The 144,179-nt window shown below is 41.8% G+C and overlaps 1 protein-coding gene across 4 annotated transcripts; it reads right to left on the reverse strand.

Annotated features, from left to right (window-relative positions):
* Positions 1–1,117: 1,117 nt before the first annotated feature.
* RFT1 (RFT1 glycolipid translocator homolog) lies at positions 1,118–113,124 on the reverse strand. Of its 4 annotated transcripts, XR_016313400.1 has the most exons (15): positions 112,750–113,124; positions 110,417–110,502; positions 102,226–102,342; positions 100,159–100,348; positions 92,873–92,974; positions 87,230–87,364; positions 84,593–84,671; positions 75,294–75,344; positions 74,472–74,602; positions 72,849–72,993; positions 69,514–69,619; positions 64,290–64,539; positions 22,629–22,761; positions 3,221–3,260; positions 1,118–2,022 (listed from the first exon to the last, which is right to left on the reverse strand). XR_016313400.1 is itself a non-coding variant. In XM_089681962.1 (14 exons), exons 1-13 carry the CDS (start codon positions 112,813–112,815, stop codon positions 22,651–22,653), a joined length of 1,569 nt encoding a protein of 522 aa, XP_089538088.1. In that variant the 5' UTR covers positions 112,816–113,124; the 3' UTR covers positions 1,118–2,022; positions 22,629–22,650. The 4 variants fall into 4 exon arrangements, 3 of the variants coding, with proteins under 3 accessions (XP_089538088.1, XP_089538087.1, XP_089538086.1); XM_089681962.1 differs by lacking the exon at positions 3,221–3,260; XM_089681961.1 differs by having other exon boundaries at positions 1,118–3,260.
* Positions 113,125–144,179: the final 31,055 nt, after the last annotated feature.

Genomic DNA, 144,179 nt, shown 5'->3' on the forward strand with positions numbered 1-144,179 from the left:
AGTATACACACTGTATTGCCATAGACAAAATAGAGCACTCTGTTCACCCAGCACAGCAAACAAATATTTACAGCATGTGTATTTCACATCTGCTATGTCTCTAATCAACTCCAAGCTGGCCCCATAGATATGCCTCCTCCGTAGAACTACGCATCACAGTATGCTACATTTCCAATTTTACTGTTTCTGTAGAACTGACTACATGTCCCAGCATGCTACACTTGAATTTATGTTGAACTAAAACAGAATTCATTTTTATAAATATTTTTTCATACACAAAAGAAACAAAAAAATCTGAAAGAAAATGGAGAATTCATAATAAATAGTTACAAAAATGAATTTAATAAAATCTACAAAGAGAAAAATTTATATTATTTAGAAAACAAATCAGCAAACTATATTTTAATGTTTAGAAATATTTTTGAGTGTCGCAAGCATGTAGAATAGTAGCACGTGCTGCCACTAGATGGTGATGTGGTATAGGAATTGTTGCAATTTTTTAAGTTCGCCATTACCAAAACCAAACCTTCCTAGCAGAATGATGAGCTATTGAACCAGGCAGGACCTTCAGTGATGCAGATTTATTAATAACAGCTGGGAACAGACAAAATCACATTCAAAGCAAAGAAGCATGCAAGCCCAATTTATACAATTTCTTACAATGCAAGCATTTTAGATACAATATGATTGGTTGCTAAGACCTACGTCACTGTAACTAACCATAAATATGAAACCTTTCATACATCCAGGCAATCTTATTCATTCCCACAATTCCTATATGTTTATTAGAAATTATTTGTAAAATTCATAGTCTATACACACAATTAAAACTAACGATGTTATATATATATATATATATATATATATATATATATATATATAAAATTGATGCAAAGTTAACTGTTTTATTTTCTTACTATTCAATATTTTCTATATACAGCGGGTAAAATAAGTATTATACACCTCACCATTTTTCTCAGTAAAAATATTTCTAAAAGGAGCTATTGACATGACATTTTCACCACATGTCGGTAACAACCCATGCAATACATACAAAAAAAACCCCAAAACAAATACATTCAGAAATTAAGTTGTGTGTAATAAAATGGAAAATGTATTGAACGCGCTAACTGAAATTTATTTAATACTTCGTACGTACAAAATCCTTTGTTGGTAATGACAGCTTCAAGACGCCTCCTGTATGGAGAAACTAGTCGCATGCATTGTTCAGGTGTGATTTTGGGCTATTCTGCCACACAAACAGTCTTCAAATCTTGGAGGTTCCATGGGCCTCTTCTATGAACTCTGATCTTTAGTTCTTTCCATAGATTTTCTATTGGATTCAAGTCAGGTGATTGGCTGGGTCATTCTAACAACTTTATTTTCTTATTCTGAAACCAATTGAGAGTTTCCTTGGCTTTGTGCTTGGGATCATTGTCTTGCTGAAAGGTCCAACCTTATCTCATCTTCATCATCCTGGTAGAGGGCAGCAATTTTTTTTATCAAGAATGTCTTGGTACATTTTTCCATTCATCCTTCCTTCAATGACATGAAATTTGCCAGTGCCGTATGCTGAAAAACAGCCCTGTACCATGATGTTCCCACCTCCAAACTTCACTGTTGGTATGGTGTTTTTGGGGTGATGTGCAGTGCCATTAGACCTCCAAACATGGTGTGTATTGTGGCATCCAAAGAGTTCAATTTTGGTCTCATCTGACCAGACCACATTCTGCCAGTAGTTCACAGACTTGTCTAAATGTTGTGCAGCAAACTTTAAACGAGCTTCAACATGCTTTTACTTTAGCAATGGAGTCTTGGAAAAACACCCTCTTGCATTTCTGGCTGTGGACATCTTGAGTGAGCGCTGATGATTCATGTAGCAATTCCTTGCTGGAATCCATCTGCCTTTAGCACTGTCATACAGGCAGGAGGATGTGCTTAGCTGAGAAAACTCCTCCTCTCCTCCTGAAGACTTCTGGGATATATGGCATCATTTGCCTAGGCATGGAAACTAGGAAGTGACTAAAGAAATGTAAAAAACAGTTTACAACACTTAAATATGATATACTTTCCTATCTATTTACTAATGCTAGCAGTATGATGATTCAAAATAGTCAATGTTGCTTGAGAGAATGAAGTTCCACTTAAATTTCAACAACAATCTTCATATAATGAATGTACTGTATATTTAGTGTTTTTTTTCTTTTGCATTATTTATATATTAATAAAAGTCTCCTTTGTGTAGACATGCAAAAGATCCAAGACCATTGCTGGGCACCCTCATCTTGAATGCAATATCAACAATCCCAACAGACTCATAGCAGTCATTCAAGTGAAGCTCTATTGTATTCCTCTTCTCTTCTCACCCAGTAGCAACATAAAAGGTATGTAGGGAGGGGAAAATTGGAGGAGCTACTAGCACAGAGAGTAATTAGAGATTCCCAGAGGAGGATAGGGCATGTGTTGTGTCCTGTAGTCTAAGATCTAGAATATTTATAGGGTGTTTTATTAACAAGTTCAGGCAACCATCAAACAGGAACTGAAACGAACTTGTACATAGTATAGAAAATATAGATGTACGGGAACAACTGTAAATAGTGACATCTACAGGCCAATGGTATGAACACCACATATTCTACTAATGGCACAAAGGAGTCTTCTCAATATTGAAAAATACAAAAAACAACAAAGTGAAGAATTAAAGAAAACAGTGTTGTGCGATTTAATTAAAGCACATAATCATTGGTCCACACAGGAAACCTTTTGATTCTTTCAATATATCTAGGCGGTTGGGTTCCTTGTATCCTGTTTGGTTATCATTAAGAATCAAAAAACATCCTTTGTTAAAAGAAAATAGGCACAAGGTGACTGGCAAGCTATATGCATCTATCAGGCAATTCATAGTTAAGCCTTGTTCATTTTGGTGTCAAATTTCAATTTAGTTTTAGTCATAGTCTTTTTGACTAAAATGCCATTTTAGTTTTTGTCACATCTTAGTCATCTGCAATTGTTTAAGTCGTATTTAGTCGACTAAAATCTGCAGTACATTTTAGTCAATTTAATATCCTATATTATATTCGACTAAAATCTCCAGTACATTTTAGTCGACTAAAATCTAATGGTTTCTAACGTCCAGCTCCCCTATGCACCAATATATCATTAATGTACTTCAGTTGCAAAAATATACAAGCTCTCTCTGATTTTGAGAACAAGGCCTTACCTTAGCCATGGCTACATTTCTTAGAAAGCTTTTTCACTTCCTGGAATGTAGACAGAAGACAGAAGAGCCAGTATGACCAGGAAGCAGATTACCACCTCATCTCATTAGAACACACATCATGCACTGACTTCATTGGTGCACACCCTTCACCCATCAACTATTTTTTCACAGCCTCCCCAGGATGTCTCCACACATGCATTTACTTGGCTACCCCAGTGTCTTTACAGATGAGCTCAGGCCACATGCTAAACTCCAATGGGCCGAATGCAGCCCACGGGACACCCCTAATGTAGTGCAAGGGCCTGCTTGATTGGATATAGAGCAATTGGATAGATGGTGTGTCTTCCTATTATATAGTTTTGGTAAATCTAAAGGAGATCGTCTAGAGATTGTACAATCAGATTGTATAGTGTATGGCCACATTTATACACCTAACAATCTTTAATGTCAGTCAAATTTAATAGTTTAATTTAATTAATGATTAAATTTAATCATTAATTGTTAACGGCACACCAAACAGAAACGAGCACACATTTTGCCACATGAAAAAACAGGTGACAATGCAGCAAAATGCGCACCATGCCAAAGTGTCCCATGAGCTACTTTATTACGTGTACTGCAGCCCATGGAAAAAAAATGAGCTGCCCTATGTGTGTCACTGGAAAAAGGAATCAAAAAACATGCGCTCCCACTACTCTTCGTGTGAATGGGACCTGAACGTGAAATTGGCTTGTTTACACAAGAACAATGAGTCTCTTTTCACATCTGTGTGTTTCCGAATGTAAGGCAAACTGCACAGAAAATGCAAACTTTGCAATACATTTCAGAAATACGCTGCGAATGTGCATCATGTTTGTGTTGTCATTACAAGGTAAAGGCACCCCAAGTGCAGCAAACACACCGAAAACTGCAGTAATGCACCGTGCTCCGCTCAAAAAAACTGCTGGAGTTTTTCTGTGGTGATTGTTGCATGTAGGGGAGCCCCGTTTAAGTGAATGGACCACACTGTGCGTGACGAGTGAAAAAACTGAAAACAAAATGTGGCAATGTGAATCTTCACTACATGAAGATGTGAACGGGGCCTGACAACCGAGTGTCTTTGTCCACTCCCTCCTATGTACTTATATAAAGATTGCCATACACTATGCAATCTGATTGTACAATTTCTTTTAGATTTCCAGAACTATGGAATAGGAGGACCCACCTGAAAAATCTATTCAATTTGTATCAAATCAGACAGGCCCTTGTACTACATAGCTGATTGGAGATCTAAAGGATTGTAGAAAGTGGGTGGAAGGTGGTATTGTAATGAGGGAGGTGTGGTCCAGAGTGGTGAGTACACCATATGACACCCTATTCTGTGATGCAACTAGGAATTGAAGGCTTCTGGGAGATGGCCTTCAGGAAGTGAATGCTGCGATATCACCTGCAGGAAATGATGGAATCTGAAAATCAGTTCAAAATCTCACATAAACTGACAAAAAATTAAATGTTCTGTGGATGAAGTAAATGAGAGAAAAGTGAAATTCTGCCTGAAAAGGTGAACTTATCCTTTAATTTCTCTAGAATTTCCAAACTCATTATATACTCCTGGAGTAAAAATAAAACTGACATCATGTTATTGTTTATGATACTAAGGTCTGAACAAATTGCACAGATTTAGTCTTTATAAGTAAAACCAAGTTTGGTTACAAGAATATTGCTTTTTGACAGAAGTGTAACATTAAAGTAAAAAAAAAAAAAGAGTAAACTCTTTGCGTGATGTTACCATGCACATTTACCTGATCTTTAACAGTCCCAGTAACCAATCACAACAAAAAAAATTTCAGCATCTACATGCCCAGGCATTGCCATTGGCACAGCATAATAAACCAATGCTCAAGAGCAGGGGCGGACTGAGAACTCATGGGGCCCCCGGGCAATAGGGGGATCATGGGGCCCCTGTGTCCTTGCCCAAACTCAAAAGCCTATGAAAAAGGTACCAGGGGCATCTCATGGGGCCCCCTACTGACCCTGGGCCCTCGGGCAGTGCCCGAGTTTCCAAATGGTCAGTCCGCCCCTGCTCAAGAGTAATACTTATTTCTACAATAAGAATCAGTTTACTGTTCACAGTTCATCTCATCAGTGCAAATTCTCAGATACATCCAAAGAAAAAGTGCAGCCTACAATGCCATTAGTGTGTGGATTATAACAATCACCACTTTTCCTCTCTCTCTCTCTCAGCCTTGACAATAGAGGTAAATATAACACTAGGTCTCCCATAGGGGCAGGACCTCTAATCTGCCTAATTATAAATCTAGCCCTGCTTATAGGTTTAGGAAATGCTGTCAATCGCAGTAAATACTATTTGATATGGAAATTGCATATTTTTATTTATTTTTTACAGGTACTTATATAGCGCCATCAATTTACGCAGCACTTTACATATATATTGTACATTCACATCAGTCCCTAACCCTAAGGTCCCTAACTTACATTCATACATACACATACTAGCACAAATTTAGACTGGAGCCAATTCACCTACCAGCATATAACATATTTCCTTATTAATGTTGGCCTCACAAATATCTAATAACCTTAAATGACATCAGGCCATAGGATTTTCATTGTAAGCTGACCATATGGACAAGCCAGCTAACTAGTCTCTTTTCAGGAATGGGTGATTAGAAACGGACCAAGTTCTTTAACCCCCCTGGAGGTATTCCCGAGTGTAGCTCGGGGTAAAGTTTCAGCACCAAAAGCAGTAACCCCGAGCTACACTCGGGACTACCTTGCAGCGCTGCTCCGGGATCTCTTCTGCACTTACCTTGTCCTGCGTCCCGCGATGTCCCTTCTGCAGTGTCCCCTGTAATGTCCTCCAGCGGATGCCAGCATCTGTCTTCTGGGCTCCGTTCCCTGCGACGTCGGGACGTACGGGGGACGGAACAGCTGGAAATTTGAAAGTTGCAAAAGTGACATTCACTAAATTCACTAAAATCACATAGTAAAACATTACTGTATCAAACCATTTCACATACATTTTGTCCCGAGTGCTTTGTCCTGTGCCCTGCCTGCATTTTTACTGTTCTTTCTGCCTGGAAACTGAGAAACGTCCATGGTGTCCAAAAAGCGTCCCTTTAGATCAAAAGCAGTTTTAGATCAGCTAGAGAACAGCGATAGTAAATCAGAACTACTTGCAGAATTGAGTGATGATTTGTGGGGAAATTCATCATCAGACACTGAAAACGATTTTGCGACTTTTCTCAGTGATGTGCAAACTTGGCGTTATATTTCAAATTTCAGTGTTTTTGGTTTGATTATATTGCTTAATTAAATTTATTATACTATTTTTTATGATTATTTATTAAATTATAATTTATGATTTCGGGTTTCAAATTTCATCATACCCGGGATGTTTACTAGACTCGTGTTCGGACAAATTTTAGTGAGTTAATCCTAAAAATTACAGGCCTACAATAAAAAAAATACACATTTCCATGCAAAAAAATGTACCGCTTTGAGCACAGAAATATGGACATAATCAGACCACTAGGGAGGCTACAGGTCATATTGTTGCTTATGACCCACATGGAAGAAAAACATATTTGAAATAGATTTCACAAATATTCTTCCCAAATATATTGCCATATATTTGATATACTACAATTTTTGGTCATATTCAATAAATATATATATATATATATATATATATATATATATACACACATACATACACACATACATACATACACAGTAGGGATCGAAAGTTTGGGCACCCCAGCTAAAAATTTGTATTAATGTGCATAAAGAAGCCAAGGAAAGATGGAAAAATCTCCAAAAGGCATCAAATTACAGATTAGACATTCTTATAATATGTCAACAGAAGTTAGATTTTATTTCCATCATTTACACTTTCAAAATAACTGAAAACAAAAAAAATGACGTCTGCAAAAGTTTGGGCACCCTGCCGAGTTAATATCTTGTACTGCCCCCTTTGGGCACCCCAGCTAAAAATTTGTATTAATGTGCATAAAGAAGACAAGGAAAGATGGAAAAATCTCCAAAAGGCATCAAATTACAGATTAGACATTCTTATAATATGTCAACAAAAGTTAGATTTTATTTCCATCATTTACACTTTCAAAATAACAGAAAACAAAAAAATGGCGTCTGCAAAAGTTTGGGCACCCTGCAGAATTTATAGCATGCACTGCCCCCTTTGCCAAGCTGAGACCTGCCAGTGTCATGGATTGTTCTCAATCATCTTCTGGGAAGACCAGGTGATGTCAATCTCAAAGGTTTTAAATGCCCAGACTCATCTGACCTTGCCACAACAATCAGCACCATGGGTTCTTCTAAGCAGTTGTCTAGAAAACTGAAACTGAAAATAGTTGACGCTCACAAAGCTGGAGAAGGCTATAAGAAGATAGCAAAGCGTTTTCAGATGTCAATATCCTCTGTTCGGAATGTAATTAAGAAATGGCAGTCATCAGGAACAGTGGAAGTTAAAGCAAGATCTGGAAGACCAAGAAAAATATCAGACAGAACAGCTCGCAGAATTGTGAGAAAAACAATTCAAAACCCACGTTAGACTGCATGATCCCTTCAGAAAGATCTGGCAGACACTGGAGTTGTGGTACACAATTCCACTATAAAGAGATACTTGTACAAATATGGTCTTCATGGAAGAGTCATCAGAAGAAAACCTCTTCTACGTCCTCACCACAAAAATCATCGTTTGAACTTTGCAAATGAACATATAGACAAGCCTGATGCATTTTGGAAACAAGTTCTGTGGACCGATGAGGTTAAAATTGAACTTTTTGGCCGGAATGAGCAAAGGTACGTTTGGAGAAGAAGGGGCACAGAATTTAATGAAAAGAACCTCTGTCCAACTGTTAAGCATGGGGTTGGATCAATCATGCTTTGGGGTTGTGTTGCAGCCAGTGGCACAGGGAACATCTCACGAGTAGAAGGAAAAATGAATTCAATAAAATTTCAGCAAATTTTGGATGGTAACTTGATGCCATCTGTGAAAAAGCTGAAGTTAAAGAGAGGATGGCTTCTACAAATGGATAATGATCTTAAACACACCTCGAAATCCACGAGGGATTACATCAAGAGGCGTAAACTGAAGGTTTTGCCATGCCCTTCACAATCTCCTGACCTCAACATAATTGAAAATCTATGGATAGACCTTAAAAGAGCAGTGCGTGACAGACAGCCCAGAAATCTCAAAGAACTGGAAGACTTTTGTAAGGAAGAATGGGCAAAGATACCTCAAACAAGAAATTAAAGACTCTTGGCTGGCTACAAAAAGCGTTTACAAGCTGTGATACTTGCCAAAGGGGCAGTACAAGATATTAACTCTGCAGGGTGCCCAAACTTGGCAGACGCCATTTTTTTGTTTTCTGTTATTTTGAAAGTGTAAATGATGGAAATAAAATCTAACTTTTGTTGACATATTATAAGAATGTCTAATCTGTAATTTGATGCCTTTTGGAGATTTTTCCATCTTTCCTTGGCTTCTTTATGCACATTAATACAAATTTTTAGCTGGGGTGCCCAAACTTTCGATCCCCACTGTAATTGAGATACTAGTTGTCAGGGATGCGGGTGTGACCAGAGATGTGTGTACTGACACAGGGAAACACAGGCTTCAGATATGGTATAAACAAGACAATTTATTAAGACTAACAATACAAACATAAACGCAGTGCACCAAACCCCAAGCTAACACAAATACATACAACAAGGTGAAACAAACCCAAACCTAAATTGATACAGATACACAGGTACATACACATATAGAGCACAACGTAGTCAGGCAGGCCGGGTGGATAACTATCGGGCAGGTAGGTACAGGAGGAGCAGGCGGAGAGAATGGTCAGGGTCACAAGCCAGGGATCAAACAGGAGAAGTCAGCAGAGGTCAGGATCAGGCAGGGTCGGCAACAAGTCAGGCAGGAATAGGAACAGGAATGCAGGTTACAAGGTACAGGGGCCCATGGAAAAACACACACCAAGGCACAGACTGCAGGTCTGGCCATCCCTTAAATACACCTGCAATCAGCCCCAGGTGATGGCTAATTGCCGAAGTGAACCTCTGGTTGTTGAGAGCACCCGCTGGCCAGCCCTGGTACTGCAGCCCACAAGGCAGGTGAGTCCCACCACTATTGGCAAGTCCATTCCTGACACTAGTAGGTGATCAGGTGTGAGCCCATTCCTGTGTTGGGTGGAATCCCATTGCTCGCATTCCTTACCAATTGGTGAAGGAATTATTTTGGTTTGATAAGATTGAGCGAGAGACTGATATACAGATGGGATGGTTGTATTGCTAGGAAGCTACAATCTGTTATAGTGAAAAGCGAGTTGGACTTTGGGCTGGGCTGTAAGTAGTTTCAGAGAAATTAGCTTTTTAAGGTTTGGAAATGATGAGCTGATGCTCAGATTGTGAGTACTGCAGTAATGTAAGAGATGTGGGTATGTCCAAATCTGAACATGTTTTGTTTGTAGCTGCCTAATGTTGAGGACATGGTATACTGTTTAATTGGGCAACTATGTGGCAATGAGGTTTAATGTTGATAAATGTAAGGTTATGCACTTGGGGGCTAAGAATATGCATGTATCATGCATACTAGGGGGAGTACAACTGGGGGAATCAATGGTGGAGAAGGATCTGGGGGTTCTGGTAGATCACAAGCTTAATAATGGCATGCAATGTCAAGCTGCGGTTTCTAAAGCGAGGAAAATCCTCTCTTGTATTAAAAGCGGTATAGACTCCAGAGAGAGATATATCATATTACCCCTGTATAAATCATTAGTAAGACCTCATCTGGAATATGCAGTTCAGTTTTGGGCACCAATTCACAAAAAGAACATTGGGGAACTGGCGAAAGTACAGAGAAGGGCAACCAAACTGATAAGAGGCATGGAGGAGATCAGCTATGAGGAAAGATTAGAGGAACTGAATGTATTCTCTCTTGTGAAGAAGAGATTAAGGGGGGGATATGATCAACATGTATAAATACATCAGTGGTTCATATAGTGAACTCGGTGTAGAGCTATTCACCCTGAGGTCATCACAGAGGACAAGGGGGCACTCTTTACGTCTGGAAGAAAATAAATGTAATCTCCAAGCACGGAAAGGTTTCTTCACAGTAAGAGCTGTGAAAATGTGGAATAGACTCCCTCTTCTGGCCAGCTCACTGGATTGCTTTAAAAAGGCCTGGATTCTTTCTTAGATACACAGAATATAACTGCATATAACATTTATAGGTAAGGTTAATCCAGGGAATATCCGATTGCTTCTCGGGGGATCAGGGAGAAATTTTTTTCCCTGCAGGAGCAAATTGGATCCTGCTTTGCTGGGGGGGGGGGGGGTTTGCCTTCCTCTGGATCAACTGTGGGTATAGAATTATAACTTTTTTTTTTTTTTTTTAATGGTGGAACTGGATGGACTTTTGTCTTTTTTCAGTCAGACTAACTATGTGACTATGAATGTATGTTGTTTTGTCTGTGGTAAATGTGACAATGTTACCTGAATTAAGATAGAAAGTTAATGCTACGCACAGCTACAGCTACTTATGTTTGTGAGTCTAAGTAAGTTTCTGCCGCAGTTAGCGACTGCTTTAGTGAGTGCATGATCCCTCTGTCCTGTGTGTTTGTATAGGAGAGGGAGACAGTTTCCAGATTCCTTCCTCTCCCATCTCCTGTGTCTGTGAAATACAGGATAATGTGTTATTTTTTGACCATCTAAGAAATTTATATATTGTGATTTTCAAATGTGGGTAACCTGAGAGATTTTATAAGGCAATAAGAAATGTTTTAAATGTTTTAAGAAAAGCGCCACACCCTCTAACTCCAAAGCAGCAAATTCCCCACTCAAAAAATCAACAACATTTTTTGCTTAAACCAATAAATAAATAAAAGGAATGCGCTAATTGAGTAAATAATACAAAGTGAATATGAGAAAAAATATAAAATAAAAAATATTAAATAAAAATAATGCAGAAAAAAATGTCCATAAATAATGTCCAAAAAAATTTTTTTAATTAACGTCCACACTGTATTAGAATCACCACAAAAATCACCCAACTAAGCTCAAAAATAAAAATAAAAACAAATACCTTTTTGCTCTAGGCAATATATAACAAATCAAATCTTGGATACAATACTGTGTAAATCAACAAACGAATTTTCCTTTCAACGAAAATTATTATTGTGTGAATCAACAAACGATTTTTCCTCAGATGAAAAACCACCATTCAAAGATATAACAAGGATATATCGCAATCTGATTTTTCGATGCGAGAAATGGACGAATTTTCAGATGAAACTCCACCATTCAAGGGTGTAGGTAATTTCCAGGAATATATCTCACGACTCTTTTGTATATTTCCATACCATAGGGACCATGTTTAAAGGCAAGAAAAAAGAATCATGGTGCAGCAAGTTTTAAACATCTCACAAACTTTTTAATGAACGAATAAAACTCACGACCCTACGCGTTTCGTCACAGACGTCCTCACGGGCGGTCTCAAAAAGTTGAGACCGCCCCGTGAGGACGTCGCTGGTGACGAAACGCGTAGGGCGTGGCCTGCTGGATGCTGACGTCTAAGATATTCTTTGGATGTGAGAGGAGGAGATCCAGAAGAAACGAAGATACGTTCGTGCACGATTGCCTAAAATATATGCTTGTAAAACTGGTGTCGGTGAAGACACCTGACTTGTGAGTTTTTTTAGATGGTTTTTGGCAAAGTCTAATCTGGCTTTTCTATTCTTCAGGCTTATGAATGGTTTGCACCTTGTAGTGAACCCTCTGTATTTGCTTTCATGAAGTCTCTTGATTGTAGACTTTGACAAATGATACGCCCACCTCCTGGAGAGTGTCTGTCAGGAATGGACTTGCCAATAGTGGTGGGACTCACCTGCCTTGTGGGCTGCAGTACCAGGGCTGGCCAGCGGGTGCTCTCAACAACCAGAGGTTCACTTCGGCAATTAGCCATCACCTGGGGCTGATTGCAGGTGGTGTATTTAAGGGATGGCCAGACCTGCAGTTTGTGCCTTGGTGTGTGTTTTTCCATGGGCCCCTGTATCTTGTAACCTGCATTGCTGTTCCTGCCTGACTTGTTGCCGACCCTGCCTGATCCTGGCCTCTGCTGACTTCTCCTGTTTGATCCCTGGCTTGTGACCCTGACCATTCTCTGCCTGACCCCCTGTACCTACCTGTCCGTTAGTTGCTGTACCCAGCTCGTGACCTGAATACTCTCCGCCTGCTCCTCCTGTACCTACCTGCCCGATAGTTATCGACCCGGTCTGCCTGACTACATTGTGCTATATATGTGTATGTACCTGTGTATCTATATCAGTTTAGGTTTGGGTTTGTTTCACCTTGTTGTATGTATTTGTGTTAGCTTGGGGTTTGTTGCACTGCGTTTATGTTTGTATTGTTAGTCTTAATAAATTGTCTTATTTATACCATATCTGAAGCTTGCGTTTCCCTGTGTCAGTCCACACACTTCTGGTCACACCTGCATCCCTGACAGTGTCCTTCACTTGTCTGGATGTTGTGAATGGGTTTTTCTTTATCAGAGAGGATCCTGTGATCATCCACCACTGTTGTCTTCCATGGATGTCCATGCCTTTTTATGTTGCTGAGCTCACCAGTGCGTTCTTCTTTCCTAAGAATGTACCACACTGTTGATTTGGCCGCTCCTAATGTTGCTGCTATCTGATGGATTTGTTTCATTTTTGAAGTCTTACAATGGCCTGTTTCACTTGCATGGACAGCTCCTTTGAACGCATGATATAGGTTCACAGCAATAGATTCCAAATGTAAAATACCACACTTAGAATCAACTCCAGACATTTTACCTGCCTAATTGATGAAGAAATAACAAAGGAGTAGCCCACACCTGGCCATGAAACAGCTTTTGATTCAATTGTCCAATTACTTTTGGTTCCTTGAAAAAGGGGGGGTGGCTACGCTTAAGAGCTTTAATTCCTAAACCTTTCCTCCAATTTGGATGTACATACCCTCAAATTAAACCGGAGAGTGTGCACTTTCAGCCCATATCCATTATATAACTATAACTTGAATGTTTTGGTAAATACCTGAAAAAAATAAATAAAATTGTGCCTGTGTCTAAATATATATGGACTTAACTGTAGGTCATTTGAAAGAAAGAAAAGAAAATGGTCGATTCAGGTTGACACCCCTTACATTCTTGAACAGCAGCCATGATTATTATAATTGTTTAAAATTCCAGCCTACTGGGCATGGAAAAGGAAGAAGGCTCTACCCACTGACAAAACCTGGTTGTACCCCTGTAACCCCTTGGCGCCGGCGCCTCCTGGCCCTTTAAGGGTTTCAGAAGCCGGGAGGTGGGCGAGGTTTAAGGGTCATGTGACTGTCGTAATTTGCTGTCACAGAGGTCACATGATTGGGAAAGGTCCCGATCACAAGAGGAGATCGGGACCTTTCCATGAGTACCGGACATGTGTGCAGTGAGCACGCAGGGTGCGCGCTCTCAGCACATATGTTTTTTTAATTGCATGCAAATGTGCGGCCACTTGGTGTCAAGGCTCAGACGCCGAGAGGCTACACATTTGCGTGCGCTCGGCGTGAAGAGGTTAATGACAGGCAGTTGAACAAGATAGTTGACTAGTAAAGTTCTACATAACATGTTAAATGTATGACCAAGCTAAGAGTCATAGCATAAGTTATGACAATTGTGAATGATCACTAGACATGTACATGTATATCTTTGTATTGTCCTTACTGATGATTGTAGTGAAGTGTGATACTTTAGAATATAAAACTAAATGTTTTTAAGTGTTTTTGTTAACACAGAAGGAACTAGATCTGTTCCTAGAAGTTTTCCAAGATCTGTATGGGAATGAACAAGAGGTTGAAATAGAAAAATCAACATATAATGTTGCACAAATATGTATATGCACAAATGTTATGAATCTGTTATGTCATCTCAACCATGGTGAATTATTGATAACTTTTGATGGACGTCCTTTAATGAAAATCCACGTGATAATTAATGTATTAATTGATATGAGCTCATTTAATATGGGTGATAGAGTGTATTCATAAATCAACAATATAATGGACATATGATTTTGTTTTGTTGCAAACTATTCATTTTTTTCTAGGAAGGAAATGTAATTATAACCCACTAAGACCTTTTCATTTTGTTTAGTTCCTAGATTGTACTAAACAGCATCAATCCACCTCTCTGGTATGGTTTGATGTCCATGAACCAAAGACAAATATTAGAGCCTCCATGGATAACTTGCATTGTTTAATTGTTGATATTTTTATGTAACATATGAATGTGATGAAAGTTGCCGTTAGAACTAATTGTAAACTGAGAAGCTAATAATTTTGACGTTGCATTAAGGGTATTTAAGAGTTTTTTCTCCGATTAAGTTAAATCCAAAACAGTAGAGAAAAATACTAATACTAGTGTCTGATCAACAGTAATATTGTATTACATCTGGAATAATTTTCATATTTATGATGCTTTGAAGGGTGTATGAATACCCAAATAATTATACAGAAATGTGGTTTTATATCCTCCTGTACTGCTCCCGTATCCTGGGTGTGTTCAAGATAGATTATGGTGGCATGTACTTTGGTACATTCTGCCATAATCATCGTAGTGGAACTGTAAGGCAGAACCACTGGTGGAGTGAAAAACAGAATCCACAGGATGTGCACAGTACAGGGAGAGAAAGGGTAATACTACAGTAAAGATTTAACTTGTTTTTTACACACAACTAGTATCTGTTTTGAATGACATTTTACTACATGAATGACAGCTTGAATTTAAGGCAACCATACCATTTTGGTTTATTACAATGGATGCAAATTTTAAAATAAGTCCTTTAAAATAAGGTGCTCTAAATATTGATATATATACTTTGCAATATCTGACACTCAGCTATTCTTTGACCACCACTTTTAATAAATTTGAAAACATTTTTGTAAATTTGCTTGTTAAATCATTATGAAATAAAATAAGTTCCCAGGTTTGGTTTTCCTCAACCCTCCCCAATTGCTTTGTGTGTGAGACCGGCATGTAGAATATGATGACACATTATGCATGGGCAGTATGTACACACATACTGGGGTCAGTGTACACAAGAGCCAGTTAGCCTGCCAGAATGTCTTTAGAATGTGGGTGGAGACCAGAGCACACAGAGGAAACACACATTTGAAGTGTAGTCCTATAGTTTCATTGTTTAGTTTACAGAGACAGTGTAGAGTTTAGGTGGTAGATGGGTGATGTTCCTGTAACAATATTTCACCGTTAACAAAAAAAAAAAATGCAGAGTTTTTCTTTTAGTGCTAGGTCAGGTCACTGGGGATCATGGATTTACCTTTCAGAAATCTATAATGGGCTATATGGGCAATGTTGTTAATTATGGAATTATGGACAGTCTTGATGTCAATCAGAAGCATGTTTGAGAAAGGAGACAAATGGTTTTGACAGCAGCAACAGTCAAGAAAGACTTTGCCACTTAGCAAACTGTTTGTGCAAGATCCACCTGCTATGATGGTCAGCTACCTGAACTGTTCTATCTGTCATGATGGTCAAGTCAAAAGTTATTTATTTTTATTTATTTCAGGTACTTATATAGCGCTGCCAATTTTATGCAGTGCTTTACATATATATTGTACATTCACATCAGTCCCTAACCCTCAAGGGGCGTACAATCTAAGGTCCCTAACTCACATTCATACGTACACATACTAGGGCTAATTTAGACAGAATCCAATTCACCTACCAGCACGTCTTTGGAATGTGGGAGGAAACTGGTGTACCCAGAGGAAACCCACGCAGACACAGGAGAACATGCAAACTCCAAGTGGTGCTGTGGTTGGGATTTGAACCAACAACCCTAGAACTGCCAGGCAGAAGTGCTAATCATTTAGCCACTGTGCTGCCCCTACCATGGTGGTCAAGTGCCTGCACAGTTCTGACTTGTGAACTGTAATAGTCTGGGGGATGAAATAGACTTTATAATGTACAGTTCTTTGAATTCTACAGCTTTGCAATTGCCATGCTGCAGCTGCAACCTGATCATCAGATGTCTAAGACTCTGCTTTGCCAGATATGGAGGACTTTGACAAGTATCTAAACTCTTGAAAAGGAAAGTCTGATGTTCATATCTGCTCCTGTGATTTCAAATTATTGGAAGGAAAAGTTTGGTGTTCTTTTTTTGGTCCAACATGTATTTCTTTTATTTAAATTTTGGATATTTTTATATTTTTCACCCCTAACACGTGATAAAATTTTATGTAAGCAAATCAGATAGGGAAAGTAAATATCTACACTCTAGATAGAGAAACTTTAGATCCCCCATTTTTCATTTTAGGTAAATTTACCTGGGGGTGGTGGTAGGATGTACAGTGGAACTCTTTTGCTTACTATAACTAGGTTCTTTCTTTCCACTGTTGACATGTTGCCTTTATGTACGATTGGAGGAATTACAGTATTATACTTGTGAGCCAGGGATGGGGAAGTTGCATACAACATATTTCCTTATTAATGTTGGTCTCACTAATATCTAATAACCTTAAATGACATCAGGCCACAGGAATTTCATTGTAAGCTGACCATATGGACAAGCCAGCCCACTAATCTCTTTTCAGGAATGTGCGATTACAAACTGACCAAGTCCTTAAAAGGTCATTTTGTTGCTTACAAGGACAGTTGGCTGGGGGCTGTCCATAGTCTATATACTACAGTCAGGGCCAGTGCTTCTACTAGGAAAACTATGCAGCCATCTAGGACACACTGCCACTTCGGGGTGCTTGGGCACAGCACAGGCTGGAACTTTCGTTGTGTGGGATGCCACCACGTCATGAATGAACCTCCAGGTGAGGAAAGGGATGACAAAGGGCAGGAAAAAAGTACAAAGGAAGATGCCGAGTGTTTTGGGCCAGTGTAGCAGCTGAGCTGCCATTCCTTCCTGTGTTCCTCTCAGACTCAGTCCCTTACTGGAAGCTGCCAGATGCTGATCACTGTAGCATTCCAGTCCATTTATGACAATGATTTTGTCTTTAATATTGGTGCTGGTGACATCTTATGGCACTTATTTTTGCAAATTAAAAGGAATTTAGCAGTTTCATGTTTTGTTGATTTATTATGTTCTACTGGTTTTTTAAATTTTTATTCATTTTTTTTAAATTTTTTTTTTGGGGGGGGGCACAAGCAGCTGGTCTTGCATATGGCGCAAAATAGTCTAGCACCTGTCCTGACTATAGTTGTAGCTTTAACCATTCAATCTCAAACCAGAGCTTGCAATCATGCATATGTCTGAACTTGGTCAGCCATGCCACGAAAAATGGGTGGGGACTCCATGGCGAAACAGCATCTTAAATTAAGTATTTTGTTATATTTAATCTGAATCTGTCATTACATTTAACAAATGTTAAACATATTTGTGTGATCTTTCTTTGCACATATCAAATACAACCCCAGAAACATAACAAAACACTATTCACTGCTATTGGCATTATTCATGGCAACAACAATATGCATCTAATTGACAGTTACTGGGGAGGCCAGTAATGCTGCAAAGTGCTCTGGCCGGTGATCTGAGGAGGCCTGTAATGCACAGTGCTCTGAGCCAGTGGTAGGAGAGGACTGTAATATTGCACAGTGCTCTGGCCGGTGGTCTGAGGAGGCCTGTAATGCACAGTGCTCTGGCCGGTGGTCTGAGATGCCTGTAATGCACAGTGCTCTGGCCGGTGGTTAGAGGACTTGGAAGCCTGTAATGCACACAGTGCTCTGGAAGGTGGTCTGAGGGGAGGCCTGTAATGTACACACTCACGTTTTCATTTGTTGACGAAAGTGGAATTGTCATCATAGTTATCAGCAATTAACGAAAACGTGGGGTACTTTTCATTTAGTTTTTGTCACTGGAAATATGCTTTTGACGAAAATGTTTTAATCGACAAAAATAACACTGGTTGTAAGGTTCTTGCTGATGTATCACTCTAAGAAATTTGGAAAATATGGGTTTTCCCTGTATCAATAAGGCAAGTTTCTTAACCACTAGCCTACATGGCACTTATACCCCCTTCCTGCCCAGGCCAATTTTCAACTTTCAGCGCTGTCACACTTTGAATGACAATTACGCAGTCATGCAACACTGTACTCATATGAAATTTTTATCATTTTTTTTTTAGACAGATAGAGCTTTCTTTTATTGGTATTTACTCACCTCTGGGTTTTTTATTGTTTGCTAAACAAACCAAAAACCACAGAAAATTTTGAAAAAAAAAAAAAGTTTTTTCTTAGCTTTTGTTATAAAATTTTGTAAATAAGTGATTTTTTTCCTTCACTGATGTGTGCTAATGAGGCTGCAGTGATGGGCACTGATAGGTGGCACTGATGAGAAGGCACTGGTAGGAGGCACTGATGGGCATTGACAGGCATCACTGATGGGCACTGAAAGGCAGCACTCATACATGGCACTGATAGGCGGCACTGACTGGCACGGTTAGGTAGCACTGACTGGCAGCACTGATAGGCGGTACTGACATTGATAGGTGGCACTGATAGGTAACACTGAATGGCAGCTAATATGGGCACGGATATGTGGCATTGATGTGGCACTGATGGGCACTGACAGGTGGCATGGATAAGCACTGACAGCTGGCACTGATGGACACTGACAGGTGGCACTGCTGGGGCTACACTGATCATCAGTGCCCTGATGATCAGTGCACATGCCCCCTCTGAGTAAAGCCGATTACCGGCTCTCCTCTCCTCTCGAGCTGTCAGCATAACAGCTCGTGAGGAGAGAAATGCCGATAACCGGCATTTCCCTAGTTACATGTGATAAGCTGTGATTGGACACAGCAGATCACATGACCAAGCCGACATCTTCGGCTCTTTCCGTTGATCGGTGATCTGCTGTGTCCGAGGGACACAGCGCACCACCGATCGCCGCACTGCGTGCTCCTGGAGCCATGCATGCGCGGTAAGAATGGGAGGATGTCATATGATGTCCTCCCAGAACGAGAAAACCGCCTTGCACCCGTCATTACCTTATATAGCGGGCAGAAGGCAGTTAAAGTAGAATTCAAGTATAAACATATCTAGTTTTAAAAATGTCTCCTCCCCCTCCTGACACCTACGCTGGCTAAACTGTATAAAAAAAAAAAAAAATGCGTGTACATATCTATTTTCAGCCTGCTGCATTTCAGTCACATGATCTGGATCCCCTGTGCCAGTCAGCAGCAGCTGCAGGGGAGAGGAAGGAGCACCAACAAAAGATGGGCCATGGGAGCCTATTGGTGACATCACCACTCTCAGGCATTCCCAGCCATTATCGAATGCTTCTTCCTCTTTCCTGCACCCACCACTAGCTTGTGGGTGGGTGAGTGCAGCGTGGTGTGGCGGTAGTGTGTCCGGCTGCAAATGAGAAAACTTTTACTGAAGTAAAATTCCAAAGTTACAACATCCCAGTGGGAGAATGCCTGACTGGGAACACTCAATTCTGTGCAGCAGTGTAGAGGGGAGCAGGTTTTGATGTGCCAACAGCATCTGCCTCAGGGGGCAGACCAGTCTTTGCCCAAGTGGGAGGATTCCTGGACAGGACAGCGTGTTACTACTCATCCTGAACCTTTCCCTACTGCTATTCACTTTCTCTGACAGACAGGTAACCTTTCTCTACACTGTCCCTTCACAAAATGCATGCCAAGCCCGGGAGCCAGGGTCTGAAATAGACTCTGCCTAACCCAAGATGACCACTGGAATCAAATAGTGTGGCAGCATCTAACCAGATCAATTCCCCAGTGACCCAGGAAGCCATAGAGGAGATGTTCCTCTCAACTTCCTCTCCCTCTGCAATGCTGCTGTGTTTTGAGCATCACCTGCAGTGAAGAAAAGAGACTGCACCTGCCTACAAGCTGATCCAGGGGATTGCATCAATGGACCGGAGCAGGCTGAAAATAGATAAGTGTATAGGCATCTTTTGTACACGGGTTAATCAGCATAGGGTTTAGGAGGGTGGAAAGGACATTTTGAAGACTAGATAGGTTTATGCAGGAATTCTACTTTAATTCTAACTTGAGATCTGGGCTAAGAATGTACTTTTTTCACACCGTGTTTCAGATCAGTTTATGTCTTACTTTTACTTTTTTGATTTTAATTAGAGATGAGCTTGGGAACTGAACCTTGGCTGTTTGGATGTTCAGACAAACATCCAAACATTTACCTTCACCTGTCTTACATGATAGTTTCCTGCTTTGCTGTAAATGCTTGTTAAGGATACTGGGTGTGCAGGCACCACCACATTCTTAACAATCAGCTACATCACCAGCCCTATTCCCGGCCATGTAAACGAATGCTATGATTATTTAAAAAAAAAAAAAAAAAAAAAAAAAGCATTGAGTCCCTGTCTTTAGTCATTCTACACTCAGGGGGTTGAGGGAATTGAATTGATAACTTTTCCAAAGTTTAAATTGTGCTGTAAGGAAATAGGTGAAGAGTTCTAGCTTTTGAAAAAAACAGTAGTTATTACAAAACAGTAAATATTCTTCCAGAGTTTAGTATTATATTATGATAATGGACTGCGATAAATTACAAATGAATTCTGTGAACGAACAATCAACATCCTAGAATCTATTTCTCAAACACATTTGAGAGTATAAATACACTAGTTGTCATTATATATACAATCTCCAGAATTCAGCTTACATGTTTTTCTTATTCCATGCAAAAAAAAAAAAAAACCAAAGAATGCTTGAAAAAACCAAAGAATGCTTGAAATGTGAAATATAATTTTGATACCTTTGGTTTACAGGAACTAACGTGTATGATAAAATGTTCAGATTAGGGCATTCATTATGCAGGCCCTTTATAGAGGACTCATTTATATTTGCTTTCTTTAGCCACTTTTATACTGCTATACATTTGAGAACAGTGAAGTGGTAGATGGTTATTTACTCAGTGCCATTTATGAATGGTTTCTTCTTTTTTGGGGGTTGTCCTGGCTTTTTTGGGGGTTATTGTGGGGGTTCTCCTGGCTTTTTATTTTAACAGAGAGGAAAGAAGAAATTCTTGGTGTTTTTTCCTTTAGGGCTCTTTTCAGGTCTTAAGCCTCCTGCTTTCTGTAAAGTGATTTCTGATGGAATGCTTATCAGAGGGCAGCATAGCAGTAGCTAGCAGGTGTTCAGGAGGCACATCTACGGCTTCCTGATACCTGTTTCTTTGCAGCTCAGCCTCCTGTTTTTACTGCACCACCCCCCGACACCAGTGTGAAAGAGCCCTTATATAGCAAAAGAAAATTTAAAAATAGTGGTTATTAAATATCTGTCTTCAAAAATGCGCCCTCTACCCGGCAATGCAAAATCACACACATATACATACATACATATATATATATATATATATATATATATATATATATATGTGTGTGATTTTGCACACCCGTGGCACCCTGTAGCAGTATACTGTATCTGAAATAGGGCGGTTGGGAAGCGGATAAGAGAGAATTTGTTAACTCCGGGCATACCAACATTTAATCTATTTATTACTGAGGACAAACTTCCTAAACTATTCAAAAGCTCCTCTTCATTGGTGCAGTCTCTGTTTGAGTGCTAGCCAGCATCTCTTAGTTGTACCACCTCAGACCCAGGATGAACTCTTCTTCACCAACCAATCTGGAGACTTTTCTTGAACAGGGGATCTGGCTCCTGCCCCTTTAAATGAAGTGAACAGACACTAATATGGGGCTAGGGGGTGCAGGTGTACTCCTGTACAGCTTGAGAGAGAGAGAATGAATAATAGATGCCTAGTGTTTCTGCTGACCCTTTGATTTTAATTCTTTCTTTGCTAATGTCAAACAACTAAAATGGGAACATCTTTGTGCATGATCAGGGGCGGACTGACCATTTGGAAACTCGGGCACTGCCCGAGGGCCCAGGGACAGTAGGGGGCCCCATGAGATGACCCTGGTACCTTTTTCATAGGCTTTTTTGAGTTTGGGCAAGGACACAGGGGCCTTATGATCCCCTATTGCCCGGGGGGCCAGTAGGGGGCCCCATTAGATGCCCCTGGTACCTTTTTCATAGTTTTTTTTAAGTTTGGGCAAGGACACAGGGGCCCCATGATCCCCTATTGCCCGGGGGCCACATGATTTGTCAGTCCGCCCCTGAGCATGATAGCAAGTACTTTTGACAGTTCTCAGTAGTACGTGGCACAACCTGACCTTCATCTGAGAACATAATCAGGAGAAGGATCAGGCTATATTTTTAAATCTTTCACTTGTGAAAGATTACACTGCACTGATATCAACTTAAAGCGGACCTTTCCCCCTTTTACTAAAAATCACATCTGCATAAACCTCTACATAGCGATATGGAATAAAAAAAAATGTTTGGTTTTACTTACAGTTGAAAAAAATCCCACTTCCTTAAAGCACTGGTGATGTAACATTAGCCTCACAGCTGCATCCTAGAACGTTTCTGTCACATGTTGCTGGAGGAAGATCCAGAGTCCCAGAAGTAAAGAGAGATGAATTCATCTGCCCTTAGTGAAAATTGCCACCATGAGAAGAAAGGGGAGGAATAGGAAACAAAAAGTTATGCAAAGAATAAACAACCTGCAATTATATGCAAGTATCTATAGATTACCATTGCTAAATATTTCTGAATGTGACTTTGTTGTAATTTTTATGATAAGGATGAAGTTCCTTGTTAAGCAGTTGACAACAAGTGGTTATTTACATTGGTAACAAACAATTATAATGTCACTTGTAGCCTTATAGGGTGTATAATGAAGTCTTATACTGACCCAATCATTTTTATTTTAAGCATAGCTTGCACTTATGGAGAGCAAGCAGTTGGAGGTGCTCACTGATGCAACACCTCCTGGCAATCACAAGCAAGTGTTGTCGAGGGTCTCTTGTGATGCTGCTGAAGAAAGGCAGTTATCCCCATTTAAACTTTGTGGTTCATGCTCTGTTTAACCATTTCCCGATCGCTCTATAGCAGATATACTGCTACAGAGCGGCATGGGTGCACAAAATCACACATATATACGTGATTTCGCATTTTTGGGTAGGGGCACGCACGAGGCACAAGCATGCCCTACCCGGGCCACCATTTGCGGCCGTGGCTGTCGATCACCAGCCGGTGATTACTCGCTGGCGCCCGGTGACTGCCGAGGATCTCCGAAAGGGAGGAGAACTATATGTAAACAAAACAGTTTTCCTCCCTGTCAGCTCATGCACAATGCTTTGGATGGCTGTGCACAGCACAGCCATCCAAAGCAGTGCGATTACAGTGAAGCACACACACAGAGCTTACTGTGAAACAGAACACAGCACACAGTTAACCCTTTGATTGCCCTCATGTTAACCCCTTCCTGCCCAGTACCATTAGTACAGTGTCAGTGATTTTTCTTAGCACTGATCACTGTATTGGTGTCACTGGGGATGTCAGGGACACCAAGTCAGTTCCCCCCAGTGTCAGAATGCCCGCTGCTGTCCCACAGTCCCATTATAAGTCGCTGATCATTCCAGTATCTATACCGTCATTTGTAAATCGCTATAACTTTCACGTAAACCAATTAATTTACATCTATTGAGATTTTTGTTGTAGCAAAGACATGTATGTACAAAATGCACTTTGGCCTAAATTTATGAGGAAATTTGATTTTTTAAATTTTTTTACTGGACATGTTTAATAGCAAAACGTCAAAAATATTTTATTTTTTTTCAAAATTATAGGTCTTTTTTTATAGCGCAAACAATAAAAAATGCACAGGCGATCAAATACTACCGAAAGAAAGCTCAATTCATGGGAAAAAAATACGTAAATTTCATTTGCGTGCAGCATTGCATGACCACGCAATTGTCAAAGTAACGTAGCGCCGTAATGCAAAAAATGGCATGGTCAGGAAGGGAGGGAAATCAGGAGGACAAGTGGTTAAGAAATGCAGATGCTGTCTGGGTAAAATGGAAGCAGCACGTGCACCATTTCAGCAATAAGTTTGACACTATGATATATTTCATGTATTATATATATGATATATATTAATTTGTTTTTGTTTTGGTTATACATTATACTTGGCAGCACTCTTAAATGTCTGTTGTATAGTTTATGAGGGTCATACCCTTTATAGGAGTGGCAGCCCTTGTATTTATTTCAATATTAGGTTATACCACATTATTTATTGGGATACACACATTTGTTGCTTTTGGTTCTCACGGATTATCTGTCCTGAGTGCAGGTTAATAATATAATTAGCATATGGATGTAGCAGCCATTAGTGTGAGTGAAACCGTTGACACGTGAAGGGGCTGTACAGGCAGTAATCTATAGCAGTCTCAGCTAGCACATCACCAATCTTTAACAGTCTCCTGTTACATGTCTCCAGTCTCCTGCCACATCAGTAGAATGTCCCTTGTCTCTGATCATCTCAAAGCATGTCCCCAGGCTCTGACAATCTCCTGTAGCATTATATATGCAGAATATTATGTCATGCTCCCTGGGGATGTCAAGACCGCAGTTGAGGCCCTTTATATCCAGAAGGTTGGCCATCACTGCTATAGTGCAACTTACACAAAGTAAGGCAAACTGGATTTTCCAGACATCTCAATAGCTGTGATTTTTGCAGAACACTAGGTTAAAGCGGAGTTCCACTCAAAAGTGGAAGCTCTACTTCTTTGTCTCCTCCCCCCTCCGCTGTCATATTTGGCACCTTTTAGGGGGGTGGTGGGGGGAGCAGATACCTGTTTTTGACAGGTACCCACTCCCACTTCCAGCTCAGTTCGCCACGGCAAAGTGAGCCAGAAATGAGGCCCCCTCCTCCCTCCTGCAATCTCCTGGGAACTTTCACATATCCCAGAAGACTGCCGGACCAATCAGGAGGTGCAGCACGACTCGCACAAGCGCAGTGGGCACCAAGCTGTGAAGCCACAAGCTATCACAGCCTGATGCCCACAGCTGAGATGCCGGCGCCGTGGAGGAGAGAAGGGGAGATGGGACAGCGTGAATGAGACCATTGATGGACTCTGGGACAGGTAAAAGTCAGCAGCTACAGTTTTTGTAGCTGCTGACTTTTAATAAACACAAAAACAGCTGGAACTCTGCTTTAATCATTTTAGGTACACTTTGTATAGCAAAACCGATTCATTCAGTCTCTGAATAAAATATTCATATGAACAGAAACCATGAAAGTAATACAATATGCAGTGTAAAGAAATGATAAAGTTAAACTTATATAGATAACTTCCTTTGGTACTGAATCCTTATATCAATCCAGTTGTCTCCAGCAGGCTAGATGAAATTTACAGTAGACATTTCTAGAGAGGAGAAATGACAGCTGCACTCTTGCACAAAGCAAAGTACTATAGTCCAGGGGCATTACCAGAACACAAGAACTCCACCTCCAGTTTGAGAAAGCAAGTTGGGGAGAGTGTTTGGTAATGGAAGCTGCACGGAGCAAGAGGGATGCGCAGTAACAGATCTGACATGGAGATTGTATGACATTGGACAATATTCATGTTTAAAAGCAGAGATGAAGTATGAGTGTCTTTGCTTTTTCTTCTATTTTTAAAGCTCTTGCAAATGCTACAACATACATAACCTTCATCACTTTACACTGCCACAATTATTCTTTATTTCTCTCTACTTTCTACAACATTTCCCTTGTAAACTTCCCTAACACTCTACTCCCTCAAGCAAAACCAACAATAAATACATGTTTATCTTCCTGCTTCTGTCACTAGGATCCCGCATGGAAGAAAAATATATTTGAAATATATTTAAAAAAGTATTCTTTCCAAATATATTGTCATATTTTAAATACTACAATTTTGGTCATATATATATATATATATATATATATATATATATATATATATCCATCCATTCAGTCATATCCAACCCTTGGTGATTGCATGGACCGTCACTCGTAAGCGATTTATTCCATGAACTCTCTTAGCAATTATTTTACAGGTCTTTTCCCAAACACTACCATGCAGGAGATCCCGCATGGCCAGGGATGAAACTAGGACAATTTAGACAGGAGCCAAGTAACCTACCAGCATGACTTTGGAGTGTGGGAGGAAACTGGAGTACCTGGAGGAAACCCACGCAAGCACAGGGAGAACATGCAAACTAAAAAAAAATTTAATTCATGAATTCACTATTCACGTTTACTTTTAGAGTCATTTAATACTGTGGATTCATTTCCAACTGGGGTGGTTATCCAGGAAGGTTTTACATCCATTTCATGTGCATGATGGCACAGCCTATGAGAAGGTATTAGAGAGCTATATATGGCAGCCTGAGCATATGCATCCTCTATGGGTGAAAATATTATGACTGTCCCTTGTTTCCTCTGCATTCATCATTTTTCCATAATTTATTCCTAGGAGTTCACCCAGTTTCATGAAGGAACAGCCCAAGAAGAATTTTTCTTCACTAGGATGCTTCATATGGAACTTTATTGCTGATGAATACAGGACGGAAACTCTATTGCCTCATATGGTTCAATTCTTGCCCATATAACAGTTTGTGAAGATGCCGATTGGTTCTTTAATTTTAATTCTTTGAGTTTACTATGATTGCAACATGTGCACTATGTGAATCTCAAGCCTTTTCTATGATCCATGTGATCTAATAAATACAACATTGCATTGAATTTTTTGTAGTGAATATTACTCCGCTTGGAATTAGATTAACCACTTTTTAGATAGTTATGCACTAGTCAACTGCCGCTTTTTTTGTGTGTTCCAGAACATGCAAACTCCATGCAGGAGGCGCCATGGTTGGTAATTGAACCCATGACCCATTTACTGCACGGCAGACATGCTAACCACTAAGCCACTGTGCTGCATATATATATATATATATATATATATATATATATTTCACTCATACATACACTTCATGTTGAAGTGCATTTTTATTACAAATATATTAAAGATACATTTCAAATATACTGTATATCTTTAAAAATACAAATCTACATTTTTAGAATTCGTTTACAAATATATGTAAAAATATATATGTTTAAATGTATATGTATATATGTTTAAATGACTTTTTTAGATGTTAAAAAAAAATCTGAAGAATATATATTCTTCAGATTTTTTTTTAACATATAAAAAATGTATTTTAAACATATATTTTTACATATATTTGTAAATGAATTCTAAAAATGTAGATTTGTATTTTTAAAGATATACAGTATATTTGAAATGTATTTTTAAAAATATTTTTCATATATTTTATAATAAAAACACATTTCAACATGCAGTGTATATATATATATATATATATATATATATATATATATATATATATATTTATTGAAATATATTGAATATGGCCAAAATTGTAGTATTTCAAATATATGGCAATATATTTGGGAAGAATATTTTTAAAATATATTTCAAATATATTTTTCTTCCATATGGGATAGTCATTATGTCTCTACAGACTCTACCAGGTACACAACATTGTAAGGAGCCATTCACACATGAGGTAATGGGGCGGTAAAACCAGGAGGTGGAGCCATGGTTTTATGGCTCTCCAACTGCCTGCATGAACACTAAACATACAGCCACTCATGGCTGTATGCATGCTGCTGTGCTTCACATCCTCAGCAAAACTTACATAGCATGACTATTGCAGTTCTATGGGGCCATGAAGGAACCGCACCACACCCATGTGCATGGCATGGACAGCAATTATCATGATAAATCAGGCAGTGAGGAGGTGACATATCGCCTCCTCCCTGCCTGTCAAACACCACTGCTTTTCAGAGGAGTGGTATTGCCTTCAACTTGCAACCCTGCAGACAATTTTCTAGTTGTCTCACTAAGGTTCTGATTGTGTCTCTGCAGACACAATATGGTCTGAAACACGTGGTGGTTATGAGGATGGGGGGGGGGGGTCTATACAGTGAACTTCTTAGCTGGGAAAGGGGGGATTTTAACCTCAATGACCCCCATAATTGGGGAATGGGGGGTAATTTCAACCCAACAATCAATATTTCAACATTACATGCATAAAGGGCAGAGATCTATGTCACAGTAAAGATTCACTTCAGGGCCTCTAGAAACATGATAGGTATGAAATTAGATGCATATTTTATGCCCCTTGAAAGCCTTAAGGTGCTCCTTGGAGTATGGGCCTCTCTATGCGGCTAGAATACAAAAAAAAAAGCCTCACACGTGGTATCTCCATACTCTGGAGGGGAAAAAGAATGTGTTTTTGGGTGTAATTTTAAGTATGTCCATGCTGTGTACAAAAAATAACTTATTGAAATGACAACTTTGTGAAAAAAATACATTATTTACTTTCCTCATTTAAAAAAAAATTTACAAAAATGTAGTATTTAAAAAAAATCACCATGTTTCTTACTAAATACCCCGGGGTGTGTATGTTCCAAAAATGGGTCACTTAGTGGGTATTTGTAATGTCCCGGCATTTTAGGGCCTCAAGAAATGAGACAAGCAATCAGAACATCAGGGTTGTTACATTTCAAATATATATTTCATAGTTTGTAGACTCTGTATAACTTTCATACAGACTAAATAATATATACTTTTTTTTTCAAACAACGAAATGTAGCAGAATACATTTGGCCTAAATGTATGAAGAAAACGTATTTATTTGCATAATTTTATAGCAGGAAAACAGTTATTTTTTAATTACCGGACTTTTTTTTCCTTTGAGTAAAGTACAAAAAAAAAAAAACAGCTGTGAATAAATATCACCCAAATAAAAGCTCTGTCTCAAAAAATGATATAAAATTAATTTGGGTATAGTGCTGCATGACCGAGTAAATGTTAGTCAAAATATCTGAGTGCTAAAACCTGAAATAATGCCTGGGTGGGAAGGCGGTTTAACATGTTTCTTCAAGTAGTTAACCCAGTTTCTATCTGTCACTGTTCAATATTCATTTTGTGCAGTATAAAGTGACATCTAGTGGCCACTTGTCAAAACTACATTAATTATATCAAATTTTTTTTTTGGTTGGAGGGTGAAAGGGTTGAATAGACTTTACTGCTAAATTCAGTTCTGCTTCAGCTACACAGTTGTGTTAATCAGAATTACAATTATTTAACAATTATATAGTGTTGGCAATCTATGCAGCTCTTTACATATTGTACATTCACATCAGTCCCTGTCCTCAAGGACTTTACGGTCTAAGGCCCTGCATTTGCATACATATATGTACACACACACTAGGAACAAATTTAGACTGCAGCCAATGAACCTACCATAATGTCTTTGGAATGTGGGAAGAAACCAGCACAAGCACAGGGAGAACATACAGACTGCTTGCAGGTAGCCTTTTGAATCGGATTCAAACCAGTGACCCCAGTGATGCAAGGCAGAAGTGCTAACCACTGAGTCATTCTAAAATACATAGATAAAAGAAAAAATAACAGCACCTGTTTATATAGAATTATAGTTTAAAAGGGAATCAATTTCACATTTGAAATGTGCAATGAACTAATGATTGTCTTTTGAATTCATACTGAATTTAGAATTAGCAGATGCACTATGGGGATGGTTTGTTGTAAGTTTAATCTTCAGTGTAGCCTTCATTCCACATATCAAGTCTAGGAAATAAGTATTTATTTCCTATAATCATCTGCTCCACCCAGTGGTCATAATGTGGTATTTTCCCTGATACACACATTTGACATGGAGTGAAAATCGCCTAATAAAATTCAATAAGATTTTTGCCCGTTTGCACAGAAGGAATGTACATGCAGTTTCACAGGACCATTAGCACTGCAATTTTTTATAAGGTTACCCCAAAGTGTAGTCTTGTATAAAAATTACTCTTTTCAAAAACAACTCTTTAACCACTTGCCCTCCAGAGGATTTACCCCCTTTCCTGACCAGGCCATTTTTTACGAAACAGCGCTGCGTTACTTTAACTGACAATTGCACGGTCATGCAATGCTGCATCCAAATGAAATTCATGTCCTTTTTTCCCCACAAATGGAGCTTTTTTCAGTGGTATTTGATCGCCTGTGGGTTTTTATTTTTGCGCTATAAACAAAAAAAGACCAAGCATTTTGAGAAAAAAAAAACAATATTTTTGACTTTTTGCTATTAAACATGTCCAGTAAAATTTTTTTAAAAAAAATCAAATTTCATCATAATTTTAGGCCAGAATGTATTCTGCTACATGTCTTTGCTAAAAAAAAAAAATCCCAATACATATAATTTAATTGGTTTATGTGAAAGTTATAGCATCTACTAATGGAGGTATATACTGGTCTTCCCTTCTTTCAGACGTGAGCTGGGGATAGGGAGGTGAGGTGTGGTATGTTCCTTTAAGATGATGGCTTGTTACGATTGAAAACTCTGAGGGAGCAATTTAGGAGCTTTCCTATAGATTCCTGGTGCTATCAACAATGTCATCACTTTTACATAGGCAGTCCCCAAATAGGCTTTTCCCTTTGAGAATCTCTGTGTTGTGAAGTCTCCTGTCTTACACTCTCTTGGTGCTGTACATGTTACTCTTAACTAGATTTGTTTGGATCGTTCTTTGATTTTATTGCTGCTGTGTACTTAGATATGTTATGTCTAGGCCATTAAGAAACAGGTGTGTTTATTATAAGAACATGACACTGCAATTGCACATAATTGGATCCATTCACCTAATTATTATGTAAATTCAGTGTCACATATGACTGGAGAATTGTGAAACCACTGACGGGAAGTGGAAATGAGCAGGTGACCAGAGATGCTCTGGGGCAAAGAACTTAAGCAGCAGTTGGTTTACACCAAAGCTTCTGATGGTGGAGATGGGTTTTACTACATGTTGGTGCCAGGACATGACTGCAAGTGCATACAAAGTTAAACTGGACTGTTGGAGCCAGGGGCGGACTGACCATTTGGAAACTCGGGCACTGCCCGAGGGCTCGGGGTCGGTAGGGGGCCCCATGAGATGCCCCTAGTACCTTTTTCATAGGCTTTTTTGTGTTTGGACAAGGACACAGGGGCCCCATGATCCCCTATTGCCCGGGGCCCCATGAGTTGTCAGTCCGCCCCTGGTTGGAGCTGAAGCAGTCAAAGATTAGAATATCCAGAAAATGGGCCAAATGTGAAGAAAGGCATCAGACAAGCAAAGCCAGAGAGAGAGAGTGCCGATGTCAGTAAACAGGAAGTCAGTCCAACAAAGAAACAGGCAGGTGCAAGGGAGCAGGGGCGGACTGACAACTGGATGGGGCCCCTGGGCAATAGGGGATCATGGGGCCCCTGGGTCCTCACCCACACTAAAACCACACCCAAAAAAGCCTATGAAAGGTACCAGGGGCATCTCATGGGGCCCCCTACTGACCCGGGCCCTCAGGCAGTGCCCAAATGGTCAGTCCGCCCCTGCAAGGGAGTCACAGAATATAAAAAGCAAAACAAAACAACAGGTACACAGGAATCACAAGGATTGCAGGAGAGAGTAGGATCACGGGAGACAAGGCACATGGCCTGAAATTAAACCAGGTGCAACCTGTTGTTCAGACAATGGAAACTGATCTGCACATGAGTTACATAATGAGTAAGACTGGGAGGCTGGGCAGGAAGTGGCCATGCAGAAAGGTATATTAATCAACAGGTGAGGAGGGAGAGCCCCATAGCTACCAGCTCTGTGCAGCACAGAAGCAAAAAAAGAGCACATGCTTGTAGAACCACAGGTAAGAGCAAGGAAGAAAGGACAAACTTGTGGAACCACAGGCAACAGATCAACTCTGCAACTCTGATCTGTTACCTTCAGAAGGCAGTTGTTTGAACCAAAGCTCAGCAAAGGGGGTATTCTGACTCCAACTGTTGTATTAGTGACGTATCCCTTGCTGAGATCTCTATGCCTGGCCAGTATAAGCAGATACAATCACAGCAGACAGTTTTTATCAGAAAGCTGAACTCACTAAACACCCTTTCTCATCCACAAAGATCTTTATTGAACACAGCAGACAAAAGGATGTGGTAGATGATTTAAAAGACAGCATTTGCAGGTCAAAGCAGGGTAATGCATTCCCCCATGAAAGCAAATTAACGTGGCCATGAGACAAGCAGATATTTTTATGCCATGAAGGCAGGGCTGCTGTTAGAAACCACGGGGCCCCATACAGCCAACCGGACAGGCCCCCCCCCAAAAAAAGTACACAGTTCACTATGCTTCAATTATGAATGAACACAGTGAGTGATAGGTACCAATCATTAACTGTGTTCATTCAGGAAGGGCTGAAAATGTGACATATTTACCGAACCCTTCCCCCACTCTCCATCCTAGGCAGCAGGGGGAAATGTATGGTGCACAGGGAGGGTGATGGGTGTGGCGGGGGGCAATAATTGGAACCGATCCCCTGTAGCAGCTGAAAGCCAGTAGGAGGGAGAGGATAAGAAGCCAGCTTTTAGCTGCTGCAGGGAGAGTCATACAGGGGGATCATTTCCATAAATCCCCCCCCCGCAGTGCTGATCATCCCCCTTGCCCACATCTGATTCACCCAACCTGGGCCCCCCTGCTGGCCTGGGCCCTGTACAGGAGCTCTGGTGGTACCCCCTTTTCCACAGCCCTGCATGAAGGCAATATGAGAAGGAAGGGGAAATACATCATAAAATTATTATTATTATTATTATTATTATACAGTATTTATAAAGCACCAATAGTTCGCTCAGCGCTGTACATTATAAAGGGGGACAGACCATGTGACAGAACAAAACCAATACAATGCAAAACATGAGGGGATCGAGGGCCCTGCTCTTTCAAGCTTACAATCTAGGAGGGAGGGGATAGTGGTACAGGAGGAGATAGCTGTGGGGGATGGAGTGGTAGGAAGAGTGGAGGAGGTCGGCAGGTTAGCAGGGGGTGGGGTAGGCTTCCCTGAAGAGATGGGTTTTCAGGGTGCGCCTAAAGGAGAGGAGAGTAGGTGATAATCTGATGGGTTGGGGCAGGGAGTTCCAGAGGATGGGTGACACCCTGGAGAAAAATGGGAGGGAACACAAAAAAAGATGCAATAACCAAAATGATTACAAGATGGCAGTATATTAAACTATAGCACTAAAGAACATGCATACAGTGGGGCAAAAAAGTATTTAGTCAGCCACCAATTGTGCAAGTTCTCCCACTTAAAAAGATGAGAGAGGCCTGTAATTGGCATCATAGGTGGACCTCAACTATGAGAGACAAAATGAGAAAAAAAATCCAGACAATCACATTGGCTGATTTGGAAAGAATTTATTTGCACATTATGGTGGAAAATAAGTATTTGGTCAATATCAAAAGTTCATCTCAATACTTTGTTATATATCCTTTGTTGGCAATGACAGAGGTCAAACATTTCCTGTAAGTCTTCATAAGGTTGGCACACACTGTTGTTGCTGGTATGTTGGCCCATTCCTCCATGCAGATCTCCTCTAGAGCAGTGATGTTTTGGGCCTGTCGCTGGGCAACAGGGACTTTCAACTCCCTTCAAAGGTTTTTTATGGGGTTGAGATCTGGAGACTGGCTAGGCCACTCCAGGACCTTGAAATGCTTCTTACGAAGCCACTCCTTCGTTGCCCGGGCGGTATGTTTGGGATCATTGTCATGTTGGAAGACCCAGCCACGTTTCATCTTCAATGCCCTTGCTGATGGAAGGAGGTTTGCATTCAAAATCTCACGATAAATGGCCCCATTCATTCTGTCCTGTACATGGATCTGTCGTCCTGGTCCCTTTGCGAAGAAACAGCCCCAAAGCATGATGTTGCCACCCCCATACTTCACAGTAGGTATGGTGTTCTTTGGATGCAACTCAGCATTCTACTCCAAACACAAGTTGTGTTTCTACCAAACAGTTCTATTTTGGTTTCATCTGACCATATGACATTTTCCCAATCCTCTTCTGGATCATCCAAATGCTCTCTAGCAAACTTCAGACGGGCCCGGACATGTACTGGCTTAAGCAGGGGGACATGTCTGGCACTGCAGGATCTGAGTCCCTGGCGGTATAGTGTGTTACTGATGGTAGCCTTTGTTACGTTGGTCCCAGCTCCCTGCAGGTCATTCACTAGGTCTCCCCGTGTGGTCCTGGGATTTTTGCTCACCGTTTTTGTGATCAATTTGACCCCACGGGGTGAGATCTTGCGTGGAGCCCCAAATCGAGGGAGATTATCAGTGGTCTTGTATGTCTTCCATTTTCTAGTTATTGCTCCCACAGTTGATTTGTTCACACCAAGCTGCTTGCCTATTGCAGATTCAGTCTTCCCAGCCTGGTGCAGGTCTACAATTTTGTTTCTGGTGTCCTTCGACAGCTCTTTGGTCTTCACCATAGTGGAGTTTGGAGTGTGACTGTTTGAGGTTGTGGACAGGTGTCTTTTATACTGATACCAAGTTCAAACAGGTGCCATTGATACAGGTAATGAGTGCAGGACAGAGGAGCATCTTAAAGCAGAAGGTACAGGTCTGTGAGAGCCAGAAATCTTGCTGGTTTGTAGGTGACCAAATACTTATTTTCCACCATAATTTGCAAATAAATTCTTTCCAAATCAGCCAATGTGATTGTCTGGATTTTTTTTCTCATTTTGTCTCTCATAGTTGAGGTCTACCTATGATGCCAATTACAGGCCTCTCTCATCTTTTTAAGCGGGAGAACTTGCACAATTGGTGGCTGACTAAATACTTTTTTGCCCGACTGTATATATGCAACTACAATAACTGCAATACAAGGCATCAAGTAGTGTCAATTAAAGCTCAATGCACATTCTTCTTGAGGTCAGAAACAGGATCCAACAGCTCCAGGTAAGCAAGATCAGTCTCCAAAAGGCAAACGCAAAACAAATTTCGTGATGTGTCTGATAAAAGCCTTTGCAGTACCTTATCTGGCAACTTTCACCTCTACCTTACGTACCTTACCATCATCAACAGGGATCGTCTCTACAATAAACACCATGGGCCATTGGATTCTTTCAGCTTGCTGGTCTTTGAGCAGAACAAGGCTCCAACTTGGAGAATAGGGTTCAGACGTTGCCACTTTCTGCGTCCTTGTAGAAGAGAAAGATACTCCATCTTCCAACAATTCCTGAAGCAGTTGGCTAGGTGTTGTACTCCCTTCCATTGATTATGGTATAGATTTCCTGCTTTAAAGTTTCCAGGTGGAAGAAAAACAGACTCAAACTTCTGGTAAGAAGAGCAGCTGAAGTAAGGAAGGTTGGGGACTCTGGATCAAGTGGTCTTGAATGGATTATGACAGAACCTTTTGTCAAAAAGGTGGTTAAACTCTCAACGGTAAAATCAGTCTGTATATGCAGTAAAGCATGCTCGTTATACTCACTGTGGGACCTAAGGGGTTAATCATCTGCATTGTGTAAAAACGCAGTTTTATCCTATCTTCTCCGACCCCCCCCTTCTTCCAGTACCCCCCTCTTATCTCCTGATAAGACATATCGTGTGGAGACACTCTGCACATGCTCAGTTTGGTATGTATTGCTAGAGAGGTTTTTTTTTTCTTGGGAGTGCATGTGATCACCACTGGGCAAATTAGCACTGTCCAGAGGTCAGGGGGGTTCTACATCCTCCTAGATCACAAAGAAAATTCCTCCTACAAGCATTAACCAGTGTTCTGCTGGAAACTGATAGAAGTCACAAGACTGCTCTAACTGCTGATGAGAAAAGGTATTTATGTCAAGGTCCTGCCTTTTCCCAGAGGTTATGCTGCTCCATGTGCTGGCATCCATCTTGGGTTTCTGCAGAGCATGGTGGGAGTCTTTTATGCCTTCAGGCCTCTGCGGTCCATCCCCCAGAGGGGTGTGGTTGATCACATATAAGCCTGTTGTCCGCACGTGCTCTTTGCATTCGTGTCTTGTGTGTTAGTGTTGCTATAGCTCTGTTTATACTCTCATGACTCTCCTGGAATCTGACTCGGCTTTTGACTAGACCATTCTCTGCGTTTTCCTTTGATCTGACCTCCCGTTGCTGAACCTGGCCTGTGACCTGTTATTCTTGTCTACTGTTCTGTACCGTTTGTCCCGTTGTTGTCGACCCAGCCTGCCCGACTACGCTATTGTCTGATCTGGTTCCTACCAGCTACACGCCATTGGCGGCGGCCATTACCGCAGCTGGGGTGTCTCGTGGGCCGCGACCTGGTTCCTGGGTGCATCAAGTCCATCCCCACCATCAGGGGCCCTGGTGAAGGGCAGCCTGGGACTTAGACTCCGCGCCCTGAGGGACTCCGGTCTGTGGGTGGTGGTTGTCGTCAGTCAGTGCGTGACCCTGCCACTAGGCCTGCCTGTCCGTTCCACAGCTCCTGCCCTGACAATTTAGCAGTTTGTATATACTAAAATAATTGCACTTCCATGTTCGGTGTACTGTGGGAGACCAGATATAGTGAATGTAGGGTCCTGGGTTTAGTAACACTTTAACAGATTCCAGTATCCTACATGTAATGCCTATTATTCTCTCTTCCATGAGCCACCCATGTGGGAAGAATAAGGAGGATTGAAAATCTATGCACAGCCCTTTTCAGCTAAAAAATCCTGGACTGACCCAGAACTGAGCTGTAACTCTCAGCAGGCTTCAGTAAAGTTAGTTCCACAGTCAGATCTTAACGACTTCACTGGCCCTCTGATGGCATGATCTGCAGGATTAAACTCTGATGGAACATGATGCCATTGTTCAGGCATTGAGGATTTTCTGATTCTTTCTACACAGTTGCTGACATAGAATCATTTTATATATGTAACCCCAAAACAACTTTGCTGTCTGTGTCGAATTTGTCATCTATCTGAATGTCTAGCTCACACATAATTTTAATGGCTAGCACAGTTCCCACAAAGTTCAAGCTTGGAAATTGTGTGCTCAGGCTTAGGTGCTAACTTAGCTTTACCAAACAGAAACCCTACATGGGTTTGATTGAAAGAGTCTCTTGCCTTGAGGTAGGCAACAGCTGCTATGGCCTCAGTGGGTGCATCTGAAAAAATGTGAATGCTTTTTTTTCAGCCATGCAACAAGGGAAGCTGAAGTGTAGCAGCGTGGTATGTCAATTCCATCTAAAGCATGTAGAGATTGCTTTCAGGACTCTCATTTTGAATGCTTCTCTGTTGGTAGTGGAGCATCCCAATCTTTAACCTCCCTGGCGGTATGATTATTTCAGATTTTTGGTGCTGAAAGCGGTACCATTATTTTGCATGGAAATATGTAGTTTTTTTATTGTAGGCTGTAATATTTAGGAATAACTCACTGAAATCTGTCTGAACAAGAGTCTATTAAACATCCCGGGTATGATAAAATTTGAAACACAAAATCATAAATTATAATTTAATAAATAATCATAAAAAATATTATAATAATACATTTAATTCAATAATATAATCCAACCAAAAACACTGAAATTTGAAATATAGCGCCATAATAAGTTCGCACATTGCTGAGCAAAGTCGCAAAATCGTTTTCAGTGTCTGATGACGAATTTCCCCACAAATCATTATCACTCAATTCTGCAAGTGGTTCTGATTTACTATCGCTGTTCTCTAGCTGATCTAAACCGCTTTTGACCTAAAGGGACACTTTTTGGACGCCATGGACGTTTCTCAGTTTCCAGGCAGAAAGAACAGACAAAATGCAGGCGGGGCGCAGGACAAAGCACTAGGGACAAAATGTATGTGAAATTGGTTGAGACAGCAATGTTTTACTATGTAAAATGTAAAAAAAAAAAAAAATGACATTTAAAATTTTTAAATTTCCCGCTGCCGCCCGTACGTCCCGACGTCACAGGGACAGGACACAGAAGCCGGATGCCGGCATCAGCCAGAGGAGATGGCCGGGGACGCTGCAGGGGACACATCGTGGGAGTACAGGGTAAGGTAAGTGAAGAACAAATGCTGGAGCAGTGCCGCATGGTATTCCCGAGTGTAGCTCGGGGTTACCGCTCTTGGTACTGAAATGTTACCCCGAGCTACACTCGGGAATACCGCCAAGGAGGTTAATAGTCTTTGATAGCTGTCTTAATAAGGATTTACCTGGTATGGTGATGGGAACCACAAATCCCAATGAATTGTATAGGCTGTGCGCCACTGACAGAACACCATGTTTGGTAAATGGCTTGTCTGCAAAACTGACTTGAAAGCCGAAGATGTTTTTTAATAAGCTTCACCGTAAGCCCAGACTTCTCTAAACAGCAGACATGTCCATTTCCAGATTTAAATCTTTAAATCCTGTGGCATAATCACCAGGCCGAAAGGCTTTCAACACTATTTGAAGCAATCTTATGGAGTCGGAGGTTGGCATCAGAAAGAATACCTTAAGTCCTTTGAAGCAGATCTATGGCTTCTTTATATGTGGGTAAGGATTTGAGTCCATTGTCCATGTAGAAGTCTCTCTCAACGCAGTGTTGAGCATCTGCACCACACTCCTTTTTGCCATCAAGAGCAGTCCTTTGTAAACCATATGTTGCAACAGCAGGCAAAGGACTGTTTCGGAAAACATGTACTTTCATGTGGTATTCAATCACTTCATTGTTTATGTTGTTGTCACGGTGCCACAAAAACCTTACGAAGCTCCTATGGTCTTCTTTTACTATAACGCAATGAAACATTTGTTCAATGGCAGCAGTTATGGCAACTGGCTCTCTTCTGAACCTCATAAGTACTAATAACAAGGTTGTTGGTTAAGTTAGGATCAGTGAGAACATCATTCAAGGATACGCCTTGATGCTTGGCAATGGAGTCAAACACTACCCTGATTTGTTTTGGTTTATGTGGATGATACACTCCAAAGAAAGGCAGATACCAGCATTCTTTATGTTCTAGAAGAGGGGGAGCTGGCTCAGTATGATCATCATCAAAGATCCTTTTAATAAAGGCAATGAAATGGTCCTTCGTTTCAGGCCTGTTCTGAAGTGAGTTGAATCTGGATAAAGCTTGTTCACAATTGTTTGGAAGTCTGACTCTTGTAGCACAAAGAGGTAAGGGTGCAACCCAGCTGTTAGATTTATCTTTGAAGAATTCACTGTCCATTATTGTGATAAACTTTCTATCTTCAACTGACAAGGCTACTCAGTTGTCATCACGTGTGGTACAAAACACTGTGCTACTTAAGTTGTCAACACAGGAGCTGAGAGTAGCACCAGATACCTTGATGATGTCAAGAGGCTTCTCCTTTACCTCATAATGATGAGGGCATTGTCTGAAGTGAGATGCACACACATTTCTTAACTTGAAGGACTTAGGATATCAAACAGCGTGCACATTCTATTCAAGCATACATCGCCCACTATTACGCAGCCTAGACCAAGTCTTTGTGCATATGGGGTGTCTTCAAATCCATTGCACTGCTGGCGTACTTTATTTACTCTCAGAATGTCTCTTCCCAGCAAATATTAGGATTTAAGCACCCATGTCCATTGGAGGATCTCAGTAACCAGGTGCCTTAAGTGGAGATGGTGATACGCAGCTTCTGAAGTAGGAATTTCTTCTGTTGTCTGGTATTTGGTCACACTCAACTAATGCTGGCAAGGGCATGCCCTTCTTTGCCTTGATGTGGGAGACCATGAACCCATTCTGCTTGAGGTTTCTAAACAACCAGAACAGGTGTTGATATTATATGGTGTTGCATGTCCCTTTATGCCAGATCTCAAAGAATTTAGGTTTAGCCAGGGATGTGTTGCTCTGCTCATATATTATAGCATACATCCTTGTAGCTTTCTCAGGTTAATCCTTTGGATATATTTTGACTAGACATACCTAAATAAACAATGGCTTAAAGCAGCCTCTCTCAACCGGGGTGCCTTGAGGTTTCTTCAGGCAAAATGTCTAAAAATTTCCCAAAACTTATATACAAGCCAGCGGGTGGAACAAGCCTGCCATTTCGTTACACAACACCACAGGTTTTCTTTGTGCACTATTACGACCTTGTAGCCGCTGGCATCCTGACAACCAATGATGTCATCAGTTGATAAGGAGGATGTCAGCTGCCTGCACAGCATCTTAGTTTGACCCTCCCCTGTCCCTTGCCATCAATGCTGGGGTCACATTAGCTCATTGATGGAGAAAAACTGAGGGAGAAGAGAAACATTGATATACTAGTCAGTACCAGGGTGCAAAAGTGTATTTGCTTTGGAAGAATAAATCACCTCTAACGTTGAGTGTCCTACATGTGTGGATGTCGCTGTATTATATAAAATTATTAGAATAGCTTTTCACATTTTAGAATGGGCTGCCTCAAGACTTTCCATAATTGTAAAGGGTGCTCTGGGACTGTCCATAATCTTAAAGGGTACCTTGACTGAAAGAAAGGTTGAGAAACACTGGCTTAAAGGATAAGTTCACCTTTGGAACATGTTACATATTACACATTTTTTTAGGGTGGAACATGAAACATGTTCCCATAGCTGCAGCCTTGCCTGCCGCGCCCCACCCTCCTTCTGATAGATAGTACAGGCAAACTTCACCCTAAACTGTCAGATTGGAAAATAGTGCAGCTGTGCAGGGCTCCGTCCACACAGCCGCATCATTCATTCACGGACTTTCATGAATGCACGAACTGCAAGTCATGACAGCCTTAGCAGCTGTGGGCTTGTAGTTTTCAATTAACTACCACAGCGCTGTGGAGCACCATGATGGTTCATGGACACTTCCTGTCAGAATATCTCCTTGCTTGTACATCCCATACAGCAAGCAGATACTCTGACAGATCTGCAGGAGACCTGCATGGCATCATTATTATTATACAGTATTTATATAGCGCCAATAGTTCGCATAGCGCTGTACATTACAATGGGAGACAATACATGAGACAGTACGACAATACAGTGTGATACACGAGGGGTTTGAGGGCCCTGCTCCTTGGAGCTTACAATCTAGGAAAGAGGGGATAGTGGTACGGGAGGAAAAGCTGTGGGGGATGGAGTGGTGGGAAGAGTGGAGGACCCTAGGAAGACCCACGTGACCGATCAGGCAATTGTGGTTAGGAAGTCTGGGAGACTGGTGTTGAAGACCAGAGGACAGAGCTGAGAAGAGCCAGCGCCGGAGCCAGGAGAAGAGAACTGTGGTGGCGGTCTTCATGCGGGGGGGCCCCCAAAAATTAAAGGATATCCCCTGAGATCCATGAAGACAAACAGCCAGCAGCTGTTGCCCAGCTGGGGATGCAGGGCACAGGAGCAAAAGAGTTGCCGCAGGAGGCGGTAAATCCCCAAAGCTGCGGTTGCAGATGTGATTGACGTTACTGGGAGAAAGGTGGATATAATAGAAGCTTACTAGGGGTCTCAGAGGCTGATGGAACAGTGTAAAGTATTAAAATAAGATCAAAAGGAAAAAGGAGGGGCACCCAGGAAGTGTAAGATGAAGAAGAGAAGAGGGCACACCAGAGAATTGTAACCCTCATACAGAGAACTGGAATTAGACAGGGGGTCAGGAGGGGAAAGGTTCTAAGCGGGATAAATATTGCTGGAAATAAATCGGGAAAACTGGAAATATTTTTCTCCTTGAAATTATAAGTATCTGTACAATTTAAACAATATGAAGAGTAAATCTGTCAAGGGAGGAGAAGCAAAAAACTCAACCGAGTTTAAATACAAGCACTATAAAGAAGTATATGCCTCTGCATGAGAAAACCCAGAGGAACAAATACCTGAGAGTCATGGCAAAGCAAATCGCACTGGAGATCAAACGAGACTGTCTTTTTGAGCAATCAGATAGGCATCAGTTTAAAGAAATCACAATGTTGGAAAGTGAAATAGGGAAAAGAAAGATGGAGGAGCAAGAAGTAAGGCTGCAATTGCCCACAAAATCGGAAATTTCAGAAATGTTTGCAAAATTAGAGAACTCCATAAAAAGTGAAATGGCAGTTTTACATAGTGAAATGGGACAAGTTCTACTATGAGTGAAAGAAACAGAAGGAACATTAGAGAAACAAGCCCAAGTAATTAAACTAGAAGCGCAAGTGGAGGAAAAGAGAAGAGAATAGAGAATGCTCTCATACAAGTTGGAGGATCAGGAAAATTGAGATAGAAGGAACAATCTGAGGAGCAGAGGTTTACCAGAAGTAACCCAAGGAGAAGATCTACGGGACACTATGAGAAGATTGTTTAATCCAATAATAGGGAGAGAAGAGACGGAACAACTAAAAATAGATAAGGAGATCCCAAAGAGTTACTTCAGACATCCTAAGGGACGTTTCCATTACTGTGAAGACAAAAACTATAAATAGAAACTGCGTGGGATACTAGATATAAAATATAGAGAAACAAAGTTGCAAATTTTTGCAGACATTGCACTAGAGACACTTGCTAGAAGATCTTTGAAACCATTGTTAGATCAGATGAAGTAAAAAAAAATGTCTGTTATAATTGGGGATTTTCTGTATGCTTGGTTGGGTGGAAGGATGGAAAATCAGTGAAACAGAGTAAATGGGGAAGGTCTTCTTGTTCTAAATTGTGCTTATTTATACCCCCCACAAAGGGAATGTACAAGAACAGACAAAGTGGGAGGAATGAATATGGTCAATTTTTTGGCATATAATGTAAAATAATTGAACACTCCAACTAAAGGCATAACATATTAAGGGAAATACATCAATGTTCTATCGAAGTGATGTTTCTTCAAAAGACACACATATCCCAAGATTCAAATGTTAAGCTATATTCTGAATATCTGCCAACTTGGTATTATGCGGATTCACCAATAAGAGGAGCAAAGGAAGTGGCAAAAAATATAAGATTCACTATGGGAGAATGCCTGGCAGACCCAGAGGGCCGACAGGGTAGGGAGTGTACATTAGCAAACATTTATTGCCCCAATAAAAACCCAACAGTATACCTGGAAAGAATATTAAGAAAACTTACAGACTTTAAGAGGGGTAGTCTGATTGTGGCAGATTTTAGTTTTTGCATGGGTCCGCAGATGGATGCATCATCGTGCGCACGGAGAGAGGGAGATAGGAGTCTAAAGAATGTTAAAAAAAACTATCATTGTCAGCTGATGGATGCTTGGAAAGTTAAGCATCTAAGAGAAAGACTATACTTTCTTCTCTTCGGCACATAGGATGTATTCACGACTGGATTATATATTGATTGAACATAAACTTTTGGAGTCTCTGGTGAAAATTAATATAGAAGTAATAGCTATATCAGACCATGCCCCTGTCATAATGAGACTACAGTTCAGAAGGGAACAGAACAAAATAAATATGTGGTGATTAAATTAGATGATTTTACAAAACCCGGAAATGGAAATAAGATTAAAGGAGGAATTTAAACAATATTTTATTTTAACGAGTCTGGGGGAAAAAGAAAGAATGGGGTAAGAAAATTGTCATTAACGGAAGAACTATATAAGATAGAACAAACTACATAAAAAGAAAATAGATACAGATATGCAACAGGAGATGATGTTAAAAAGAGAAGAGTTGAAGGATATCATGAAACACGAAACAAGGAAGATTTTTTTAATAGGGTTTCGAAGGAAAGATATCAGTGGGGGAATGGACCTGGGAAATAATTAATGAGGAAATGAAGGGAAAAGAAGTTGAGGAATTATATTGAAAAAAATGAAAAAGGAGAAATGGTTTATTCAACCACTGATATCATTAATAAAATTAGAATGGTTTATACGGAGCAAAATCTAAGAGCCAGAAAGAATTAGAGGAAGATATACCTGGTCTACCTAGACTGGATGAAGTTAGATTAACAGTGTTGGATAGCTTAATTTCACAAGAAGAAGTTAGCTTAGTATTGAAGAGTACAGCTGCAGGTAAGAGCCCCGGCTCAGATGGATTCACAGTGGGATATTATAGGAAGTTTAAAGAACAACTTGTCCCTAAAATGTGTACATATATAAATGCATTGGCAGAAGAGACAGATGAGGGAGGAGTCATTAAAGGCATATATTACAGTTATACCTAAAAAGGGAAAGATTGGTCTGTGTAACAGTTATAGACCTATATCTTTATTAAACCGATACAAAACTATATGCGAAGGTACTAGCAGCAATGATGAGAGTTGAAGCCTGACTGGATACACTTAGACCAAGTGGGATTTATTCAGGGTACAGAAGGAAGGGGCAATGGACTAAGATCATTGCTTATCCTGCAAAAAAAGTAGAAGAGGAGAGGTACCGGGGGACGTCTTATCGATCGATGATGAAAAGGCCTTTGATAGAGTAGATTGAGGATTTATGATAAATACGTTGAAGGCATTAGGAATTGGGCCCAGAATTATGAAGTGGATTAAAGAGTTATATAGGGTCCCATAAGCCACAGTGAAGGTTAATGGATCACTATCAAAGTTTTTCAGGATGTATAATGAAACAAGACAGGGATGCCCTCTGTTGTCTGTGGTCTCTTTGGAACTGCTATTAGCAACTGTAAGAAACAGAGTAGATGTTAAAAAAATTGTGGATAGGTGATTTCGAACATAAATTTGCAGTATATGCTGATATGCTGTTTTACATTACAAATCCTAGATTAACATTACCAAATCTAATGACAATGCTAAAAGACTATGGAGAGTTATCAAACTTGAAAATGAAACCCTCAAAGTCTGAGATTTTAAACATTAAGTTCCAAAGGAAGAGAAACAAATCCTACAAAAAGAATTCCCTTTTAAATGGAGGGAAAAAGAATTAAAGTACTTTGGAATAAAATGAACATCACCCATAAAAAATCTATACCAGGTAAATTATATCCCACTAGTAAATGAGATAAAGGATGAACTGAGGAGAATCTCAATGGGAATGCTGTCCTGGATAGGCCAGATAAATATAATAAAGATGACCATAGTACCAAAAGTCTTGTAGAAGTTTAATATGTTTCAAGTATACCTACCAGGGTCTTTCTTCAGGACCCTTAAAAAAATGATATTCAGATATGTATGGGATAATAAAAGAAACCAAGAGTTAAATACAAAGTTTCATGTAATAATAAAATAAAAGGGGGACTAAATATGACGTATTTCAAGAGATACTATAACTCAAGTGTTAATATCTCAAATTGTAGATTGGATATATAATTCACAGGGGAGAAGTTGGGTAAAAATGGAGATTACACTTATCAAGGCACCACTAGATAGGATCATTTGGATACCACATACGTTTTGTACACTGGATGACGACACGAGCACTTTGACACAGAACATATTGAGGATTTGGGATGAAATGCAGATGGAGTGGAAGTATAATTCATTATCAATTCCATTGGTGGGAACAACGTTTTTCCCACCTGGGAATGATAATATTTTAATAATAATTTAAAAGATATTGTAGATAAGGGGGTACTATGTTCTTTACACAATTTAAAACATAAGAAGGAAATATTCTCTACACTGGATGAATGGTGGTATTATCAATTAAGATATTTTGTTGCAATGCTCCCACAGTCACTAAGAACAGAGGAAGATATGTATCCTTTGGAGCAAATGTTTAGTTCAAACACAATACAAAAACATTGTACCTCTAGGATTTACAAAATCCATACTGAATTAGCTGGACCGCTGTCCCAAGTGTTTTTGGACAAGTGGGAAGAGGAGCTTGGAACAAAATTGAAAGAGCACCAAAAAAATTAAATGTTTAGATTAACACACAGGGCAGTGAATATGAATATAGTTGAAATGAATTATAAATGTCTTGTAAGATGGTATATTACACCTAATGTAGCACACAAAGACCAGAGGACTCACCTGGCACATATTTGGTGGGACTGTCCTAAAATACAGGCGTTTTGACGGGTGAAAATTCAATATATACTGGAGATACTGAGGACTAGTATACCGTTAGACCTGTGGGTCTGTTTATTCCATAAATCTGAGACTTCTGTGAAGCAATACATAAATGCGATACAGTTTCATTTAACAAATGTGGCCAAAAGTCTCATCCCTAAATTCTGGCAAGCAATAGACCCCCCTAAAACAAAAGACTGGATAAATAGCATATATATATATATATATATATGATGGAAGAACTATACCACATGGACGAGAATAACATTGAAAAATTTTAAAAATTCTAGGGAGGATGGCTTGATTTTAAAAAAGCAAAAAGATATTTAGAAGTGGTTGGAGTGTAATGAATAAAGAAAGTAAAAAGGTAAAGAAACCAGAGTATGTACTACATACTATGTAGAAGGATAAGAGAGAAGGAAAAGGATAAGAGGGGGAAGAAGTGAGACAGAAGAATACTAGAACAAGTAAGTAAATGAAAGTATAAAGAAGATCAGGGGATGTGGGCGGGGAGGCGGGGGTTAAATAGGGGGATGTATAAAAAAAATGTATATAGGTTGTCTGAGCTTTCAGAAAACAGAGGTCAGAAAGCGGAAACTACACACTGCAGAACTTGGTGAGGAGAACTCTGAGTGCTGATTGGAGGGAAGAGACACACCCTCTACACACAGCTCACAGGAACAGAACTGAGGCTGTCAATCACAGGCTGTGTTGCTGGAGGTCCCTCTCTGGTCACCTTTTCTCTTCTGCTGTCAGAGCAGAGGGACAAAGCAGTGGAGATAAATGACACTGAAAATAAATTTCAATTGGACATCTAGGATTCAGTGATCTCTAGTCTTGAAAGCACCCTGATATAGGACGAGTTTAGAAATTTCCCCCTCTGTCTCCAGCAGAGACGCTGACGATCAGTAACCAATTAAAGCTTTGCTATAATAATCACATGCCGGCTAGAGGCTTATTTGAAAAAAAAAATGAAGGCCTGTAGCTGACCCCTGCCATCATCCGGTTACAATGAAATGTGCAGTGTGATTTGGTTAATACTGTAATTCTCAGATGCATTTACAAAGTTAACCCCTTCATGCTGACATAACACAAATATGCAGCCTCACAGAACTGGGCTTTTTTCCGTAGAGCCGCATATTTGTGTACCTGTCTTTGCACTGGGAACGCGCTGCACAGCGCACTCCCAGCACAAAGAACGGGGTGTCACTGAGAGCCCCAAGTTTCCCAATTCTGGGTCACATGATCGGTATGATGATTTACCACCAAATGAAAGCCCAATTTGTCCTGAAAAAAAACAAGGTATAATCCACCTGGATATTACAAAGTAGTTGTGATGATACGTACGGTTTTAGTAACACATGTCAAAGTTGCAAAATTGTGCTTAGGCGTTAAGATTTATTTTACCCTTAGGCGTGAAGGGGTTAAAAAAAAAAAAAAAAGATATCTCTCAGGCTCCTGGTTGTATCATCAGTGATTTCTAAGAGTGAGAGACGGAGGTTCCGGGTATGTTGTATCACAAGCTGACAACCAGCAAGCTTTCTGGTGAGTGCATAGTGGTGGAGGATTCCGCACAGCAGAGTAGCACTTTTTGGATTATGTGCTAATACTCCTTTTTGGACTGTAACATGAAGGACTTTTATTTACTATATCATTGCACATGCACTTTAAAAAGCACTGTTTTTATATATATTGATTTATGATATCTTTACATATTTATTTATTGGGCAGCACAGTGGCTAAATGGTTAGCACTTCAGCCTGGCAGCACAAAGGTTGTCAGTTCAAATCCCAACCACGGCACCACCTGCCTGAAGTTTGCAAGTTCTCCTTGTGCCTGCGTGGGTTTCCTCCAGGTACTCCGGTTTCCTCCCACACTCCAAAGACATGCTGTTAGGTTAATTGGATCCTGTTTAAATTGGCCCTAGCTCGTGTATGTATAAAATTTAAGTTAGGGACCTTAGATTGTACACCCCTTAAGGGTTAGGGAGTGATGTGAATGTACAATATATATGTAAAGCGCTACGTAAATAGACAGCGCTATAGAAGTACCTGTAATAAATAACTAAATTTGGGTTGTCACATATATATAACGCTGCACCATCTTGATTTATTTGTTCTTTGGGTATTGTCACTTACCTTTGTTGCAAACAGCTCCAAGACTCTAGCACGTGCTCTTTTTATTTGATTGCTTGCTACCATGCAAAGACGCTCATGCACCTTTGTCCCTGCATAGGTGTCCATGGAGCCTTAAGGCTGGGGCAAAGAAAAGGAAAGTGGGAGAACTTCTGGATTATAATTTCTAAGGTTTAATTGACAACTGAAACAGTCGGATTAGGATCCTTATACAGGTGAAACTTGAAAAATTAGAATATCGTGCAAAAGTTAATTTATTTCAGTAATGCAATTTAAAAGGTGAAACTAATATGAGATAGACTCATTACATGCAAAGCAAGATAGTTCAAGCCGTGATTTGTCATAATTGTGATGATTATGGCTTACAGCTCATGAAAACCCCAAATCCACAATCTCAGAAAATTAGAATATTACATGCAATCAATAAAACAAAGATTGTACATAGAACAATATCGGACCTCTGAAAAGTATAAGCATGGATATGTACTCAATACTTGGTTTGGGCCCCTTTTGCAGCAATTACTGCCTTAATGCAGCGTGGCATGAAAGCTATCAGCCTGTGGCACTGCTGAGGTGTTATGGAAGACCAGGATGTTTCAATAGCGGCCTTCAGCTCTTCTGCATTGTTCGGTCTCATGTCTCTCATCTTTCTCATGGCAATGCCCCATAGATTCTCTATGGGGTTCAGGTCAGGCGAGTTTGCTGGCCAATCAAGCACAGTAATCCCACGGTCATTGAACCAGGTTTTGGTGCTTTTGGCAATGTGAGCAGGTGCTATGTCCTGCTGGAAAATGAAGTCAGCATCCCCATAAAGCTCATCTGCGAAAGGAAGCATGAAGTGCTCCAAAATCTCCTGGTAGATGGCTGCATTGACCCTGGACTTAACGAACCACAGTGGACTAACACCAGCAGATGACATGGCTCCCCAAATCAACACAGACTGTGGAAACTTCACACTGGACTTCAAGCATCTTTCAGTGTGTGCCTCTCCATTCTTCCTCCATACTCTGGGTCCTTGGTTTCCAAATAAGATGCAAAAGTTGCTCTCATCAGAAAAGAGGACTTTGGACCACTGAGCAACAGACCAGGTCTGTTTTTCTTTAGCCCAGGCCCAGACGTTTCTGACTTTGTTTGTTGTTCAGGAGCGGCTTGACAAGAGGAATACGACATTTTGAAGCCCATGTCCAGGATCCGTCTGTGTGTGGTGCCTCTTGATGCACTGACTCCAGCCTCAGTCCACTCCTTGTGAAAGTTCCCAACACTTGAATGACCTTTTCCTGAGAATCCTCTCCAGGCTGCGGTCATCCCTGCTGCTTGTGCGCCTTTTTCTTCCACACTTTTCCCTTCCACATAACTTTCTATTAATGTGCTTTGATACAGCACTTTGGGAACATCCAACTTCTTTTGCAATTACCTTTTGAGGCTTTCCCTCCTTATGGAGGGTGTCAATGATGGTTTTATGCACAACTGTCAGGTCAGCAGTCTTTCCCATGATTGTGATTCCTACTGAACCAGACTGAGAGACCATTTAAAGGCTCAGGAACCCTTTGTAGGTGTTATGGCTTAATTAGCTGATTAGAGTGGGACACTTTGAGCCTAGAATATTGCACCTTTTCACAATATTCTAATTTTGAGATTGTGGATTTGGTGTTTTCATGAGCTGTAAGCCATAATCATCACAATTATGACAAATCACAGCTTGAACTATCTTGCTTTGCATGTAATGAGTCTATCTCATATATTAGTTTCACCTTTTAAGTTGCATTACTGAAATAAATGAACTTTTGGACGATATTCTAATTTTTCGAGTTTCACCTGCATGTCCATCTTAAAAAGTGTCAGTAAACCCAAACTATGAAAAACTTTCATTACATGCTATTTAACAGAGTGTTCATACTCACAAAGCCACTAAAGCATTCTATTTGTGTAGAGTGAAATAAACCTACCTGGTTGATCCTGCCTTTATCTGTCCCTCCCATCCTCTCTGTGTCCCCATTGAAAGCTGGGAATATGTACACCAACTGGTGTCCTCTAGTGAGCATGCTCAATTTCAATTCCCCTCTAAGGTCTTCATTTCCTCCGGCATCTTATCTGTGCAGCCCACATGAGTATAGCGTCACACATGTGGGTGTATACACAGTGGTAAATGACACTCCCCTCTCTCCCTACTCCTCCATGTCTTCCGACTGATAAACACTATGGGGGTGGGATGTAGTATGCGGATTTATTACATTCAGTAAGAAACTCCCCCCAAAAACTAGTTTTAGTATATGCTTATTAAATATATCAATGCAATTGCTAATACATGTAAGGTAAAAAAAAGCCTTGGACAAAATGAAGCAAATGTCAATCATCTTTGACTCTGCCTACGCCATGTTAATGCACAAGAAAACACATATTTGATGTTCAATAAAGATTTATAGAAAGCTGTGAAACAGTTTTTTAATATTTGTAATTTAATTTAATTGCTCTCTGAAATGTTTTTTTTTTTTACGTCATGTGACAGGCACATCACCAATCAAAGCTGTGCAGGCAGACCCATACTGTAGTAATAGAAGCCAAAAACAGGGAAAGTGACCACACAACAGTGCTGTGGAATAAGGATTTTTTTTTTTTTTTTAACAAAATACAGTGGACTGATATATATGATTTATGTGAATGAATTAGAGCAGTGGTTCTTAACCTGGGTTCGATCGAACCCCAGGGGTTCGGTGAGTCAGTCTCGCGGGTTTGGCGGAGGTGAAGACCCACACCCGACTCATATGATTCGTGCAGTAAATATTCATTATTATGTTTTTGTTTTTGTGTGAAAATCATGTTTTAATGGTTTTGTTCTTTGTTCTTAACGGTTTTGTTCATTTTGTGCACCTATGTATAAATATATACCTATGTTTTGAATTTTAAAAATCATATTTTATTTTTCCAATTAAGAAGGGTTCGGTGAATGCGCATATGAAACTGGTGGGCTTCAGTACCTCCATCAAGGTTAAGAACCACTGAATTAGAGCAATTAACACTTTGTGTATTATCACTTAAAGAGATGCATGTTAAAATACACCAGTCGCAGATTTTTCCAGCATGCCTGAGCATTTCTATAACCAATGCTGCAGATTATCTTTTCATCTGAGGGCTCATGTTTACTTGTTTCTAAAGCCCTAACCTTATCTAAAGGACTGTTATTTATTTATTTCAGGTACTTGTATAGAGCAGTCAATACGCAGAGCTTTACATATATATTGTACATTCACATCAGTAACTATCCCTCAAGGGGCTTACAATCTAAGGTCCCTAACTCGCATTCATACATACACATACTAGGGGCAATTTAGACAGGATCCAATTAACCTGCCAGCATGTCTTTGGAGCGTGAGAGGAAACTGGAGTACCCGTAGGAAACCCACACAGGCACAGGGAGAACATGCAAACTCCAGGCAGGTATTGCCGTGGCTGCGATTCAAACCAACGACCCTAGTACTGCCAAGCAGAAGTGCTAACTATTTAGCCACTGTGCTGCTCTAGCAATTTTCAGATAGAAATGCAACCAGGAAAAAATGAGGTACTGCAAAGGCAGTCTAATGCATAAATGGTCATTACGATGTACCAGAAATGCTTGAAAATATTAGAGGCCGTTTTTCTTCTAATCTCTGTCACTGAAAATACTAGTTCCCAAGATTTCTGTTCTTTCATGGGTGGCAGTATACATTTTCAGCATGCCTTGGTGCTGGGATAAATCATTGTCATTCCAATGTGTTGGCCAATCAAGGCTGAAGGCACCAAACCTAGAAGACTGGGTGAAGATGCAGGGAGATTTTCTGAATGCAGTGGCCTGTGTTCATCATGTTTAGGGCCTCCATCCCCTTCCTGTGTCCAGGCTCATTTCAATCAATATTTTACCAGTATTAATAATATGTAAACATTAACAATATCCATAAGTGTAATCTACTTGGTTTTACAGTTACAAGTCAAAACAGTGAGACAAAATCTAAGCATGACTATAATAATAAAAGACCTCGGGCAGCCTGAGAAAGAAAGCAGAAGCAAGTTCTGCTTGAAGCACACCGCAGCAATTGGTAGGTATGGCAAAACTGCACAAACAGGGAAAGTGGTTTGAAGGGGGATTATTAAACAGAATCCGTTTCCTCTACACTGCTACCATATACTGCTACCATTTATTATAAACTGCCAACCCCATGATTAAAATATGCCCAGGTAAAAAAGAAAAAAAATACTTCAAGGTTTGTGGTCTTTGGAATCATTTGTGAACCATGTTCTCTTTCCTCTGTATTGGTCCAATATACGTTATTTATCCTTCCGTCTCTATCCTTCACCTTCTTGGTGTCACCATTATAGTTACAGTTCATAGATTGTGCTATCCACAAATAAGAGGGAATGGCGTAATGTCTTGAGGTTTACACTCATTTTCCAGATAACCAACCATCCAGTCCAAAACCTTGGCTAAACTTTCTTCTTTGGCTTTTTTGATAGAAAATGGCTACGTATGAAATGAATCAGTTTGCTTTCTGAAAGGACAAGAGTAGCCAGTGTTGCACCCAGACATAGTGCTCCAACAAAGATGTGTGTAAGGCGGTAAGGCCAGCCCATGTCACAGCACAGATTCATCTGTCAAAAATAAATAAACCAATGGAAGAAGGAATTAACAATCTACCAATATATCACTACTTTTGCATATACTCTCACTATTTCAGCAGCCAGTCAGTCCAACCGGTTGCGGGACATATATGATCATGTATATATATATATGACAATATGATTATTTGATATAAGAACTGTTTCAATCAAAGCATGATGTACCAAAATTGTGTGCACTAAACAAGCGATTCAATCCATGATTGTTTTCATTGAAAAGGAAAAAGAAAATCGACAAACAAAGTCAGCCAAACTGATATTTTCTCTGCTTTGCCTGGAACAATTATTTTATAATAAAATATAATTTTAAACTATTGACCTTATAAAAATTTATAGTTGTCTGGCTATTATGGTGACCCTCTGGATTCATTGCATTCTTGTTTACAGACCAAGAACAAGTGTACAAAGTCAGGAAAATCAGAAATTCTCAACATGCCTCTACAGGGTTCAACATACTGAAACAAGAGGGTCAGTATGATGGCCAAGCACCAAGCTTTTTTCAAAAGGTCAGCAGTATCTGTTTGTATGCTTCTTCATTTAAGGCATCAGGAGACATTTATTTCTATTACCAGGTAAATCTGTACAGGCTGACAGATTTTTAGGCCCTGTATACAAGTCCTGTAGGCAGCATTTTCTTGAAAAACATATTTGCCATAGCATGTAACTATTACCAAAAATGTGTAGGAATAATTTTTTACCTGTGGCTAAACCTAAATCTTCCTGACACACATGAGCATGCCAGTCAAAATGAAACAAAAAAAAAAAAATAGGATTTTTTTCTGCATACTTATCTGTAAAATCCATTACTTCTACATAAAGAGTACACCATGGGACACAGAGCACGCTATTCCTGACTATGTGGGTTATATTCCACCTACAGGCATAGCTCCCAACTGTTCCTGATTTGGAACAAAGTCCCTCTTTCCTCCTCATTTGTCATTTTGGTCTGATCTATATAGTTGTATTTAAACTGCTCTATTTATCTTTCCAAAAGTGTTTCCCATTGCTAAACCTTTCTTCCAGTTTCTAAATTGTAGAATGTATAAATTTCAAAAGCCAGTATAAAGGAATATTAGTAAAAAACAAAGCACTTGTGGGTTTAAGTAATTTGGGGGGGGGGATAATTCTCCTTTAAGGGGGTGTGACAGGGGTGTGTCTTATGCCTACATACTTTTGCTAATAGGTTTCCCTCATTCCCATCTCAAAAAGTTGGGAGGTATGCCTATAGGTGAATGGACACTGGTAGACCTATCAAACAGGAAGTTCTTCTCTATATAACCCTTCCAACACAGGAAGTACTTCAGTTTTTGTAGCAAGCAATGAAATTCCAGAAAGAGGGGGAGGGGACTCTGTGTCTTGTGATGTACTCCAAGAAATGGATTTTACAGGTAAGTATGCAGAAAAAATCCAATTTTCTTTATCGTACATCATGAGACACAGATCAGGCTATTTATGACTATGTGGGATGTCCTAAAGCAATAAACAAATCTGAGGGGTGGGTGACACCATAATAACCAACGCCATCAATCCCAAAGGACCTACTCAGTTGTACGTGACAAGCAGCGGCCAAAAGCAGAATCCTCCACGGCTCTGACATCCACTTGGTAAAACCTTGTGAATGTATTAATCGAAGACCATGTCGCAGCCTTGCAACCTGAGCAATTGACACCTGATGGTGGATATCTCAAAATGCCCCCGCACTCCTGGTAGAGTGCGCTCTCATCTGGAAGGGTGGGACCTTAACCTTCAAACCAAAGCCTTGAATGATTAACTGGCGAATCCAATGAGAAATAGCTGACCTGGATGTCGCCTGCCTTTCCTGGGCCCTTCTGGCAGTACAAACCAGGATTCCTGACCTGTGCCACCAAACTCAAGTAAATCCTGACCACCTGAAGAACATTCAGAGTATGCAGTGAACCTTCCCCTGCCAACTGTGGACTAGGAAAAAAAAGGCAAGACACTGTTCTGATTCAAGTGAAAACTAGAAACCACTCTAGGTAAGAAAGATGGATAAGACCGCAACATCACCTTATCATGATGCAACACCAAGAAGGGCTCCTTACATGAAAGAGCCGCCAGCTCTGACACTTATCTTGTTGAAGTGACAGTAACCAAAGAAGCCACCTTCCGTGTCAAAGGACTAACAGAGTTTCTGAAATTGGTTCAAAAGGTGGCTTTTGCAAGGACATCCAAGACCAGGTTCAAGCCCCAAAGACACAAGGGTGGTCTGACAGACGGGACCATCCTCATAACACCCTGCACAAAGTACGAATCAAGGAGTGAGAAACGGCAGTCTCTGGGAAAAAAAAATGGATAGAGCCTATATATGACCCTTAATAGTACTTAAGGCCAAAATAATTTCCCCTCCCACTTGGAAAAAGGACAAACAAATCTCCTAAATCACATATTTCTGCGGGTACAACTTCCTGGCTTCACACCAAGCAGATAAGATTTACAGGTCCTGTAATGGAAGCTCTCCGAAGCCAACTTCCTGGCACTAAACAATGCAGAAACAATAGGACCAAAGACCCCCTGATCCTTCCAGACCTGGGCTTCAATAGCCAAGCATTCAATCCTAGCAATAATAAAGCAGGATACATTATTGGACCCAAGACAGTAGGTCTGGGCAGACCGGAAGTGTTCAAGGAGCATCCACTGCCAGATACACTATGTCAGTGTACCAAGCTCTTCCTGGGCTAGGTCAGGTTACCACTACTATCATTGTTACCTCCTTCTGGATCCTGCGCAAAAGACGAGGCAATAGTTGAATCGGGGGAAGACAAATTAGGGAGAACTGGTCCCTAAGGTGTTACCAGTGCATCCACCCCTTTTGCCAGATGGACTCTCGTCCTGGACACAACCTATTTAACTTATACAACCTGGATCCAGTATATCCACATCCGGAGTTCCCCACCACTGGCAGATTGCCAAGAACGTCTTGGGATGCAAGGAACAGTTTCCTGATATTAGCTGCTGACCTCTGGAGAAAAAAACCCCTGCCAGTTTTCTATACCCTGAATATGTACTGCCGACAGAGATGACACACACTGTTCTGCCTCAGACAGAATGTGGTTCACCTTTTACTGAGCTGCACAACTCCTGGTGCTGCCCTTGAGGTTGATATATGCCACTGCTGTGGCATTGTCAGACCAAACCCTGACCACAAACTTATGCAACTGGTTTGTCCAATAATCCAGAGCACGGAGTACTATACGAAGTTCCAAGATATTGATGGGCAGTTCTCTCCTGTGGCAGTTTAGTCCCCTAAACTGTAGCCACCTCCAAATCAGTCCCCCAACCAGAGAGAATGGCAAAGGTGGTTTCTATCTTCCATATCACAGGAAGGAAAAAAGTGACCCCTTCTCCAGATTCCGACAACTACCAATTCAGGCTCTGCAATACCCTGGGGATAAAGCCCTCTGGCAATCCAATGCTTGCACCTTCATGATCAAGACAGAATGTTCCGCTACAAAAAAACCTGGAGTGGAACCGCACGCAGGAAACTGCTTCAACATAGATACCATTTCTTCATGCAGAGACGTAACGAAGGATACCTTTTGTTTCTTATATTCCGCTTTAAACTTGGAACCGACTGCTCCCTAAGCAAAAGATCATTGAGGAATCCTGAGAATGACACCCCTTTGCATCCTCAGCAAGCCCAGAACCGGGGCTAGGAGCTTTGTGAACACTTGGAGGGCTGTGGCCAGCCCAAAGGGCAGTGTCCCAAAACAAAAATAAGTCTTTACTGCAAATCGCTGAAACCTTTGATGAGCCTGAAAAAATTGGCACACAAAGATATGTATCATTGAGGACTATGAACACCAGAAATCTCTCTCTTGCAGACAGGCCACAACTGATCAGACCGATCCCATCTGAAACAGGACATTTTAAAAATTTGTTTAGTGCCTCGAGATCTAAGAAAGACCTCACCTTCCTGTTAGGTTTCAAACCCGCGAACCGGTCGAGTGTCTTACAATAATGGGCCCATAACTTCTGCTCCAAGTGAAAATGCAGGTAAAAGCCTGACAACTGTGCGGCAAACCCAGAAGGTCCCAAGAGGCGTACTTAACCTGTTAGGTTTCTGGTGCTAAAGATTGGGCGAACCACCTCAGAGAATGCCATAGCATCCTCTGGCCCGATATACTTCTAAAACACAGCAGACTCTGGAGGGGAAATCTTACAGTACCTGGTATTACCAGGCAATCTCCCATTCAAGTACTAACCAGGCCCAACTCTACTTAGTTATCAAGTTCAGATGAGATTAGGCGCATACAGAATGATGCGGCTGCAGTCCATTGCAGCCCCGCTACCAGGAATAGCTGCAATGCCAGACAAACTCAGTGGCCAAGATACAACTGACACCACTGGTCTATCAGGAAATGTGAACACCGCCAGATTACCCCGAGTCCATTGGACTTCAGGGCAGTGCACCTGCCTCCCCCTTCTGGGGCCCTTTAAAAATTGTATTACAGGCAAATATTATAGCAACTATATTTGTCAAAATGTAATTATATAGCCCCACATGGATGCAGGTCCATAGCCATGTTAGTCTACAGCTACGCAATCACGCAGGTACACAAGGACAAGGGGGGGGGGGGGCATCTGCCCTTAATCTGTGGTGACGGGCTGCACTGGGAGCCTCTTCCGTTTCTCCTGCCTGACAGGAGAAACTGTCATTCTCCCTCATATTACCACACAAAGTATCACTTCCCTTACTCCGTTGTTCCGGCCACTTCACTAGCTGATGGTCACTTTCACTTTGTCCGGCTTATTTCACTTCCAGCTATCTACAGGTCTCTTTACCATCCCTGCACAATTGTAAGTCAGCACCGATTCTCCTGCTCCTGTCACCTGTTCACATTAACCCCTCACTTTCTTCTCTCAGCTGTGCCATCCATAAATCTGCACTGTGCACATCCTGCAGCCTCTGGTCTCAGTTCTGGGCATTCCTCAAAGCCATCTGGCTGACACCCTTTCCATCCCAGTTTAATACTCTACAAGCTGTCCTGTCCCCATAATGCAGCCCAAGCACATTCCCTGCACGCATTCACTCTGCTTTTCATTAAAACATACTCATACTATCCAGACCCCCCTGCCAATTAACCCTTTCCTATCCCTAATAACCAGTCCGCTTCGGTTTGGTCACAGTGTGACTGTATGTCCAGCTTACCTGGGTTTTAGGTGCGCTTCCAATTAATTCTGTTACACAGTGCGTTTTCATGAAAGCAAATCAAAGTCCGGCATGCTGCATCTTTACAACGCTTTCAGAAAATGCACAAGTAATAGAATTCAATGGAAGCACACCGGTGTGAGCCCATTATAAGGGTAGGTTCACACCTTTTTGGCTTTCCCAACACACACAGAAACAAACTGTCCATTAGTAGATGCGCAGCAGTGACGTTAATTTTAACAAAAAATAAATACGTAAAAAAAAAATGAATTCTAAAAACTATAAAAAAAAAAAAGCTTAAAAATAAATGGTGTTTTGGTCTCTGAAGAGAGATCGGCATTCATATCACTCTTCAGAAAGCATTTGACAGGCAGTAAGGAGGCGCTGTATTGCCTCCTCTCTGCCTGCTTTAACCCCGCATTGGCATGCCGCAACCACGTGCATTGCACACAGCTGTGGGGCACTTGCAGAGCAACACTATTCATTTAAATGGGTCAAGTTCAACATGGGGTATAAATCATGATACATCAGTGAAGCAAAACATCACAGTCACATCATGTGTACATTCCCAGGCACTTCCTCTGCAGCTAAAGGGTGTAGCAGTTCAAGCACACAGGCGGTGCCAGTTTACCCCCCAACTGCCATCATTATTTAACCAAACACACTCTTCACTGCGCCACATGTCGCTTTTGTTCCCTGAAATGTCCCTCATATCAACTTCAAAAGCTGGACAATATGTTAGTACTATGTCAGTGCATATCACAAACGTTACATGCATTACAAACCTTTATTATTATTATTATTATTATACAGTATTTATAAAGCGCTGTACATTACAGAGGGGAACAGAACATGTGACAGAACAATACCAATACAATGCAAAACATGAGGGGATCGAGGGCCCTGCTCTTTCGAGCTTACAATCTAGGAGGGAGGGGATGGTGGCACAGGAGGAGATAGCTGTGGGGGATGGAGTGGTAGGAAGAGTGGAGGAGGTCGGCAAGTTAGCAGGGGGCGGGGTAGGCTTCCCCGAAGAGATGGGTTTTCAGGGTGCGCCTAAAGGAGAGGAGAGTAGGTGATAATCTGATGGGTTGGGGCAGGGAGTTCCAGAGGATGGGTGACACCCTGGAGAAGTCCTGGAGGCGGGCATGGGAGGAGGAGACCAGGGAACTAGAGAGAAGGAGGTCTTGTGAGGAGCGGAGTGTGCGTGCTGGGCGGTACTTGGATATTAGGTCAGTGATGTAGTTCGGGGCAGTATGGTGGACAGCTTTGTACGTCAGCGTTAGGATTTTGAATTTGATCCGTTGCGCAATCGGAAGCCAGTGGAGGGATTGGCAGAGGGGGGTGGCGGAAACGGAGCGGTTGGAAAGGTGAATGAGTCTGGCAGCCGTATTCAGGATGGACTGAAGCGGGGATAGCCAGCGGCGAGGCAGGCCAGTGAGGAGGGAGTTGCAGTAGTCGAGTCGTGATATGATGAGGGAGTGGATGAGCTGTTTAGTGGTTTCTGGAGTTAGGAACGTGCAGATTTTGGCGATGTTGCGGAGGTGGAGTCTGCACGAGTTTGTTAAAGAGTGGACTTGGGGCTGGAAGGATAGGTTGGAGTCCAGAATGACACCAAGTACTCTGGCCTGCGGGGCGGGTTTGATGGTGGCGTTGTTGGACATGATGGAGAAGTCAATGGGGGGTGGTGTCCGGGCTGGAGGGAAGACAAGAAACTCGGTTTTGGAGAGGTTCAGTTTAAGGAAGTGGAGCGACATCCAGTCTGATATGTCGCTCAACAGGTGTGTGATTCGGGCGGAGACCGAGGGGGTGAGGTGGGGGGTTGAGAGATAGATTTGTGTGTCGTCGGCATAGAGGTGGTAGTTGAAGCCGTGAGAGTGTATGAATTGGCCAAGGGAGGAGGTGTAGATGGAGAAGAGAAGGGGCCCGAGGACAGAGCCTTGAGGGACCCCAACAGAGAGGGGGAGTGAGAGGGAGGTGGTGGCATTATAGGTAACGCTGAAAGAGCGTTGTGACAGGTAGGATGAGAGCCAGGAGAGAGCAGAATCTCTGAGGCCAAGGGAGTGTAGTTTTTTGAGGAGGAGGGGGTGGTCGACTGTGTCAAAGGCCGCAGAGAGGTCAAGGAGTAGGAGCACAGAATAGTGGCCATTAGCTTTGGCGGTTAGCAGGTCGTTGGAGAGTTTGAGTAAGGCAGTTTCGGTGGAGTGTAGGGGACGGAAGCCGGACTGTAGGGGATCGAGGAGGTTGTTGTCGTTGAGGTGAGAGCATAGGCGGGCGTAGACTAGGCGCTCGAGGAGTTTAGATGTAAATGGGAGCAGGGAGATGGGTCTGAGGTTGTTCGGATCATTGGGGTCCAGGGAGGGCTTTTTAAGTATGGGGGTGATGTGTGCATGTTTCAGAGGGGAAGGGAAAGTGCCGGAGGAGAGGGAGAGATTGAAGATGTGGGTGAGGGAGCGTAGGATGGAGGGGGAGGGAGGTTGTAGGAGTTGTGAGGGGATAGGGTCGAGGGGGCAGGTGGTGAGGCGGGCATCAGAGAGGATCTTGGAGACTTCTTCGATGGTAGTAAGGTCAAGAGCAGTGGTGGGGCTGTGGGAGAGGGGTGATGAGGGGGTAGCTGAGTGAGGGGGAAGGGGGTTGGAGGGAGTTTGAGCAGCGACGAAGTCCCTGTGGGTTATGTCGAGGGGGAGAGGGTAGCTGTGTGAGAGGGGACGGGTTGAGAAGGCGTGTGAGTTGCGGCAATGTCCTTGCAAATTGTGTCAATCTTGTTTTTGAAGTGATTGGCAATCTCAAAGGCAGTGAGTGAGGTGCTGGGTGGAGGTGGGGGTGGCCAGAGTAGAGAGTTGAAGGTGGAGAAGAGTCGGTGAGGATTGGAGGAGAGGGCCTTGATGAGGGTCAGGAAGTAGGCTTGTTTGGCAGTATGGAGGGAGGAGGTGTAGGTGTGGAAGGCAGATTTGTATCAGGTGAAGGCTTGTTGGGATTTGGTTTTGCGCCATAGTCGCTCCAGGGCACGACTGTGTCGTTTGAGGGTTTTGGTGTGATCAGTCTGCCAGGGCTGGAGCGGTCGGGGTCTGATGTTGCGTGTGGTTAAAGGCGCTAGTGAGTCAAGGGCTGTTGACAGCGCATTGTTGTAGGCAGTCATAGCCAAGTCGGGGCAGGACAGGGGGAGGATGCGGTCATGGAGTTGATCAGCTGCGGAGTGGAGGGAGGCAGGGTTAAGGTTGCGGAGGTTTCGGCTGGTAGAAGTGTGACATTTGGAGGGGTAGGCGTTGGAGGATGAGGAGATAGAGAAGGTAATCAGGTTGTGGTCAGAGAGAGGGAAGGGGGTGTTAGCGAGGTTGTGGGGAGTGCAGCGGTTGGAGAAGACAAGATCAAGGATATTACCGTCGGAGTGGGTGGTGGATTGTATGCACTGTGCAAGTGCAAAGGAGGAGGTTAAGTGGAGGAGACAGGCTGTGTCCGGGTTGTCGAGGTTGACAGGGATGTTGAAATCCCCAAGGATGATAGTGGGTAGCTCAGAGGAGAGGAAGAAGGGTAGCCAGGAGGAGAAGTCTTCCAGGAAGCGGGGTATGGATCCAGGAGGCCGGTATATCACAGCAATATTCAGGGGGGTTGGGGAGAATAGTCGGACGCACTGGGTCTCGAAGGAGAAGAAGGATAGGGAGGGGGGGTTTGGGAGGACTCGGAAGGTGCAAAGCGGTGACAGGAGCAGGCCAACCCCACCACCTTTACGACCGTTGGGCCTGGGTGAGTGGGTCCAGGTGAGACCTCCGTAGGAGAGTGCAGCAGGGGAGGTAGAGTCAGTGGGCTGGATCCAGGTTTCCATAATCACCAGGAGGTTGAGGGAGCGGGAAACAAAGAGGTAGTGGATGGCGGTAAGCTTGTTGCACACCAATCGGGCGTTCAGGAGTGCACATGAAAACGGGGGGGAGATTTTAGGGAGCAGGGGGACAGATACTAAGTTGCGGCAGGACGTGGAGGCGGGAGGGTTTTGTGCGGGTGAGGGAGGTGGTGGAGGGCCAGGATTCGGGGAGATGTCCCCTGCGGTTATGAGGAGAAGGGTGAGAAAGGTGGCATGGGAGCGGGATGTGCAAGAGCGTGAGAAACTCCTAGTGGAGGTGTTCGAGTCAGAGGGAGAGTGGAGTAATAGGAGGAGGTGGTGGGTGCCATAGAGGGGTGAGGGAAGCAGTGAGGGCACAATATACAAATGTTTAGGAGGAGCAGAGGGATATAGTGAATGGATTTTGGGAACAGAGGTGAGGAAAATGAGAAGGAGGAGTGGAAGAGGCATTTTGGGGAGGTGATGAAAGCAATAGTAGGGAGATGATAGCAATGAGGGGTAGATGTACAAGTTTTGGGGTGGAGCAGAGGAGTAAAGAAATTAGATTTGGGAACAGAGGATAGTATTATGAAGAGGAGAAGAGGGGTGTATTATATAAAAGGTACATGGAGTGGGACTCAGGTATGAAACAGATGTTTCCTTGCAGTCTGTCCAGCGTGCAGTAGAGTTTCTTGCTGTTGTTGTGTCTTCCTGCTGCTTAAGTTCTCCTACTTTAGTTCAACTGCTGTGTTTAACTGCTCTGCACTCATTCAAAGCCGCACTCCATCATAAGCAGCACCCCCATCAGAGACTGTGCCCCCCATCAGAGATCTCCCCCATGAGCTGAACTAAATTTATAGGGAGATGCTCAAATGAGCATTCAACTCCACCCCAATTAGAAGCTGATAAGGCTCACATGAATAGTGGGGGATGTTTCTTAGGAACCAGGCCACAGTCATAAACCTGAGTGCGCCTAGAGGTGAGGACAAGTCAACAGATACACAGATATAATTACAACATTTGTTCAGAATTTAACAGGAGTCAATGTGTTTGTCTGGTTAAGAGTGGAGGTAGGAGATAAATGCAGTTACCCAGAGAAGAACAGCAGGAGTCAATGCGTTTGTCTGGTTAAGAGTGGAGGTAGGAGATAAACCTTACACTATTATTAGCCCTATCCTGGATGGGGGGGGGGGCGCGCAGTTTGCCATGTTCACCCTGGGCACTGGATGGCCTTGTTCCCGCACTGGACCTGTACAGCACCCCACCAGAAAACACCTTGGTCAGTCATGTACTGCACAGGGTTCCGTTATGCAGGGTCCAGCACCAGAAGGCTGCATTACAAGCAAAACCCAGAGGATTCTTCTCCTTATAGGCTTGGGTACCATCCATTTTAGCAAACAGCTTTTCGAACGGATCAGACTGAATTCCTTGATTCTCAGCAGAACCATTCCATACCTCGAGGTATGCTCCAAGAGCACATGCAGGACATCAGTGACCATCCACCGTACAGACACTGGGAAAAAAACTAAAGTACTTCCTGTAAAAGAGGGGTTATATAGGGAGGATTTCCGGTCTGATTGATCTGCCAGTGTCCATTCAGCTATAGGTGGCATATAACCCACATAATCATGAATAGCCTGCTTTGTGTCCCTTGATGTAGGATCAAGAAAACAACCCCAATAACCAAACTGTGTTAAAAAATAATCCTAAATTAAAGATGTAGCTAGTGTTCAACCCCAATCCAGATCCAAGTAATGCAGTTCAAAAAAACATTAAAGGATAAATTGACCTTTAGAACATGTTACATGTAATTTCACCAGCATAAACAACGTAAAAGCTGAACTTAGCCTTTAAAGCTACAGAGCATGTTAATCTGGTACAAATACAGTGTAACCTTAATGGTACAATTAAAAACTTGATAACAATCACATCTGAAGATATGAGGAACCCATTATGTAATAGATTGTTCATTTTAAATAATCAAATAATCATTAACATAAACCTTAAAAAAAAAAAAAAAAAGTATGACCAAAGCTTTTTTGGCCAAACATCTCTTGTGGGTCACAGAAGTGCAATTACTTTTGCTCTGCTATGACCCAGAATAAGCTAAAAGCAGACTATTGCCCATCTCTCCAGGATCTGGAAGGATCCCAACAATATTTTGGGGATCATTCGAATACCTCATTGGCAGCTGGCTCAGCCTATCATCACGCCTCAGAACCGCAGCCAGTGGCTGCTGGCCCCTACCCTGCCCAGCACTGGAGGAGCAGAACGGAGCTGAGATCTGAGTGATCAGCGGTCACATGATTGCTCAGATCTCAGTCTCGGAGCCGATGTGGGACAGCTGCAGCATGGAGGTGAGTATGAGTGTTTGTTTTTTTTAAATCCCACACGTCTTTTTTCTCCTAGACCTGCAAAGTAGTAATAAATAACATGAACATAATTAGCACCAATCAGAAACAGTAAACTCCAAATCCAGTCAATGTTCTACTTCTGAGAACATCATTGTGTAACTATGTGTCAGTTAAAATACAATGCTGACTGCTTGTTGTATGGATTGTCATTCTCTTATTTTTCCTTTTTACATCCATATGAAACGTAAATGGAAAAGTGAAAATGGAATTACCTCTGAATATCCGGTTACTGCAGCACAGAGACAAAGAACACCAATGACAGCAGTGGATGGACGAAGCCCGGCAAGGGGCTGGTAGGGGCTCTCCTTGAAATATCTCCTAATGTAGAATAAGCTGTGAGTGATCCGTAAGCCCATGTTAAAACAGTTTGCAAGGATAAATCCCACACTTCCCAACCAAAGAGTCATATAGTAGGAGAGGCAGAGGAAACTGAGGGAAAGGCCCAGCATGACATAATTGTACCTAGAAAAAAAGAAGGCAGAAAATCAAATAGTAAACGGAAATACAATACTGTAGGATAAAACACATTGTTCAAATTTCAGGTGTTTCTTTGCTGCACAGTGAACAATAAAGAATTCAAGAGGGGTACCTTTTCATCAAGCATCAATAAAACAAGTTCATAAAAGCTTGACATTGAACTCTTGGCAAACAACAAAAATCACACTTATAAGTGAACCATTTTACCTGTCAAAATGCTTGTAGATAGTATTTTCAGATAGCCTTGCAATGCAGACACTGTCACCAGACAGTAATGTACAGTTCAGGACCACCCTGCAGACTAAATTACCAATGAGCAAGGCATCCAGGTCCAGAACCCAACACAGGGTTGTGATTGAACTTTAAAAGACAACCATCTCTGGTCTTGAACATTAACTAACTAACCAAGGGCCATGAGGGGTATATTCCCTTATGGCTTGCTGAACATTTGAGGACGATTGCCCACTTTATATGGGTCAGGGTGGTCTGAGACACCAGACCTGGTAAATAGTTTTACATTAGATTCAGTTTTTTTTTCCTGTTGTCTTGTTGTTGCAGATCTTTCATCTACGGCCCCTATGGGACCCCCTTTGGTCACCATCAACAGATAATTATTTTGAAATTATCTTTTGAATTTTGTACATTGCCATTGTTCCGGCCTGAAAAGGCTGCAGCTTGTATGGGGTGGAAGGGGGGGAGGGGTGGATGTATATCTTCTCTGTATTGGTTTGTAACTTCTTTCTTATGAAAAAACTAATAAACACTATTGAAAAGAAAAGAAAACCAGCTCATTGATGAGGTCATCACTCCTTTTTCTTTTCCTCTAGGCATGTTGATGTTGACAACACTATGTGAAGCAATAGAACCCTAATGGACTTGAGTGCTACCCCCCCCTCCTCCCCAAACTAAGTGCTTCAACACAGTGAATTATGAAGAGTGAATATGTGAAAAACCTCCACTAAGGGAACATGCAAGGGTTCCACTGATAACCTATTCTACCGAAGAAGCTAGAGGTCTATTTGCATTGATAACCCAATTACTTCTAAATATCCATGCAGGACCCACTTATCCTTAACTTTATTTGCACCATGCTTGTTGTGGTCAAACAACTACCATATTCAGAAGTGAGTCAACAATAGCAGCCCACATTTGTCTCTCAATACAAGTTTTCCTTAATTTAAACATAACTGAATTAAATGGCGTAGCCTGTTATTATTTACTGTTCACAAAAAGCAGCAATAAATAGCCAGATACATCACTCAAGTCACATCAGCATCTGCCCATACTACAATGCGATGTAAATCCTCTACCAAAGTCATAAGCAGTCTCACTCTAAGGCCTTTTTAGCAATACATATCATGCTCTCCATATTCCTCTCAATAAATACATTTTCAGGAATTGGACATAATTCAGAAATCTAAATTTATTATCAGGGGTTGTGTACACAAGGAATTTGCTAATTTTTACACCTTTCTCCTATGTTACTTCTTTAGAGATGACCTTAAGATAAAGGATCACAAGATAACTGCAATATGCAATACTGGGTATTCTGTAAATGAAAAAAGTAAAAGCAAAAAGTTTGCAGAAGAAAAAGAAAAAAAAATACAACATCATCTATTACTCTATATTTCAAGTGATTGGTACTTTTAACACCCAAGTATTTTTCATTTTCTCTTTTTTGCTGTGCAATCATTCATCAGTTGTGTGCACAACACAGGACATTTAAAGCCCTACAGCCTCTATGCAAGCTTCAAATCATAACACTAACACACACACATGCCACTTTATTAGTTACACCTTGCTAGTGCCAAGAAAATATCCCCCACACCATTACACCACCACCAGCCTGAACTGTTCATACAAGGTAGGTTGGATCAATGCTTTCATGTTGTTTACGCCGAATTCTGACCCTACCATCTGAATGTTGCAGCTGAAATTGAATGCCCATTCTCCTCTGATCTCTGACATCAACAAGACATTTTTGTCCACACAACTGCAGCTCACTGGATATTTTCTCTTTTTTGGACCATTTTCTGTGAACCCTAGAATCCCAGAAGATCAGAAGTTTTTGAAATACTCAGACCAACCTGACTGGCACTAACAACCATGCCATGTTCAAAGTCACTCAAATCACCTTTCTTCCTCATTCTGATGCTCAGTTTGAACTTCAGCAAGTCATCTTCACCACATCTAGATGCCTAAATGCATATATATATATATATATATATATATATATATATATACACATATACATATATACACATATACTGTATATACACACACACACACGTATACATACATATACACACACACACAGATATATATATATATATATATATATACACATATATATATATATATATACAGTCATGGCCGAAATTGTTGGCACCCTTGATATTTTTCCTGAAAATCAAGTATTTCACACAAAAAAGGTATTGCATTAACACATGTTTTGCTATACACATGTTTATTCCCTTTGTATGTATTGGAACAAATATAAAACAGAGGCAGAAAAGCAAATATGACATAATGTCACACAAAACCCCAAAAATGGGCTGGACAAAAGTATTGGCACCCTTAACTTAATATTTGGTTGCACACCCTTTGGAAAACATAACTGAAATCAGTCGCTTCCTATAACCATCAATAAGCTTCTGACACCTCTCACCCGGAATTTTGGACCACTCTTCCTTTGCAAACAGCTCCAGGTCTCTCTTATTGGAAGGACACCTTTTCCCAACAGCAATTTTAAGATCTCTCCACAGGTGTTCAATGGGATTTAGATCTGGGCTCATTGCTGGCCACTTCAGAACTCTCCAGCGCTTCTTTGCCATCCATTTCTGAGTGCTTTTTGACGTATGTTTGGGGTCATTGTCCTGCTGGAAGACCCAGGATCTTGGACGCAAACCCAGCTTTCTGACACTGGGCCCTACAGTGCGACCCAAAATCCTTTGGTAATCCTCAGATTTCATGATGCCTTGCACACAGTCAAGGCACCCAGTGCCAGAGGCAGCAAAACAACCCCAAAACATCATTGAACCTCCACCATATTTTACCGTAGGTACTGTGTTTTGTTCTTTGTAGGCCTCATTCCGTTTTCGGTAAACAGTAGAATGATGTGCTTTACCGAAAAGCTCTATCTTGGTCTCATCTGTCCACAAGACGTTTTCCCAGAAGGCTTTTGGCTTACTCAAGTACATTTTGGCAAACTGTAGTCTTGCTTTTTTATGTCTCTGTGTCAGCAGTGGGGTCCTCCTGGGTCTCCTGCCATAGCGTTTCATTTCATTTAAATGTCGACGGATAGTTCGCGCTGACACTGATGCTCCCTGAGCCTGCAGGACAGCTTGAATGTCTTTGGAACATGTTTGGGGCTGCTTATCCACCATCCGGACTATTCTGCGTTGCAATCTTTCATCAATTTTCCTCATCCGTCCACGACCAGGGAGATTAGCTACAGTGCCATGGGTTGCAAACTTCTTGATAATGTTGCGCACTGTGGACAAAGGCAAATCTAGTTCTCTGGAGATGGACTTGTAACCTTGAGATTGTTGATATTTTGCCACAATTTTGGTTCTCAGGTCCTCAGACAGTTCTCGTCTCCTCTTTCTGTTGTCCATGCTTAGTGTGGCACAGACAGACACACAATGCAAAGGTTAAGTGAACGTCTCTCCTTTTTATCTGCTTTCAGGTGTGATTTCTATATTGCCCACACCTGTTACTTGCCCCAGGTGAGTTTACAGGAGCATCACATGCTTGTAACATTCTTATTTATCCGCAGTTGTGAAAGGGTGCCAATACTTTTGTCCAGCCCATTTTTGGAGGTTTGTGTGACATTATGTCGAATTTGCTTTCTTTCCTCCCTTTTTTTGTTTTGTCCCAATACACACAAAGGGAATAAACATGTGTATAGCAAAACATGTGTTAATGCAATACGTTTCGTGAGAAATACATGATTTCCTGGAGAAATATCAAGGGTGCCAACAATTTCGGCCATGACTGTATATATATATATATATATATATATATATACACATACATATATACATATATATATATATACATATATACACACACAGAAGGGGTGAGACTTCTAGTGTAACGTGTGGATCCATTAACATTTAAAAGAAAGGATGGCCTTTTCAATGTTTGTTTTTACATGCACATGTAAAAGAGCAGCTGGATATAAATTATCCTAATGTGTGGTACTGTTTTATAATTTTGGTTTCTGCATATATCCCTGATTATCTGATGTACTACGCATGGGATGTGCGTCACTGCAATGCTACTCTACTACAATGTAAATCTAAAATTCAGCTGCCTGACTGACAACAATACACTCTCTATACACATATCTTTTCCAAACAGGCAGGGTCATCATAGTAGGAAAAATACCATACATCTAGTCTAAAAACATAAAATACAGACAAGCAAACCTGTACAAATGTGAAAATACAATATAGTCTTTTTTTCTAAAAGTGTGTGTAAAACCAAAAAACCTTTATTTCCAAGTTTTGGATAGAGTAAGGATGGATTATTAGAACTATTCCCATGTTTTCATAGCTGCGTGTACGTACTAAAAGCAATTTCCACTCTTTATTCGTCTTGCTGACCATGGTCACTAAGACAGAAAGTCATAAGAAATCCAAAATTGTAAAATTGCTGCCAGGAAAAGGGTTGAGGGGAAACTCCGCTTTAACCATTCCCTACTCTTATAAATACATCTTTAAGCAGGACATAGGCTGTGCAGTCAGACTGAAGTGTCATGGGCATTTATTGAACTCTGCTTAAACATGAGACAACACTTCAACCTAACCATCAGTCCTGTAATACATACAATATTTGCATAACTGTATAATTTTACAGTTCTTGCTTAACTTAAACTTGAAAATTATATTTTATTCTATTTTTAATTAGAGTTGCATGTTGTTCAATACAATACTGTAAAAAGGATATTCTCACCTGTCTACTTCCTCCTTACTCATTGAAGCAAAGGTAAAACATTCAGTAACACCATTAATTGCCAGCAGGAGAACATACAAACAGTAGCAGCGCAGAAGAACAGGACCTGGTAAGAAGACACACAGAATCAGTTGGCAATACCTTGCTAATATTTTCAGGATGTCAGCATTTGTACCTGGCAGTTTAAAAAAAAAAAAAAAAAAAAAAAATCAATAAGAATCTGTGCCGTCGGTGCAACAGCCCATTTAGAACACTGCCTATTTCTATGGCACTTGTAAAAAATCTGTTGCAATGGCCAAAAGGGATATGTTCTGAATGACAGGTATACTGTATATCCGACTTCTTTATTATTCAGGTGTTGGGCTCTTTAAGAGCTACTGCAGGATAGTAAGAGGGCAGCTACGGAAGCAGAAGGTAGACAGGAAGGAGAGATAATAATGAGAGGTCTGATGAATGCTCCACCTGTTTGATTTGTATTGAAGCAAGGAACAGGTTGAACACTCTGGAGCTTTCAGTTTGTCAGCTCACATAATTCTAACATCACAACTTTCCTTTAAGATTAACAATAACAAAATATATATTTTTTGGAAAAAAATACACTTTGATTAACAAAAACAATATATACCCCAATTGTTTTGTAAAATATGTAAGAGGGTGTTACGGCAAGTAAATAGATACCCAATATGTCATGCTTTAAAATTGCGCAAGCTCGTGGAATGGCATGAAAACTTTCGGTACTTAAAAATCTCCATGGGTGATACTTTAAAAATTTCTACAGGTTATCAGTGTAAAGTTACAGAGGAGGTCTAGTGTGAGAATTATTGATCTTGCTCTGATGTTCGTGGCGATACCTCACATGTGTGGTTTGAACACCATTTACTTATGTGGGCATGGCCTACATATGCGTTCACCACTATGTGCGAGAACGGGGGCACTTTAAACTTTTTTAAAAAAATGTATTTAATATTTTTTTTTTTTTTGCATTGTCCCTTTTAAAAAAATTGTAATCACTTTTATTCTTATCACAAGAAATGCATGCATCCCTTGTGATAGAAATAATTAGTAACAGATCCTCTTTATGGAGAGATATGGTGTCAATAAGACCCCATATCTCTCCTCTACAATGTAAAGCATTAGATAAAAAAAAAAAAAAAAAAAAAGCATTGATCTAGTGCTTTAAAATAAAAAAAAAAAGCCAGAACCATAAGTGACATTGCTCCAGTCCTCCAAGGGCATAGAGATGTGTGGTGGCCATCTTTCCTTCACTCATCTCTATGCCCAGCGCCAGGATCGATGGTTTCAGATAAGAATGAACTACTGAGCGGCAGGGTTTTTTTGGCACCTGTATCGGTGCTTTTTTATCTCGGCCGACAGCTGAAAGGGGTGTCTTCGGCCGAAACATTTCAGCCACCAGAATTTCGGTGCATCCCTAGTAAAAACAACCCAAATCAGTGTATATTATGTGAAAGCTATAGTCTACAAACTATGGTGTGTGTGTATATATATATATATATATATATATATATATATATATATATATATATATATATATATATATAAAGACTGAGCAGTCCTGATGTACTGATCTCATTTCCTGGGGCCCTAAAATGCCAGGACAGTAGAAAACCCCCAAATGACCCCTTTTTGGAAAGTAGACAGTCAATAAGCATGCTGAGATTTTTGAAGTTGTAATTTTGTCACAATTTTTTGGAAAGTTAAGAAATGAACCACTTTCCAACTGGGCCATAGACAAATGACATCCACCGTTGGAAAAGGATTACCAGTGTTATGGCTGCAGCAGTATGCCAAGAGCCCAGTATTGGTTTTTTTTTTAGCAGGCAATTCTATAACCACTAAAATTGATCTTAGCAGTGGATTTGCCGCTGGATCACTTTCAGAAGCGGTAGTTCCCGGGTTTACCCTGATGACCAGTAGCCCCGGGGACTGATCTGGTGGTTGCAGCGGCTGGTTACAGAGATGAACGGATGAAAGATGGCCTCCTCTAAGCTCTATGGTCTAGGAAAAAAGAAAATGGTCTTGCTGCTTCTACTGAAGTCGGTCTAGTGATCTAGTGAATTAAAAAAAAAAAAGAACACTTTTTTACATAATAAAGTAATGCACTCAAGCGTGTGCATGAAATAGCTGCATATTTAAAGTGGCATCAGAGTCCAATGGCATCAGTAGACTGAGGTCACGTTTTATTGGAATAAAAAATATGCTTACGCACTAGGTCCCTTTTTTTTTTTTTTTTCTCGTTGCTGGGTGCTATGCATTAGCATAGCTTAACATCTGAATATAAAAAAAAAAATCTGGGTATTCAAGTAGTGACCATATCTGCAGTGCATACTGGTATTGAGATACCATGTTTATTGTTCCCTGCAAAGGATGGCAGAAGTGCCAAGCATACGGACTGTACAGATTTGGATGCACTACTGCATAGTCAAACATGTTGGAATGCCAAAGCTCATTCTCAATTCAGGCTGCATATTGGATCTCATTACCCAAGTAGCCTTAAAGCAAAATTACACCTAAAAACAAATGTACTAGATTGCAGCTTACCAATCTTTAGATGTGGTGGCTGCATTAGTTTTTTAGGGGGGGGGGGGGCTTTTTTCCTTTATTTCACCTAGTGATCCAGCCAGTAACACACTTCCTGTCTTAGGATGTCTATATTCTGGATGAAGCAATAAAGCAGACACCTCTGCCACCATTGTCAGTCTGGGGAGAGGGTAGTGTTAGACTAGCAGATGTACCGGACTTGACTGACAAATTGAAACTGAATTCCAGATAAAACGTTATAAGCAATTACAGCAAACCAATTTTTTCCTTTTGGGAAAAGAGTTTTACATACAGTAAATTAGTAAAGGCTAACCATCATAAGCACCCCTGTCAGTGTGTGTCTCAACCCTCCATTTGCTACTTTGCTTGGACAGTTTGCTATGTTTAAGGATGTTAAAAGTAACAGATTTACTGGCCAGATCACCAGCTGAAAATAAAGAAAAAAGCCTAAAAAAAGAAAACGAATGCAGCCATTACATCTAAGGATTGGTAAGATGCAATTTAATTTTGCATTTGGGTTTAATACCATTTTAAGCTCCAGATACATGCCCCCATAGCCATCCTCTGGTGCTAGCTCTTGGCTTGCCTCAGCCACACATAGTGAATTTAAATTAGAAGAAAGAAGACAAGCCAAATCAATACCCAAAGTGTATTTAACAGCGGGAAAGGTCAGGTGAATTGCTAGCGTACCAGGGATTTGTTTAACACATGGCTACTGATTTGGAGTATGGCTTCTTTCTTCCATCTGACATACGAATAGCCCTCGTTTGACATACCAGAGCCTCCACTTAGCATAGATCCTCCATAAATATCAAGAGCTAGCTGGGAATAAGCATATCCAAATGCAATGATAACAAGGCCAATCAGGGTCACTAGTTTCAGAAGGGACTCCAGGACTGCGGATGCTGCAGAAATCTCTTCCTAAAAATAAGAAAAAGTAAACTATTAGAAAAACAATATTTACTGCATACCAAAAAATCTTAGATGATGACATGCAATGTTGCGTAAGATGCTGGTACCAGGAAAACACACATGCATACTAATATTTTTACACATAAACATTTAATACATGAAGAAAAGAGCAGATTACCAATTAAGTAAAGAAAAAGAACAGCAAAGAAAGACTTCTTTCTTCAATTTATCCACAAACTGAAAATTATACACAAACTATTCCAGGTCAGGGGACAAAAAATGAACACATTTATGCTGAGAGAAAATCTTCATTTTATCTAGTTAAACAAAGCCACCCTTGCCAGCAGTAGAACACCACTATGAATTTAGCAATAAACCTGACAGACCTTTAGCTGCAGCAAACAGGTAGCAAACAGTAAAATCTTTTAGCCCACACATTACCTTCAATTTATAATTCTCCCTATCCAAGCTTGAAGCAGTCTTAAACCCAAAAGAAAACATTTATTATATTGCAGCTTTTACCAATTTTTGGATGTGATGGCTGCATTAGTTTTCTCTTTTTAGGCTCTTTCTTTCTTCATCTTGTGATTTGGCCATTAGGTCTGTTTTTTCAAAAGAACACTCTCTCTTGCAGATGTATCAGTAACATGGATGAGACAAACCATTTACCACTGATAGGGGTGCTTACAATGCTCAGCTTTAATTTATTTAGGTTAAACCTTTGCCTCAAAAGGGGAAAAAACGGTTTACTGTAACTGCTTATAAAGTGTTAGTTGGATTATGGCTTCAACTTGTTAATGTATGTAAGTATGCTAGTGCATTTAATACTCTCCTCCACTCAGACTAACAATACTGCTGTCCAAATGTGTGCCCTGTGTTCCTTCATCCAGCATATAGGCACTCTAATACAGGAGGTGTTTTACTGGCCAGATAACCAGGTGAAAACAGAGAGGGAAGGAAAAAAAAACAACTAATGTACACATCTAATGACTGGTAGGCTGCTAATGATTCTGGGTTTATTACCACATTAAGTTACATCAAGCAATAACAAATACCCAAAATATTAAAGCACTAACCCCTGAAGGCCACTCAGAGCCATTTTAAAAACTTTCCATTCTGTTTTGAAACCTCAACTCCTGACAGCATACATTGCAATTACAGAAGGGCATGAACATTTTATGGACTTCCTACATGCTAAAGTTACTAAAATTCCAAAGATAGTAAATACCCTCTCTCAGTATTCCAGTTACAGCCCAATTGCTTGTGACAGACTGGCGATGTCAGGGTTCCCTAGATGGGTCATAAAAGACTCAGAATGTGTGAGCAAATGTTGTCTTTTTTTTTTTTAATGGGAGTGGGACTATAACCCTAAGTATGCCCAACCCAGCTGTCATACAAGTCAGGGGAGAACACCACCACGGGTGAGTGATTAAAGCAGCCATATTTCATTTGAAATCTGTGGCTAAACCTTTGGCACACTGACTTACCTTCCTCTGATTCCCAACATCCTTTCCTCTTTCCAACACCTTTGAGAAATAGACATAGAAGCTCTCCTCTATGGGCAAGAAAATAAATCGTGCTACGAGTGAGCCCAGATTGTTCACAATGTCATACACTCCTAAAGAGAAAAGACAAAATAGAAGACAGATTAAATTCATCTACTTTACACAAAGGTTGTGTGTATTGCTCGTACATATGTTTGTAATCCTTGCATCATAAAATAAAATACCTAAATGGCCATTTAAATTTTAGGTACGATTTTTTAAAAAAATTTTTTTAATGGATTTTGTATTAAGATTATTTTAAAGGATACAGTTTCTAAATTATATATACAGTTTTTAGTAATATTAATATCAACTAAATATCAAATTTGCTAGTGCCAAACAGTCCTTGTATACTGTGTTTCTGAGCTGCCATATTGGAATAGCCACAGAAAGCACCAACAACAGCTCACTTCCTTGTGTCATGTTGCTCTCATTGCTTTGACATCTCAGCAGACCTCTGTAAGCCAGAGATCTGTGCTGTAGCAAAGCATGGGAATGACAGATATTGCATCACATGTTACATGTAAGTTGTAGATTGTGAGCCCATTTTATTAGCTCAGAAAAGTCAAAGTGACTTGCAACATGGAATAAGCATGGCCAGACTTTGTTCTAAAATTATAAAAATGTAAGGATTCCCCACAATTTACTTGCTTTACCAAGTAGTCAGTGCTAATTACAATGCCAGGATGTAATTTTTTCATGCAAGGCTCACTTTGAAAACATAGATCTAAAGCAATAAACAGAAGATGTATAGTGTAAACTTACCCTGATCACCAAATGACAGAACATTCAGAAATGTCATCACATAGCGTTCACCTGAATGGAAGTAAATGACAAAATTAAAAGCTTAGTTCTCAAGTGTTCCTATGAAGTGAAACTGCAGGCAGGTGTTTAGTTTTCTCCTAACATCATTATGTCCAAATATATTTTTTGCCTTAGTGCACTAGTGACAACACTAGTTAGCGGATCACTGGAAAAATGTACAACATACTGTATTCTGCTCTCAGCCCTTCTCTGTGTTGCTTGTAATGAAATGGCCATATTATAGATGTAGTGTATGTGAATAAGGACACATTCCAGTGCAGTTTCACCAGCCACCAATCTTGTGTTTATGCCAATGAAGACATATGAACAAGAAAGGACAAAAGACATTTTACTTCTGATGTTGGAGGGCACAGCTTATAAGAGCATGGAGCTCCTAACAGCAAATTCTACTAGAAATAACCACTATAGTGCAAACAAAGTGTCAGTGCAAAATTATAGTAGTTCATAGGCCGTCCAATGTTAAATCAGATACTCTTCGTTACAAGGGTTTCACACTTATCATGCATCCAAAAAACGTAGGTGATCTTCAGTGCACCTCCTCCACCTTTATTATGCACTTACCAGAAAATAAAGAATATGCAGCTCAAACAGAAACTTCCAGCCAAACAGGACCTTCACAGACTACTTTCACAAATGGATAGGAGCGTTAGCTTGAAGTAAGCCCTATGAGGAATAGCCCACTACACAGAGCCCATAATAGAGTACATAGTGTAGTAGTTTAATTAAACAATCAATTTAAACAGAAGATAAAATCTAAATTAAAATTTAACCCACACATAACCAATCAACGGGGACAATAAACAAACATTATAAATAACCTAAATACCATAAGTATAACAGCTATAAAAAAATTACAAAGCTATAAAACTTTTCACATACTGTATATACAGTATGCCCCTAATTAGATTAAAAATATAATTATAAACAATGTATATTATAAAAAAAAAATTTAAATAAAAAAACCTATGGAAAAAACACAAATAAAAAAGCTGGCTATTTAGGAAATATTAAAAACATGCCAGTGACAAGTTAAATATTCATCAGTAATACACTACATCTGAAAAAAATACTATATTGTGGAGAGTACACTACAATTCCAAGGGATTATAGCTAAACAACAGCTGCTAAAAAATTAGATATAAAACCTCAAAAAAATCTTTTTAAGATCTCTTCTATATTTAACCAAACGGTCTTTTGGCAAGGTTTCTTTGTCCTCAAGCATTATATACACCTCTTTAATATAATCCTTTTTGTCCCAAACTACTCCTCCCCCTTTTTATCTTCTGGCCTGATCTCCAAGTCTTTCCTGTCCAGAAGTATTTACAAAATAGGAATTTCTGGGATTTTTTTACCCGCAATATTTAATAAATCTCTAATAACCATTTCTTTAAAAATGGCCACATGGGGGTTTGTAGCAGCAGGAGGATTAAATAAAGATGCATTCCTCAAATTAGAGCACATCATGTTTGAACTAGCTTGCGCATTCATAGTTATAGGGTTCATCATATGCTGCATTTTTAAGGACACCCATCTTATAAACCTATGTATGTCAATATAAGTTTGGAGTTTGTTTAATTTCACCTGTGGGGCATGCTTAAGCCCTTTATTTAACAATGCAGTTTCTTCAGGGGTCAGAGTGGTCTTAATGAGTATGAAAATACCATTACTGCTCATATATGATATATCTTTTGGAGTCTGGTACCTCTGCATGAATACTTATTTTTCTGAATGGTCCTTTGTCTAAAAAATGCCCCTGATTAGATTTGTTCATCACATGCAATAGTAGATATGTGGGATACTTTCTTGAATGTCCTTGTATAAAGCAATGCATAGAGAGAACAACTAGAAGGCTGAGGGATCGTTTGAGAGAACATCTTTACAATATTCTAAAGGGTTTTAAAGAGCATTCTCTTTTGAGACACTTTAGAGAATACCACCATAAGGATCCCTTGGGCGTTAGGTTTGTAGGGACAGATTTAATTTGTTCATATTGGAAGGGTTGTACAAAGCACAGAGCGGTGTCCATGCTTGAAACGAGATCGATATAGGAGATGCATACTTTATTCCCTTTGTGGTTGAATATAGATATAGATATTATTATTATTATACAGTATTTATAAAGCGCCAATAGTTCGCTCAGTGCTGTACATTACAAAGGGGGACAGAACATGTGACAGAACAATACCAATACAATGCAAAACATGGGGGGTTTGATATTAACTGCTTTATCAATAACAGTTGAGGTTTTATATCTCATTTTTAAGTACCTGTTGTTTAGCTACAATTCCCTGGAATTATAATGTTCTCAGCACATTTAGTATTTTTTTCAGATGTAGTTGTTTATGTATTACTGATGAATTTTTAACTTGTCATTGGCATGTTTTTAACCACTTTACTACCACACTATAGCCGAATGACAGCTACAGTGCGGCAGTTCAGTTCTGGGAGGGCGTCATATTACGTCCTCCCAGAATGCGCCGCCAGAGGCACGCCTGGCATAGTCTGTGATCGCTGTGTCCTTTTTAGACTTTTGTCCAGATTAGACTTTGCCAAAAAACATCTAAAAAAAGCCCGACCAGTTCTGGAAAAGCATTCTTTGGATGGAATAAACTAAAATTAATCTGTACCAGAATGACAGACGGGAAGAAAAAAGTGTGGAGAAGGCTTGGAACAGCTCATGATCCAAAGCACACAACGTCATCTGTAAAACATGGTGGAGGCAGTGTGATGGCATGGGCATGCATGGCTTCCAGTGGCACTGGGTCATTGGTGTTTATTGATGATGTGACAGAACACAGAAGCAGCCGGATGAATTCTGCAGTGCTTAGAGATATACTTTCAGCCCAGATTCAGCCAAATACAGCAAAGTTGATTGGACAGTGCTTCACAGTACAGATGGACAATGATCCAAAACACACTGCAAAAGCAACCCAGGAGCTTTTGAAGGAAAATAAGTGGAATACCCTGCAATGACCGAGTCAATCACCTGATCTCAACCCAATTGAGCATGCATTTAACTTGCTGAAGGCAAAACTAAAGGCAGAAAGACCCACAAACAAAGAACTGAAGACAGCTGCAGTTAAAGCCTGGCAAAGCATCAGAAAGGAGGAAACTCGTCATTGGTAATGTACATGGGTTCCAGACTTCAGGCAGTCTTTGCCAGTAAAGGATTCTCAACAAAATATTAAAAATGAACATTTATTTATGATTATATTAATTTGTCCAATTACATTTGAGCCCTTGAAAATAGAGGGACTGTGTATAAAAATGGTTGCAGTTCCTAAAATTTGTACTTGATATTTATGCTCAACCCCTTGAACTAAAGCTGAAAGTCTGCACTTCAAATTAATTTGGATAGTTCCATTTTAATTTATTCTGGTGGCATACACAAAGCCAAAAGTATGAAAATTGTGCCTGTGTGCAAATATATATGTACCTAACTGTATACCCATACAAACACACACACATACAGTGCCTTGAAAAAGTATTCATAACCCTGAAAATTTTCCACATTTTGTCATGTTGCAACCAAAAACATTAATGTGTTTTATCGGGATTTTATGTGACAGACCAGCAGTGGCACATAATTGTGAAATAGAAGGAAAATGATGAAAAGGTTTTACTTTTTTTTTTTTACAAATAAATATCTGAAAAGTGTGGCATGCATTTGTATTCAGCCTCTTTTACTCTTGATACCCCTAACTAAAATCTAGTCGAACCAATTGCCTTCAGGAGTCACCTAATTAGTAAATAGAGTCCGCCTGAGTGTAATTTAATCTCAGTATAAATACAGCTGTTCTGTGAAGCCCTCAGAGGTTTGTTAGAGAAAAGTAGTGAACAAACAGCATCATAAAGGCCAAGGAACACACCAGACAGGTCAGGGATAAAGTTGTGGGGAAGTTTAAAGCAGGATTAGGTTATAAAAAAACCCCCAAGCTTTGAATATCTCACAGAGCACTGTTCAATCCATTATCAAAAAATGGAAAGAGTATGCAAACTGCAAACCTACCAAGATATGGCCATCCACCTAAACTGACAGGCCGGGCAAGGACAGCATTAATCAGAGAAGCAGCCAAGAGGCCCATGGTAACTCTGGAGGAGCTGCAGAGATCCACAGCTCAGGTGGGAGAATCTGTCCACAGGACAACTATTAGTCGTGCTCTCCACAAATCTGGCCTTTATGGAAGATTGTCAAGAAGAAAGCCATTGTTGAAAAAAAGCCATAAGAAGTCCCATTTGCAGTTTGCGAGAAGCCATGTGAGGGACACAGAAAACATGTGGAAGAAGGTGCTCTGGTCAGATGAGACCAAAATTGAACTTTGTGGCCTAAAAGCAAAAAAACACTATTTGTGGCGCCAAACTAACATTGAACATCACCCTGAACACACCATCCCCACCGTGAAACATGATGGTGGCCGCATCATGCTGTGGGAATGCTTTTCTTCAGCAGGGGGGAAGCTGGTCAGAGTTGATAGAAAGATGGATGGAGCCAAATACAGGGCAATCTTGGAAGAAAACCTGTTAGAGTCTGCAAAAGACTTGAGACTGGGGCAGAGGTTCACATTCCAGGACAACGACCCAAAACATACAACCAGAGCTACAATGGAATGGTTTAGATCAAAGCATATTCATGTGTTAGAATGGCCCAATCAAAGTCCAGACCTAAATCCAATTGAGAATCTGTGGCAAGACTTGAAAATTACTGTTCACAGATGCTTTCACTTCACAATTATGTGCCACTTTGTGTTGGTCTGTCACATAAAATCCCAATAAAAACACATTTACATCTTTGGTTGTAACATGACAAAATATGGAAACGTTCAAGGGATATGAATACTTCTTCAAGGCACTGTATATCTCACACACACACACACACACACACACACACACACACACACACACACACTATAAAAAACCTACACAACCTGTTAAAATGCCAGGTTTGTGTGATGTAAAAAAAAAAATAGACAAAGAAATAATTTCAGATCTTTTTCCACCTTTAATGTGACCTATAAACTGTACAACTAAATTGAAAAACAAACTGAAATCTTTTGGTGGGGAAGTAAACAAACAAAAAAAAAACTAAAATAATGTGGTTGCATAACTGGGGATGTAGCTGTGTTCAGAATTAAGAAATCACATTCAAAATCATGTTAAATAGGAGTCAGTACACACCTGCCATCATTTAAAGTGGCTCCGATTAACCCAAAATAAAAGTTCAGCTCTTCTAGTAGGTCTTTCTGAAAGCTTCCAAGGCATCAGAGGGATCTCACTGTTAAAAGGTATCAGTCACAGGAGAAGGGTACAAAAGAATTTCCAAGGCATTAGATATACCATGGAACACAGTGAAGACAGTTATCAACAAGTGGAGAAAATATGGCGCAACAGTGACATTACTAAGAACTGGATGTCCTTCCAAAATTAATGAAAAGATGAGAAGAAAACTGGTCTGGGAGGCTGCCAAGAGGCCTACAGCAACATTAAAGGAGCAGAAGGAATATCTGGCAAGTACTGGCGGTGTGGTACATGTGACAACAATCTCCCATATTCTTCATATGTCTGGGCTATGGGGTAGAGTGGAAAGACAGAAGCCTTTTCTTACGAAGAAAAACATCCAAGCCAGGTTAAATTTTGCAAAAACACATCTGAAGTCTCCCAAAAGCATGTGGGAAAATGTGTTATGATCTGATGAAACCAAGGTTGAACTTTTCGGCCATAATTCCCAATGATAGGTTTGGTGCAAAAACACCACATCACCCAAAGAACACCATACCCACAATGAAGCATGGAGGTGGCAGCATCATGCTTTGGTGCCGGTTTTCTTCAGCTGGAACTGGGGCCTTAGTCAAGGTAGAGGGAATTATGAACAGTTCCAAATACCAGTCAATATTGGCACAAAACCTTCAGACTTCTGCTAGAAAGCTGAACATGAAGAGGAACTTCATATTTCAGCATGAAAACGACCCAAAGCATACATCCAAATCGACAAAGGAATGGTTTCACCAGAATAAGATTAAAGTTTTGGAATGGCCCAGCCAGAGCTCAGACCTGAATCGAAAATCTGTGGGGTGATCTGAAGAGGGCTGTGCACAGGTGATGCCCTCGCACGCTGACAGATTTGGAGTGTTTTTTGCAAGGAAGAATGGGCAAATACTGCAAAGTCAAGATGTGCCATTCTGATAGACTCATAACCAAAAAGACTGAGTGCTGGAATAAAATCAAAAGGTGCCTCAACAAAGTATTAGTTTAAGGGTGTGCACACTTATGCAACCATATTATTTTAGTTTTTTTATTTTTATTTCCCTCCACCGAAAAGATTTCAGTTTGTTGTTCAACTGAGTTGTACAGTTTATAGGGTACATTAAAGGTGGAAACATTTCTGAAATTATTGATCTTGGTCTAATTTTTTCACATCACAGAAACTTGACATTTTAACAGGGGTGTATAGACTTTTTATATCATGTATATATATATATATATATATTTACACACACCTATATATTTTCTGTGATTTTTTATTTTATGGTATTTATAATGTTTGTTTATTGTACCCGTTGATTGGTTAAGTGTAAGTTCAATTTTTAATTTTATTTTCTGATTATGTGGGAAGCAGCTATGCTCAATGTTGCGGAGTATATATAAACTTCTTAGCGTTTAGGTGCTTTTTCCTTTTGACCCATAGCAAAATGGTGTGCCAATAATCACCTGTAGTTCTTTGTTTATGTGGCTACAAAAAAATGGCACCAGTTGTTTCTGTGTTTGAATGGCACACTACCTGTATTACCTTCTATATGTGGCTATGGGAAAATGGCACCGTTTTCATTATCTACAGCAAAATAAAGCACGCAGGCTATTTAAGGAAGATGTTTGCTACATCAGCAGTAGGCGTATCTTTGTGAAGACATGCATGTGCATGAAACGTGTTGGGAGGGGCCATACATGCTGATGTCACGCCGCCGAGTCCATGTTGGGCCAGTGGCCATCTTTGCAACTCTGGCTGAAAATGTTTTTATTCCACGTGGATTTTATCTTCTGTCTAAATTGATTGTTTTATTAAACTACTACACTATGTACTCTATTATGGGCTCCGTGTGGTGAGTCATTTCCTCATAGGGCTTACTTCAAGCTAACGCTACTATCCATTTGTAAAAGTGGTCTCTGAAGGTCCTGTTTGGCTGGGTGTTTCTGTTTAAGCTGGATATTCTTTATTTTCTTGTGAGTGCATAAGGGTGAAAGAATCGCAATGAAGATCACCTACGTTTTTTGAATGCATGATAATTGTGAAACACTTGTAACAAAGAATATCTGATTTAATATTGGACTATGAACGAATATAATTTTGCACTGGCACTTTGTTTGCACTATAGGTGTATTAATTCGTATTTTTACATTGAAAATGTATGCTTTATTTATTGATCACGGTTTTTGGTGGATTATTATTTATTTATTTACCATTTATTAGGATTAGGATGCAGTAATAGTACATTACTTAATTTATTTTAGCACATTTGCATTCATATGAATTTTGTACATGCCATTTCTAGCGTTGCACTTTTCTGTTTATATTTATTTATTTTGGTTGCTTTACATTTTAGTGCTACCAGCTTTTCACTTCTAAACGCTCACTGTTCTTTTTGTTTTTTTTTAAGTTAGAAGCTGATTGGCTACCATGCACAGCTTCACCAGATTTTGCACACTCCAGTTTTAGTAAATCAACCCCAATATCTTTTAAAGCTTAAAATAGAAACTTAAGGTCTCATGCATACTGGGCGTTATGCCACTGCTCCCAGGGGCATCTGCTGTTTTTTTCCTGCCTCTAAATGCCCCTGCATGTTAGTCTATGTGTCTATGCACTGCCAGTGCATCAAGCATCAGCGTTTTGGCAGACTTGATACCTGTAAATGCATGGTAAGGCATCTAAACATGCCTAAGCACCATTTGCGTTTAGAGCTTGAGCATTAATTCATTTCAATGGCCAGGGTAAAATTATTATTCTGGCCAATGAAATCAATTAACGCCCAGGACTGGCAGATCATGACTTTGGCAATATCTAAGAGCTCTAAAAGTGTACTTATACTGGAAAATTCTTATAAGATCTTATACAGATAGTATTATACGCCATCTGGGCTGGCACGTTTCATCCCTGCATATTCATCAAACTGTTTCAGAGGGTGCTCCCAGGTAGGCACAATGGCTCACATCTGATGCTCCTGGCTGAAGGTGTGCAGACTCTGGGTCAGGGTTTATGCACTACTCCGCACCCTGTTGCATAGTGATCTTAAAAGAAATCCCTTCTCTGTAATCCGGTTGTGTTTACTTCGTCCCAAAGGGCAATTGGTATTACATCTTTTTACTGCTACCAAATTAACTATAGCCAGAGCCTGCAAAACTCCAATTCTCAGCTTTAAGGCAGTCAAAAACTGCATGAACGATATTACAAGTAACAAAAAATTAACAGTCATACTACCAGACACTCATGAGAAATTTCTTTGAGTATGGCAACCCTGGATAGCTCATGCTCAGCCATCTTGATTTAAAAATACTCTTATGTCGATTTAATAGCCTGGCGTTGAGGGCCCCCGGGACTTCTTTTCTTTCACCTCTTTTCTCTTGCTTGCTTTAGCCTTTCTTCTTTCTCTTCTCTCCTTTCATTTCTTTGTTGTTTTTTTTTAACAGTCAATGAGACTGCTGACAGCCAGGTGATCCCTGGCCTTGATGGTTACATTATTTGCAACCTTTGCTTACACAATGCGGTTTATGCTTTTCGCATAATATTCTATAGTTTATGTATATGTATCATTTGATGTATAAACTTGAGATTATAATACTCAACACTTATGCATTAGCCTATACTGTTGACCTCCATATTGAACAGATGTATATTGTGAGTATAAATGGCACATAAACCAATCACATATATTTCATATGGAATGTAACTGTACTATTGATGGCTCTGTCTGCTTGAATGAACATTAATAAAACCTTTTGTAAAAGAAATGAAAAAACGCCTAAGCGTTTGACGCACCTAAACATGTTACATGCGTTTACAAGCATCAAACGTTTTTCCTGCCAAAACACTGCTGGCAGTAGGAAAGGCATCTAGGAGAGATAGCAAAAATGCCCAATGTGCATGAGGCCTTAAAGGTTCACTTTAACAATCCGGGAAGGTTCAGGACCCCGTTCACATCTACTGACAAAAATCACCAAAATGATCATGACACTGTGTCCAAGGGACTCACCTTCTGTTAGAATCTGCTTTAAAAAGGATTGCTTGAAGAAACTCCAGGCTAGCCAGGCCTGTTTCCAGTCTATGAAGTCCTGTTTAGTAAATAGAAATAGGCAAAATGAACACCAGTTAAATCATTGCCTCCCAATGTGGCCAAGTTTATAGAGGAGTCTACAAGTGTCTGTAGGTACTCAAGCCCCAGCATTATGGTCCCATTATCTGTATGGCCTAACCACCTTATCCTTGACCTTTCCTGTGGTCTCTCTTCTTTAGGGTTTTCCTTTAGAAGAATCTTTGATTATTTAGATATAGAAAGTTTGTAGTTTGAGTGATGCTCTTTATTTACTTTCCAGATTATTTGGTGGTTAACACAGTACAAGTCAGTGTTAGTCACAGAGACAGTGCTTAGTAAAATCATTATCTTCTTACACTTTAAAATGCAAAAGAACATCCTCTATACAGCAATTAGTAAAGTTAGTAAAATTGTGTTGGATTCATCTTCTTTGTATTACCGACGAGATTAGCTGCCTGTGTATGCTGCCAGGCAGACTGGGTCAGAGGAGGTATGTCAATACATAAAATGGCATTTCAAACAGAACAAAGGGATGGCAAGGGTACAATTACTCCACATTTGTTTTCACACAAAATAAGCCTCTATCAGTGTAAATGGGTTTAGTGTTGCACACAGTATAGTACATAATCACTGCCTGGTTTGGCATTACACAACAGCCATAATCATATGGTACTGCTGGGGTTAACAAGAGTGATGATGATCTGTCACAAGCATTTATCAAGAGTGCTGACTGCCCTCCCCCATCCTTTCCTCCATTCATAGAAGCTGTACTATGCCTTAAATGAATGAAAAGTGCTCTGTGAACAGAGGCGGCAAACCTTTCATTCATCTGTCCATCCTCCATTCATAGATTATGTTTCATTGATGGAAGCTATAGCATGAATTCCAGGAATGGAGGGTGGGAGCAGAAAAGGCAAGCACAGTCAGGGCCTATGATAACAGCCTGTCAGAGGTCCAACACTTGTAATAATTCCCACAGTGTCAGAAGTATACAGTTGTGAAAATATGTGAGGGGTCACAGGGTTTAGGATGTCAACTAACAGAACAGCTAGCACCATAAAGAACACTTTGCATGGAATCTAAGTATCCTTTGTACTGAATTTTTTTTTTTTAACTTCTTCCCACTGACATAATACATATATTACTTTGCGGATGAATGAAACACAAATGACGCAGCGCTACTACCATAAACATTCTTCACACATAAATGAATAAGTGAAACAGTGCAAAATTAGTGACAAAATTACATAAACACACAATATTAAATAGTGCCAAAAAACTCATAAATAATCACATGTGACAAGTGTCAATACGAGGTCCTAAAAGGACCAAATAACATAAATGGTGCCCCCAGTAATCCAATGGGATCCAATAGTGCTCCAAATCAAACAAGTAAGTCACCAGAACTAAAAATCAGTTCCCACCATATAACACAAAACACATGTGCATCCCAATAAACGCATAAAGAACTGATCATGCAAACAAACACGAATAAATGAATGAATATATAAAGTCCCGTGAGGTGTAAAACACCTGACCATATACAAAAAACCATATATAAAGTCCACAGCAATTCTTGAAGAAGAGAAAAAAAAAAGTGCTGATAAATGTGCAGAGATATCCAAAAATGGCTTTTTTGTATATTGTCAGGTGTTTTACACCTCACGGGACTTTATATATTCATTCATTTATTCCTGTTTGTTTGCATGATCAGTTCTTAGTTTATGCGTTTATTGGGATGCACGTGTGTTTTGTGTTTATATGGTGGGAACTGATTTTTAGTTCTGGTGGGAGGTTTTTTTAGCACATTGAGTCCTGTTGTGACTTACTTGTTTGATTTGGAGCACTATTGGATCCCATTGGATTACTGGGGGCACCATTTATGTTATTTGGTCCTTTTAGGACCTCGTATTGACACTTGTCACGTGATTATTTATGAGTTTTTTGGCACTATTTAATATTGTGTGTTTATGTTATTTGTGTCACTAATTTTGCACTGTTTCACTTATTTATGTGTGAAGAATTTTTATGGTAGTAGCGCTGCATCATTTGTGTTTCTATTATAATTTTTGTCTATGGGTATATGACTGTATGTAGCAGCTTTACCTTTGTTGGTAGGTATTAGTTTTTAGGTAGGAGCGCAGGAGTTTGTCACATTGATTCACTCTTTGCGGATGAGCTTCAACATTGAGCGGCCGCATATATGCGTCCATTTGTAAACAAGTTACTGTGCTGAGAGCGTACTCCCAGCACAGTAACTAACATTTAACCAAAAGCTCCTGATGTATACTGGCGATTGGGAGTTTTCCAACCATGTGACAGCCAATCACATTGGTTACTTTATCTAAATGCTTGTCTCTCTCCCAAGATCTTTAGATCCAGTTAAGAGCCAGGAGGTGGCAGCGGGAAGGGGTTAATGGACCAAACCAAGGCTTTAATGCTGTCTCAGGATAACTCTGGAAAGACATGAAAAACAGCTTTAAGGTTGCCTTTTCATATCTGAACTAACCAGAAATTCTGCAAATGGAAACATAGAACTCAAAAGTACTAACTGTGGCCAATTCAGTTAACACTTACCTTTGTGGCACAGTATCTAGGTAAGAATTCCTTCATGCTGTGCAATGGGAATTGTTTTTTCGCTGCCTCCTTAGAGCCCAGGAACTTTGCAAAGTACAGTATGTAACATAAAGCCAGCAGACTGGTGTACAGGATCTACAACACAAAAGAACGTTTCAGAGAAAACAGGGCCTAAATTAACAACAGTAGACTTGCAATCTAATAAACAATTATTACACATGAAACCAAACCAGTAATGAGGAAGTGCAGACGCTGCCATAGCTAAAATACTAGTTTCCTGCCTGTCACGATAATCACGTGGCATCACTAATCTTTAAAGTATATGTGAACCCTTACCTTGTAAAACCAATTCAATTTAATATAGATATATAAAATACAAAACATGTATATATACTATAAATTATAAATGTCGTTTCCTTTTTTTTATAAGTGATCACCAATCTCTGTTCTCAGCATAAGGGGCTTGGAGAGGTGGGGGTGAAGAAACAGCAGGACACTGATCGTCCCAGTGAATGGCTTTGCAGAGGGGCGTGTCAGCACAAGTCAGATCATTGTAGGACAGGCAGGCTGTTCACATAGCACCGTCAGAAAACTGACCGATATGGGATGGATGTGCTTCCATGCCTAACGTGGTCAGTTTGAAATAGGATAGCTGGGGGACTGGCATGATCATCATGTATTTAACACAAGGGAAGCAATACAAAGATAACAGGATACTTTTTAACACAAGTACATGATACAACAAACAAATATTAGGAATATGAAATGTTGAGGTAACATCTCACACCTGGTAAAGAAGTTAGGGGTCCTAATATATCTATGTAGTCTTCCCGCGCTCCAAGTCCCTAATCTTTATATAAAGCTGCTAACACCTTACCATATACCAAATGGAACAATACCAAGTGAAAAATAATTGGTGCTGCGCTAATAATAAACTAAATTAATCCTCACAAAATAAACATATAAAATAAAAAATATATAGTGAGGAACAGAAGTATTCGAACACCCTGCGATTTCGCAAGTTCTCCCACTTAGAAATCATGGAGGGGTCTGAAATTCACATTGTAGGTGCATTCCCACTCTGAGAGACAGAATTCAAAAAAAAAAATTCAAGAAATCACATTGTATGATTTTTAAAGCATTTATTTGTCTTGCACTGCTGAACATAAGTATTTGAACACCTAAGAAACAGCAAGAATTCTGGCACTCAAAGACCTGTTACTGTGCCTTTAAAAAGTCCACCTCTACTCCTGTCATTAATCTAACTTAGTAGCACCTGTCTGAGCTCTTTAAAGACACCTGTCCACCCCACAGTCAGTCAGACGCCAACTACTACCATGGGCAAGACCAAAGAGCTGTCAAAAGACACCAGAGACAAAATTGTGGACTTCCACAAGGCTGGAAAGGACTACGGGGCAATTGCCAAGCAGCTTAGTGAAAATAGATCAACTGTTGGAGCAATTGTTAAAAAATGGAAGAGGCTAAAGACGACTGTCAGTCTCCCTCGGACTGGGGCTCCATGCAAGATCTCACCTCGTGGGGTATCACTGATGATAAGAAAGGTGAGGAATCAGCCCAGAACTACAAGGGAGGAGCTGGTCAATGACATGAAGAGACCTGGGACCACAGTTTCAAAGGTCACTGTCGGTAGAACACTACGCTGTCATGGTTTCAAATCATGCATTGCATGGAAGGTTCCCCTGCTCAAGTCATCACATGTCCAGGCCCATCTGAAGTTTGCCAATGACCATCTGGATGATCCTGAGGAGGCATGGGAGAAAGTCATGTGGTCAGATGAGACCAAAGTAGAACTTTTTGGTCTAAACTTCACTCGTCGTGTTTGGAGGAAAAAGGATGAGTTGCATCCCAAGAACACCATCCCTACTGTGAAGCATGGGGGTGGTAACATCATGCTTTGGGGGTGCTTTTCTGCAAAGGGGACAGGACGACTGCACTGTATTAAGGAGAGGATGAATGCGGCCATTTATTGTGAGATTTTGAGCAACAACCTCCTTCCCTCAGTCAGAGCATTGAAGATGGGTCGTGGCTGGGTCTTCCAACATGACAACGACCTGAAGCACACAGCCAGGATAACCAAGGAGTGGCTCCGTAAGAAGCATATCAAGGTTCTGGAGAGGCTTAGCCAGTCTTCAGACCTAAATCCAATAGAACATCTTTGGAGGGAGCTGAAACTCAGTGTTGCTCAGCGACAACCCCGAAACCTGACAGATCTAGAGGAGATCTGTGTGGAGGAGTGGGCCAAAATCCCTGTTGCAGTGTGTGCAAACCTGGTCAAGAACTACAGGAAACGTTTGACTTCTGTAATTGCAAACAAAAGGCTTCTGTACCAAATATTAACACTGATTTTCTCAGGTGTTCAAATACTTACTGTATGTTCACCAGTGCAAGACAAAAATTCTTTAAAAAAAATCATACAATGTGATTTCCTGAATTTTTTTTTTTAATTCTGTCTCTCAGAGTGGGAATGCACCTACAATGTGAATTCAGACCCCTTCATGATTTCTAAGTGGGAGAACTTGCAAAATCGCAGGGTGTTCAAATACTTCTGTTCCTCACTGTATGTTAAATAGAACACACATAAAAACATAAAAAATAATGGATAACAGTGAAAATACACCCATAAAATATATATAAAAAGGTGTAACCTTTTCACCCTTAATCGCCTATTTATTATTAATGGTGTTACACCTTTTATATATATTTTATATATATATTTTTTGGGTGTATTTTCATTGTTATCCATTATTTTGGATGTTTTCATGTGTATTCTAGTCAACATATTTTTTATTTTATATGTTTATTTTGTAAAGATTAATTTTCTTGATAATTTTATATATATTTTTTATTAGCGCAGCACCAATTATTTTTCATGTAAGTTAGGGGTCCTAACTTCAATTTGATTACAAATCCAAAGCCAACCTGGTTTTGGGAGTCAGATGTATTGGTAGAACCAAAGACTCCTGACGTCTGTTCAATACCTACAAGATATTCAGCTGCAGAACTCTGAAGTGAAACTGGGCATACGGACTCCATCAGCAGGGGTCAATATTTCCCCCAGTACCTGCATGCAGGTCCAAAATGACTTTCCAAAAACCTTAGGGATTCCAGCTGGGCTCAATGAGACAGGTATTTGTCCCTAAGGAGCAGCATCTTTGCCTGTGCTGTATTAAGTACTTACCCTCTAGATGTTCTGCAGGGACCAGAACTGGAGAAAACACCTTGGTAAACAATCTTGGAGTTGTAGACAGGCTGAAAGGCTGCGCCACTGTGAATGTGAATCCCTGAAACTGTGGGGGAGCCCAGAAAATCGCGATGTGAAAGCAGGCATCTCTGATATCCACTGTACGCCAGAGGTTTTCCTGATGGAGTAAAGCAATCACTGACTGGGTGGACTCTATTCTGAATTTATGAAACTTGTTCAGACCCTTTAGGTCTCAACCTGTTCAAATCCGCTTGGCGTGGGAACCAAGAACAGGTTGGAAAATGAGCCCTGAGAGCTCTCCTCTACAGGCATAGGTATGATACCCCTTGGTACAGCATTTCTTCCAGGGCCGCAAAGAAAAAAAAAAAAAAAAAAAAAAAAAAAAAAAGCTCTTTTGTGGATCCAAAGACATTCTTGAGTGCATAAAGCATAAAGGGGGAAAGCAGCAAAACGCCAGCTTGTAGCCTCTTGATTCCACCCTGCAGACTCGGTTGTTTGAGACTACCTGAGTCCAGGCAGTTGCAAAGACCAATAGACTTCCCAACACCTGTGAGCATGGGGATGTACTTTTACAGTGAGGAGGATTTGCTTAGGGGTCCGGTTCTTCTTATGGAATGTCACTGATGTCAATGGTTTCTTATTTGTCACTTTTGCCTTCTGCTTTAGGGATAAGAGCATGCTGTTACCCATCATCACTTCTGGATGAAGGCATCCAAGGGTGGTCCACACAAGCATTTTTCCATGAAAGAGCAGCCCACTTGCTTTTTGCAGAGAAGTTCTAGTGACGAATTCTTGAGCTATAGGAACCTTCTCATATTGACAGCCCACCCCTTATAGATGCCTTATGGAGTCTTCCAAGGCATCCACTGAGAAACTAGAGGCTCTTGGAAGATCTTCCAGGAGCTGCCAGGTCCAATTCCCTGGAATGGAGAATATGCTTTCCCTGGGCTTTAAAGGCTTGGCAAACTTGTACTTCAGCCTGCAGAGCCACTCCTACCAGAGAGGACTCCTTAAAGAGGGTCTCTAACTGTTTATTCATTGCATCTTTAAAGACCAGGTCTTCATCAACCAGGACTGTCTTTTGTAGGTATCAAATAATCAGGCCAACAGCCAGGGAACCCCATATTTTGTAGAATTCCTCCTCCAGGGGTTACTGTGAACAAAGTGATTCGGTGGGGAAAACACTTTCTGAGAGTTGGCCCCTGTAAGCGAGGGTGCACTGGAAAAGACTTGAGAATTTTTTGGTGGTTGCCAGGACCCAAAAACTGTGACTTCGGGGGAACAGGATTCCGGCAGCAGTAAAAAGGTTAGAGCATACCACAATCACCAAGTGTTGTAAGGTCTTCTGTGTTTTAGAAGATCCCTGGACCCAGAGTTCTTACTAAGAAGATGGGGTTTGAGTACAATCCCTCTTGGTTTATTAGCTGTTGCAACCCATCTAGACAGTCCAACTTTTTCCAAGAGTAAGTGTGACAGACCCAACCAGGACAGGGGATTTTGGAGGGGACTAGGGGATAGCTTTCTACCGCCTTCCAAGAACGCCTATTCTGGTTGGGTAAATGTGACGGACCACTTGTCACCCCGATTGGCTTAATACCTCAGAGAACTGCTTCCTTGTTGCTGTGAAACAGGACCAAAGTATTATAACTGGGCATTGCACCCAAGACTAGGGGACACTAGCTTAGGTGTAAAACTGAAACTCCTTTATGGAACAGAAATACAGGTTTGTAAACACTTCAGAAATAGGGGTAGTCCCCCACATGAACAATAAAAACAAATGTTACACATTGGGATAAACATCCCACGCTGATTAGGTAACAGCTTGATCACATTACCCAATAACCATTAGCAGAGCAAATGGTAAACAGTAAAGCCAACTGCTAACAGTGATCTAATTAATAGTAAGCTAATCAACAGCCAAGTACCCAGACAAGCCAGGCAGCCCACCCCAGACATTCTGGCACCTCCAACCCTGAATACAAAGTACATTACACACACTGTCTTTCAGGTGTTTGCTTTAACTTGTATAATATGTCCATCGTAAGACACAACTCATACAATATACCAATCACTGTAAGGAACATACAAGAGGGAACAAAGCCCTGTAAATCTTCAGAAAGACACAGGGGAGTCCATCTATCACCTATAGTCACTAGCACAAAACTGAGGCCTACCGGAGCTGGAAGTAGTTATGACTAGCCTGGGATTCCAGTGTCAATTCACCTGAAGTTGATATCCTAACCAAACCAAAGTAGTCATGAATATAAACTCCCCTGTATCTTACAATGTATGATGAAGAAATCACATTTACAAGATCCGATTGGAAAGAAAGCTGGAAAGGCAAATATACGAATTAAATGACAACTCCCAAATATTTTTAAATACATTGTGGATCTTTTTTTTATAGACATATGCCTTACTTGTGTGAATGAAAATATGAGAAGTCCCCATTGAGGAAAAAGAAGCACCAGAATTACAGTGACTGAGCAACGAAGGATAATTGCAAGACTCTCAGCAACTACCTGGCAAAAAAATAAATATTCAATTAAAATAAATATTTATATTTAATAATAATAATCAATTGAAATCACCAGTAAGGTCCTATTCACACCTGTGATTAAGTTAGTTAGTGAATTTCTGCTGCTGGAATTACAAGTGTGCAAACAGCTGTATCAGCTCAGCCTGTAGCTAGGTACAGATGACCAACCCTGGATGTAGACAGATTGCAACCAGGACCGATCATCTGTCCCTAACCACAGGTAACCCTGGAAGTGCAGATACATGCAAACATCAGTGAATAGCTACAGCTCCTGCTAGCCTGTCACTGCTTTGTACAGGTGGGGTGGCCATGACCGTTCACATGCCTGTGATCCCAGGTGCAGGAATCCACTGACGGTCCAGATTACAAGTGTGAGACTACTTGCACAGATAGAAAGGGCTGCAAGGGCTGGGACAGTAATAATAGAAGGTTTTAACTACCCTAAAATTGACTGGAGTAATGGCCTTGCTGGAACAGTAAAAAAGGAAATGTGCAGTATAAACCCATTGCAAGACAATTTTAATGGTACAGTTCACAGCAGCCCCAACTAGAAATCATGTTCTGCTGGACCTGCTTCAGTAGGTCTGTTTCAAATCGACTGTATGCAAACATACTACAAAATATATTCCCTTGGGCAAGAAGTTTAAAAGGCTAAACATAAAATTTATGTGGCTCACGCTCCAAAAAATACCTATTAGTAATAAGAGAGTAATAATATTTTAAAAACTATCAAAATTGAAGAAACATTATCATAGTTTAAATGTTACAAAGAATATAATGGAATATGTAAAAAAGGTAAGCAAGGCTGCAAAACTGAACACGAACAGGTTGCAAAGAGAGTAGGATAAATCCAAAAAATTCTTCATATATATTAACAAAAAGTCAGGTCTAAGCATGTAGGCTCTTTACTAGATAATTTTGACTTGGATACTGGGGACATATTAAATACCTTCTTCAACCCTGTGTATACAAAGCAGGGATGTTAGATTCCTATCTCCTGACACCCTGCAGGTAGTTTTTTTCTTCCTTTAACCCTGCTGCGGGCAAGCAGGAGGCTCACTTGTCAGGTGGAAGCATTCGCCGGCAATGCTGCCACCGACTGCTTCCACACAGTGCTAGCCTCTCCGCGCCCCCCCGTGAGGTTTCCCAAGCTCCGCTTGCCCATCTGTGGGCCCGGCTCGTCCGGCAAGTCCGCTCTCCTCCCCTTCTTGTGCCGACCCGGAAGTGACGTTACGATGTCACTTCCGGGTCCCCGTTGAGAGATTGTAATGCAATCCCCAGGAAAGAATGTCATATGGTGCGATATGCACCACATTACATTCAGTGGAGCAGAGGGGAGAAATGCAGGGTCTTTAAGACCTTGGATGTCTCAAAGAGAACCTGTCACTAAAATTTTTTTTTGCTTTTTTTTAATTGTAAAAAATGAAAGTTACACCCAATCACATACCACCCCCCCCCCCCAAAAAAAAGATTGAAGGCCCCCACTCCCACATATACGTACGTACAAACCTAAAAGCACACGCTGGGTCGCCTACGTATGAAACCGTCAACTGCGATACAAGTCACATATCACCACGCACACCAGAATGAGAGCAATAATTCTAGCACCAGACCTCCTCCGTAACACTAAACTGGTGACCTATAAGGAGCTTTAAACGTATCGACCTATAGAAAATATAGGATATTGAAGTTTGTCGCCATTTCACAAGCGCGCACAAATTTAAGGTTTGACAAGTTGGATATATTTACTCGGTGCAACCTCATCTTTTATATTTTACAAAAAAAAGGGTAATTTACATGATTTTACCGCAAAAATTTAGCGGTAAAATCATGGGCCATAAAAAATTGGAACAACCACTATTTTATTCTCTTTGCTTTAAGAAAATATATGTTTGAGGGTTTTATGTAATCTTCAGGCCTAAAATGATTTTTTAAATGTGTGCAAAAAACGCAATAATGGCTCTGGCAGGGAAAAAGTAAAAATGGCTCTGGCAGTGAAAGGGATAAAGTATAAGCCCTGACCCACGCTTTCCTGACAAGCAGCCAATCGTTGTTCATTACACTGCAAGGTCTCTCCTCTCCCTGCGAGTCCCCAGGTGCAGTGCTGGAGAGAGGCAGGGAGGGGAGGAGGAGATAAACAGCGCAATGTTAAAAATATTAAACGTTTAAGTCGCCATAAAGCCCCTTTTCTTTTTAAAAGCCCTAGACATTCCTAAAATCACCTTTGATTTAAATACGGTTTTGTTTAAAAAAAAAAAAAAATTATCTGGGCAAGTAGGTTGGGGCCCCTGATTTATTCCCTGGACAATTCGTTTTATAAAAAATTTCTACACCCCTGCAAAGGAAAAAGGGGAAGCTCAAAATGGTTACCAGAACTGGGTCCCACTGCACCCACGGTCCCCTTTACCCCAGATTCTGGGGCCTGAGCCACCATCCCAGAGAGGTCTTCACACTCTCTGGGAGGGAACCCCTCTTGTCCAGCGACTCCTCTTTCCTGTTCCAGGAGGATAGAAAGAACAATTAAAGCTCCCTGGAATGTAATTGTGCCCACTCCACGGCTGGAATGCAGGCTGTCATGAGACCTAGAACCCTCATGATGTGCCTGCAGGCGCAATCTATAGGTGCTACAAATGCAGAGACCATCCTCACTACCTTTTTGGTCTTCTTTTGGGATAAAAATAGTTTCTGGACTCTGGAGTCTACTACATACCCTAGGAACACCTTGGTTTGGGAGGGAATCAATGAGGACTTTTCTCAAGTGACAATCCACTCCAAAGATACCAAGGTGAGGAACACCTTTTGCAGGTCTCTCAAGACTTGGTGCAGTGAGACTCCGTAGATCATCAGATCGTCTAGGTAAGGAATGAGGGAAATTCCCTAAAGGTGTAAATAGGCTACCACATCAGCCAGGATCTTGGTAAATATTCCTCGGACTGGCCGCTAGTCCAAAGCAGAGAGCTCAGAACTGCCAGTGGCTGACTCCCTACTCTGTGAAGATGGCAAAATGTAAGAAGGCTTGGTATTCCGGGGCAATGGGACAGTGGAGATCCACAGTGGCCATAAAGATTCCCTTGAGCAGAGGCTTCCGTGCACTGTAGATACTTTCCATAGGGAACTTCTTGTACTTTAGCTGTTGAACCTTCTTAGGTTTATGATCAAGCAGAATTTCCCTGAAGGTTTCAGGACCACGAAAACGTGGGAATAAAATCCCTGAAAAAGTTGGTCCCTTGTTACGGGAACAATTACTTCCTGATACGCTAAATTCCTGATCCATCCCAAAACACCCTCTGTCTCTGTCCTGTCTCTGGGGGGATAAGTCAGCAGAAAAGGTATGAGGGGGGAGTGAGGAGAGTTCCAACTGGTACCCCTCCCCTAACTACAGGATATAAGGGCTCTCCGTAATCTTCCCCCACTGTTGAAGGAATCTGGACAGCCTTCCTCCCACCCTGAGATCTATGTCATCTGGGGTCCTTTACTGGTGGGTTTGGAGCCAGAAAAACAGGAAGCTTCTTTTCAGTCTCCCTTTGTTGGCACATTTCTTAGGGGAGTCCTTCCTAAACCTTTTTTGGTCCTGATTAAAGGGGGCACGAAAAAAACTTCTTCCTCTTATCTTTTTTTGGCCTTGATAGGCAACTTCTTCTTTACCTTTTCGGTGGACCTAGATAACACCTGGTCCAGCCCCGGGCCAAACAAAAAGGAACCCTCAAAGGTTAAACCACAGAGACGGGCTCTAGACATCTGATCACCCTCCCAAGTTTTAACCAATACTGCCCTCCGGGCTGAGTTAAGAAGAGCTGCAATCTTAGCCGATGTTCTAACCATCTCCAACATAGCATCTGCTAGGTACGCTACTACCTTACTGACTGCCTCCAGGGAATCCAATACCTCTTCAGACATGGTCAATTGCTCTATGTATCCAAGCGTCAGCATTTCTAGCGATGCAGGTGGATACCAAAGCTGGGGCCATAGTAGCGACATTGGCATCCCAGGCTCTGTGGAGCAGCGTCTCATACCTATGGTCCATCTGATCGCTGATGTTACCGGAGTCCTCAAAGGACAGGTCAGACTTTTTAGATCCCAGCTCAGCTTGCCAGCCAGCTTGCAAACAAACCAAAATAACCTAATAGTATGCGTTAAAAACAGGGGCCACAGGTGTATAAAATCAAGCATTTAGGCATTCAGACTGCTTCTACAAACATTTGTGAAAGAATGGGTTACTCTCAGGACCTCAGTGAATTTAAGACTGGTACCGTGATAGGTTGCCACTTGTGCAGTCTATCTGTGAAATGTCCTTGCTACTAAATTTTCCAGTCAACTGTTAGTGGTACTATAACAAAGTGGAAGGAACTGGGAACAATAGCAACTCAGCCACGAAATGGTAGGCCACGTAAAAGGACAGAACGGAGGCAGCACATGCTAAATCACACAGAAGTCACCAACTGTCTACAACGTTAATGGCTAAAGACCTCCAAGCTTCGTGTGGCCTTCAGATTACCACAACAGTGTATAGAGAGCTTCATGCAATGGGTTTCCATGACCGGGCAGCTGCATCCAAGTCTTACATCACCAAGTGCAATGCAAAGCGTCGGAAACAGTGGTGTAAAGCAAGCTGCCACTGGACTCTAGAGCAGTGGAGACATGTTCTATGGACTGAGGAATCATGCTTCTCTGTCTGGCAATCTGATGGATGTGTTTGGGTTTGGCGGTTGCCATGAGAACGGTACTTGCCTGATTGCATTGTGCCAAGTGTAAAGTTTGGTGAAGGGGGGATTATGGTATGGGGGGGGTTTTCCAGGCTTGGCCCCTTAGTTCCAGTGAAGGGAACTCTTAAGGCATCAGCATACCAAGACATTTTGGACAATTGTATGCTCCCAACTTTGTGGGAAGTTTGGGTATGGCCCCTTTCTGTTCCAACATAACTGCACAGCAGTGCACAAAGCAAGGTCCATAAAGACATGGATGAGCAAGTTTGGGGTGGAGGAACTTGACTGGCCTGTACAGAATCCTGACCTCAACCTGATAGAACACCTTTGGGATGAATGAAAGCGGAGGCTGAGAGCCAGGCCTTCTCGTCCGACATCAGTGCCTGACCTCACAAATGCGCTTCTGGAAGAATGGTCAAACATTCCCATAGACACATTCCTAAACCTTGTAGACAGCCTTCCTAGAATAGTTGAAGCTGTTATAGCTGCAAAGGGTGGGCCAACTCAATATTGAACACAACAGACTAAGACTGTAAAGGCAGGCGTCTCAATACTTTTGGCAATATAGTGTATGTATGTGTGTGTCTGTGCATATAATAAAATATATAACACACACACACACACACACACACACTTGAACCAGCCTTGAAAAGATTTATGGATCATTTTTCCCCTGTACAATTCATTAGTAACAGCTGATCTGGAATATGCTGTTCAGTTTTGGACACCAGTTCACATAAGGGATATCAGAGAGCTGGAGAAAGTGCAGAAAAGGGCAACCCAGCTGATAAGAGGCATGGAAGAGCTCGGCTACGAGGAAAGGCTCTTGAGAAGAGGTGATTAATGGAATATGATCTATATATATATATATAATACATAAGTGGTCCACAGAATGAACTTGGTGTAGAGCAGGGGTGGGCAACTGTGGCCCTCCAGCTGTTGTAGAACTACAATTCCCATGAGGCATTGCAAAACTGACAGTTACAAGCATGACTCCCAAAGGCACAGGCATGATGGGACTTGTAGTTCACCAACAGCTGGAGGCCACCCCTGGTGTAGAGTTATTCCCTTTTTAGGTCATTACAGAGGACAAGGGGGCACTCCTCACATCTGGACGACGTGTTTCTTCATTTTTATATTTTTTAAATGCTCTTTTCTTATTTTTCATAGTTATTTTAACATTGCACATGAGTCTCATAGGTTTTATATTTACTCTTTTAAACTTATTGCCCATGGGAACATATTTTGCAGTGTGTTTGCATACAATCGATTTGAAGCATTTGAATAAACTCTCTTTAAGTACTGGTTTTGACCAGCTAAGTAGATTTAAAAAACGAACAGGATTCATTTCTAAATGCACAAAATAAAACTGGATACTATTTTTTAGAGGTAACAACGTCAGAGGATCCTGGGGAATCAGGAAGGATTTTTTTTTCCTCCACTGGAGCAAATTTCATCATGCTTTATTGTTCTTTTTTACCTTCCTCTGGAGTAACTGTGGGTATAAGATAGTGTATATGGAGGCTGTGTGTTTGTTTTTGTTTTGTTTGTTTTTTATTTTATTGGTTGAACTACATGGACTAGTGTCTTTTCAACCTGACTAGCTATATCTCTATATTTAATAACTTTTAGTCCCCTGCTCTTCCTCAGTGTGTATGCACGCACAGTATTTCTGATATATTCTTCCCTCCTAGTTCCCATGGATTGAGATCCTGCCTTACAATACATAATGAGAATATTAGCCCATTACTATCATGGGCTGCCTTAATAGCCAACAATGAGATTTAGAAAACAAGAAGGGATGGGCCCAACTCCAAGCCCAATCAACCGAGGAAGGAAGTGTATTTTAGAGTATGCAGGTATTCTATGTACCCGGGAGCATTGAACAAGTACTTGATAGATGTGGATTAGCTGAGTATAATGAACTTCAGGTTTGCTTAGTAGATCAGAGACCAGTCTATTCAAGCAGTTCAAATGGCCACAGTCATAACTGTTAGGGCACGTTTACACTTGACTGCTTGACTGTTTCTTTAACGCTCCGCAAACGCCGCATGCGCGATTCAGTGGCGGTTGCTATGCATTTGCCGAGCGTTAAATACGCCCCACAAACGCCTAAAATGAAGTTTGGATGGTGTTACCACTCCGCAAACGCCCTGCAACCGCACCGCAAACGCCGGCCGGGCGCTTGCGGAGTGGCACCATAGTCTAGAATAGGAGGCTTCAACGCCTCCAGACTCGACCAGAGGCATCCGTTTTGCCGCACCGCGACGCTGCCGCTCCCATTAGAACAGCACCATGTGCTGCAAAGGGCAGAATTGTCCGAGGCGTTTGGGAAGCGGTAAAAACGCTTCTCAAACGCCTTTCTGTCGCTTGAAAACAAGGCTAGTGTGAACGTAGCCTACAATGTCTTTTGGTCACAGAAAGTCCACTTTATAGTAACCATCTGTTTATATGCTTAACATACCTTTAACCTTACGAAAAGATGAGCTTGTGCAAGTACCCAAAATGGTTCTGTTAGAAGTTCCACCACAGCTGACACTCCAAAAGCCAAAACTCCAATGCCATAATGTGGGATGATTTCAGGGTCCGGGACTTCCAAAACTCTAAGCCATATCCACCCTAGAATGAACGACCAGCCGATTCCTAATGGAACACTAAACCATTGCACAACACAGTATGTCAGACGATAGAAGACCTAAGAATTTTTTCAAATGGTCAGATGGGAAATGCATACCCTTTATGTAAAACATTGCAAGAAAATTGGCCTAACAATTTGCAACATTCATGAGTTCACAGAAGAATTAGGGTACATACAGTACTTCGCTGAATGTCCCTTACTCAAGCCTGTGGGTACACACTTTCTGCTATGATAATTACTTTACAAAAAACTTTTTTTATTTTATTTGTCCTCATGTAGCTCACTAAACAAAGACAACATTTAAATAACTTTAACCACTTGCCCTCCAGAGGATTTACCCCCCTTCCTGACCAGGCCATTTTTTACGTTATGGCGCTTCGTTATTTTAACTGACAATTACGCGGTCAAGCAACACCGCACCCAGATTAAATTTACGTCCTTTTTTCCCCACAAATTGAGTTTTCTTTTGGTGGTATTTGATCAACTGTGTGTTTTTTTTTTTTTTGCACTATAAGCAAAAAAAGACTGACAATTTTGAGAAAAAAAAAATATTTTGGACTTTGTTATTAAACATGTCCAGAAAAAAAAAAAAAATTAAATTTCGTCATAAATTTAGGCCAAAATGTATTCTGCTACATGTCTTTGCTAAAAAAAAATCCCAGTATGTGTAAATTAATTGGTTTACATGAAAGTTATAGCGTTTTCAAATGGCGGTATATATACTGGGATTTTGTTTTCCCTACTAATAATGGTGGCGATCAGTGACTTTTAGAGGGACAGAGGCGGGCATTCTGACACAGGGGGGGGGGGGGGGGGAAACTAACTTGGTGTCACTGACATCCCCAGTGACACCAATACAGTGATCAATGCTAAAAACAGCTCTGACACTGTACTAATGACACTGGGCAGGAAGGGGTTAATGTGAGAGGCGATCAAAGGTTTAACTGTGTGTAGGGAGTGTTTTACTAGGGGACAGGGGGTGTGTGCTTCACAGTACGCACACTGATCAGGATGGCTGTGCTGTGCACAGCCATCCTGAGCACTGTGCCCGAGCTGACAGGGAGAAAGACTTTTTGTGAATAAAACAGTCTTCCTCCCAGTCGATGATTGTCTAAAATCACCGGGCGCCGGCAGGTAATCACCGGCCAGGACCCAGTGATTGACATCCGTGGCCACAAATGGCGGCACAGGTAGGGAGCGCATGCAGCTCGCGCGTGCCCCCTACCCGGAAATGCAAAATCAAGTATATATACATCATTTTGCGCATCCATGCCGCCGTGTAGCAGTATATCTATATAGTTAAAGAAGATGAGTATTTCTAACAATAATGGGGATGTCTCTGTCTTAGCTGCATATCAGCCCAGGCTACCTACACCTAATAATAAATCTTGCATCAATCTGCATAAGCTTTAATCTCTTAGGGGCTGCTATTTTAATTTCTTGCCTAATAAAATCCTTAGTGCATAATCAGATTAAATTATCTCTTAAAATAGGGTCACCGAAAAAGAACAATTCTATTTTGTGACCATAATGTGATATAATGTGGCTGATCTGACCGTGGTCAGCATAGATAAGAAATAATAAAATGGTAACAAAAGGTTCTATAGAGTGCACCAAGGAGACAACTATCAAGACCAAGCATTGACAGGCAGTGCCAGTAGAAAATACTTGGAAAATAATGATGAGGTTCATGAAAGACCAGAGTATTGTCTCCTGTCATTCAACAATCACCAAAATGACCTTGTTCTAAATACAGTAGCTAGCTAGGGCAGTAAATAGAAGTGAACAGAATACACGAATTTGAGTTAAATGACAAGGATATGCCTGCCTATTCTGCAATGGAATCAGAGATCTGATAGCACAGCCTGGAGACTTTTATGTGGTGATACTCACGCAAGCCAGGTGAGGTGTATAGTCTGTGTCCAGCTCTGCTGTGTGGAGTGGCTCAGGCACGCTCTACGAAAGGCTTCTCGGGCAAGGAACACTACTGTGGTATAAAGAAGGGTCAGCCTAAAAAAATAAAAATGAATAATAAAAAACAAATACGTTTATTTATCGACTACAGTATTTTATTTCTATACCTAAAGTGGAACAGAAATAATAACCTGAAAGAAATTCAAATTCTTCCCCACCCTTTCCAAAATTAAAAAAAAAAAAAACCATTGGCTTATGTTCCACTTTAACCTTTCATGTCTGGGGTTATCAAAACTTTTGTGACCAGACCAAGTTTTGAAATGCATCAGTTTTAGGACACATGAGTGACTATTTAAAGCAGAGTTCCACTCGACCTATCAAAAAATAAAAGTCAGCAGCTACAAAAACTGTAGCTGCTGACTTTTAAAAAACAGCCATGTACCTGTCCCTCGGTTCCGTGGTGTGTCTCCCCCGCAGCTCATTTCACCAGACGTCCTGGATTCCAGGAGGCTGGCATCTCCAGTGAGGGCACCCGGCTGTGATAGCTTGCGGCTTCATAGCCGGGTACCCACTGTGCATGTGCGAGTAGCACTGCACGTCGTGAATGGTCCTCTAGGCGATCGGAAGTGGGAGCGGGTACCTGTCAAATTTAAGTACCCACTCCCCAAAGGTGCCAATCCTTAATGGGGAGCGGGGGAGCAGTCCTTAAAGCGGAACTTCCCCTTTTGGGTGGAGCTCCGCTTTAATAAAACTGGAGAGTGAAAAATCTGGTGCAGCTCTGCATAGAAACCAATCAGCTTCCAGGTTTTATTGCCAAAGCTTAAACACTTTGCCCGGGCTATAGCCGAAAGAGGACTATAGCACGGTTGGCTGGTTCTTAGAGGGCATCTACTGACGTCCTCCCAGAACCCCACCCCCCTGTGCGCCCCCTGAGCACACATTGGGACACAGCTGATCACAGAGAGAGGTAAAGGGCCAATCACCACATGATCAGCTGTGTACAATTACAGCTGATCATAGTGTAAAGAGACTTGTCCGTTATCAGCAGTCTTCTCCTCATGCGCTGTGACGACATGAGAAGAAGAGAGCCAGTAACCAGCGATTCTCACAGGAAAATCTACACAGATAATCAGGGAAATGACCGTCAGTGACCTGTTTATCAGTGTAGCCCCATAAGGGCCAATCAGCGCCCATCAATTCTGCCTATAAATGCCCATCAGTGCTGCCTATCAGTGTCGCCTATCAGAGCAGCCTCACCAGCACAGCCAATCAGCGCACATGAGTGAAGGAGAAAAATCACTTATTTATAAAATTTTATAAAAGAAAAAAACTTTTTTTTAAATGTTTCTTTATTTTTTTTCTCTTATATTGCAAAAAATGTGGAGATCAAATACCACCAAAAGAAAGCTCTATCTATTTAAAAAAAAATGGTAAAAACTTCATATGGCTACAGTGTTGCATGACCGCGCAATTGTCATTCAAAATGTGACAGCACTGAAATCTGCAAATTGGCCTTAGCAGAAAGGTGGAGAAAGTGCCCAGTGGACAAGTGGTTAAACAACATGTAAAACCCAATATTTGATATTTCTGATATGTGCCTGCTATACCATGGTGGCAAACCCACTTTCTATGTATGTTACTCACACCACGGTCCAAAGCACACGAGTGTGTGATCTGCTGCAGGTGTCAACAGATTCTTAACACCACCCCAAACGCAGATCATAAATGCAGTGCATATTTGCCTGCATCAGATCACATGGCAGCATTCGTACCATATGACCTGGTTGTAGTAAGTTTTTAAAAGTAGTGAGCGCATAACGTTTGGTGGGATCCAGCAAATATATGCTACTAACAGCTGTTATTTTAAGGCTTCTATTTTATATTTTAACTTTATATAAGGCTTTATTTATTTAAAAAAAAATGTGTTCTGCAAATGTCTCAGCATTTGCACAGATATTACAAATAATCCTCATAATGTTTGTATTTTGTGTGAAATGTTGTTTTCTATTTATTCCCTATGATCTTCAGCTCCATCCAGAGGACACATATAGTATTTTCCTGTCTGCGGTATTTCAGGAAGATACTGCATCGGGCCACTAGTTGGCGCTGACGATCATTTGCACAACATTTCTTTTTAAATAGAGCAGATAGTGTTTAATCTCCTCATGCTCGGCCACAATATTTTTATATAGACAGACAGAAGCTTTGTCATTTTGGGGGGGGGGGGGGATGTACTGGTACATTCTCCTACTCTAGATGTTCATGCATGTCCTCAGGGGCACTGTACCATGTGATTTCTGTGACCTATCACAGCTAACATAAACAAAGGCCGCATGTTACAGCTGCTGACTCTCCTTCCTATCACACAGAGAGAGGTGTGAGAGAAAGGAAAGTCAATCAATCAGTGCCTGCGGTGAGTTACACTGTCATTTTACTGTGAAACACACAACACAGCAGTCATCTACAGTGCCCCATTGCTAAGCCACACCAGTGTAAGTGTCACACATTAGTGCAGCCATCCACTGTGTCACTAATTGCTAGCTACATCTGGTGTCACTAGTGCTGCCAGCAAATCCTCTACCAGTGTCACCGTCACACTAGTACCTAATCACCATCACACCACTACAGTGTCACTAGTGCAGCCAGCAACATTTGCACCAGTGTCTATCACATCAGTACCTGATCACCGTCACACGCAGCCAGCAGTATCTGTACCAGTGGCAGACCACTGCACACCAGCAACCATGCTCCTGATCACCATCACACCAGTACAGTGCCACCTGAGTGAGAGTAATCTGAACGCCATGTCCAAAAAAAAGGTACACAAGCAAGGAGGCTTTTTAGATTCTGAGCATAACAGATGAGAGTAGTGAGGAAGAACACTCACTTTCAGATTCAAATTCTCGATCGAACCTATGAAAAGCAGTGGTTCAGTAATGAGAGGATGAAAAGGTCCCAACAAAAAGAATCAGACATTCTGAATAGCAACAGACAACCACCAGCAGCACAGTACATTCAGGTGAAATGTCGAGCACCAGCAACGCAGTACACCCTGATGAAAGGCCAAGTACAAGTATAGGGGTGTCACATTAGCACAAAGGATTATGGCCTATACTAGTGTCCCAGAGGCACTTTCCAATCCTTTATGGCTTCCCTCTAATTCGTCAGCACCTGTCATCCCCCCTCCACAAATACTTATTTGTGGACCAATGTAATCTGTATGACCAGCAGCACATTGCCAATAATCCCAACTCATGTTATTCCTATCCTTTTGAGTGGAAGCGAAGTAAAGTATTGGGCTTCTGCCAAAATATAAACATGTATAAGGGTACCTTATCCCAAAAGGAGACTCAATAGAAAAAACTGCGGACAAATCAGGACTTTATCAGAGTAGAAACCCATCACAGTTAAATTGAAAATCGTTCTTGGTCTTACCCTAATCATGGGTCTTTTTTCATTCCTATTGGTCCAAATACACCTATCACCATATACCACTGTATTCCTCCAGGCCACACTAATTAATGATTATGAGATTTCTCTATTTTAGGGACAATTCCCTGTGCCCTCAACAAAATCACCCTCCATACATTAAACTTTACAAAATTAGGCCACTTATCAATTTTTTTCCCCATAATGTTCTCAGATTTATACTCTCGACAAAACAAATTAGCATTTATGAGTACCCAATCTATTTTACAGGAGGGCTGGGTATCAAAAAGTCTACCCTCAGCCAGACATGGATGTGAAGTTATATAAACTTTGCGAGAGAGCCACAGTACACATACAGTGGGGATCGAAAGTTTGGGCACCCCAGCTAAAAATTTGTATTAATGTACATAAAGAAGCCAAGGAAAGATGGAAAAATCTCCAAAAGGCATCAAATTACAGATTAGACATTCTTATAATATGTCAACAAAAGTTAGATTTTATTTCCATCATTTACACTTTCAAAATAACAGAAAACAAAAAAATGGCGTCTGCAAAAGTTTGAGCACCCTGCAGAATTTATAGCATGCACTGCCCCCTTTGCCAAGCTGAGACTTGCCAGTGTCATGGATTGTTCTCAATCATCGTCTGGGAAGACCAGGTGATGTCAATCTCAAAGGTTTTAAATGCCCAGACTCATCTGACCTTGCCCCAACAATCAGCACCATGGGTTCTTCTAAGCAGTTGTCTAGAAAACTGAAACTGAAAAGAGTTGACGCTCACAAAGCTGGAGAAGGCTATAAGAAGATAGCAAAGCGTTTTCAGATGTCAATATCCTCTGTTCGGAATGTAATTAAGAAATGGCAGTCATCAGGAACAGTGGAAGTTAAAGCAAGATCTGGAAGACCAAGAAAAATATCAGACAGAACAGCTCGCAGGATTGTGAGAAAAACAATTCAAAACCCACGTTTGACTGCACGATCCCTCCAGAAAGATCTGGCAGACACTGGAGTTGTGGTACACTATTCCACTATAAAGAGATACTTGTACAAATATGGTCTTCATGAAAGAGTCATCAGAAGAAAACCTCTTCTACGTCCTCACCACAAAAATCATTGTTTGAACTTTGCAAATGAACATATAGACAAGCCTGATGCATTTTGGAAACAAGTTCTGTGGACCGATGAGGTTAAAATTGAACTTTTTGGCCGGAATGAGCAAAGGTACATTTGGAGAAGAAGGGGCACAGAATTTAATGAAAAGAACCTCTGTCCAACTGTTAAGCATGGGGTTGGATCAATCATGCTTTGGGGTTGTGTTGCAGCCAGTGGCACAGGGAACATCTCACGAGTAGAAGGAAAAATGGATTCAATAAAATTTCAGCAAATTTTGAAAGTTAACTTGATGCCATCTGTGAAAAAGCTAAAGTTAAAGAGAGGATGGCTTCTACAAATGGATACTGATCCTAAACACACCTCAAAATCCACGGGGGATTACATCAAGAGGCGTAAACTGAAGGTTTTGCCATGGCCTTCACAATCTCCTGACCTCAACATAATTGAAAATCTATGGATAGACCTTAAAAGAGCAGTGCGTGACAGACAGCCCAGAAATCTCAAAGAACTGGAAGACTTTTGTAAGGAAGAATGGGCAAAGATACCTCAAACAAGAAATGAAAGACTCTTGGCTGGCTACAAAAAGTGTTTACAAGCTGTGATACTTGCCAAAGGGGGCAGTACAAGATATTAACTCTGCAGGGTGCCCAAACTTTTGCAGACGCCATTTTTTTGTTTTCTGTTATTTTGAAAGTGTAAATGATGGAAATAAAATCTAACTTTTGTTGACATATTATAAGAATGTCTAATCTGTAATTTGATGCCTTTTGGAGATTTTTCCATCTTTCCTTGGCTTCTTTATGCACATTAATACACATTTTTAGCTGGGGTGCCCAAACTTTCGATCCCCACTGTATATGACTTCTATTTTTTTGAAGAGAAAGACCATCACCTGGAGCCCCCTGGATGCCCAATTTATATGGGTAGCAGTGGAAAAGTTGTGTGGGGCCTCATTTCACCCCTATTTCATCGGATTGGTATCCCCTTCTACCTTTATTTACAGCAAACTGTAGCTTGTGGTACAGTACAAGCAAATTACAAGGGATTTCCACAAAGATTGGACAAACGTCCACAGAAAGACTGCATGAGAGATACCTCCCAGGTATCATCCCTCCTACTGAAACAGGCTGCTCCCCCAAAAATGTTGTGTGAGCACCAGAGATGGAGTAAGGTGTGACATGTTACTATTGTCCATGGTGTCCTCACAACCTGGCCTCTGCATAAAAAACTGCTTATGTCACTACCATACCGCACTATGATATTAGTGAAGGTATGGTAAAAGTGTTTGTGTTATATTGGACTACCTACATTTTGCCCATATCTGAGGTCCTGTGTATTGACCATTTGCTTGTTTTCTCAACCACGTTTCTGTCTCCTATCTGGACTGACCCTTTGCCTGCACAATGTTTATGCCTATACGGTTTCAAGGCACTGTATATACCATAGCTTGTAGACTCTATAAACTTACAAAGATTAAATAATATACCCTGATTTGGGTTATTTTTACCAAAGAAATATTGCAGAATGCATTTTGGCCTAAATTTATGAAGATAGATTATTTATTTGCAAAATGTTATAACACAAACGAAGAAAAACTTTTTTCTTCAACATTTTCAGCCTTTTTTCCTTTATATTGCAAAAAATAAAAACCCAGTGGCGATTAATTACCACAAAAAGAAAGTTCTACCTGTCCTGAAAATAAATATAAAATGAATTTAGGCAGTGTTGCATGAATGAGTAATTCAGAGTGTGACAGTGCTGAAATCTGAAAAATTGCTGGACTGGAAGGGCATAAAACAGTCCAGTCTTGAAGTGGTTAAGCAGAGTTGGCTATTTCTTTAACTTAGTGAAGAAAAAAAAAAACACAACAGGACAGGGTTGCTAACCCTTCCTGAGGAAGGGTTGTAACAGCGCAAACACTGCAAAGTCCTGGGAAATGGTAGTATGGGGTGATCATGGTATTAGTGGCTACTGTATGAAGAGCATAGGATTCCGTGTGGCACTGAGGGCAAGGCTTCCAAATAAGCTGTAGCAACTTCTGTAGATGAGAAAAAGGAGAGAAGCGCCTCCAAGTGCAATAAGTCTTTTAATTCAAGTCTAAATGTAGAAACACTCACATGTGTGAAGTAATCATAAGCTTAAAAACCGTGGTTAACAATAGTTAACGGTGGGGTGGTAACCCGGGTGAAGAGCCGTCATCTTACTGCGATGTGGGGAGGTCAGCTCTCGGCTGGAACAGCGTGGTGGCTGGAGGGGAACAACGGTGAGGCCGGCCTGCATGCACATCCTCCCTCAGAGCCGGATGGAACGCATGCTGGAACGTAGCGGCGGCGTGGCCGCGATGACGTCAGATCCCAGGGTGCACTGCGACGCGTTTCGCTGCTTGAAAAAGGAGTGCACTTCCGCCTTCCACGGCCAGTGCATGCTCCGAAATGCGTCGCAGTGCACCCTGGGATCTGACGTCATCACGGCCACGCCGCCGCTACTTTCCAGCGTGCGTTCCATCAGGCTCTGAGGGAGGACGTGCATGCAGGCCGGCCTCACCACTGTTCCCCTCCAGCCACCACGCTGTTCCAGCCGAGAGCTGACCTCCCTACATCGCAGTAAGATGACGGCTCTTCACCCGGGTTACCACCTCACCGTTAACTATTGTTAACCACGGTTTTTAAGCTTATGATTACTTCACACATGTGAGTGTTTCTACATTTAGACTTGAATTAAAAGACTTATTGCACTTAGAGGCGCTTCTCTCCTTTTTCTTTGCTAACCCTTCCTCACCACTAAAAAAAACTAGAAAACAAAAAAATACTGGAGTTGCACAAATAAGTGGATGCTGGAAATGCCATGTTTCTTTATATAACATGAAGACTAGTCATGCGATTATGGGAAAAATGTAATCTTCCATTTTAGATTCAACTGAATGATCTGAGCAAACATAGTGGAGGCAACCTCAATATTATTTCAAACTGAAATAGGTAAGGATCAATCATAATGTTTCTTAGAAAATCCTAGAGAATATTGTTTTCTCTTCTCAGCAAAATGTAAATGTCCTTTTAATATTAGGGCCTTTTCATACAGGTAGACAGATGAGATCCGCCTGTCTGTTTTTCAGGCGGACCTGATTGGACCATCCATTGTTCTCTATGGGAAGGTGGATGAAAACCAACATGTATCCATTTACACCCACCTTTATTTGATCCTCTAAAAACATACAGATGGGGGATCAGTTCCCCAACTGTCTAGCAGATCAAATGGGATAACAGTTGGATGTAAATGGACAGGCGGTCCAAACAGGCAGTCCATTTACATTTGACCGCCCCATAGAGAACACCAGGCTGTGTCCCTGTGCACTCTGCATAAGCGGAGCAGACACGGACCTGTTATTCGGCTGCTCAGCGGCGTTCAGCAGACGGATTCCCCGCTGAGCAGGCGGCTCTGCTTGGCAGAGTGTGCCCGTGTGAAAGGGGCCTAACACACCATTACTATAGGGTTGCCCAGTTCATTTATCCTCAGGCATTTTGGGCCCAAGTTATCAGCGTCCCGATGTATTTTTTTTACAAACCTATAGCATTCTGTTTCTTGGCAAATCAAACTACAAGTTCATAAATCTACAAATATTTAGTACTTACCGCACATTTACAATGCCAATGATTTCCTTTGAAACATACCGCAGAGTAAATGCATTCAAAGCAAAAGTAAGGAGACGAAAGAGAACCTGTAGAGATAAAAAGATCATCTTAACCTTGGTGTATGCTACAAATATATTTGTATAAAACCACAACAGATCTCGGTCTATTACATCATAATGGAATATTTGGGGAGAATTATAAAAACTGCCTCTGCTCAGCTGTTTGGAAATGCTAGTTACCTGGCTGTCATCCTAAATCTCTTACGTTAAAAGCCAAATCCACTTTACTGACCATGTTTCACCCATAGGGTGTAACATAAAAGATGTTCACCATTCCTTCCCTCCCTCACACACACAGAATCTGGAGATTTTTTGCCCTGCCCGTTCCTGTCAAATTTGAATTAACAGCTGTAAAGAAAAAACTATAGGTCCCACCTGCCACCGCATCAGAGGGACTGTATTTTCAAAATCATCACACTTATAGTCCATTCATACTTCTTCCAGCTTCGCAGCTAAAGGTAAGGATTAGCAATGAGCTCAGGTGTGTTTGGATCCTAGTCCGAACTTACCTGTCAGGAAGCTGTCACTGTACTGTGCCAATCATAAACAGCCAAGGCATTCTCTGCAGCTGCATGTACACACGCCCCTTGTAAACATGTGACTGAGGGGCGGAGAACACGCCAAAGCTCATCTCTAGTTCACATCTTGTACTTTTTGAGAAGGTTGCTAACTTTGGTCTAAATGGTGGGCTGTTCAAAAATGGATTAACAATTTCACCCTCTTAACTAAGACTCCTTTCACAATGAGCAGCCAGGGGGCAGTAAAAACAGGCAGCTGTTTTGTGTTTTTACCACTCTGACCACCTACCCACAAGCAGACATGGTGCCACTTGGAAGATTACACATTGAGGCTGCGATCGCAGTGCCGTAATTGTAATGCAACATACCAAGTTTAACAGATGACACTGCTGATCAAAGTAAATGGGACTGCACAACTACTATAACCCAGACATGATTGGCAAAATCTCTGCTCAGCAGTAGAAAAAAAAAAAACTCATCACGAGACGGCAGTATCACCTCCTGAACACCTGCAAACCTCCCCTCCTCTCACCATCCTCTGAGAAGCAATCCAACACGGATAGATTTTTTTTTGGGGGGGCATAAACACTGCTGCCTTAGGGCTCATTCAGATGGGCGCTGAGTTGCATCCTCCATGCAGAGCCGCTGTGGCTGCTGCATCTACCTCCATCTTGGAGTTTCATGCAGGCAGCCCATTAGAAGTGAATGTACATGCAGACACAGTCGTATATCAAATTTCTGACATGTGGCTAGATTGGGTGTTCGGATCCAAACGCAGGCACTGTGCACACTGTTGCGTCTCCATCCATTTCTATGGGCTGCCGGCATACAGATCCGAGGTGGATCCAGACGCAGCAAAACGCGGCTCTGCAGGAAGGACAGAATGAGAAACGCAACCTCCTCATTAGGGCTTATGTACACTGCAGCTGTTCAGCGTTTTTTCAGCAGCCCCTGAACTCTCCCTAATGTTTTCCTATGTGTCCATGTACACATAGTTGTTTACAGTCATTTACAGGCAGTTGAATTTACAGTCGTTTTTTTAACGCACCAAACTTATGTTCAGGAGTAAATTTTACTGGCATTTCAAACGCTTGTAAACGCAGTTAACCTCGTTTATAAGCGCTTGCGTTTAGAAGTGGTTTTTAACTGTTCCATGTCCAGATGCTGTCCAGAGCCTTTCTCTTCATCAAAAATGCATGCAAAGAGTTTTCCATGTATTCAAATGGACCCATTGCACCAGCGCAGTCAGTTCCAGGTTTCGTGTGACGGACAAAATGGTAGAACGTGCCGCATTATACTCATGATGGGATCCATAGTGAATACAACCAGAAAAGACAGGTCATCTCAACACATACTGCTCTCTCTGCTTCTGCTCTATTTCTCTCAAAATGTCTGAAATAGTTAATTATTTACTATTTTTCAATGCATTCTGGGCATTTGGGAAAGTCTCCTGAGGTTATCTTTTAAAAACGCTTCTGAACGCAAACCCGCATAAACACGGTATGCAAACGCAGCTAAACTGACGTTTTTTAACCTACATTTTCCAGCAGTCAGTTTCCATTGCTGAGAAGAGTTTTAGAAACGTAATGCGTACATGAACCCTTAAGTAACTTTTATAAATCAAAAGACTTCTGGACTTTGTGGGCATACATAAACAATGTATTACTGAACATGGAAGATGACTAGAACACTGACTTCCATATGATGATTCCCTGCTCCTATATACATATATACAGTCTCTGTATTGGCACAGTACCTGCACAAGCATGGTGTAAGATGCCAGCTTTGTGGTGTCTGTGAGCACATCTTGCTGAGAGCCCATTTTCTTGGTGAGTTGCAGCGAACAGGTATTCAGCAGGTAGTACTTCTATGCCCTAATAGTAGTTGTACGAAACATCACAGTCTCCCGGCTGAGGCTGGCGACACCATCTTTGTTATGGGTAGAGTTACATTCGTATACATACTCTACATATCGCCCAAGTTTATTTATAAATACTACCAGAAACCTTTCTTTTGCTTAGGTGTGTACAATCGTCAGTCAACGACAACTCGCAGGCGAAGCAAGCTGAGTGCCCTCATGAGAAGCTGGCGGAAGTCTGAGCTGTCACTGGTCACGGGACTGGTCATGTGATCTCCCCTAACAATTCTTCAGGATTGCTGCTGCCACCTTCTGGCGGGAGAGCTGTAATGTCTTTTGGCGGCTGATTTGTTTGAACTGTTTTTGCTAAAAAAAAAAAAACAACACTTAGAAAATGTATTAGAGCAGGTTTGTCATCTTTTCTTTTTTAGAATCTTTTGTGTACTGTGAACCCTCCAGCTGTGTATCATTTAAAGTATATGTATGGTGAAAATGTAAAATCACAAATTCATTTTATCATTCTATTTCAATTACATCGATCCAAATCCTATTAACCTCTTGCCTACTGGGTACTTTTACCTCCTGCCAAGGCCAATTTTCAGCTCTGTCGCACTTTGAATGACAATTGCGCGGTCATGCAACACTGTTTCCATATGAAATTTTTATATATTTTTTTCACACAAAATCCAGAAAAACACTGCACCCATATGAAATTGTTATTATTTTTTTCACACAAATAGAGCTTTCTTTTGGTGGTATTTAACCACTTGCCTACCAGGCACTTATACCCCCTTCCTTACCAGGCCAATTTTCAGCTTTCAGCGCTGCCGCACTTTGATTGACAATTGCGCGGTCATGCAACATTGTACCCATATGAAATTTTGATCATTTTTTTCTCACAAATAGAGATTTCTTTTGGTGGTATTTAATCGCCACTGGGCGCTTTACTTTTTGCGCTATAAATTAAAAAAAGTGCAAAAAATTTGAAAAAAAAAAAAGTTTATTTGTTTCTTTTATAAAATTTTTCAAACAGGTATTTTTTCTCCTTCACTGATTTGCGTTGATGAGGCGGCACTGATGGGCACTGATAGGCGGCACTGATGGGCACTGATAGGCAGCACTAAAGGGCACTGATAGGCAGTACTAATTAGGGGTCACGGATAGGCGGCACTGATATGCAGCACTGATAGGCGGCACTGATAGGTGACACTGATGATGGGTACTGATAGACGGCACTGACTGGCATCACTTCTGGGCACTGACTGGCACAACCCCTGGGCACTGACTGGTGGCACTGACTGGCAGCACTGCTGGGCTGCACTGGTGGGTGGCACTGGTGGGTGGGCACAGGTGGGTGGCACTGGTGGGCACAGGTGGGTGGCACTGCTGGGCACATGTAGGTGGCACTTCTGGGCACATGTAGGTGGCACTGCAGAGTGGCACAGGTGGGGGCACTGCTGGGCACAGGTGGGGGCACTGCTGGGAACGGGTGGGCGGGGCTAGTGGGCGCACTGCTGGGCGGAACTTGCGGGTGTCACTGCTGGGCACCGATCATCAGGGCACTGATCATCAGTGCCCTGATGATCGGTGCCGATCCCCGCTCTGACAACTGCCGGTTCTCGGCAGTACTTTCCTCACGATCTGACAGCGTGAGGAAAGTGCAGCCGAGAACCGGCACTTGCCTTTCCCTGTGATCAGCGTGTCATTGGACACCGCTGATCACGTGGTAAAAGGCCGGTGGGATCGGCCTTTCACCACATCACGTGATCAGCTGTGTCCGTAGGACACAGCGAACACGGAGATCGCCGGGTGCGCGCCCCCTGGGGCGCGCAGGAGAGCGCGTTCTGGGAGGACGTCATATGACGTCCACTCAGAACTGGCCGGCCGCGGTGAAGCCGTCATTCGGCTATGCGCGGTCGGCAAGAAGTTAATCACCACTGGGTGTTTTATTTTTTGTGTTATAAACAAAACAAAAAAAAAAGCAATCAATTTGAAAACAAATAGTTTTTCTTTGTTTCTATAAAAAATTTTGCAAACAGGTAATTTTTCTTCTTCACTGATGTGTTTTGATAAGGCTGCACTGATGGCCACTGATAGGCAGCACTGAGAGGCACTGATGAGGTGGCACGGATAGGCAACACTGATGGGCACTGATAGGAGGCACCGATAGATGGCATTGATAGGCAGCACAGATGAGCTGGCACTGTTGGGCACTGATGGGTGGCACAGCTGGACAGCTCTGATGGGTGGCACTGCTGGGCACAGGTGGGTGGTACTGTTGGGCATAGGTGGGTGGCACTGCTAGGCACTGCTGGGCACAGGTGGGTGGCACTGCTGGGCACAGGTGGGTGGCACTGATGGGTACAGGTGGGTGGCACAGGTGGGCGACACTGCTGGGCATTGATCATCAGGACACTGATCATCATTGCTAATCACTTCTCTGACAATTGCCGGTTATCGGCAGTACTTTCCTCATGCTGTGACAGCGTGAGGAAAGTGTAGCTGGTAACCAGCAACTTTATTTACTTGGTGATCTGCTGTGTCATTGGACACAGATGATCACGTGCTATAAGGCCACTGTGATTGGCCGTTTACTGTATCACGTGAGCAGCTGTGTCCTTAGGAACTGGCTGCGCACCGCTGGGGGCGCGTAGGGGGCGTGTTCTGTAATGATGTCCATGGACATCATCCCAGAAATAGACAACCACGCAGTAGCTGTCTTTTGGCTATAGTGCGGTAGGGAAGAGGTTGAATGTTCCTCTGTTTAAACCCTTATAACCCTTAATTTACTCTAATCAGCCCTAAGTAACTCCTTATTCTCCTCCATTTAATTATTATTTTCCTGCTGATTTTTTTGTTCATTTCTATTATATAAACTATTAATAATTTTTACTTTTTTTTGGTTGTATTTGTTTATTTTTACACCTTTAACATATATTTACACATTTCACAAAATAAATTTATTTCATTTGTAAATAACATTTCAATGCTTTATACCAGAATCATAATGTTAGTGTCATCTTAAAAAGGACAAATTACAGAATAAAATGCACACTTTTTTATGTGCAGTAACACTATTTATTTTTAAACTAATACTGCACACAAAAAGTGAGATTCTTTTTTAGTTTTAAATAAAATAAAGCTGTATCTGGAGGTACAAGCAGCTAGCACCAATAGGTGGTACACCACACCTAAGTAAATGTGCATAAAAATAAAAGTGTAGCACCAATCATACAAAATAGTGTGTCTAATAAAAACATATGACAAAAACCAGAGTTCAAGAATTGAATGAAAATAAAATAACTGTCCATATAATCAAATTTTCAATTTAAAAAATTTAAATATCAGTCCACCACCACAAAAGTGCTCTTGCTTGCAGTAAAGTAACTCAAAAATGCTCTCTCCGTGTGAATTCAAGACTTAGCAAAACTGATGGCTGCCACTACAACAGCATGAACACCCGTGTCTAAACAGAAGTTCCATAAGTGCATGTGACTGGCAAATAACTGTATCCACAGGTACCACTCTGTCTGGATGGGCTGTGATGAAATAAAGCTCACAAGGAGCAAATATGTCTCCAATAGTGTGGTATTTAAATATAAAATCCGTATAAAATACATCAAGCACATCAAAGAAATGTCAGCTTACTTACAGTAGATTGCCTTTGCTGACCCATCAGCACTATACACTCCTCTCCAACGCGTTTCATCCAATAGCGGTGCTACACTTTTTTTTTAGTTTTGTTACATTTAATTGTCTAAGGACTGTGAAAAAAAATATAATTGTTGCAAGACAATATTTCTGAAAAGAAAGCCTTGCTTGTTCTTTAACCACTTCCCGACCGGCCGTTGCATATAAACGGCCGGACGGTGGCACTGCAGGGTCGGGTGGGCGTCTATGAACGGCCTCCCCGCACCCTGCTTGTGCACGCTCCCTGGGAGCGCGCAGCACCGCGATCCGGTGCCTGCTGTGTCCTCCGGATCGTCGGACGGGACCTCTGTACGAGGTCCTGATCATGTGATCACTGATTGGCCAATCAGTGATCACATGCAAAGTAGTAAGCAAGATGTCACTTGTGACATCATTGCTTACTACGTGTGAAATCTGTGAATGATCACAGAGGTCACATGGTACAAGCCTATTCACAACAGGCTTGTACCATGTGACAAGCTGTGACCAATCACAGCTCAGCCAGTACTTCTCAATGAGTGCATGAATGCACACAGAGAGAAAGAGAAATGATTGCTTTTGCTATATGGGTGTAAAAGCAATGTGTAAAAAAAAAAAATAAAATCTTCATCACCCCCCACAAGTAGTACAGTGTCACCATGGTGACACTGTACTGCTAGGGTGACAGTATGTAAAAAAAAAATAAAAAATAATAATATAAAAAAATAAAATAAAAATGTAAAAAAAATGTTTAAAAATTATAATTTTTGTTATAAACTAATTTGGATTTTTTTTTTACTAAAAAGATAACGGAATAAATTTTGGCAAAGATTTATGATGAAATATTATTTATTTGCAAAATTTTATAAAAAAAACACTTTTTTTCAAAATTTTTGGACTTTTTCATTTACATAGCAAAAAAAATAAAAATCCCAGCGGTGAATAAATACCACCAAAATAAAGCTTTATCTGTTTCAAAAAAATGGTAAAAAATTAATTTGGGTACAGCGTTGCATGACTGCGTAATTGTCATTCAAAGTGTGATAGCGCTGAAAGCTGAAAATTGCCCTGGTCAGGAAGGGGGTAAAAGTGTCCGGTCTTGAAGTGGTTAAAAATCAATATATGTATTATGTTGTTATCTTAAGTAATGATAAAGTTATTGCTGAATAAACAGGTCCATAGCAGAATTATAAAAATTGCTGGTCCATAAGGGGTGAACAGGTGTGAGATCCAAAGTGGTTACAGAGCAGGGCTGCCATGTCCTTAACCATCTTCCGCCCGCCCTATAGTACAATGACGGGCGCAAGGTGGTTCTCTCGTTCTGATAGGACGTCATATGACGTCCTACCATTCTCACTGTGCATGCGCGGCTCAGGGAGAGCACAGCGCGGCGATCGCCGGTGCACTGTGTCCCTCGGACACAGCGGATCACGGAAAGAGCCAAAGATGACGGCTCGGTCATGTGATCAGCTGTGTCCAATCACAGCTGATCACATGTAAACACGGAAATGCCGGTTATCGGCATTTCTCGCCTCTCGAGCTGTCACGCTGACAGCTCGAGAAGAGAGCCGGTAATCGGCTTTCCGCAGAGGGGACATGTACACTGATCATCAGGGCACTGATGATCAGTGTGCCCTGTTGATCAGTGTGGCCCCAGAAGTACCACCTGTCAGTGCTCATCAGTGCCTCGTGCCAGTGCCATCAGTGCCACATCAATGCCACATATCAGTGCATACCAGTGCACATCAATGCCACATATCAGTACCCATCTGAGCTGCCTTTCAATGTCACCCATCAGTGCCAGTCAGTGCCACCTATCAATGCCAATCAGTGCTGCCAGTCAGTGTCGCCTATCAGTGCGCATCAGTGCCAGTCAGTGCCGCCTGTCAGTGCTGCCTATCAGTGTCGTGTATCAGTGTCATGTATCAGTGCTGCCTTTCAGTGCCCATCAGTGATGCCTGTCAATGCCCATCAGTGCAACCTACCAGTGACTCCTCATCAGTGCCCATCAGTGCCACCCATCAGTGTCCATCAGTGCAGCCTATCAGTGCCCATCATTGCAGCCTCATTAGCGCACATCAGTGAAGGAGAAAAATCACAAAATTGTATAACAAAAACTAAGAAAAAAAATTTTTTTTTTCAAAATTTTCAGTGGTTTTTGGTTTGTTTAAGAAAAAAAAAAATCCCAGAGGTGATTAAATACCACCAAAAGAAAGCTCTATCTGTCTAAAAAAAAAGATAAAAATTTCATATAGGTACAGTGTTGCATGACCGCGCAATTGTCATTCAAAATGTGACAGCACTGAAAGCTGGAAATTTGCCTGGGCAGGAAGGGGGTATAAGTGCCCTGTAGGCTAGTAGTTAACAACCGATCACTCATTCAGCTGTCAGCAGACAACCTGCTGACAACTGAAGTGTAAACAAAACAGTTGCCGGCAATTATCAGTAGTTGGTATTGGCTAATTGTCTCCATTACATCCCTGCTACTGCTTGTAATAGCAGTTTGAAAATTGCAGTTAATGTCAAGCAGGTTGAAGTCACCCATAATTAAAACCTCCCCATTACAATTTGAGTTATCCTATCAATCAACAAGTTATCATAATCTTCAGTCTGTTCTGGGTGTCTGTATACTAGACCAATTCTAAAGGAAGATCCCTCTCTGGTTGGAAGGCAGACCCAGAAGGTTTTGAGTGTTTCATTAGTTTTTTTAACTTAACATTAGCCTTATGCTATTGGCACATATGTCCAATCCAACTCCCCTCTTCCCTATTCTGTCATTCCTGTATAGTGTGTACCCTGGTATAGGTATTTCCCAGTCATCTGAACATGTCTCTGTAATTGCAACAAGATCCAAGTTGTCCCAAGTGATCCAAGTTGTTGTTGTTGATAAGAGCTGATAGTTTACAAAGCTTGTTGCCTAAACTACGAGCATTAGTGCACATGATGTGACAAACACTGCTATCTTACTGCTGTACTTTTAGCACCAGAAACTTAAACCGAATGAACTACCCCATCAGCCTAGTCCCTAGGAACCTTTGTTCCCACTGGGGACAGAAATGTTCCTCATCAATTAAATCTCTACCGAAATTCTCAGTTTAAATGCATGCCCACAAACCTCCTAACATACTAAGAAGCTCAGTGCACTTGTGTGAGGATTGCACACCATCTCTTTTGTACAGATCAATATCAAACCACCTGCTAGCATCATCAGGACTAACATGAGCAAAACCTTCAGCTTTGCACCAATCCTTTATCAAACATTGAACCCTGCTGTACGATATACTTTCCCTTCCAATATTTTTTTGCTTGTTTCTGAAAATGCACCAAAGATGCAGCATGCGGCATATTTAGTTTGCTTTCAGAAAATACAGAAAAAAGCATGCAACCTAGTAGAAATCTATAGGACTCCACCTGTGTATATACAGTATATTCTCCCCTCCATGTCCCTCATATACCCCTCCATATCTCAGTCCTCCCCTTGTATGTCTCTTGGTTATCTCCCTATATATTCTATTATCCCCTCCATGCCTCTCACTCCTCCCTTCATATCCCTCTCATATACCCTTCATGTCTCTCAGTCCCCCCTCCATGTCTCTCAGTCCTCCCTCTATGTCTCTCAGTCCCCCCTCTATGTTTCTCAGTCCTCCCTCTATGTCTCTCAGTCCCCCTTCCATGTCTCTCAGTCCCCCCTCCATGTCTCTCAGTCCTCCCTCTATGTTTCTCAGTCCTCCCTCTATGTCTCTCAGTCCTCCATCCATGTCCCTCAGTCCCCCTCTATGTTTCTTAGTCCCCCACCATGTCTCTCAGTCCTCCCTCCATGTCTCTCAGTTCTCCCCCCATGTCTCTCAGTTCTCCCCCCATGTCTCTCAGTCCCCCCTCCATGTCTCTCAGTCCTCCCTCTATGTCTCTCAGTCCCCCTCCATGTTTCTCAGTCCTCCATCCATGTCTCTCAGTCCCCCCTCCATGTCTCTCAGTTCTCCCCCCATGTCTCTCAGTCCCCCCTCCATGTCTCTCAGTCCTCCCTCTATGTCTCTCAGTCCCCCCTCCATGTTTCCCAGTCCTCCCTCTATGTCTCTCAGTCCTCCATCCATGTCTCTCAGTCCCCCTCTATGTTTATTAGTCCCTCACCATGTTCCATAGTCCTCCCCCTGATGGGACGGCAGATGTGGGTGGACAGATGGGACGGCAAGTATTGTACTGAATGAAACCAAAACACATAAAAAATATTTACTTAAAGCGGAGCTCCACCCAAAAAGGGAAGTTCCACTTTAAGGTCTCGTCCCCCTCTCCCTGTTATGAATTGGCACCTTTGAGGAGGGGGGGGGGGGAGTTGACAGGTACCTGCTCACACTACCGCTGTGATTGCCTAGGTGATCAGAAGTGGAAGTTGTCCTCCCTCCCTCTCTGTAGTCTTCAAATTTAAAGATTTAAAGCATTAGTAATTGCTTTTCTTAAATTGTTTACTGTACTTACGTGTTGCTATTGGTGATTATTTACTTGGTACTGGAGTAATTGTGTTTTGTGCATTGCTACTAAGTACTGAGTACTGGGTGTTATCACTTAGCATAAGTAAGAGAGATGAGTTATTATAGCAACTCTGTAGAGTTTTCTCTGTGGAGTTTGCTCTTTGTGAGTTCATCAGGACAGAAATCCAGTGGATAAAAGTGTATAGTTTTAACAGCAGTAGTTTGAAACCAGCAGGAGTTTGGAGACAGTCAACTATCTTTGGTTAGTACCTGTAGCTGCTGACTTTTAAAAAACAGACACTCACCTGTCCTACGATCCAGTGGTGTCTTCACTACAGGCTGTTTCACCGGCTGTCCTCTCTCCCTGGTGCCTTAAGTGTTGGCTCCCGGCTGTGAAAGCTTGCAGTTTCACAGCTTGGTGCCCACTGAGCATTCGCAAGTAGCGCTGTGCCTTGTGAATGGTCCTGTAGTCTTCTGTTCTTTCTGCACTCCTGTGAGCCATTTTCAGCCGACAGCAAGCTAAATCCCACTGTTGGCTGACATCATTTAGCCAGTCCAGGCTCAGGAAAGACCCCAACTTTAAAGTTGGGATCGACCCAGATGCCTGGACCAGCGGCTGGCTCAGCTCTCAGCAAGTCACCTTTCCTGCTCCCTCCACGGCCCAGCACTCAGTGAGTGCTAGAGGACCAGAGCAGAGAGCCGGAGACTGACAGTCACCGGCTCTCTGCAGGCTGAAGCCTGTGAGCTGAGCCATCAGCAGTTTTTCTCAGTTCTCTCTGCAGGGGGTAGCTGCAACAGGGATCAATGCTGCAGCCATTTAGGTATGATTGTTTTGTTTTTTTTTTAAGCCATACTTCTCTTTTAAACAACAATATGGTTGGTGCAGCAATTGTATATGCTGTGTTTTTTTTTTATTTGCTAAATTTTTTTAAGAAAGTGGAAGTACCCTTTAAGCTTATTTATCATGAAAACCTTCGTTTTATTTTCAAGAGTACCCACAACAATTTTCAAACTACAGCTGTGCCTGTAATATTAACCAGAATGATGTAAGAGTTATTATTAGCCATTAGATTTCTTGACCATCACAGACTCTCCAGTTATGTATGAGCAGCATGCCTGTGGGGGAGGTCAAGAGAGATACCACAAGTCAAGTGGAGAAAGTGGTACACACTAAATATAATGTGTTCCACTAACATGGTAAACCACAGCCCCTAGGGAAGAAGTCCCTACCTTACTGATTCAATCCAGGCCTGGGAGCAGCTGTATCCACTCCCTGGGCCCTTTCTCCATTTTCGAACCCCCGTGTGAGTAACAACCTGCCCACTGTTGAGGTGGGCACTTTTGCTCCCACCCTCTCAGCAGCAAAAGAGATGACATCACCATATAATGTGGTGGTGTCACTACCTATAACTTCTGGTGCCTGTGCACTAGCCACCTGTAAGTACAGATGGCATTTTGGAGTGGGCTTGAATTGGTGCCTACTCTGAAGGTGAATTGCTCTCAAAACCACCTTGTCTTCTGCATAGTTCCTAGAGGTTGAGATGGGGGTGCTAAAGAAGATTCACAGGTTGCATTCCTCTGAATCACCCAAGCAGGCAGCTACTGGGAACTAAGGGCTGATAAGCAGGTAAGAGTCCCTTGCAGTGCTGAGGTGCATGGATCACAGGTCAATGGATAATACAGCCCAAGCTGGCAGAAGTGCACAGAAACACACAGTGGCACTGGGAATGGTAGTAGAACACAGATATGCAGAATCACTAGGAATGAATAGCATTGCATGCAGTCAAACAGGAATCACTAGAAGCAGGCAGATGTGCATGGGGACACTGATGAAGAAACAGACTAGGAATACACAGGGAGACACAGAAGCCAACTGCAGACACTAGTGCTGATAAAGAAAAGCAAGCTGAAACTCACAGGGAATCACAATGGTGCAAGTACAATCAAATGCTCAGAAGATACAAGTTGTAGAAACACACTTAGGCTGCATGTACACTGCAGCTGATAAACTCACCTTAAGGAGCTTTTCTGCATTTTTTTCAGCAGCCCCTGAACTCTCCCTAGTGTTTTCCTATGTGTCCATGTACACTATGTCGTTTACAGTCGTTTACAGGCAGTTGAGTTTACAGTTGTTTTTTTGAACGTACCAAACTTGCGTTCAGGAGTAAATTTTATCAGCGTTTCAAATACCAAATGCTTGCAAACGCTTGCAAATGTGTGTAAACAAGGCTAAACGAGGCTAACTGTATTTCTAAGCGTTTGTGGTTGGAAATTTTTTTTAACTCTTTCATTTCCAGATGCTGTCCAGAGCCTTTTTTCATCATGAAAAATACATGCAAAGTGTTTCCCAGTACTCAAATAGACCTGGTACACCATACATTGAGGTTTCACATGAAAGAAAATATGTTAGCCACTTCTGCACAGAAATGAGCTGGAACACATCCAAACACCACAAAAAAAAAAGACAGCTAATCTCAACAAATACTGCTCTCTCTGCTTCTGCTCTCTCTATTTCTCTCAAAATGTCTGAAATAGTTAATTTTTTACCGTTTTTTAGTGCATTCTGGGCATTTGGGAGGGTTTCCTGGGGTTATCTTTAAAAAAACACTTCTAAACACAAACGCTCATAAATGCGCATAAACGCGTTATGCAAATGTGGCTAAACAGATGTTTTTTAACCTAAGTTTTCCATCGTTCAGAAGTGTCCCGGTGCTTAGCTTGTAAGGAAGAAAAAAATACAGAAACTCCATGCTGCAACTGCTCAATGGCTGCAGGAGAGACCCGGTGTCAGAATACATGTTCCAGCATGGAAGGGGGGGGGAGTGGGAGAGTCTGTGGGGGGATCTGCTTGTGTGGATGGAGGAATCCCACCGAACCATCTATGGCCAGCATTAGGTCTAGCTGGTGTGTGTGTCCAGATGTCTTCAGCTTAGTTGCAATGTCTCTGCAATATTGCCACTCTCTGTGATTGTGAGCTGCTGCCATCTTGAAGGGCTCAGTGAGCCACAGCCAAGTTCTTCTTATTCTGTTTTGTAATGCTGTATCTCTGTCTAAGTGCTGTCAGTGGAATACAGTAGCAGTGCCTCTAAGGACATATCAATATGATGTTTGGCAGGGGAATGCAGACCTATGTCTCATAGGACCCCAAGCCATGCTCCCACTTAAAACTTTTTTAACCCAAAACCCAGGAGGTTTTACTTTGGCACAGTCTGGAAAACATTATTTATCTGTTAAGTTCATAGTGATGGCCTCAGTGCCAAACAGAGTGAGCCCTTTTATATCCTTGTTATGAGTACACTGTGATCCAGCTGCCTTGTTCTATCAGCTGCCTGTGCTGTCTGTAGGCAGGTATATGAAAGAATTGTAACCTCTATTATATACTTTACAATATTATAATCGGGATTCTGAATATACAGTTTCTAGCTGTCTTTAAGACATCAGTTAGCTTTAGGGTCCTTTCACACTGAACACAGTTGAATGCAGTTGGCTGCATTTTGAACTGCACTCCAACTGCATAGACCTTCCAAAATCCAGACAATCCTAAGGGCACAGTTCACACCATTGCAGTGCATTTCAGCACAGTGAATAAAAGTACAGCATGCTGCATTTCTCTGCACCGCAAATGCACAAAAATGCTTGCATGCATGCAAATGCACTGCAACACATCACAGTGCACATAGAAGCCAAAGGAAAGAAGAAGAAAGTGGCCTCACAGGTCAAATGCAGTTAGAAAAGTGCACATCAACTGCATGTAAAACCCGCATCAACTGCATGCATAGGTACAAGGTCAAAATGCACAGTTACATGCAGTGTCTGGTGTGAGTGGGCCCTTACACTTTCATCCCTTATGAAGCAGAATTCACAGCACAGGATAATTTTCTTTCTACCAATTGCAACAACAGAGTTTGAGAAGGTAAATGCTATAAGATCCAGAAGTTCATTAGTTGCTCTACACAGTGTTGTTTTGTAGGTAGGGTGCACAATTAGGGCAATGTGCAACAGATTTGCAGAACACAGGCAGTTGATAGAACAGGGTGGCCTAGATCACAGTGTACCTAGACACTTCTTAACCCATCATAACAAAGATATGAAAAGGCTTACTTTAGTTACTATTGAGGTCATCCCTATGAACTTAAAGTGGAACTACACGACATCTGAGTCAAATCAATGATGCTATTTAATTCATTTTTAATATTCAAAGCAAATTCACCTATCCATCCATGTCCCCATGCTTTATTATGCTGAGAAATAACTATGCAAAGCACCCCCTAGCAATTCTGCATGTGGCCATCTTCAGTAAATGCAGATGATTAATGTAGTAATTACTTCCTGGAATCCATCTGTCCTTAACTCAGGCATGCATGCAGGAGGGTGTGCTTAGCGAGAAAACCATTCTTTTCCTCCTGAAGACTCCTGCGATGTATGAGATAAATTTGCCTTGGCCTGGAAACCAGGAAGTAATCGAAGAAAAAAAAAGAAGATATTATATACTGTACTTTCCTCTCTTTTTTCTGGTGCTGGCAACATACGGGTTTAAAATAGTCAATGTTGATTGAGAGAGTGAAGTTCTACTTTAACAGAAAATTTATTATTTTCAGATTGTTCAAAAGAAAAATTTATATTTTTCGTGTTAAATAGTATGACTTCCAAAGGTTAAAACGAAGAGATTGAAATCAGCACTATTTTGTAGCACTCTGACAAACTGTGTATCTTTTTACATATCCCTTTAACAATGTATACTGTTTATTGTGCCTTGTGGCTTGGTAATCTGCTGCCACCTACTGGCCATTTACAAACATCACGTTTAAAAGTTCTAGTGATTGTACAGAATACACAACAAAGGAAAGAAATCCCATCCCCAAAAAAGAAAACACGAATCATATTTTTTAATATTAGTAATACAGAAAAAAATATTTTAAAGTACTTGTTGGATTTTAAAATACTACTGTATATATATATATATATATATATATATACACATTTTTATACACACACACGATAATGCATTGGTACACAGTTATACTATCAAATATCCATTTTTTTCTGCACAAAATAATATTTTATTGATTTCCACATTTTATCTTCTCTTCTAAAACATTGCTAGCTTGATAGAATAACCAATACATATATGTACAGATATATAGTTTTCCTAAGTTTGATTCCCACCCTGGAAATGCGTTACCTAGATTACCATTGGCCAGGGGCGGACTGAACATTTGGGAACTCGGGCACTGCCTGAGGGCCTGGGCTCAGTAGGGGGCCCCATGTACCTTTTTCATAGGCTTTTTTGAGTTTGGGCAAGGACACAGGGGCCCCATGATCCCCTATTGCCCGGGGGCCCCATGAGTTGTCAGTCCACCCCTGCCATTGGCATACTCCATAGGCAGTGTGTGATTACAGACACCAGCAGGGCTCCGGCCTCTGTTAGCAGAACATGGAGTTCTATAAAGGAGCCATGTGCAGCATCTTTTCCCTGTATGTCAACAACCTGGCGGAGGAAGAGGAGGACTGAGCTGTCATCTTGCAGCACCCTCTGTGATGTGGCTTCGTACAAAGCATGGACATGTGTGAGTGCAATATTGGTATTGTTTTTATTCACATGAAGTGTTCTACTGTGTCAGATTTATGTGTTTCCTTCTTCCTATTTGTCTTTCACTTTGCACCATTGTCAAGGTCCTACCTTTTCCCTGAGGTTTTGTTACTCCATGTGCTGGCGTCCATCTTGGATTCTGCTGTGCATGGTGGGAATCCTTTTATGCCTTCAGGTCTCTGAGGTCCATCCCCCAGAGGGGTGTGGCTGATGACATATAAGCCTGTGGCCCGCACATGCTCTTTGCACTTGTGTCTTTGTCTTCCTACAGCTCTGTGTATACGCTCGTGACGCTTCTGGTATTCTGACTCGGCTTGTGATTAAGACCATTCTCTGTATTTTCCTTCGATCTGACCTTCCGTTGCTGAACCCGGCCCGTGACCTGTGATTCTCTGTCTACTGTTCTGTACCGTTTTGTCCCGTTGTTGTCGACCCAGCTTGCCTGACTACGCTATTGTCATTCTCACCAGCTACACGCCATTGGCGGCGGCCATTACCGCAGCCGGGGTGTCTCGGGGGCCGCGACCTGGTACCTGGCTGCGTCAAGTCCATCCCCACCATCAGGGGCCCTGGTGAAGGGCAGCCTGGGACTTAGACTCCGCGCCCTGAGGGACTTCGGTCTGTTGGTGGTGGTTGTCGTCAGCCAGTGCTTTACCCTGCCACTAGGCCTACCTGTCCGTTCCACAGCCCCGTCTTGACAACCATACTGAACAACAGGGACACACAATAATTTAGAGGCTTCTATTCACACAGTAGTTTCAGGTAAACTCTCTCAATGAACGTTTACTGTTTTTAACCCTTATGCTGCTAGCATTAGTAAATAGATAGAAAGGTATATTATATTTACTTGTTTTAAAGTGATACTAAAGGTTCAGATTTTTTGTTTTAAAAATAACAAACATGTCATACTTACCTGCTTTATGCAATTGTTTTGCACAGAGCAGCCATGATCCTTCTCTTCTGGGGTCCCCTGACAGTACTCCTGGCTCACCCCCCCCCCCTGCTGGGGGCCCTGCTGGGGGCACTTATATGTGCTTGCTCTCAAGCAGCCTCACAGAGACACACAGAGAACAGCTCGGCCTGCCCCAACCGCCAGTTCCTCCTCACTGGCTGTGATTAACATGAGTGGGAGCCAATGGCTCCTGCTGTTGTGTCTGAGCCAATGAGGAGGGAAAGACCCGATTGAGCTGCTGCTTTCGTGCACATCGTTGGATTGAGATCGGGCTCAGGTAAGTCTTAGGAGGGGCTGAGGGGGGAACTGTACACTGAAGGTTTTTTCCTTCATGCATAGAATGCATAAAAGTAAAAAACTTCAGCCTTTAGAACCATCTTAAACCTTTTTCTCCATGCGAATTTGTTTTTCTTTCATATTAAGCTTATGCTAAGCACACAATCCTGCCTGCACCCCTGAGCTAAGGGCAGATAAATTCCAGGAAGTGCAAAGATGGCCATTGCTAGAAATTCTGTGGGGTGTTTTTCACAGTGATTCTTAAGAAAATAAAGCATTAAGACATGGACAGATGGTTGAGTTTGCTATAAGTTGTATAAATTAAATAAATAGCATTTTCAGTTTGTGGTGCTCTGATTCAATTTAGTTCCACTCTAATTTAATGCCTAAGGCCTTTGCTGAAATACTTTGCAATCTTCACATGTCTAAAATATGGTAATGGCACAAAATATTCTCAGAACGTTTTCAATCAATAAATCAGGTTACCAATTGTGGCATTTCAGCTGCTTCCCAATCTGACTCAGCCTCGGGGGCCCCTACACCCTGCTACAAGGCAGAGCATCAGAACTAAAGAAAATATTTCATTTTAGCTCTGCTAATGCTTTGTGAACTGTTGGTATTCAGTTGAAGGGTAGGTTTCTTGACCATGTGTGTTGCTGTAGCTAGCAAGTCACACCATTCATCAGCATGATCTGATAAGCTCTAAAACTCTGCTATCAAGAATTACCCATGCAGCACTACCCCTGCAGGGGCCATTTGATAATGCTTGTTCCCAGTGACTGCCATGACCTTGCAAGCCACCCGACACCTCTGACACTCTGGGTTCAGACATATTTCAACAGTATAGGATAATAATGTAAGAGGCATGATTCTTTGGTAACACCTCTATATTAGCCTTGTTCAAAGGAGTAGACCAGAAGTATAATGCGTTTAGGATATGCAACCCCAGTTAACACATAAAATAAAACACTGGTAAAATAGGAATAATCAGTTAGCACCATTTAACAAATTATACAGTCATGAGTAGTAAGCTTCAACTATTAAACTGCAAGATCAGGGGAAGAAAAGGCTTGCTCTCTTGTCATCTCTCTCTAGGCCACTGGCGCCGCAATGGTGGATGTAGAGAATTATGTAAATGTATACTCCGACATAAATAGATATAAGTATCCTAATTTGAATAATAATGGCCTTATAGAGAAGAGGTCTCTTTAACTTGAGTCTTGTGATGTTTAAAGCTCCTGATATGGTGATGTTCCTTGTCTTCTGCTAGCAATGGTTGAGCCCATAAACAGTAGTGAATACTGGTAATTCAATGAAGTTAAACAAATAAGCTGTGTTAATGCACAAAGCAAAGACCTCCTGATACTAAGGTGTATGACCTGTCACCACAGTGATCAGAGATGTCCGTGTGAAGACCTGACAGTGACAGTCCCAATGCAGAGAAGTTGATGTGATCCTGGTGTGGTGATCGGTGTCACTGCTGTGCTGAACCAATGTGAAGAGTCCCGCAGCAGTAGGCAAACAATCAGTCTCTGCAGGAGAACATCCGTCCCCCTGTGTTCAGCTCTGAATCCCAGACCAAGACAGCAAGACAGTTCCTTGTTGTAGAATATATTTGCTTTCCCAGCAACCTTTTGGTTACCCAGCTCTCTGGTAGTTGTAGTTCAATCAGCACTCACCAATACAGTATGTATTGGCTATAGGACTACAGGTCTCAAGAACCTCTGCTATCAGAAGAACTGGATCAGCTCTGCTAACAGGAAGTGATGTAGCAGCCCCAGTACTGGGCATTAGGGGGAAAAGTATTAATAACAGTCTCTTCTGTATCTGTCCCTGAAAGGTATAATCATATAGCTGGCACCTGGCTACATCCCCCCCTCCCCCCTTTCATCCCAAATGATTTAGTGGGTACTGTAATATTAATTACTTAATATACAAGGATAAACTTGAACATGAATTGTAAACGAGAAATCAAGCATAAATTCACAAGTAATTTACAAACATCAGGGTTCATCTGTGACCATGTGCATAACTCATCAGTTAGAGTGAGATTGCTTAGCTGACAGGCAAGTGAGATGACAGTGACCCACCCAGTAGTGTCAGATGGTCACCTTCCACCCAATGAACATAAGTAGGATCTGGCATTTTACTTGAACGCTGAGTAGTGGGTATAAGTTCATCAAAGTTTTCTCCCAGTATGTCGTATGTCAGTCAGTTAATGTTCTGCCTTTGTCTGGAATGCATAGAGCCTGCAGGTGTGAGATCACGAGTTGAATCAAAGGCACTTGTGTTTAACTGATGAGGGGGATCAGCAGCACATAGGCCAGGCTCCAACTCCAAAGTTGCAGGCTTGCGGATTTCTTCACAGTTCTTCACAGTCCTTGACAGGACTCAGCCTCCCGTGTCTCTAGCCCACAATCAAGACTGAACTTCAATGTCCCTTCTGATGGTGGACTAGCTGTTTCAGCTTTTTTACCTTTGGTAGTGTCTATGGGTGTGGGGGAGATGGCCCCTCCTGGCTCTGGGGCTTCTCTTCCAGTTTCCCCAACTGAAGGAGAGGTGTCATTATTCTCCTGAAGCTGTGGCCACAACCAATCAGGCACCATTTCTTCTCCACCCTCTTTCATCCTCTTCCTCTGTTTGAATTCTAGTTTGATATTGCTGGCTTGATCTAGGCCTAAGGTTGCGTGGTTCGATTGATTCAGAGTCAGGAGGTTGAGATATTCGGATGCCATCTGAAATGGGTAGCAAGTAATTTTGGTGCCACATTTTCAGCAGGCCTGTTTTCCCTTCAGGGTGTATGTGTATTTGATGAACTGGCAGTCTGGGGAGTTTCTTGCAGAAGATATATGGTTTGGAATGCCAGCGATCAGCCAGCTTGTGCTTCTCAGGTACTCCCAAAATTTTCAACAGCACACGATCCACCCGGCTGAAGGTTACCTTGAGGTCAAAGTTCCTTTTATTTCTTTGCTTTCATGTGGTTTCAGTCTCTTTCGCCTTCTCATAGGCTTGTTTCACATTTTTCTGTAGTCGGTCAACATAAGTCTTGTATGAAGTCAGGGATTTGTGATACATGGAGGATCTGAAAGCTAGGTCGACTAGCAGTCAAGCTTCTCTTCCAAGCTTCTCTCCCAAACATTAATATGTAGGGAAATACCCCATGGCTTTGTTAGTCATGCTGTTGTAGGCATTAACTACAGCTGCAATATATTTTCCCTAATGCTGTGTCTTCTCTGAGAGCAAAGTTCCCAGCATATTCAACAGATTACAGTTGAACTGTTCAGGTTGATAATTTCCCTGTGGGTGATATGGGAAAGTTCGAGATTTTTGGATGCCCAGCAGCACACATAGTTTGTGAACAAGTTTGCTCTCAAAGTCCCTGCCGTGGTCAGAATGTTTTAGTTGTTGCAGGCCATAGTTCACAAAAAAAACGTTTCCATCAGTACTTTCGCCATAGTGACTGCTTGTTGATCCTTGGTGGGGAAGGCATGAGCAAACAGAATAAAGTGGTCGGTTACCGCCAGAACTTTGCTTCTCCCATCGGCATCAGGTTCCAAGCACAGAAAGTAAGGGCAGCTTTGGTTGGTAGAGTTTTCCCTTGAATGCACTGTAAGCATGAGCAGCAGTAGATCTCTACTTCTGCTTTTGTAACAGTTCAGTACAAGTGCTCCCTAACAAATCTAAAGTTCCTATCTGTCGCTAAGTGCCTGTGTTCATCATGAAGAGCCATTAGTACTGCTTGTCTGTGTTTCTCTGGAGGAACAACTGCCACCTTTTCTCTGAATCTTCTGAAGGACTCCTCCGATAGATGATGTCTTCTCCTACCTGCAGCTGGTCGCATTCTTTGTAGACTAACTTGGAGTTCATGACTGAATCATTTAGTAGCAGGTTGGGATCTTGTTTGGTCAGTGCTTTCAAAGTTAAATTGCAGAGTGGATCCTCACTCTGATCCACCTTCAAGTCTCTTTGACAACTGTAGGAGCCCCTTGCTTCTCACTTAAGACAGGTTGCAGTAGCACTCGGGCACTCCCGATGGGGTGACTCCAATAGCCTCAGTTTCAAAAGCTCCTTTGTGCTGATGATCAATGCCTTGGCACAAAGCCTGGACTCCCTCAGATGTCACATGAGTCCAACTTTCTGGACCTGTGTCCTGATTATGTGGTCTTCGGATAAAGCATCAGCATCTGGGTTTCCTACTCCTGGCTGAAATTTCAAGCTGAACTGAAAATGTGACAAAGTAGCTAGACAACAATGTCCAGTAGCATCTGGCTTGGCTGTTACAGATAATCCTTCAATTTGTCAATGACGGCCTATTTCAGGACCAAGAACTCTAATTTATGTTTTTCTCAGATGGAGTAAGACTTCAAGCTTACGCAAGCTATGGGATATAACTTCCCACATTCCTCTTGGTATAGGACCCCACCCAACTCCTTTCGACTGGCGTCCACATGGAGTTTATATGGTTTGGTAGGATCTGCGTAAGCCAGCACTGGAGCTTCAATAGAGCTTTTCTTGAGGTGATGGAAAGCTCTCTCACATTGTGAAGTCTATCTCTCCTGAATGGGTTCTTGCGACTTTTGAGCTCCTCACCTCACTCAACCCGCTTTGCAATTCTCACCTTTGCCTTTCCCTTCATCACTTTGTAGCAACTCACTGAGTGGGAGGGCAATCTTTGCAAAATTCACCACAAATCTCCAAAAATAGGAGCAGAACCCTAGGAAAGACCTAATTTCAGTGACTGTTCTTGGTCTGGGCCACGTGGTAACCACCTCCAACTTCTTAGGGTCAGTGGCAATCCCTTCTGCTGAAACGAAATGCCCTAGGTAGGTGACAAACGTTTGATAGAACTGACATTTCTACAATGACATCTTCATTCCTTCTTCATGGATCCATTTCTTCATTGAAGAAACTTTTCAAGTATCGCTTCATGTTCTTTCAAAGTCTTCCCAAAAATGATGATGTCATCCAAGTACACCAAGACCTCAGTTAGGTTCATGTCTCCCACTGTGTGCTCCATCAGCCGTTGGAATATGGCAGGAGCCCCTGATAGTCCTTAAGGCATCTGCTTGAACTCAAAGAACCCAAATGGGCAGAGGAACGCTGTCTTTTCTTGATCATCCGGATGCATGGGGATCTGATAGTACCCACTTTTCAGATCTAGGACACTGAACTATTTCTCCACTGGCAAACATTGACGGGAATCTTCAATTTGAGGAGTGGTGCACTGATCAGGAATGGTTCTGCTGTTCAGACTTCTGTAGTCGATACACAACCTCAGGGTCCCATTTTTCTTAGTCACCACAACTAAAGGAAAAGCATAAGGGCTCCTGGATTCATGAATGACTCTCAACTTTCTCAGCTTAGTAAGTTGCTCTTTGATGTCTTCTAGGTCACTCAGAGGTATTTGCCTTCATCTGCCTAAACAGCCTGTCTTCCTGCAGTCGAATACTATACTTTTAGCAAATATCATATCAAAGTAATTCTTGGAAAACATCTTTTTCCATCTTAACAACTGATCCTTGACTCTTCTCTTCATAAAATTAATAGGTGTTACCGGAGTAGCTGAATTCACTTGTCCAATCAACATTCAGGGCTTTAACCTGATATGGGAGTAACGTTGGTAACGTTCCAGAGACTAACTGGGACCTTCCCTCCATTTCGGAACAAGGCTCTTGTGGGCACTATTTCAGGGACCAGCACCACTTCTATCTGTCTTTGTCATTAATCAGTCTCCAAGACAACTAAGTGCTGATCCCAAATAAATTTGACTGAGGCCTTCATACAGACTATTTCACCAGGCTGCAGCACTCATTTCCTGCCTTCTATCTTTCACAATCTTTACACTCCATCCGTTGGGACTCTCTGCTCCCGAGCCACACGTTGAAAGGCTTGTTGCAATTGAGGGCCTATTCCCTTGAGTGTAAGGTCTTCATTCTCAGCTAGAGGAATAAGGAACCTTCTCACTAAGTCAGGGTTCCAATTATTAGGGAGTTTTGTCTTGTCCCTGGTGGTCTGCAACATACAACTGCGAATGGCATACCCTAGGTCGGTGACAGAAGTTTGATAGAGCTTACATTTCTCCAGTGACAACTTCAGTCCATCTTCATTGAACAGCTTTGTCAAGTCTCACTTTGTGTTCTTCCAAAGTCTTCCTGAAAATGATGATGTCATCCAAGCACACCACGATCTTAATTAGGTTCATGACTGCAACTGTGTACCCCATCAGCCATTGGAATGCAGCAGGAGCCCCTAATAATCCTTGAGGCATCCTGTCACGTACCTGATTGGAGACTGAAATGACGAGGTCCGCCTCACTTGTGTCACTAGCCCTGACCCCACTGGAAGTGGAACAGAGGATGCCTAGGGACCAAGGGGGACAAGAGCGCCAGCAGATGTTGTTTGAAGCTCTTGCAGTTGGAGACTTTGGAAGACTGATGAACCTCTGATTCAGGCACAGTAGTAATATGCAGAGCTGGTATGCAGGATCGCCAGGTGTGCACCAGAGCAAGGCAGGAGGCAGGGATAGGAGACAGGAGCAGTGTCAAAGGAATAGCCAGGGTCATCAACGGGTGGACAGCAAGGTACCAAATCATAAACAAGCCAAAGTCAGGAGCAGAGCCGAAGTCAGGAACCAGTATCAAGCAGGAGAGGAATCAGAGTCAGGTCAGGAACAAGCTGGGTCAGCAACAAGGAAATCACACACAGGAACGAGCAGGAAACAGGGAACAGCTGAAGACCAGTCAGCACTCAGCACAGGCAGAGGCACCTCTTAAATAGTCCACCTGGCGCCAATCTTCACCGTGCGTGTGCACGTGCGTGTGCGTGATCGTGCATTTCTGTGCACATGCGCACGTCTATTCACCAGCCGTCTCACGGGAATTCCCTTACACATCCAACTGAACTCAAAGAACCCTAATGGGTAAATGAACGGCATCTTTTATTGATCATCAGGATGCATGGGGATCTGGTAGTATACACTTTTCAGATCTAGGACAATGAACCATTTTGCCCCTGACAGACATTGAAGGGAATCTTCGATTCGAGAAGTGGTGTACTAATCTAGAATGGTTCTTCTGTTCAGAGTTTTGTAGTAATTACACAACCGCAGGGTCCCATTTTTATTAGTCACTACAACTATAGGAGAAGAGTAAGGGTGCCTGGATTTTCGAATGGCTCTCGACTTTTTTCAGCTCAGCAAGTTGCTCTCCGAGGTCTTCTAGGTCACTCAAAGGTATTCGCCTTGCTCTATCCCTAAACGGCCTGTCTTCCTGCAGCCAAATCCTATGCTGAACACTTTTGGCACACCTCATGCTCATGTCAAAGTCATTCTTGGAAAACATCTTTTCCCATCTTAACAACTGATCCTTGACTCTTTTCTCTCACTTAGGAGATAGTGGTGTGTGCAAGGAAGAAGACTCCCCTTCCAAGTTTCCTCTGGACTTTTCTTTCACCAAATTAAGTGTTACCAGAGTAGTCCCGCAGCAGTAGGTAAACAATCAGTCTCTGCAGGAGAACAGCAGTCACCTTTTGTTCAGCTCTGAATCCCATGCAAAGAGAGCAAGCCAGTTCCTTGCTGTAAAATATATTTGCTTTCCCAGCAACCTTTTGGTTACCCAGCTCTCTGGTAGTTATAGTTCAATCAGTACTCACCAATACAGTATGTATTGGCTATAGGACTACAGGTCCCAAGAACCTCTGCTATCAGAAGAACTGGATCAGCTCTGCTAACAGGAAGTAATGTAGCAGCCCCAGTACTGGGCACTAGGGGGAAAAGGATAAATAATAGTCTCATCTGTATCTGTCCCTGAAAGCTTTAATAATATAGCTGGCACTTGGCTACATCCCCCTCCCCCCTTTCATCCCCAAAGAGTAAGTGGGTACTGTAATATTAATTACGTAATATACAAGGATAAACTTGAACATGAATTGTAAATGAGAAATCAACCATAACTCATATTCACAAGTAATTTAAAAATATCAGGGTTCATCTGTAACCATGTGCGTAACTCATCAGTTAGAGTGAGATTACTTAGCTGACAGGCCAGTGAGATGACAGTGACCCACCTAGTAGTGGCAGAGGGTCACCTTCTACCCAATAAACAGTAGGATCTGGCATTTTACTTGAGCGCTGAGTAGTGGGAATATGTTCATCAACATTTTCTCTCAGTGTGTTGTATGTCAGTCAGTTAATGTTCTGCCTTCATCTGGAATGCATAGAGCCTGCAGGCGTGAGATCACGAGTTGAATCAAAGGCACTTGTGTTTAACTGATGAGGGGGATCAGCAGCACATAGGCCAGGCTCCAACTCCAAAGTTGCAGGCTCGTGGATTTCTTCACAGATGCCTTGACAGCACTCAGCCTCCTGTGTTTCCAGCAAACAATCAAGACTGAACCTCAAAGCCCCTTCTGATGGGTGGACTAGCTGTTTTGGCTTTTGTACCTTTGGTAGTGTTCATGGGTGTGGGGGAGATGGCCACTCCTGGCTTTGGTGTCATTATTCTCCTGAAGCCGTGGCCACAACCGATCAGGCACCATTTCCTCTCCATCTTCTTTCATCCTCTTCCTCTATTTAAATGCTAGTTTGATATTGCTGGTGTGATCTACGCCTAAGGTTGTGTGGTTCAATTGGTTCGAAGTCAAGAGGTTGACATACCCATCTGAAATGGGTAGCGAGTGATTTTGGTGCCACATTTTCAGCAGGCCAGTTTTCCCTTCAGGGCGGATTTGATGAACTGGCAGTCTGGGGAGTTTCTTGCAGAAGACATATGGTTTGGATTGCCAGCGATCAGCCAGCTTGTGTTTCCCAGGTACTCCCAAAATTTTCAACAGCACATGATCCCCCGGCTGAAGGTCACCTTGAGATCAAAGTTCCTTTTATTTCTTTGCTTTCGTGTGGTTGCAGTTTCTTTCGCCTTCTCATAGGCTTGTTTCAAATTTTTCTGTAGTCGGTCAACATACCCCTTGTATGAAGTCAGCAATTTGTGATCCATGGAGGTTCCAAAAGCTAGGTTGACTGGCACTCAAGCTTCTCTTCCAAACATTAATACATAGGGAGAATACCCCATTACTTTGTTAGTCGTGCTGTTGTAGGCATTAACTACAGCTGCAATATGTTTTCCCCAATGCCGTGTTTTCTCTGAGAGCAAAGTTCCCAGCATATTCAATAGAGTACAGCTGAACTGTTCAGGTTGAGGATTTCCCTGTAGGTGATATGGGAAAGTTCGAGATTTTTGGATGCCCATCAGCACACATAATTTGTGAACAAGTTTGCTCTCATAGTCCCTGCCCTGGTCAGAATGTTTTAGTTGCAGCAGACCATAGTTCACAAAAAAACGTTTCCATCAGTACTTTCGCCATAGTGACTGCTTGTTGATCCTTGGTGGGAAAGGCTTGAGCATATCAAGTAAAGTGGCTGGTTACCGCCAGAACTTTGCTTCTCTCACCGGCATCAGGTTCCAAGCACAGAAAGTAAGGGCAGCTTTGGTTGGAAGAGTTTTCCTTTAAATGCACTGTAAGCATGAGCAGCAGTAGCTCTCTACTTCTGCTTTCGTAACAGTCCAGTACAAGTGGTCCCTAACAAATCTAAAGTTCCTATCTGTTCCTAAGTGCCTGTGTTCATCATGAAGAGCCATTAGTACTGCTTGTCTGTGTTTCTCTGGAGGAATAACTGCCACGTTTTCTCCGAATCTTCTGAAGGACCCCTCTTCTCCTACCTGCAGCTGGTCGCATTCTTTGTAGACTAACTTGGAGTTCATGACTGAATCATTTAGTAGCAGGTTGGTATCTTGTTTGGTCAGTGCTTTCAAAGTTAAATTGCAGAGTGGATCCTCACTCTGATCTGCCTTAAAGTCTCTTTGACAACTGTAGGAGCCCCTTGCTTCTCACTTATGACAGGTTGCAGTAGCACTCGGGCACTCCTGATGGGGTGACTCCAATGGCCTCAGTTTCAACAGCTCCTTTGTGCTGATGATCAATGCCTTGGCACAAAGCCTGGACTCCCTCAGATGTCACATGAGTCCAACTTTCTGGACCTGTGTCCTGATTATGTGGTCTTCGGATAAAGCATCAGCATCTGGGTTTTCTACTCCTGGCTGATATTTCAAGCTGAACTGAAAATGTGACAAAGTAGCTAGGCAACAATGTCCAGTAGCATCTAACTTGGCTGTTGTCAGAAGACAAGTTAGGGGATTATTGTCTGTTTAGACTTCGAATGAGGCCCCATCCAGATAATCCTTCAATTTGTCAATGACGGCCTACTTCAGGGCCAAGAACTCTAACTTATGTTTTTCTCAGATGGAGTAAGACTTCAAACTTACGTAAGCTATGGGATGTAACTTCCCATCTTGCTCTTGGTATAGGACCCCACCTAGCTCCTCTCGACTGGCGTCCACATGGAGTTCATATGGTTTGGTAGGATCTGCGAAAGCCAGCACCAGAACTTCCGTAGGGCTTTTCTTGACGTGATGGAAAACTCTCTCACATTGGGAAGTCTATCTCTCCTGAATGGGTTCTTGTGACTTTTGAGCTCCTCACCTCACTCAACCCTCTTTGCAATTCTCACCTTCGCCTTTCCCTTCATCACTTTGTAGCAACTCACTGAGTGGGAGGGCAATCTTTGCAAAATTCACCACAAATCTACAATATTAGGAGCAGAACCCTAGGAAAGACCTAATTTCAGTGACTGTTCTTGGTCTGGGCCACATGGTAACCGCCTCCAACTTCTTAGGGTCAGTGGCAATCCCTTCTGCTGAAACGAAATGCCCTAGGTAGGTGACAGACGTTTGATAGAACTGACATTTCTGCAATGACATCTTCATTTCTTCTTCATGGATCCATTTCTTCATTGAAGAAACTTTTCAAGTATCGCTTCGTGTTCTTCCAAAGTCTTCCCAAAAATTATGATGTCATCCAAGTACACCAAGACCTCAGTTAGGTTCATGTTTGTAATGTACAGAGCTAAGCGAACCATTGGCGCTTTATAAATACTGTATAATAATAATATAATAATAATGTCTTCCACTGTGCGCTCCATCAGCCATTGGAATGTGGAAGGAGCCCCTGATAGTCCTTAAGGCATCTGACTGAACTCAAAGAACCTTAATGGGCAGAGGAACATCATCTTTTTTTGATCCGGATGCATGGGGATCTGATAGTGCCCACTTTTCAGATCTAGGACACTGAACTATTTCTCCCCTGGCAAACATTGAAGGACATCTTCAATTTGAGGAGTGGTGTACTGATCAGGAATGGTTCTGCTGTTCAGACTTCTGTAGTCAATACACAACCTCAGGGTCCCATTTTTCTTAGTCACTACAACTATAGGAAAAGCATAAGGGCTTCTGGATTCACAAATGACTCTCAACTTTTTTAGCTCAGTAAGTTGCTCTTTGATGTGAGATATGCTAAAAGTGCTCAGTATAGGATTTGACTGCAGGAAGACAGGCTGTTTAGGGAGAGGAAGGCAAATACCTTTGACTGACCTAGAAGACCTCAAGGTCTTTCTTGGAAAATATCTTTTTCCATCTTAACAACTGATCCTTGACTCTTTTCTCCCACTTAGGAGATAGTGGTGTGTGCAAAGATGAAGACTCCCCTTCCAAGCTTCCTGTGGACTTTCTCTTCATCAAGTCAATAGGTGTTACCGGAGTAGCTGAACTCACTTGTCCAATCAACATTCGGGGCTTTAACCTGATTGTGGAGTAACGTTCCTGAGACTAACTGGCACCTTCCCTGCCACCTTCCCTCCTTCTCTCCAAGTCAATGAAGGGTCCAGTCTTATCTTAAGTCAAGTTGGCTGTGGCCTTCATAAAGACTATTTCACCAGGCTGCAGCACTCTTTCCCTGGCTCCTATCCTCCACAATCTTCCCACTCCTTCCATTGGGGCTCTCTGTTTTTGAACCACTCGTCGAAAGGCTAGATGCAATTGAGGGTGTATTCCCCTGAGTGTAAGGTCTTCTTTCTCAGCTAGAAGAATAAGCAACCTTCTTACTAGGTCAGTGTTGGTTCCAATTAATAGGGAGTTTTGTCTTGTCCCTGGCAGACTGGAACATACAACTGCTAACGTATCAAATGTCTCTGTCTTCCCCGCACTCGAGGGACCGAAAGTTATTTTAACTGAAATGTAGCCATTATAGGGGAGTTTTTCAGAGCCAATAACCCAGATCGCTAACTTGTGTAAAGGGATATGTTTCAGATACTTGTCATAAAAGTCTCTGTATAGCAAGGTCACCTGAGCCCTAGTGTCTAGCAGTGCCTAGTGTACACTCCCTCCACCTGAACTGACACTATAGGAGAGAGGCCACAAGCTTCTCAGGTAAGTCAACTGGCATTACACAATTGGATTGGCCCTTTGTTTTCCCTGCTAGTTGTTGTAATGATTTGACAGTGACATTAGATTGAGGTGGTGTGTTGACTCTGCACATTTTCCCCTGGCTGTGGTGGCTTTTCATTGAGCTTCATTGAGAATTCATATACACTTCTAGGAGACTGCTTCCTACATTTTTGCTTGGATTTCAGACTCTTCTGTCTTTTGGAGTATTGGCTTGTCTTGGGGGCCCTCAGTTAGCTCTTTCCTTGAGTCCCCCCTGAAGTTTCCTACTTTCTAAGCGAGGAGAAGCTTCTCTATTGCCTTTAGCACTTCATCCGTGCTCAGTCTGGCTCAGTCTTTTTTTCTGGGGCATGAGTCCTAAAATATGCAGGTTCTTGACACTGGAAGCACTTCTGCTCCTCATAGGCTAAAGCATGGGCTCCCCTCTGATCTGGGTTGGCTGCCTGAATTTTCACTTGTGTCTCCATTACTGTCAGGCTCCACCCAACGGGATCTCTAGTGGTCCACGGCACGGGGTTTCCCAGGGCGCGGAGTCTAAGTCCCAGTCTGCCTTTTCACCAGGGCCCCTGATGGTGGGGATGGACTTGGTGCAAGACTGAAACCAGGTCGCGTTCCTGGGCACCCCCGGCGGTGGCAGAGGGGTCCCGCTGGGGGTATGTGCCCGGGTTGAGCCTGCTGTGAAGGGGATGACAGATCCTGATCTGAGCGGGATGGATGGGATGACAGATCCCGATCCGAGCGGGATGGATGGGACGTCAGATCCCGATCCGAGCGGGATGGATGGGCAACTGTCAGGAGTGGACGAGGTCAGACTAGCCGGGTCGGAATTGTGCGGGCAGCGTGGTACAGGGGGAGTAAGCGGAGAATAGTCGGGGTCACAAGCCAGGTTCAACAGGTAGCGGGCAACGAGGTACCGAGGGTCAGGCAGAAGGATGGTCAGGGACGAGCCGGGGTCAGAGCAGGAGAAGGCAAGCATAAGTCAGAACAGGCAGAGTTTGGCAACTAGGAAGCGTACTTACAGGACTGGAACAAGACCTTGCGGCAACTTGGAGATGCACAGGCAGCTTTAAATAGGGCGCCCTGCTCTCCCATTGGCGCGGCCGCGATCGCTACTGCGCATGCGCGGCCGCCGCGATCGCCGAGGATTCTGCGCTCGCCGGCTGGGACGGATCGGCGGTCTGCGCATGCGCGCGCCGCCGAGGACCCGGGATCCCTGACAATTACCCGCAGCAGGCTTTTCTGTATCTGATTCTGAACTTGAGCAACTTGAGTCAGCAGGTAGGATGGGGCTGCCTCACTGATGGTTTTGGTGATTGGAGAGCTTGGGTGTTCATCTGTTTCTGTCTCTCCATCACTCTCCTCATCGGAGAAATACTTATGTACCTGTACCACCCAAGTCAACACTTTCTCTTTCTTGGAAGAAGATTTTGGCAGTTCTCTCTCACCTCTCTCACTAATTCTGGAACAAGTGGAGGTTGCATGTGATCCCCTGAGTAAACATTTCAGCACAATTGGGTGATTAGGTCGTGTACCTTGTAGAATCCGCTCCAAGTGGACTTTGTCAGCATCCTGAGGATCAATCCCTTTCTTTAAGATAAATGATCCAATGTAGAATTTTATCCCCTTCAGTAATGTATTCATAAAGTCTCTCACCCCTAAGCTGAAGAGTGTGCTCGAACATATACAAAAGGTCTGGAAATTTCTCCACCTTGCCAAACACAGCATATAAAGCATCAATATAGTCCATTGCTACACAATCCTGCTTTCCCATCCTCAGACTTCAGCTATGAGCCCTCTGAGACCTTCACTTAATCTCTTTCTCTTGACTACTTCTGGGACATTCTATTCATCCACAGCCTGAGTTTCCTGAAGCATCCAGGTTTCAAACCCTTCCTCTCCTGCGGGGAACGGAATCTGCCCAGATAAAAAGTGAAGCTTACGATATCCTTGACTGACAGAAGCAGAGCTATTCTTTACTAAGTTCTCAGCTAGCTTGTTCATGTCTGTGTAGAACAGGGCAGAGGAAAACCCAGTCGGGGGTGGGTCAGCATCCACTGACACCAGGCTTTCTACTGTCCCTCGTGGGTGATCCTCCAATGATTCACCTGTGGGCAGCAATGAGATCACCAGGGCCTTAACTCTAGTGCAGTCTATGGCAAATTCTGTCCTCATGTCAGTGATATAGGCCCCTGTTCTGGCACCAGATTCTTTACCAGCTGACAGACTTGCCTCTCAGTCCATTCAATACATGGTATATCAACCACCGTACACAGTTTCAGATGGCTGCCTTGCTCTCGGCCTTACTCAACTGTGGTAGCCGAGTCCATCATTTCTTCACCCTTTGGCTCATGACTCTGCTTGCTAGGGCTAACAGTGGGAGACATCCCAGACAAGTCCCAAAAGGTAGCTCTACTCCTGCAGGGGCTACTAGATAATGCTTGTCCCCAGTGATTGCCCTGACCTTGCAAGCCTCCCGTCACATCTGACACTCTGGGTTCAGACATATTTCAACAGTAAAGGATAATAATGCAAGAAACACAATTCTTTAGTAACACTTCTATATTAGTTTAGTTAAAAAAAGTAGACCACAAGAATAATGGGTTTAGGATCTACAACCCCGGTTAGCACATAAAAATAGAACACTGGTAAAATAGGAATAATCATTTAGCAATATTTAACAAATTATACAGTCATGAGTATTAAGCTTCAACTATTAAACCCCAAGATCAACAGTAAGAGGGGGAAGAAAAAGCTTAGTGACTTATCATCTCCTTCTAGGCGCCGCAATGGTGGATGCAGAGAAATATGTAAATGTATATTCCAACATAAAAAGAGATAAGTATCCTAATATGAATAATAATGGCCTTATAGAGAAGAGGTCCCTTTAACTAGAGATTGCAACTTGAGTCCTGTGATGTTTAAAGCTCCTGATATGGTGGTATTTGTGGTCTTCTGCTAGCAATGGTGGAGCCCATAAACAGTAGTGAATACTGGAAATTCAATGAAGTACTGCTCAAAGCAAAGATCTCCTAATACTGGGGTGTAATGGTGTCAAGGTCCTACCTTTTCCCTGAGGTTATGTTACTCCATGTGCTGGCGTCCATCTTGGATTCTGCTGTGCATGGTGGGAATCCTTTTATGCCTTCAGGTCTCTGAGGTCCATCCCCCAGAGGGGCGTGGCTGATGACATATAAGCCTGTGGCTCGCACATGCTCTTTGCACTTGTGTCTTGTGTCTTTGTGTTGCTATTACTCTGTTCTGACTCTCGTGACTCTCCTGGTATCTGATTCGGCTTGTGACTTGACTATTCTTTGTATTCTCCTTTGATCTGACCCTCTGTTGCTGAACCCGGCTCGTGACCTGTGATTCTCGTCTGCTGTCCTGTACTGTTTTGTCCTGTTGTTGTTGACCCCGGCCTGTCTGACTACTCTTTTGTCTCTTCCACCAGCTACACACTATTGGCGGCGGCCATTACCGCAGCTGAGGTGTCTCGGGGGCCGCGACCTGGTTCCTGGCTGCGTCAAGTCCATCCCCACCATCAGGGGCCCTGGTGAAGGGCAGCCTGGGACTTAGACTCCGCGCCCTGAGGGACTTCGGTCTGTGGGTGGTGGTTGTCGTCAGCCAGTGCGTTACATTGTTAGGCCTGCCTGTCCGTTCCTTGGCTCCTACCCTGACATTACACAAGTGCCATGAACCCTGACAGTGCAGGCACGCCTTCGCTCCCAACGCTAGTCGCCAGACTCGATCAACAGGATCACCTGTTGGATCAGTTCGCTCAGGCGTTGCAAACTCTGCTTGCACGCACTGCACACCTTGCTCCTGGTGCTATTAGGCCGGCAGTCACTCCGGTGGTCTCTCCCGCTGCTTCTCCGCCTATTGCGTCCACCACCTCGGCGGCTGCATCAGCGGCACCCAGAGGTATGACTGGTTCTGCCCCTCTTCCACAGCGCTTTGGGGGTGAGCCGAGTCAGTGTCGTGGGTTCCTCAATCAGGTGGGTATTTATTTTGAATTAATACCCCACGCCTTTCCGTCTGAGAGGTCAAAG

Source organism: Staurois parvus, unplaced genomic scaffold (assembly GCF_062004578.1).
Source record: "Staurois parvus isolate SC_StPar_1 unplaced genomic scaffold, SC_StPar_1.0 ptg000282l, whole genome shotgun sequence".
NCBI lineage: Eukaryota > Metazoa > Chordata > Amphibia > Anura > Ranidae > Staurois > Staurois parvus.

Coding starts and splice junctions, on each gene's coding strand:
- RFT1 (XM_089681960.1), bottom strand. CDS start 112,815: ATGGGCTCTCAGCAAGATGTGCTCACAGACACCACAAAGCTGGCATCT. Junction 110,503..112,749: donor CTTACACCATGCTTGTGCAG/GTACTGTGCCAA, acceptor TTATCTCTACAG/GTTCTCTTTCGTCTCCTTAC. Junction 100,349..102,225: donor ATACACCTCACCTGGCTTGC/GTGAGTATCACC, acceptor GCAATGGTTTAG/TGTTCCATTAGGAATCGGCT.